At 37.9% G+C, this 121,896-nt stretch overlaps 2 protein-coding genes across 3 annotated transcripts; both read left to right on the forward strand.

The window, feature by feature from the left end:
- Positions 1 to 29,013: 29,013 nt before the first annotated feature.
- rttn (rotatin) lies at positions 29,014 to 113,008 on the forward strand. 2 transcript variants are annotated; one of them, XM_031903768.1, is made up of 50 exons: positions 29,014 to 29,265; positions 30,773 to 30,846; positions 31,252 to 31,439; positions 32,699 to 32,897; positions 36,425 to 36,514; positions 38,035 to 38,128; positions 39,663 to 39,777; positions 41,984 to 42,134; positions 43,042 to 43,204; positions 44,568 to 44,749; positions 46,266 to 46,381; positions 46,834 to 47,004; positions 50,311 to 50,523; positions 54,489 to 54,601; positions 56,271 to 56,397; positions 60,762 to 60,887; positions 61,000 to 61,116; positions 62,780 to 62,916; positions 63,949 to 64,120; positions 64,332 to 64,431; positions 64,779 to 64,867; positions 65,353 to 65,470; positions 67,143 to 67,239; positions 68,543 to 68,605; positions 73,059 to 73,250; positions 75,341 to 75,580; positions 75,802 to 75,946; positions 78,122 to 78,276; positions 78,988 to 79,207; positions 83,340 to 83,468; positions 85,026 to 85,136; positions 85,944 to 86,102; positions 87,532 to 87,609; positions 89,764 to 89,953; positions 90,428 to 90,501; positions 93,051 to 93,150; positions 95,411 to 95,609; positions 96,942 to 97,029; positions 98,924 to 99,077; positions 99,783 to 99,920; positions 100,281 to 100,474; positions 101,708 to 101,813; positions 103,372 to 103,469; positions 104,362 to 104,439; positions 105,205 to 105,331; positions 106,780 to 106,982; positions 107,628 to 107,895; positions 111,298 to 111,401; positions 111,853 to 111,922; positions 112,214 to 113,008. In XM_031903768.1, the coding sequence occupies exons 2-50, from the start codon at positions 30,816 to 30,818 to the stop codon at positions 112,291 to 112,293; spliced, it is 6,672 nt and encodes a 2,223-aa protein (XP_031759628.1). In that variant the 5' UTR covers positions 29,014 to 29,265; positions 30,773 to 30,815; the 3' UTR covers positions 112,294 to 113,008. The 2 variants fall into 2 exon arrangements, with proteins under 2 accessions (XP_031759628.1, XP_002939666.3); XM_002939620.5 differs by lacking the exon at positions 29,014 to 29,265 and adding an exon at positions 29,765 to 30,019.
- Positions 113,009 to 116,865: 3,857 nt separating this feature from the next.
- On the forward strand, positions 116,866 to 120,650 carry LOC105947528. Its single transcript, XM_018094885.2, has 3 exons — positions 116,866 to 116,925; positions 118,448 to 118,780; positions 120,175 to 120,650. Exons 1-3 carry the CDS (start codon positions 116,880 to 116,882, stop codon positions 120,516 to 120,518), a joined length of 723 nt encoding a protein of 240 aa, XP_017950374.1. The 5' UTR covers positions 116,866 to 116,879; the 3' UTR covers positions 120,519 to 120,650.
- The last annotated feature ends 1,246 nt before the right edge of the window (positions 120,651 to 121,896 follow it).

The raw sequence follows: 121,896 nt of genomic DNA on the forward strand, positions 1-121,896 counted from the left end.
ATCTTCCAGCCTTTACCCAGGCTGATCTATGTAATTGTTCCTAGGCTGCAGTGGTATCTTCCAGCCTTTCCCCAGGCTGAGCTATGTAACTATCCCTAGGCTGCAATGGTATCATCCAGCCATTACCCAGGCTAAGCTATGTAACTGTCCCTAGGCTGCAGTGGTATCTTCCAGCCTTTACCCAGGCTGAGCTATGTAACTGTCCCTAGGCTGCAATGGTATCTTCCAGCCATTGCCCAGGCTGAGATATGTAACTGTCCCTAGGCTGCAATGGTATCTTCCAGCATTTCTCCAAGCTGAGCCATGTAACTGTCCCTAGGCTGCAATGGTATCTTCCAGCCTTTCTCCAGGCTGAGCCATGTAACTGTCCCTAGGCTACAGTGGTATCTTCCAGCCCTTGCCTAGGCTGAGCTATGTAACTGTCCCTAGGCTGCAATGGTATCTTCCAGCCTTTCTCCAGGCTGAGCTATGTAACTGTCCCTAGGCTGCAGTGGTATCTTCCAGCCCTTCTCCAGGCTGAGCTATGTAACTGTCCCTAGGCTGCAATGGTATCTTCCAGCCTTTCTCCAGGCTGAGGTATCTTCCAGCCTTTACCCAGGCTGAGCTATGTAACTGTCCCTAGGCTGCAATGGTATCTTCCAGCCTTTACCCAGGCTGAGCTATGTAACTGTCCCTAGGCTGCAATGGTATCTTCCAGCCATTACCCTGGCTGAGCTATGTAATTGTCCCTAGGCTGCAATGGTATCTACCAGCCTTTGCCTAGGCTGGGCTATGTAACTGTCCCTAGGCTGCAATGGTATCATCCAGCCATTACCCAGGCTAAGCTATGTAACTGTCCCTAGGCTGCAGTGGTATCTTCCAGCCTTTACCCAGGCTGAGTTATGTAACTGTTCCTAGGCTGTAATGGTATCTTCCAGCCTTTTCCCAGGCTGAGCTATGTAACTGTCCCTAGGCTGCAATGGTATCTTCCAGCCCTTGCCCTGGCTGAGCTATGTAATTGTCCCTAGGCTGCAATGGTATCTACGAGCCTTTGCCTAGGCTGAGCTATGTAACTGTCCCTAGGCTGCAATGGTATCATCCAGCCATTACCCAGGCTAAGCTATGTAACTGTCCCTAGGCTGCAATGGTATCTTCCAGCCTTTACCCAGGCTGAGCTATGTAACTGTCCCTAGGCTGTAATGGTATCTTCCAGCCTTTTCCCAGGCTGAGCTATGTAACTGTCCCTAAGCTGCAATGGTATCATCCAGCCATTACCCAGACTAAGCTATGTAACTGTCCCTAGGCTGCAATGGTATCGTCCAGTCTTTCTCCAGGCTCAGCCATGTAACTGTCCCAAGGCTGCAATGGTATCTTTCAGCCTTTCTCCAGACTGAGCTAAGTAACTGTCCCTAGGCTGCAATGGTATCGTCCAGCCTTTCTCCAGGCTGAGCTATGTAACTGTCCCTAGGCTGCAATGGTATCGTCCAGCCTTTCTCCAGGCTCAGCCATGTAACTGTCCCAAGGCTGCAATGGTATCTTCCAGCCTTTTCCAGACTGAGCTAAGTAACTGTCCCTAGGCTGCAATGGTATCGTCCAGCCTTTACCCAGGCTGAGCTATGTAACTGTCCCAAGGCTGCAATGGTATCTACCAGCCTTTCTCCAGGCTAAGCTATGTATCTGTCCCTAGGCTGCAATGGTATCTTCCAGCCTTTACCCAGGCTGAGCTATGTAATTGTCCCTAGGCTGCAATGGTATCTACCAGCCTTTCCCCAGGCTGAGCTATGTAACTACCACTAGGCTGCAGTGATATCTTCCAGCCCTTGCCCAGGCTGAGCTATGTAACTGTCCATAGGCTGCAGTGGTATCTTCCAGCCTTTCTCCAGGCTGAGCTATGTAACTGTCCCTAGGCTGCAGTGGTATCTTCCAGCCTTTCTCCAGGCTGAGCTATGTAACTGTCCCTAGGCTGCAATGGTATCGTCCAGCCTTTCTCCAGGCTCAGCCATGTAACTGTCCCTAGGCTGCAATGGTATCTTCCAGCCTTTCTCCAGACTGAGCTAAGTAACTGTCCCTAGGCTGCAATGGTATCGTCCAGCCTTTACCCAGACTGAGCTAAGTAACTGTCCCTAGGCTGCAATGGTATCTTCCAGCCTTTACCCAGGCTAAGCTATGTAACTGTCCCTAGGCTGCAATGGTATCTTCCAGCCATTGCCCAGGCTGAGATATGTAACTGTCTTTAGGCTGCAATGGCATCTTCTAGCCTTTCTCCAGACTGAGCTATGTAACTGTGCCTAGGCTGCAATGGTATCTTCCAGCCTTTACCCAGGCTGAGCTATGTAATTGTCCCTAGGCTGCAATGGTATCTTCCAGCCTTTCTCCAGGGTGAGCCATGTAACTGTCCCTAGGCTGCAATGGTATCTTCAAGCCTTCCTCCAGGCTGAGCCATGTAACTGTCCCTAGGCTGCAATGGTATCTTCCAGCCTTTCTCCAGACTGAGCTATGTAACTGTCCTTAGGCTGCAATGGTATCCTCAAGCCATTGCCCAGGCTGAGCTATGTAACTGTCCCTAGGCTGCAATGGTATCTACCAGCCTTTGCCTAGGCTGAGCTATGTAACTGTCTCTTGACTTCAATGGTATCTTCCAGCCTTTGTCCAGGCTGAGCTATGTAACTGTCCCTAGGCTGCAATGGTATCTTCCAGCCTTTCTCCAGGCTGAGCCATGTAACTTTCCCTAGGCTGCAATGGTATCTTTCAGCCTTTCTCCAGGCTGAGTGGTGCCCAAACTGTAGGGCTTTTTTTTTTTAATAAAAGAATATCTTGGATTTGTTTGGCACCCTTTTGGTTTGGGGGTAAAACAGCTAGCTTTTTTTAGTCCTTTCCAGATTATAAATTCTGTTGAGTTCTGGGTGCCTGTATAAGCAGTTTATCATTTGGATTAAAAGACTACATTAGTCTAGATCTGTGAAGATGCAGGTGCAGCTGTTTACAATGACCAATTAGTTCTCTACTGTCACCTGCCACAAATCTCTATAGCAGGAGACTAATCTCCTCCAAATGCATTCCCACTGTTGATGTGATAAACTATCCAAACTGTCCATGTAAAAACATATGCATCGCTTTAGCTTTCCGAAGCCACTTGAAGATGGAAGGAAACTTCACACACATATGTTTTCCCATCAACTATTTACATCATCACTGGTGGGAAGGCATTTGGAGGAATTGCCCCCGATAGAGGAAATTTGGCATGGGTGACAAACCTCCTCGTCTGTCATTGCCCTAAGAAGAGGGGCAGTCTGAAAAACAGTGGTTTCAACTTGTCTCAGAAGTTGAAACCACTAGTGCAGGAGTTTATCCTGTTTATCCTTTAGCCAGCAAAAGCATTTACTGGAAATAAGACAAATAATTAAAGCTAAAATAATGCTCCACATTTACGTTGTGTTTCCTACCTAATTCTTTATTGACTGCATAAAAGCTTTACAATTGCCACACACCCTTTGTTTTAGGACTGGCAGCCCCATCTGTCTGACCAGTTTTCTCTGACTATTTAAGAGTGGTTTAATAGTAATTTAGTATCTTTGCATTTCATATAGGCTTTACAAATATGTAGCAGCAGTTACTGACATGTATAGGGCTAAAAAGGTAAGTGTTAGGTTTCAAAGGAAAGGGTATATTTTGCTAGCTAGAAGAAATGTTGATGATCGGAGCTGATCTGGTAGGATTGGTGCTAGATTTCATAATTCCTGTTGCTAAGAAGAGCCTACTTTTGAACAGTCTACTAAGAAAATGAAAGCCAATACGTGATTGGTTGCTACTGACCACAGAATTTGTAAAATATAGCACATATGTTAATAGCTCTGATATCCATATACAAATGTTTACGTGTTGTAATCTTTTGCACAGCGGTTCTGTGTATTACAAAGGCATAAACCATTATAGCGAGAGGATCAAAAATTAACAAATGATGGTGCTTGGCTCCAAGCAAATAATAATAGAGATGAAGTACAGGTATGGGATCCCATATCCAGAAACCCGTTATCCAGAAAGCTCTGAATTACGGACTGCCCGTCTCCCATAGACTCCATTTTAATCAAATAATTCAGAATTTTAAAACGGATTTCCTTTTTCTCTGTAGTAATAAAACAGTACCTTGTAATTGATCCAAACTAAGTTATAAATAATCCTTATTGGATGCAAAACAATCCTATTGGGTTTAATTAATGTTTTATTGATTTTTTAGTAGACTTAAGGTATGGAGATCCAAATTACGGAAAAGACCACTAATCCGGAATACCCTTGGTCCCGAGCAATCTGCATAACGGGTCCCATACCTGTAGTAGCAACTGTGATAAAGAGATTTTTCTAATGTACACTTAGAAGTCCACCTTAAGTACACGCAGAGACACTTCTGAAACAGTGACATACTGAAAAAGGGTATCTTACTAGCTGAGGAATGAGAGCTGGCAGCAGCTTGTTGCTGTAACTAGATATGTACTAGCTATACCAGACAGAAATAGTAGTTCCTTTTTCCTGTGTGAATGCCAGGTATTTTATAAAGAACATGTTTCAGCTTCGGAGACATAAGACTAACCTGGGAGCATTTCCTCTGTGTGTTAGATTCACCATCTGTTGGTAGCAGTAAAAAGAAAAGACATTGCATTCTCTAGTTATACTTAATGAATGTTACACAATAACTCATGTATTAAATTAAACATAAAGATTAATCAACTAGGCATGGTCACATCTTGTTCTGTAAATTTTAGATGCTCCAGCATTAGATGATTCATAATAATTGCATTACAAACTACATTTAGTGACCAAAAGCCCTTCTGTAATAACACAAAGCAAAAGCAGATGACAGTAGTCTGTTACACAACACTCTTTTTAAGCTAATTCACCCAACATACTGTAGGTATGTATACATACTATAGGGTATTCTGGGTTTTGTAGTACTGCACTAATTTCCAGCCCCAACAAAATTCAAGTTCTGCCCCTTTAATGTCAGGTTGTTGAGTTTTTGAATTTTCTCCACTCCTTAATATAGAACATTCAATTTTTGAAATCCTAACTCTAATTTGGGAGTCTTTGCACAAAAACATTTGAATTGTGGAAAAAAATTAAAATGCAAACGTTGATAAATAAGCTGTTTAGTGTATAAATGGTAGTCAGAGGACAAGTTCAATATGCTCACTGTATATGGGCAAGTACTGTAGACAAAAATTCAAATTCAAACATTGATAAATAAGCCGTTTAGTGTATAAATGGTAGTCAGAGGACAAGATCAATATGCTCACTGTATATGGGCAAGTACTGTAGACAGCAAGGGCAGCAGATATATTGGACCCAAGAAGCAGAACAGCAGGGACAGTCAGAAAGCAGCCAAGAGTAGCAAGTTCAGTATTATACAGAGTGAACAATACGTCTGCATTTGACAATTGTATAGTAAGGCAGTTAGAATAATATCCATGTCATCTACTGAAAATCATAGTGACCATGTTAACACACTCTCTTTAAGAGAATGACAAAACTGTGACTTGCCTCTTACATGCTCTAAGATTTTGATTTATTGCTTACAATGGAATACAGCTCATTACCTTTACCACAAATGACACATTTCTTACAGCTGCCAAATACAATGTTTTATACATTTTGTTCATTTTTCATTGCTTTTTGTTATAGGCATAAAAAGACCAGTGCAAACAGTTACAGAATATATTCCGAGTCTTTGTGATGATAAATTGGGAAATACTTTGCTCATAAAAAGTAAATTAAATTAAACTGCCAGCTTTCCTGAGAAGATGAAAACAAGGTCCTATCATTATAAATACTTTTAAAATATTAGAATACTCTGGCACTAATATTTTATCTGTGAAGAAATAGAGTCTTCTTAGTAGTAAAGACAGCTTGATGGCTATAACACTGTGGATCCTCCTTGACCTCAAGATTTTAGAGTTCATTTCTTTCAAGAAAGGGCAGCAAAGAGTTTGTGTCATTTACCCGCTATCTCAAGGAAAAGCACATTGATTTGTTTTTTATGAGAAATACGCTTATAAAATTGCCTGTAACAAGAACTTTCTGTAGATAGCCTCAGATTTAAAAATGAATTAATGTCTTACAGATTTTGGCACATAGTGTATTTCCATTTGAAAATGTTGTTATACAGACTGCAGACAAAGAAAATGTATCTATACGTAAGATCCATGGGAGCATTACCTGAATTTATCTGATAAGGGTTTAACATGTTATTTTAAAGGATATTGATATTTCTTTTGTTTTGTGGTAAGCATTCAATTAAATGACAGCATTTATTGGGCATATCTGTCTAAACAGTGGCACTCCCAACAAGTGCATCAAAATACACTGTGCAATTTGTTAGATTCTTAAAATAATATACTGAGATCTTGTCAAACGTTGCAACTACCTTACAATTTAACTTTCCCTGCTCCCACTCCTCTCTTCATCCCTTCATATTATCAATTTGATAATAGCTCCTCTAATACCCTATAAAGTTTCTTTTATTAGTCATATAATAAATTGAAAAAATTATAGATATTAAGAAATGTTATAAACAAAAATATACTTTGCATTATAAAAAGTAAAATGACCTAATAGTTTGAGGCTTAGGTATGCACCTCCCTCCCAGACCAAAATCTCTTGCTTTGGTAAACTCATTAGTGATTTTCTGCCCAGATTTGCCAGCAGCATAGTGGCCCAAATCAGGCTGATATGCATGATACCAATGGAAAAAATGAAGCCTAGGGCTCCTATGTTGCTGCAAAATCCTAGGCTCTGTAGACTTCCTGTGCTATCCTGCACTTTAAATGCACATTGAAGATGGACTGTGCTTAAGTGCACCTTGATCATGCATCTGCACTTACATGGTTACATAGGGTAGGAAAAAAGACCAGAGTCCATCAAGTTGAACCCTTCCAAGTAAACCCGGCACACACAAACCTATACTGACCAATGTATACACTCACATATATAAACAATTTATACCAACATCAATACTAAGGGGCACATTTACTAAACCATGAATCCGAATCCGAATTGGAAAACGAACATTTTGCGACTTTTTCGTATTTTTTTCGATTTTTTCTGCGCCTTTATGACTTTTCGGAAATTGTCGCGACTTTTTCGTTACCAATACGAGTTTTTCGTAGCCATTACGATGCGCTCGTATCTTATCGCGACTTTTTCGTATTGAGCGCTCGTAAGCGGCGGGCAAAACTTTCAGACTTAGCATGATTTTGGAAGCCTCCCATAGGACTCAATGGCACCCTGCAGCTCCAACCTGGCCCAAGAAAAGTCACCATACTGAAGCTTGAATGAATCCGAATCTTTCGTACTCGGCGCGAAGGCTACGAAAAAGTCACGACTTTTCGCGCAAGTAGTAACACTACGAAAAAATTGCCAGATTTTGCGCAACATTCGGAATGGCAACGAAAAAGTCGCGTCAATTTTCCGAAAAATCGCCAAATATCGATCATTACGAAAAAACGCAATCAGACGCATTCGGCCCGTTCGTGAGTAAGTAAATGTGCCCCTAACTGTAGATATTAGTATCACAATAGCCTTGGATACTATGCTTGTTCAAGAACTCATCCACGCCTCTCTTAAAGGCTTGATGGATGTCTAGTGTATTGCAGGAACAGTTACCTTGTCACGCCATATTAAAACCCTTAAAACTTAAAGGACACCTATCACAAAAAAATTGTTTCCACCACCAGGGGTACAGCCCACACTCCAGTTGAGGAAAACAATAGGTTTTTTTCCAAAAAAAGTGTACCCTGAAAGCGCTTTGCTGCCCACACCTAGAGGTAGCTCCTGGTGTGGACAGCCATGTTTGCTATGGGCATATGTGTGATGTCACATGCATGCACATAACTAGCCATAGCTGTGTTGCCATTCTCAGTGCCAGAATGAGGCCACCTACATCAGAAGCTCCCTCTTGGTGCTCACATTTTTTTTTGTGGGAAAAAAAAATTGTTTCTCCTGACCAGACAGTGGACTCTATTAGCCCAGACCACTTGTGGGGGTAAACAATTTTTGGGTGATAGGTCCCCTTTAAGTATTTGTTCTCACTATTTAATGTATGATACCTGTAACTATTTTATATTTAATGGTATGTAAACCCCAAATTTACATCTTGCCTGTTAAAAGACAGCCATTAGATACAAGATATAAATACAGTATATAATATCAATAAATGGTTTTAGTGTTATTTGTAACTGTGACTACAATTCAAAGCAGTATTTTTCTCTTTCTACACTGCAGATACTGTCGCCTGAAATACTTTAGCAAAAGTTAGACTTAAATGCTTCCCCACAGTTCATCAACTGGCTTCTGCTACATTGTTTTAAAATTCGAAACCACCAGGGCAAAGATAAGCAAATTACAGACAGATATTGCTTTTTAAAAGTAGTTATATTTACAAATAACTTTAAAACTGCTGTAATTTTGTGTAGAAACCCCCATTATTTGTGCAATTTAGTTCTTTGATTAACAACCTGAAGCAGTCTTTGGAAAAATCTATGTTGATCCATGGTTGATCAGGTTACACATAAGGTTCTGAATAACTTCTGCCAACATCACACATGGTATGCACTTAAACCTAGGTGCCACAGAGCCTGCCAAGGTAAAGAGTAGCAGCGTTACTTGATAACAGGAGGGAAGATGAAGTGGCTGTAAGGTATGCAAGAAGGCAGAGGGGAGTGCAAATGATAGTTCCAGCCATTACAGTCTATGCTAATGAGAGATGTTTAGTTGTGGGATAGTGGAATTACTGTTACAGTGCAATCATGTGGATTTAATTCACTTATTATGCGGTTTAAAGTGCCTGCCAGTGATATATACATTTAGGGATGCACCGAATCCCGGATTCAGTTCGGGATTTGGGCTGAATCCAGGCTTTCTTTGAAGGATTCGGTTTCAGCGAATCCACGGTCCCGGCCGAACCGAATCCCATTTAGCATAAATTAGCTAGACCACACCCTACCACACTTTAATACAGTGATAGGAAAGGGGGGGTTCATCCTTTCTGGGTTACAGCGACTGATCTGTGTGGATGCTCCTTGAAGCCTGGGATCTACAACGGCCCAGAAGTGTTAGACCCTAAGGGGACAAGTACCCTTAGTGAAGTCAGGGACAGGGCCCCGTGAATGAGGTGAAGCTAGAACAGGTTAAATAACATCATAGCACTTTCTAGGAAAGTGAGAAAGTCAGAAAGATACAGAAGGAGCAGCTCACTTGCTCCACCCAGTAGAGTATAGGAGTAGTCTCCTAACAGGCTTACTTGCCTTAGAGTACAGACAAAGAAGTGCCAGGGATATAGGCCAGTCTTTAACCCTGCCCGACCTGTTGATGAGAAGGGATAAACAGGTGGACTTGCCTCCTGTCACTCTGTTGGTTGTCTTACCCTGCCCAACCTCTTTATGAGAAGGGATAAACTGGAAGACACCATACTTATACTGCTTAATCTGCATTACCCTCAATTGTATTGCTGAATTCTGTTATACCTCATCTGAGAGTGAGTATTGATTTGCCCTGCATAACCATCTTTGTCTTGGACAAATAAACAGTTACCTTTGTTTGCAAGAGCTCCTGGCATCCATTCCATCATTTAAATCAGCTTTGCACTACACAGTGGCAGTGGGAGGTGTAGTTCTACAACACCCCCCATAAGCAACTTCCATATAGCGAAGGCCCATCCTGTTGCATCAGAGTCGCATGCTCTATTACTAGCTGGACATATTTGACTTTATCAGCCAAATAGGGGTTACACAGGGTTCATATTCAGGATGTTTTATATTAGTAACTAATAAACTATGGGCCAATTTTCTGAATTTTTTAGCAATGTTATTAAAAAACCACTAAATAGCAAAGCAATCCAAAGTACGCTTTTAAAATTTGGAACTGTAGTGCTAGGAGTTTCTGACCTGTACAAGTCAGAAATCTCTCTTAAACTATTCATATTTGGTATTGGTGAATTTGGGAGACATGTGACTTCCCAAATCAAGTGGTACTTTTGGGCAAAAAATATGTTTCTGCTATTTGCCACTATATCGTAAAAAAAATATTTTTTAAACAAAATGTCACTGTATCGTGAAAAATGTTTAAAATAAAAGGGATGTTTATGGTGCTATATTTTCTTGCATGAGTGGTGATGAAAAAGAAGCCCTTTCTGCACTCACGCCACTAACAGTCGCTTGTTGTATGCAAAAGCTCATTTAGACAAAGTGCTTTGGACTGATGAGACAAAAATTTAGTTATCTGGTCATAACAAAAAGCGATTTGCGTGGCAGAATAAGAACACCGCATTCCAAGAAGAACACCTGCTACCTTATGTTCAAGCATCAGTCAAGAAGTTGAAGTTACAAGACAATGACCCTAAACACAGTTGGAAATCTACGAAGGCATTTATGCAGGTACAATATTCTGGAATGGCCGTCACAGTCCGCCGACGTGAATATCATCGAAAATCTATGGGATGACTTGAAGCAGGCTGTCCATGCTAGGCAGCTATTAAATTTAACTGAACTGGAGAGATTTTGTATGGACGAATGGTCAAAAATACCATCCAGAATCCAATCAAAGACTATAGGAGGCGTCTAGAGGCTGTTACATTTGCAAATGGAGGCTCAGCTTAGTATTAATATAATATCTCTGTGCCCAAATTTATGCACCTGTCTAATTTTGTTATGATGCATATTGCATATTTTCTGTTAATCCAATAAACTTTGTTTATTAAAATTTTAGTAATCATTTTACATCTAATTGTCTGTAGTGTGGAAAAATGTATTTTCTGCAGGATGTTGAGTCCATGCAAGTAATAAATTATGCAGCATTCCTGTTTGGAAACAATCACTGGTCATTGTATATACTCTTAATATATTGGCATGTGAATTATTTATGTGTGTATAAAAATGTTCGCTGTGCAGCACAATTTGTTTGAATGCTGCTGCCACAACACTTACAGCTTAGAGGGCACATTCATAAGCATTATAATCAGCTTTGTTTGGCCATACCAATTAAATAATGACAAGTAGGCATAATTTATATGATGCTATTTTCTACTTCATAACTCTCTTATTATGGGGTCGTTAGGTAGGCATAAGCCATTGTATTATATATATAGACACCGGTAATGGGAGGTATGTCATAAAGAAAAAAAAAGCATATTTTATCCCTTTCTGGTCATTTAGCAGATTGGGTACCCATGGGTTACCCTCAAGAAAAGCAGGTAAGATTTTCCAATGGGTGTCACTTTGTGGGTCTAATGCAAATTTCATAACTTTTATTATATTACCTACAGTATATTAAATATATTTGAACATTTTTTCTACCCCCGCCCATTTCTGATAATGTCACTTAAAGTTTTCAGCAGCACTTCCTGTTTAATGGTGGTGGTTGCAATGGGGTTGTGGACAAGGCAATTGTGGGTCAAAGTGTGCAAAAATGTGGGTCTGGGTCTAAAAAATTGGTTCTGCGCAGGACTCTTTCCTGGCTCAAAACCATAGGCTTTATTAGATATGTTTATGTGCCTAAAATGGCTTCTTTCCTCACCTGTGTCTTAAGTTTTTGGCACTTACTTGCCTGAGAGGGTGGGCAGTACATACTTACTGGTCTGGTGGTCAAGAGTATAATAAGGTGATGCCAGACTGGGGCTGGCAATCTGTGGGTTCTGGCAAATGCCAGAAGGGCTGCTGTGAGATGCAATAGACAATCACTATTTATTGACTTGGTGGGGTGCTGTTTGCCTTTGTGTACTTGAAATAGCAGGGCCTATTTTGAATCCCAGTCTGGGCCTAGGTGAAATCACCATCCTGCAGAAAGGAAATAGGAAAAGGAGCTGCCATTACATGAAAAGACAGGATACCCTTATGAAAGTGGCATGCAATGTAACACAATGACAGAAAAGCTGAACTCTACGTGCAAAAAAGGACACAATTGGGAGCCAGGAGGTACAGGCCCCATCCTTACCAACTGCCTAAGGCAAAAGGAAAGAGAGGAAAGGAAAAGGGTCATGCACTTGCACTTTGGGGAAAATTCTCTCTATAGAGTGGTACCTTTGTTAAAAGTAAGTGGACAAATAGGTATGATGGTAATATAATCAGTTAAAAGGATTCTGTCATGATTTTTATGGTATACTTTTTATTTCTAAATTACACTCTTTTATTCTTGAAGCAACAGCAATGTATTTTTTTTTAGTTGTAATATTGGTGTTTAGGCAGCCATATCAGTGTATTGTGACTGAGCTTTAAAAAGGAGCCAGCACTACAAATTAGAACTGCTTTCAGATAACCTATTGTTTCTACTACTCCCATGAAACTGAAGGAATCCCAAACAGGACTTTTTTACTACTGAGTACTATTCTGATATCTACAACTTTTAGCAATACAGGAATCAGGAAGCTGATATTTTGCTAGTTCCCAATGTTCTGCTGATCGGCTGCTGGAGGGGGAAAGGGAGGGGGATGATACCACTTCAACTTCCAACAATGCAGGAAAGAGTGAATGAAGATTATCAAAGCACATGACGGTGGCACCCTGTGAAATTAAGAATATGGCTAGACCCATGTAAAATTTTGAAATTAAAAAAATCTGTTTGTGCTTTTAAAATATGGATTTCAATGCAGGATTCTGCTGGAGAAGCTCTATTAACTTATGCGTTTTCAAAAACAAACAAACATATTTTCCCATGACATTATTCCTTGAGAAAAATCATTTACAATGCCCCACAAAGATAGATACAGTAGTACTTAGGAAGATCCACATTAATCCACATTAATACCTGCCTTGAGATGGTGCTACTTTTATGGCTGCCATAGTGAATTGTGCCTACACACCCATCTGATATGCACCTAGTCAATTGCATGCCATTTTTGAAGTCATGCTATAGTAAAAATGTGATTGATCAAAAATGTTATTCCATTTTTTACAGAGATTTACATGTATTTCAGCAATATCAAATATTAATAAATCAGCCCCTTTCTGAGTCTTTTTAACCTTAATAAATCTCAAACAATTGTGTTTCAAAAACTTAAAGCTGAATTCACTATTTTTGCCTCACAAAACCTTGACTTGTAGTAAAAACTTAAATAAATATGCCCCAGCTGTTTGTTCATGTGTAAATAGGATACTATTTCTTTTTCTTTACTTGCTGTTAATCACTTGTCATCGTGTATTGCATTGCCATCTTTCGTTTCTATACCAAAGGATTTGTGTAATATGTCATTTTTGCAACCCATTGTTTTTTCAAGGTACGTGTGTTAAGAACATAGCAAAATACAATTTGTCTACACTAAATGAAAGTTATATTAAAAAAGAGCAAGGGAACCATCTAGTGTCTGACATAAATAGCTTTTTTACAGACTTTAATGCTATGTTTTCAATATATATTTTCTTTCGCAGATCTCTCCTATTCACCTGGAGCAATTCACAATAAACTGAGCTGGAGCACATGCATGCACACTGGTAAAGTGACCTTGTGGCACTGCGCAATGCACATTAACTATGCACTGGGTAAGAAGAGATTTAATTTTTTTTACATTTTTTTGGCCCTATTGATAATAATCTGTGAGTTTCATCAAAGGCAGTTGTTATAATTGATACAACACATGCTAATATTCCATAGATTCTGATGAGAAATGTTTCCACTAATGTAGCTAATTGTAGCAGTTTAGAGTCTGTGCCTGGATTGCTCAGCTGTCAAGACTGAAACACCAGAAAGAGGAACATTAACGTTTAAATTTCAATATTAGGCAAAAATAAAAAAAATTAAAGCAATGGAAAAAGTCTTAATTTCTGCTGCACTAGATCAAAACACCTGAACAGAAGTGTTTGGCAGATGAACAACTCTTTTAAGATAGAATGACTCATTTTCCTTATCAACTGACATAGCTTTATGCCACCATAGATTTTCACTGGTTCAAGGAGCAGGAGAAAACGTTATAGCAAATTGCCAATAAAGGAACATGCCTCTGAGATGATACACACTGCGAAGCCCAGGTTTAGTGCCAAATACCGTGCCTACTCATCCCGTAAGTGTGTCTGTTAACATGTGGAAATTACTGCACATGTGCTTTTCAGTAATATCTGTGACATAAAATAAACAAGGATTCCAGTACACTTTTGCAGACTTTGGCTGGTAACTATTCCATGCATTTTAGTGGAGCGGGACATCGCCAAGTTACTTTGGGAGAAATTAAATCTGGAAAACTCTTGTGACAAATGAGTTAAGTCATATCTGAACTTCACTCCTTTATAAAGAGAAAACTAGGGGTTAGTTTTACTTTCCTTCAGTTCTGACCCAAACTCTAAAAATGAAAACAGTTACATACTTTGTATGCCATTTATTTTGATTACACAAAAGCCTGAAGGAACTCATATCATCTCTTTGCAAAAAAAGATGGCTTAAAAGAGCAAAAACACCTTCTACAGGTGATTATATAGTGGTTTGAATTATGAAGAGGTATGGTATTGATGCAGGAAACTAATCAGTGGTGCTACATTGCTGTAATGCCAGTACATTGGGTATGGTCAAATACTGTTGGTGGAGGCACCACAACAAAACAATTGCATACCTTCCAACAAAGAAAAAGGGTGCAAAATTGGACATGCCCACAACCCCAAAATGCAACCCTAAGCACTTCATGAGCCCTGTACAACAGGCAGGACCTCAGATACAGCCCTTGGCAACTACCAACATACGCCCCCCCCCCCCCAATTTAAAATTGTAGGGCTGGGGGGATACTCTTTTACCTAAAATGCCCACTTTCACTAGAGCATGCAGCTATGTGCAGATAAGTGACAACCACCACCAAACTGTCTTTAAGGGATATTATAAGTGGCAGTAGAAGTAAATAAATAATTTGATTTAAAAAAGACAAAAGCCCATTAAGTTCAACTTTTACAAAATGAACCCCAGTGCCAGAGGCGTAACTACAGACAAAGCAGGCCCTGTGGTTGCGAGGGGGTCCTAAACTGAGGGGTCTGCTTCCTCAATAGCTATAGGGAGCACCCCTCGAGAGGGCCAGATGGATAGTGGTTGCGCACATTACTAGTGTGCTGGGCAGTGGCATACCTAGACCATGCTGGGCAACACCCCCCCAAAAAAAAAAACCTTTGGAGGGGCCCAGTCTAGGTATGCAACTGCCCAGCGCACTAGTGATGTGCAGGTTAACCTGCTGGTTTACCCCTAGGTCAGGCGGGTTCGGAAGGAAATTTGGGTGACCATTACGGGTATGGGTTGGGTGCAGGTCAGACTTGGGAAGTATACTCTTCCTCTGCTGCCGAAGTTTCCCATCTTGGAACCTAAGACACAAGCAGAAGTAGCATACAGAGAGGTACGAGGTGGGTACAGGTCCTACAATGACAACATTGTAGGGAAGGGTAGGGTAGGGTTGAGTGTTTTCTGACTCCGTTTTTCCGCCCCCCCATAACGCTTTCTGCAGTAAGTCTAATCAGCAGCCCCTTTCATACCACATAAAGACACCAAATACAGCTCTCCGCAACCCCTTATACAACCCTTAGCACCCCCGCCATAAAAATCTGAGCAGTGTTTCTGACCAGAAAAGCCTTGTGTTGATAATCATCTATACCAACCTTTCTTGTCACAATACTGTAGTTAAATTGCTAGAAAAGTCCGAGCAGGGTTCTGTGTGCATAGGGGCTACAACATTTTTATTTACTTCACCTTTATTATACAGGTTATTTATTATTAGAAAAGGCGTGTGTCATTAAAGCTGACAACTGACAGTAAAATGTAAGAAGTGTAAAGGCTATAAAGGGTTAAACCAAGGCTAGTAGTGATGTGAGAGCATGTGTTACTTGCGACTCTCTTTCTTAGGATGGGCCTTCGCTTAGGTGGAAGAGACCTGAACAAAGCTGAGGGTGTAGTTGAACTATAACTCACTGTAGCTGTGTAGTGCAGTTGGTAAGAATGGACACCAGAAAGGTTCTTGCTGTTGAACTATGAACATGTTTATTGTCAGAGACAATGATGGTAAACAGGGTTATCAATACTCACACACAAGCAGGTGTATATGGTATATAAAAGTGCACTCTGAGGAAGGAGAGAGGGTGTACACCAGTTCATCCCACCTCTTGGTAGAGTCTGGGCAGCATAATACACCTGTCAGCCAATACCCCTTTGGAGGTAGTTTGGGTAGATATCTGCTCCTTCAGGTTGATAACCCCTAGTATATGAGTCCTCCGGGGGAGTAGGGATCAGGGTTTATTCTGGCCTGTCACTATCTCTACTCTGTGGCCCTACACTGAGGCAACATTGCCGGATAGGAGTGTAAGGTTTGATATAATATCATATAATCATATATTCATGTAATTATATATTCATATATGCATGTATTTTGATACTTTGATACACTTTGATACTTAGCATATCATACTCCATTTTAGAGATGTATCTCCATTTTGTAACAGCAACCAGCAAGGCTTCACCATCCCATAATAAGCTGTTTTTCCCAAAAAGTACCCTTGCACAACTTGCACCTGACACAACATAAGCCTTGAGAAACAACTTAATCTTATCTATGCACTAACGCCTTTCTACTCCTTGTATCCTCCTTTAAATTCCTGTCCCGCATTAGCCATCCTTGAAGGCCATCCTTGTAGATAATGAGGTTCTACTCCATCTTTATTTTATAATGATTCCTTTGTCTTTGCATGTACACGAGTGGTATAAATACTATGATCACGTAAGAATAAACTGGACAAGTTTGAACTTCCCTTGGAGCTGTGTCTTTCTTGTCCCCGTATATACGCCTTTGTCCTGGTAGGAGGGCTCCCACGGATTACTAAATCTAAGATCGGCGGTCAGGGACCTTACAAGGAGAAATACTCCTAGAACTAATCTCTCCTTTGATTGGGCTATTAAGCTGCCCTTGCTTACTAGAGCTGACTATGTCACTTTCCTAGAAAGTGCTATAACAAAATCTGCTGTTCTGGCTAGTTCCTCGTTCACTGGGCCCTGTCCCCGACTTTCTCCAGAGGGGTGGTATCCTCTGGGGTACAAATGGCTTCTGGGGCCTAATGTCTGCACCCAGGCTCAATGGAGTGTTGCTTGGAAGGCAGACTGCAGCCAAAGAGGAAGTCACACCCTCCTGCTAGACACCCCCCGGATGCGACCTAGTACTTGCGGTTGCGGACTAGGCCTAATTTCGCTAAGGGACTTTCTGCTATTTCCATCAGGTCTGCATGTTGTATACCTAAAATGGCGGACACAGCAGACCCTGAAAAATAAAAGGCGGTTTCAAGAGTTCAGAGACTTATAAACAACGAGGTCTATGAACTGTGGTAATTTTTTATGCCTTACGCCCCTGAGTGGGTATACAACGAGGTGGAGAAACACCTCGATGAGTGGTTGTATGGAGAAATTTCAAGACGGGAAAAACTTGGCAAATATCGCCCGGGAGTGGTGGTTTGGTCGCACCGTACTCAAACACAGAGTGAGATCGTCTGGCAAAGTATGAGAAGGAAAGAGATTTTGCTCTCTTGTTGGATCTCCCTGGAGGAGGGAAAATAGACAAGCCACACCCTGATTATTACGTGTCTTATGAGGTCACGAAGGCCACATTTGACAGAAATATGCATTAACTTGAAAACCCCATGCCGGTGCAGTTACCCTTACTGATGGGTGGGAGGTGGGTTTGGTTCCCTAAAAAGTAAGGGCAATACCCACCATATTTTTGGGCACATTCCCTGAGGACTGCCGGTTTTGCTGCCATATAGGGTGTGACCCCTCCAGTTCTATGTCCACAGAGATGGACTTGTTCAATTTGTTCCAAGTTTGGACTTCTCAACCCTGAGAAACTTTAAAGTTGACTTGTATATAGTTGGGTTACAGAAAGACTGCTGGGCCCCTCACTCCCAACTTTTACCTGAACCTGCCTCTTTAGGTGGGACCCATTGCCTTATCTACACCCTAGGGAGTGCGTGCAGGGTAGTCACGAACACTGGGTTAGGGTGGGAAGGCATGTACTTAATAAAGTTGATGGGTGGGGCTGTTTCAACAGCTGTATAACCCACTACCTTTCTTTACAGCCAAGCGAGTGCCTGGGACATCTGAATGAAGGCAGGATGATCCCATACGTAAGTGTGTGCCTGAGGGTGACTCATGGTATCACAAAGTATTGTGCTTGTTATACCCGTTACAAGGTCCAGGAGGTATTTCAAGGATCTCTTTAAGTAAAAGTGCCTGAGTGATCCATGTGACACTCATGTATGTAAAGTAACAGTAATTAGAAGCATAAAAGTTCAAATGTTCTGTGCCTTACCTTTTTCTTTGCAGCTAACCATTGTACCCAGGTATTCCTCAGGAGAGGATACCAGAAACGGATGTGATGGTACTGTGTTTATTTTTGCACTAATTCATGCATTAATGAATAGGCTTGAAAAGTGTCTTTATTTTATTTACCATTGCCGGGACGGAATGGAATTTTCCCCCGGGTGAATGTGGGGACCCATAGCGTTAAGCTCCCTATGGCCTTAAACCCTACCTCTTCACATCTTTACTGTTATGGGGCAAAGCCCTCTGTACTCAAGTTACAGTTATAAAACTATCCCTTATAGGTTTAGTCTGGTTGTACATGCCCCCTGCAGACTGATATAGTGTCTAGCAGGAGGGTGTGACTTCCTCTTTGGCTGCAGTCTGCTTTCCAAGCAACACCCCATTGAGCCTGGGAGCAGACATTAGGCCCCAGAAGCCATTTGTACCCCAGAAGACACCATCCCTCTGGAGAAAGTCGGGGACAGGGCCCCGTAAATGAGGTCTTAGTAAGCACAGCAGACATTGTAATAGCACTCTCTAGGAGAGTGAGGTAGCCAGACTTAGTAAGAGCAGCTCAGCTCCACCAGGATAATAGATTTGAAAGTACTCTTTCTATCTGACAATGTTGCCTCAGCGTAGGGCCACGGAGTAGAGATAGGTGACAGGCTAGAATAAACCCTGATCCCTACTCACACGGAGGACTCTCAAGCTAGGGGTTATCAACCTGAGGACTGAGGTATCTATTCAGACTATTTTCATAGGGATGCCAAGCTGAAAGGTGCATTTACCCTGCCCATCCTAGAGGTGGGATAAACCGGTGTGCATCCTCTCTTGTCCTCAGAGTACTGCTACCTATTACTTAAAGGATAATGAAAGGTTAATATAAATTAAAAGGAAGTCTAAAGGCATTCTTTTTAAGTACTTACTGCATATCTAAATTCCCAGATCCCTGCTTGCTTCTCTGAGATATGGTGCTGGCAGCCTACAGCTGTGTGAAGACTACAGTGACATCACTGAAATCTCTCTTTCCTTCCTGTAGGCTGCCAGCGGCAGCCTTCCTATTCTCTGAGCATGTGTGTAACTTGATCCTGTCTCCTGTTCTGAGCTACACATGCCCACCAGCCAATCAGAAGCGGATCTGGCAGAGGGGAGGGGGGGAAGGAATGAAACATGTGCAGTATGAAGCAAGGAGGGAAAGGAAGGGAGAATACCTTTTTAGAGATGGCTGCCTGTTCTAGAAAATGTGAAGTAAGTGTGAGTGAGTAAATATTTGATTAGGTGAGCCAAAAGTGTGGCGTTTTTACTAAACAATAGGAGGACTATTGGGCAGTATGCTTTTTAAATTTTGACTTGCATTCTCCTTTAACATCTGCATCTGCCTGTTTGTATTTGATAACCCTGTGTACAATAATTGTCTTTGACAATAAACTTGCTAATAGTTCAACAGCAAGAAGCTTTATGGTGTCCATATTTCTGCGCTTGCACTACACAGCTACAGTGAGTTGTAGCTCAACTACACCCTCATCTCCAGTAAGGTCTCTTCCACCTAAGCGAAGGCCCATCCTAAGCAAGGGAGTCGCACACAAAAAAATTTATCAGTGAACAGACTCTTTGAAATCTATCAATACCTGCCACACTGGTTGTCCAGAGGTTAATAGTAAGGCTGCAGCGTCCCCTTTATCACTTAGATTTCCTTCTCCTCCTGTAACCCACTCAGCCCCCTTCCTCAGTTGTCCAAGCTCAGATTACTAAACACGCCCTCCAGTCTAACAGCCAGTGAAGAGATGGCATTGCTGGTTCCCCTCAGTTCTAGGTTTCTGCTTCCATTTTTTTTCTCCTAACCTCCTCTCCTGAGCTCAGTTTAAACAAAGCAGAACTTTTATCAAAGACAGTTGTGACTGTGTGAGCCTGAATTCTTGATGAAATGTATGCTGAATAAGGTCTGTGTGTGTATGCTGTTTGTAAATTTAAATGTATCTGATTATGTATCAAAGAAAAAATGGCCACCGGGTGAAAGCTGCTATATGTTTTAGGAAAATGTGATGGTGCTGGCAAGCGGAAGGGATATATGCAAATGATGCCATTTGGGTGGGGGAGACGTGCCCAACTGATATACACTGTAGGCAAATGTAGGCTTTACATGTCCTTTAATGGACTTTCAGAAAGCAGATAATTCTGAATAACAGGTTTTCCAGATAATGGCTCCTATGCCTGTATTAGCTAGAGCTACCTATTTTTCAAAATAACCAACTCCAATCCGAATTCTGTTTCTCTAAGTGCAGATTTGTGTCATTTGGCTTTTTTGAAGGATTTAGCACGAAGTAAAAGATGGCATAGCCTACTTTTGAGTCGAACTAAGATATACTGTAGCTGCTGAAAATGTAAGGTTAGGTTTATTAGCAAACTGAGTAAGTAAAAATTACAGGGTTTTGAGATGATAATATTATATCTCTTCTTAAAGATACTGCCTACTGTTTACATTGAATGGAGACAGGACTACAGTCATTAGGGTTCTTTAAAACCCCCACAATAATTCGTATTTTTTTACTAATAAGCCTTATATTGTGACTTTTATATTCTATATATACAGTATATTGTGAGTGTGTCCCTAAGATCAGTAACTGGCAGCACAGAGCAGTGCAGCGAATCAGAAAAAAATAAGATGGGGAGCTACTGGGGGCATCATTGGAGTCACAGATCTTTTATGCTAAAGGGCTGTGGCTGCCTTGGGCTGGTTCAGAACCCCAAAAGTCCAACATTTCTAGACTACTTCTTTAGTTGAGCTTTAGTTCTCCTTTAAAGGTGGACATCCCCTTTAATTAGAAGTGATCATGAAAACTCATAAAGTGAAAAAAATGCATTGAACAGTTACTTCTTAGATATTAGATTAAAGTCTTTATTATTTGAAAATATGTTGACGATATTCAAAATTACTTTACCTGTATGTTCCATTAAAAGGCAATTAAAACCCTTGAATATATGTTCCCTGCATCCATATAACACTTAAAGGAGAAGGAAAGGGTTAAAAGAGTGCCCCCCCCAATAGAAAGACCTCATGTCCCTGTAGCTGATCGCTACCTTTTTTTAGCTTGATACCCTGTATAGCGCCTGCACTCTCCTACTTTAATAAAAGCTATTTTTCGGCTATTGCGGCCGCCATGTTGGATAAGGAGAATTTCACTTACCTTCTTGACGTAAATTCTATTTCTTCTAGTCCCGACATGTCAGTACAGGTTTCCCATCCCAATTTTGCTTCCTGTACTGCTATGGCAAATGTATAACAGTGGTGAGGAGGAAGTCAGGTGGTCTTATAGGGCAGGATTCATTTTAATTGGCTTTGTTATAGGTCCTACCTCCTGTGTGGGAGGGGCGATGCTACCCATGTGTACTGACATGTCGGGACTAGAAGAAATAGAATTTACGTCAAGAAGGTAAGTGAAATTCTCCTTTTCTTCTGCGTCCCTCCATGTCAGTACCATGGGATCTACCAAGCCATGCCCCACAAAACAGTAAGGGGTGGGAAACAAAAGGTACAAAACCAAACAAGAGCAAGAAAGGCCAAAACAAGGCCAACATCCCGTAAAGGAAACAGGGACACTGATGAAACCCTGAAAATGAGATAAGAATGCTGAACAACCAAAAAGAACAACAATGCCCCAAGGTATAAGTAAGTGGCTGACAACCAAAACTCAAATTTTCCTACTACTGCATATAACATAATATGAGAGACAAGCAAGCCAAGGCAAAAAATGACCATTCCCTGCAACAAGAGTTCTTTCACAGAACAGAGGGCCTTTCACAATACCCAGACGCTCACTGCATACACAACCATAATCCTGGCCTAACCAGCTCAATAGTATAACTAACTTAGCACAGCTAGCAGGCCAGAGAAACCACACCAGAACTGGCAACAACTAGGATATATAACCCACTAGTGCTGAGGCTAAGAAACTGACCCTAAGCCCCAAACAGTGGCACTAGAAAATAAAGCTTGTCACCTGCAAGCATCTACTCCACAGCTCAATGGGAGCAGCTCAAAAAAGCTTGGGCAATCATCTTCAAAAGAAGAACCAACAAGGCACTGATGCAGATGTCCACAAATACAGAGATACTGCAGCCCTCAAAGTCCACTAAGCCCAACCAAACTGGGGAACATAAGAAGCTAATGAACCAGCAACACTGGTATAAGCACTGTGCAAGCAACTGCTGATGCTAAGACAAATAACAGTCTGCACACCAATCTATATCCTAAAGTCAAAATACATGTCAGGCAATGCACACCAAGGCAATGTTGCACAAACTAGCCGGCCTGAATGTACACCTGGTGTGCCAATGCAACCACCACGAAGACAAAATCCCAGAGGGAAGGGCTGATAGCACACAAGCCATAGCACCCAAACAACCAAACATTGCCAAATAGCGAATGTGAATCCAAGCATGAGCACTCCCGCTGCAAACATGCCAACTTTTGGATAAAGAAAGCAAGCAAGCACTGAAACCAAGGTCAGAGGTCCTGGGAGGCAATAACCCTAGCCTTATCTAGGACTGCCATAGGGCAGACCCTCAAGCATGTCCATGGCCCAAAAGACAAAACCAGGCTATAACTAAGGCAAAACCCAGAATCCACATGCACCAAGGGCCACACCAACAAAAGCGGACATCAGCACCAAAGGCTATCCTGAGACCAGCTAACACATAAGCCAATCCCTAAGCAAGCAAAGGGCCAACCAAAACCCCTGGGTGCAGGGGTCAAAGGCCAAAACAAGGGCCCGTGACCACACAAGTCTGAAGGGCAACATAAGGGCCAAGGGCAATGGCAAGAACCAGCGTCCCATAAGCCAAAAAACAATGGCCACATGAACCAAGACCCCAATGACCACTCAGAGCCAGCGGCCCTGCACAGCAGACCCGCAAGCCAAGACAGACACCAGCGGACACACAGGCTAAGGGTCACAACAAACACCAGAAAACACGTGGGCCAGCAGACAAGCGGGCCATGGGCCCTGCCGTGGGCCAGCAGACAAGCGGGCCATGGGCCCTGCCACACGCCGGCAGACAAGCGGGCCAAGGGCCCCGCCGGCAGACAAGCGGGCCAAGGGCCCCGCCGGCAGACAAGCGGGCCAAGGGCCCCGCCGGCAGACAAGCGGGCCAAGGGCCCCGCCGGCAGACAAGCGGGCCAAGGGCCCCGCCGGCAGACAAGCGGGCCAAGGGCCACGCGGCAGCAGACAAGCGGGCCAAGGGCCACGCGGCAGCAGACAAGCGGGCCAAGCCACGCGCCAGCAGACAAGCGGGCCAAGGGCCATAAGGAGGATGGGAACCAGGCAGCCACCAACCATCAGTGGAAGAGGTTGAACTATAACTAGGCTCAACCTGAGCCACCAGAGAGAAAGAAATTTCTAAGAGAAAACAATGTGAAATAAAAGGCAATCACCTGTGTCTGCCACCGAGGAGGCTCACAATAAAACTTAAATGTCAAGTGACCCATAAGCAAACAGCTCCTTACCAGATAGCACTGGCTTGGTGGAAAAGCAAATCCCTGTTAGAAACCCGAGTAGGTTGCTTATAGGGAGCACGCACATACAGTAATATCAGAGAGAGAGAAAGGGGGAACAATACTGCTAAAGCTGAGCAAACCCCCAATCATTGCTGGAAGTGCCTGGTAAAAACAGGAGCACAAATACCTGCTGTGTCTGCACAGAGGACTTAAGCTTGGGATAAAAAACTAGCAAAAGTAAGCAAGGTGCCCCAGATAAACACAAGCACCTACCCAGCAGCATAGCTAGTCAGCAGAATGCAAACTCCAGTGAAACCTGGGAAATGGCTGCTAATTGTGAGCACACAATATGAGAGAGGAAGGAGAAACAATACTGCTGCAGTAGTGCAACACCAAACAGCTATAGAAGCACCTGGTGTAATAAAGAGCACAATTACCCACTGTGTCTGCACAGAGGCCTCAGGCTCACAATAACACATAAGAAATTATAAGTAAAAGAAGTGCACCTTACCAGAAGAGACTGTCTGCAGGATGGGACCTCCAGCAAGAACCCTGACAGCTTTCAGCTGAGGGATATAATTGCTAATTAGTATGCAGGTTTCCCAGTGCACAGAGCATTTTAGACACATAGTGGAAACTGAGGAATCATACTCAACGGATTCAGGCTAAGCTGACACTAGCCCATATCCATACCCATGGCCCTTAATCAATCATTTCACAGGGCAGGAGTCCTTAAAGCCTCACAAAAAACACAGGAAAAATGGAGGCTAAGTTAGCTTACAGGTAAAAATGTGGAAAAAACCCACACCTGTAGCCTACCAAATAGGCATCAGTTTGAATACTGTGCGTAGTTGGGAGTAGCGCAGGGGGGCTATTTTAGCACAAGGCTAGGACCATGGGTATGCCCACACCTGCATTTCTTCCCAATAGGCATCAATTTGAACATTTTGCGTATTTGGGGCATCAGGTAAATTCTTCTCCATTACCCGGGAAACATCCCTCTGTGTCTACACCGAAGTTAAAAAAAAAAAAGAAAAAAAAAAAAAAAAATTAATCTGGAGGGATTTACCAAACTTGTAAGGCAGAAGAGTTTGAGGCTGAGGGATTCATGTCAAAAAAGGGGAAACAAAAATCGACCTAAGTGAAAAAACAATCCAAAAGGAAAAAACTTACCAGGGCACGGACTCATGCATGCAATGAAGCCTTTGCCCAATTCCAAGATGGCCGCCTGCAAACAACGCAAGATTACATCGACGCCATCTTGGAAAGCAGGAAACTGACAGACACACTGCCAGAAAAAAGCCCCTGAATCCCTAGTGACATGAGCAATCTCAGGATCACCCACATGTCACCCTCAGCGACCTACCAGAACCAGGGGGGTAGCGCCCATAAGTACAACTATAGGGAGAACTACCAGACACCCCACAAAAGCCTTACCCTGACTTAACAAGAAAGGGAAGAGGGCTGTCGCATTCTGCCAATGTTCACCAAGAAGAGCAAGTTACTTTTCCAGGAACAGCACCTAGCCTGGTAAGCCCTTCCACTGATCTAAGATGAAAAAAAAAAAGTGAGGAGGGAGATCCTACCTACCTGTCCGGTAGGACAAAAAATAACAGTGGTGAGGAGGAAGTCAGGTGGTCTTATAGGGCAGGATTCATTTTAATTGGCTTTGTTATAGGTCCTACCTCCTGTGTGGGAGGGGCGATGCTACCCATGTGTACTGACATGGAGGGACGCAGAAGAAATTTAAATTAGTCCAACATAACATGGCGCCGCGTAAGAAAAAGCACATGCGCAAACCTTCTCAATCCCCTAGACGCAAGCACAACCTACTCTACCCGAGCGCTCCTGCTTTGTGAGATTCAAAGCGCACTCACAGGGTATGTTAAATGCGCATGCGCTTCCTGAGTAGCTGGTCCTAGTCTCGGTGCAGGAGCGATGCATTCTGGGAATCTTCTTTACACAGCTCAGCGTTTTTTCTTCCTGTTTGGCTTCTGATCATCTGAACAGGAGAAATATGGGGAGACTTAAGGGCAAATATTTGATCCTATGCCTGTATTAGTTAGAGCTACCTATTTTTCAAAATAACCAACTCCAACCCAAATTCTGTTTCTCTAAATGCAGATTCATGTCATTTGGCTTTTTTGAAGGATTTAGCACTAAGTAAAGGGAACATCCTCAAATTATACATTCTATCTGTCCATCAGGATCTAACTCCAAATCCTGCATGAAGCAACAATGCTGAGAGAGGCTTATTGAATATTATCTTGATTATTTCAGAACCTGTTCAAATTTTGCAGTTGATAATACTTAGAAAGCTTTTTATTTCCGTGAGATGAAGCTCACATAAAACTTGAGAAGAAATGAATGGAATCTACCGTTTGCTTTACTTAAAATTTCCAATAAAGGCTTATAAATATTTTACTGATGAAGAAGCTTCTTGAAGGATTTTACCTAATGATGGTGTTCTATGCAAGATAAATGGGAGCACAAAAATATGGAAATGTATTGCAGAGGAAGGGGCACTGTGGAGAAGCCCTCATGTTTAATGGTCAGATTTTCATTAGGGGAGGTGGGGAGGAGGTCCCTGGCTGTAGAGACACAAAGAGAGGGGATATTAAGATCAGTTCAGAGTTACCTTTCTGTATAAACATATTAAAAATGGTTCCGTTTGCTTAAAAGAAACAAATTGCAGATATTATTTCAATGGGAAAATATGTATCTTTAATTAAAGGGGTTTAAAGGAGAACCAAACCCTAAAAATGAATATGGCTAGAAATGTCATATTTTATACACTGAACTTATTGAACCAGCCCAAAGGTTCAGCATCTCTATAGTAGTAATGATCCCGGCTTTCAAAGTTGTCACAAGGGGTTACTGGAATCTGTTAGAAGTGTCAGTGACACTCACATGCTCAGTGCGCTTTGGGCAGCTGTTGAGAAGCTAAGCTTAGGGGTTGTCACAAACTATCAAGCAGAAAATAAGGCTGGCCTGTAATATAAGCTGATGCTATAGGGCTAATTATTAAATTATTATGCTAATTGCACTGGTTTCAGAACTGCCATGTACTAATAATTTACATTTTTTACTAATAAGCCTTATATTGTGACATTTATATTCTATATATACAGTATATTGTGTGTCGGTCCCTAAGATTAGTAACTGAGAGCAGCACAAAGCAGTGCAGCGAATCAGAAAAAAATAAGATGGGAAGCTACTGGGGGCATCTTTGGGGGCACAGATCTTTTCTGCTAAAGGGCTGTGGTTGCCTTGGGCTGGTTCAGAACCCCAAAACATAATGTCCAACATTTCTAGACTACTTCTTTAGTTGGTATATTTATCGATAGGAGGGCTATGTAGTCAACATTGCCAAGCACCTGGTGCTTGCCACCATAATCTAAGGCAGTGCTGTCCAACTGGCGGCCCGCGACCCCCATCTGTGTGCCCCCCCCCCCCACCTGTCTGGCTGCTTTGATGGCTTACCTTTGTGTAATCTTTAAATGGTATCAGTACTGAGATTAACTGGCCCCCTGCATGGTTCTCACCTCAGATTCAGGCTGTAATCCCCCTGTATTGTTTAAACATGTAATCCCCTGTGTTGTTCAAACCTTTTAGTTTCTGCATTGTTCACCCCCTGCAGTGTTCACACTTCAGGCTCAGGCTGTAATCACCCACATTGCTCAACTGTTCACACTTCAGACATTGTATGTAGTGCCTGGACTATGCTGCCTGTGTATATGGCACACACAGACAGCATAGGGGAGGCAAAGTATGGCACATAGGCAGTATAGGACAGGGAAGGTATGGAACACACAGTCAGCATAGGGTAGGCAGAGTATGGCACACACAGGCAGCATAGGGCAGGTAGAGTATGGCACACATAGGCAGCATAGGGGAGGCAAAGTATGGCACATAGGCAGTATAGGGCAGGGAAGGTATGGAACACACAGTCAGCATAGGGTTGGCAGAGTATGGCGCACACACAGGCAGCATAGGGCAGGTAGAGTATGGCACACATAGGCAGCATAAGGGAGGCAGAGTGCTGCCTGTGTACGCCATACTCTGCCTGCCCTATGCTGCCTGAGAGGTGAACCTGGCAGGGGTGTGTTCTGGGAGTTGGAAACAGCCATTAAATGGTCCCTAAGGTGTGCAGTTATGTTGCTGGGGGTTGCTGTGCTATCCACAGGGGAGGAGGAGGCATATGGATTAAAGGGTGTGTCTTAATATGACATAATATAATTCTTTCATATATGAATAACTGTTGATATCCCCGCAGTGAGGACCAAGCATTTTGGTTTTTGCTGCACTACCACCATTGTGATAAAATGGGTGTGGTTTGAAGTGGGTGTGGTTCAAAAAGGGGGAGTGGCCAAAACTGGCTTCCATTAGCGGCCCTCCACCATGTATGCTAGAGAAATTCCGGCCCTCGGCACCGCAGAAGTTGGACAGCACTGCTCTAAGGTATATATATACACAAAATTCATTTAGTGCCTTTAACTTAAAATGTAACTTTTAATTCATATTATTAAAAAGAGAATTACATTCTCATAAAAAAACGGGACCCACAAGAAATAGATAAATCAATGATTCATTTAAAAACAATTATTTTAAAATAATGCGGAAATTAACCATTCTATGTTAATAAATATAATTCATTGCTTTTTATCAGATTTTGTTATTTCTTTAAAGACAATTAATTTATCCTCACATAGAAGGTCTGCTATTTAGAAGCACCAGTGCCAATTCATACGTCTATTTACATCAAATAAAGAATGTATAGATTGCAGAGATTTAGGAGTTAAATGTGAAGGGATCTCTAAGTTTGGGCCCCTTGCGATGGACACCCCCTAGGACAGGCACCCAGGGTGGTACTGGTTAATGTGACACATTGAGTGGTCTGGGATGTCATTAGTTAACAGGGAGTATCCCTGCAGTTTGGGTTACAGCCACCGGGTAGTGTGTAAAGATATTAAAAGTGATGCAGTCATGTGCTGGTAGGTTTTTCAGCCTGGGACCTCCCTCTGGATAGAGGTGTGTAACAGGCCTGGGCGGTAGATAGAAAGTTTATGTGATAGGTTGCTCTAGGGGTGACATGTAGGTGATTAGTAAGAAAGGGCAGACATTGCCCCTCCAGGAGTGATAAAAGGGTTAAGACCCCCCCCCCAGCAATCCATCAGCTGGAGATCAGGGTCCAAAGTGTCTAGTCAGGTGGAGTAAGCCCCTGCTAGAGGGAGATTCCTAACCCAGGGGTACGTCAGTCGTGAGTACAGGGAGGGTCACCTGGTGAGAGTACCGGGGAGAGCCCTATGAGAGGGTCTCCTGGCGAGAGTACCGGGGGGAGCTCCTAAAGGCAGAAGTACCGTGGGTACCTGGTGGAGAGATTCTCTAAGAGTGAAGTTAAGGAGACGGTGCCCTGGTGCATGTGTTCCACTCCTGGAGAGGTCTGCCATGAATAAAGAGATTCACTATAACCACTGGCTCCTTCCTATCAAGGGATCATCTACAGCCCAGTAAGCAAACACCCCTGAGGAGGAAGGTACTGTGGGTCATGTGGAATACCCCTATAGGAGTCTGCATAACACCAAGTTCCCAGGGTTGAGAGTTATAGTCCCACAGCATCACCCCTGGGTGGAGGCACGCCATTAAGCTGTATTGTACCTGTCCCCCATAGCAAGTGGGGGCTCAGAACTCTCCTGTTGCGCCAGAGTTATAGCCAGTAGCAGCACTGTCAGCAAAAGTGGGCTACACATGATTCGTGTATCTATTTACAACACACTTCATGATTAGAGCACAGAGGGAGGATAGACCATAGTAGGTTGGAAACAGCAAAATCAAAATTACAGCGGATCATTCAATAAAACTAGTTCAACACAGCCTGGTTCCTGTCCCCAATTCGCTGCCCACCCACCCCCAGGCTGTGTACCCAAGGCTAGCTGCAGTCCGAATTAAAGAGAATAGTTACATAAAAATAACTTATAATACCCCTGAAGGAGTCATGGTACAGGGAAGCGCATAGGGAAGCCGCTGCTTGCACCGCCGTGTACTGACGTATATTGTGCGCGCCGGCTCACGATAGCCGCTAGAGAGGGAATGGATGCTGGAACGGCGGGAGGTTTGGGCGGAAGCGGGTCCGAGCCAATATGACAGCGTCCTGATGTGCGGTTGCTATAACTGCGGGACGCAATATGTATTCAAGTGGCAACTAAACTCGTTCCTTCATAAACTCACAGGGACTTCAGATGTGTTGCAGCTTAATTGACAAAGGTAGGGTTAAACTAGAAAAACATAAAAAAGCAGTGCTTACTAACTGAAACAATATAGCACAATACTTCCAAGTACTGTGTAATAAAGTGTGAGGTACACTTAAGTAGGAGGCATCAATACAGAAGCAGTCCTTGGCTCCTAAGCAATAACTGGAAATGGTATAGGTTATAGTGTCACAGCTTTCTGTATTATAGAAACAAAGTTTCTGCCTCACCAATAAGACCTATGAGTACTTTAAAGATGGCATCTATACTGTACTAAGAATTCCTGAACTTATGCTTAATCACATTGTTAGAAAAAGTTGCCTATAAAGGAGATTTTTAGTAGCAAAGCATATAAAAAAATAACCATATATGTACAAGAGATTTTTGATATTATTGTTCCAGGTGTTGCCTGTAAATGTGATACTCAGAACCACAGCATCAAAAGTGCCAGCACCAGGGTAGGGCAGGTGGCAAATAGAAAGATAAACCAGCAGGTTAAGTGTGCAGAAAGCATAAGAACATTTTTTTTTTATCTTTTGGCTGCTGCTGTTCCTTTAAGAATTTTCTCACTATATAAAGCGTCTCCAATGTTGTGCTTACCACTAGGCTAGAACAACTCTTTACATACATAAGGCTGATGTATGTGAGCAGTAACACATTGCAGCTTTGTTTTCTTCTGCATTAATCTAACCACAGGAAGTTAATTTAGGGGATATCATTTGCATTGTCTACTTAGTTTTAGTTATATTGTGATATTTCTCTCTTACAGTGTTAGCTGCAGTTGAATTAAAGAGAAAAAGGTGTAATCGACCATGGAGATTTCAACTTTAGTCAAGAAACTTGGTAAAATATTTACTTTGATTTCCTTGTTTACTCTATTTAGCTTGAGAAATAACAAAAAGTAACATTTTTCAAAGTATAAAAAGGTATTTTCACCCCAAGCCCTATTTCTACCCTGCTCGCCATTATAGAATTGTTTTGCTCCAGTTTTACTTAAAGGAGAACTATACCCCCTGGGCTATAAAAAAAAAAACAAAAAACCCTTAAATAGCACTGCCTTGACCCTCTTCACCTCTGCCTTATCGCATAGGTTCAAGGTAAGTCCTAGGGCAGTGCTAGTTAAAGGGGGATTTTATAACTCAGGGGTATAGTTCTCCTTTAATATGGTAAGCTAAACAAACTGTTCAGTTTGGAAAGTAAAACATCTCTTTATACTGAAATCCGTGTAAACTATTTTTTTTTTTCAAGGTCATCAATTAGTGGAGATTAGAGAGCGAGCACTAAAAAATATCCTTTGCAAGCTTGACCATAATTTGGTTTCGTTAGTTGACTTGGCACAAGAGAAGACATTCTTCCTACATCTTCTAGAATGGTTTAATTTCCCAGCAGTGCCAATGAAAGCAGATGTACTGCATCTTTTAAATAAGCTGGTTAAGGTGAGAATTTTTACATTTTTACAGTGTAGATATGTTATCATATGTATATGTATCAATCTTTCATCTGTCTCTGACAAGAAAACAAGATTAGTGACATGTATACATTTATTTGCAAATAGTGTCAGGTGTCTTCTTCTTGTTATAAAATAACCTATAAAGAATATACTTTTATTAATCTATTGGTCTGTGCTTAAGATGATTTTGCTTTTATCTTTTTTAAATTCGTTTTTGCTCTGTTATATAGAATAAAATTTTCACTTTCCTTACTGTAAAATAAGGAAATAAGATCTATTGCTGAAGAATAGGATTAGATTTTGATGTCTAATAATTAAAAATTATGCAGGATCATTTAGTTGCAAAGTAACAAAAAAGTTAATGGCGGCAATAGAAGCTTATAATGATTATTTCTTTTTTGCAGTTTTTACCAGACAAACCGTAAACTGTTTACAAAATAATATTAGTGGGTAAATCATGTACACAGCAACACCAAAAAATGAAAAATTAATTATAACATTATTTGGCACAGGTTACATAGCAGATATGATATGCTTAGTAAAACACCACTGTATTCTACAGAGCTTATCTGTAATTTGCTATGTTACCTGTGCTTTTTCTCCAACTAACCAGCTTGAATGTCTGCCCCCTGGCTACACAGCACCTTTTTTTTATATAAACTATAATAGTCTTTCTAGAACAAAGACATCAGTTTTACTATTGTTTGGTGTTAATGTTCCTTTAAGAAGCTGGGACAATGTGCATCATATGATAGACTTCCCATTGCAGTTTTTTAATCAAGATTTCAAGCAGTGTGACTTTATTGACTAATGTTGTAGTCAATACAGTAGGTTTATTTAAACTAATGATGTAAGGAATAGAAAAAGTGGTTCCTAAAAAATTTCCAACATGTAGTAGTGACTTGCACCCAGCAACATGGCTGTTTCCATCTCATGATTTACCCTTAAGGGTGTATGAATTTGCTATCCTTCTTTTTAGATTTAAAATACTCAATAATATATATATATGTATATGTATATATGTATTTGTGTATATATATATATATGTATATATATATATATATATATATATATATATATATATATATACACATATAGAGTGTGTATGTATGTAATAGGGTATAATAATATGTATAATAGGGCAACCTCAAAACTTTCTAACTGTTCTAGTTGCTAATACTACAAAGGAATGATACAACATGATTGGTTTTTACCCTAATGTACTAACATTACATTTTCTCGAAGCACTCTGAAGCTGCACAGTGGCTGATTCAACTTGGTGCAGTGGATTTCTTTTCTCAACTGCGGTCAAATGTAGAACCAGATCTTCAGGCAGTAGTGGATAGTATTTTGGATGGTTTGTTCCTTCTTCCTACAGAACGGGCCTATAACGGCCAAGATTCTCCTCATGATGTAAAATCCTGGACATCACAAGAATATACAGGTAAATTTCCATTTCTATTATATCTGCTTTCTTACATGAAGATAAAAATCTGTAACCAGAGGAAACACAATACAAATACAATGTTTTAGCAGTTTGCATAGGCCGTACATTTATGCATCAGCAACTACTGCCATGTATGATGTACAAAGACTCCACTTATGGCTTACCCGATTTGCAAGCGAGGCTCAACTTTGTTTTTCATCATGTCCTGATGACTCTGACTTAAACAACAGATAAAATTGTAATTTTTGTATAATTTTTTTGTTGTAATTTGTATATAAAAAATTATTATATTCTTAAAGCTAAACGTTTCTACCTGTATCCCTATAGCACAGGGGTCGGGAACCTTTTTGGCAGAGAGAGCCATAAACACCACATATTTTTAAATGTAATTCCGTGAGAGCCATACAATATGTTTGACCGCGGATGCTGCGGGGCAAGGTAGGGTGGGTCCCAAGGATGCCGGATATGATGAAGATGAGGGCATGGCCTGCACTCAGCAGATAGAAGACATGTTCTAAGGCTTAGAACACGTCTTCTCTCCGCCGAGCGCAGGGGCAAGGTAGTGTGGGTCCCAAGGATGCCGGATGCGATGCAGAGGAAGGTGTGGCCTGCGCTCGGCAGATAGAAGACATGTTTTAAGGCTTAGAACACGTCTTCTAACCACCGAGCGCAGGCCACGCACCCGTTATTTTTTTTATTAACGATTTGGCAGGGAGCCGGATGCAGCCATCAAAAGAGCCACATCTGGCTCCCGAGCCATAGGTTCCCTACTCCTGCTATAGCAGGTGATATATACAGTTGGGTCAGATCATTTTATAGCAGTGCTGTCCAACTTCTGTGGTACTGAGGGCTGGAATTTTTACGGCCTACATGGTGGATGCCTGCCCTATGCTGCCTGTGTGCGCCATACACACAGGAGTGATCAAAACTGGCTGATCAACTTTGGTACAGCTGTAGGCCGATCAGCCTAAACCAGGGATCCCCAACCTTTTATACCCGTGAGCCACATTTAAATGGAAAAAGTGTTGGGGAGCAACACAAGCATGAAAAAGGTTCCTGGGGGTGCCAAAAAGAGCTATAATTGGCTACTTTATAGCCCCTACAGAAGGCTCTGTTTGGCATTATACTTGGTTTTATGCAACCAAAACTTCTCCTTACCAGAAATTCAAAAATAAGCACCTGCTTTGAGGAGTCACTAGGAGCAACACCCAAGGGGTTGGTGAGCAACATCTTGCTCACGAGCCACTGGTTGTGGATCATTGGATTAGATGATCTTGTTAGGATAGACACACACAGATGTTCATGTAGTTTGGTAAGAACTTAAGTTTGTGCAGCTAGCAATAAACAGAAAGTATATATCTGTTTTATAACACATTTTATTGTTAACAGTTAGTTTCTGAATGAGAGATGTTCACAAAGCCTCCAGATGGGATATGTGCATGCTTAGATGTAAGAACTTGCACCCAGAAATTTATAGGAAGGTGCAAGTCCACAAGAGGCAACCCATTATTGCAGTGAAATCAATTGAGGTGTGCAACATAGTGGACAAAACGGCTTATTGTAGCCCCAGGTGCACGCTGAACCTTCTGCCCGGGTAAAACAGTAGCAAAGATGAAAAAACAGCAGCACTCCGGTTATGTTGAAACAAAAGCCTTTTGCACTTGACTAAAAGTCACTTTTTATTTCAACATAACCGGAGAGCTGCTGTTTTTACATCATCAACCTATTATTGCACACGCTAATATATATACCAATATATAAAGAACCCGCACTCCAATTTGCAGTGAATCAAATAGTTTTCATTTAGTGCATCTGTACATTCAAAGTTTCGGCCCACTTTAAGACCTTTCTCAAGGATAAATGACACAAGTAACTTGTGTATTTAGTGTATTTATACTGACATTTATTTACCGTATGTACTCGAGTATAAGCAGAGTTTTTCAGCATCAAAAATGTGCTGAAAAACTAAGCCTCGGCTTATACTCGAGAATATGGATGGAGCTTGTTGTGCGCACCACCCACGTCCATACGCACGTCTGTTCGTCAGTCCACGGGGGGGGGGGGGGGCGGGTGCACACGGCCGTTCGTCAGTCCACTCGGGGGGGGGGGGCGCACAACAAGCTCCATCTACGAATCCATATTGCTGGCAAATTGGCTTCAAAGGTAATTGACCCTTTTGATCTGCTGATCTAAGCTTTCTAGCGCAGGGACTGATTTAGGTGATCTGTGTAAAGTCTTTAAAATATGTTAATATATGTTATATATAAATAATGGTCTATATAAATGTGGTCCCCTTTAGCAGGAAAGCATATCAACTGAAAGGTCTTTTAAGTTCAGTTCTTTGCCTAGTGCTGTGATAACATGTAGAGATGTTGAGCAGGGATTAGTGTTGATGATGTTCTGTATGAAAATCTTGTAATTCTGTGCTTTGTGGATGATGTTCCTAGATTGTGTGTAAATAAACATTTAATGACCTCAAACAATCAGTTATATAAAGTTGGTAACATTGTCAATGCCCCCTAAACTGTAAGTAATATCTTAGTACTATGGTTCCATTTTCGCTGTAGGTAAAATTGGACCTTTAATGTTTTAAAAGTGAAAGTATGTTCACTGTCTGGAACCAGGAGTCTTTCAATCACTGTTGTACTCTTTTGTAAATGCTTGTAATTGTGAGCATTTTATAAAGAAGATGCTACATTTGCAAGGTGATTAGCTAATTCTTTGGGTACTAGAATTGTGCGCACACAGTAGTTTTTCTTTCCCCGTGCTGTAACTCTAAAAGTTAGTTAGTCAAGTTCAAAGGGTCCTCCATCCACCTTTCCCTAATCACCTTTCCCTAATCTGCAGCTGCCAGCATGATATATTTATGAAGAGTTCACAGGGGATCACGCTGAGTGTCCTTTTATTATTTATTTGATTATTGAAACTTCGCAGTAGCGGCTGCATTTCCCACCCTAGGCTTATACTCGAGTCAATAAGTTTTTCCAGTTTTCTTAGGTAAAATTAGGTACCGCAGCTTATATGCGGATCGTCTTCACCAGGGGTTAAAAATTAGATTTTTTTTTGTTCCCTGACCTTTGATAGTACTAGTATAGGACCCCTTATCTAGAATGCTCGGGACCAAGGGTATTCCGGATAAGGGGTCTTTCTGTAATTTGGATCTTCATAGCTTAAGTCTACTAAAAAAAATCAATAAAATATTAATTAAACCCAATAGGATTATTTTGCATCCAGTAAAGATTAATTATATCTTAGTTGGGATCAAATACAAAGCACTGTTTATTTTTACAGTTTACAATTTAAAAAATCTGAATTATTTGATTAAAATGGAGTTTATGGGAGACAGACTTTCCGTAATTCAGAGCTTTCTGGATATTGGGTTTCCGGATAAGGGATCCCTTACCTGTATATCTTTATTTTTTTTTTTTTAGAGTATCCAATACCATCTGTTAAAATAGTGGAGTAAAATATACAGTGTAGAAAAAAATGTTACAAAAAGTATAACATGATTATTTTCTTTTTAGCTATACAGAAAGAAGGCACCTTGACTGATGGATATTTTCAACAATTGCTTACATTGCAAAATTCAGAAAATTCGCCAGAAGAAACTGCAGGTCTTTTTTTTTTTTTTTTTTTTTTTTATAAATACGGTCTCTCTGATAATGCATCTATATTGACTAGTTAAACTTTTAAATATATTTCTGTCTTTGAAAGTCAGTTTCGCTAGGCAGCAACCCTTGTATTGTCATTAATAGTTCTTGTTTAGCAATGGACATCTCCAGGAGACAAGACACACATCTGTATGCAAGTACATGCCCTTCAAATTAGATTTGATATTAGACATTGTGGATAGTCATCTTTATCTTAACTTGTATTATGTTCTAGACTAGATGGAACAGTTCTAGGCAACTTTTTCAATTGGTCTAAATTATTATTTTTTTCTGGTTTAATAGCATTCCTATTTCAGTATTCTCCCCATCCTGTTATTAAATTAATTGTAAGCAGTCTGCCTCTGCTCCCGACCCCACCTCACTCGCCATAATAAAACACTTTTTACAGAGGCCAGTAGGATTTCACACTGTATTTGCAAAAGCACATAGTCCTATCAGCTTCTGTAATATAGTGTTTTATTATGGTGGGGCCAGTCTTTGAGGTGCATAATTATTTATTTATTCTTCCTGGCCCAGACACTTTTTTTCTGGCCTGCTATATGGTTGTTTGGGTGAAAGACCTCTTGGCAAGCAAGAAAAACAGGCCATAAGCGTTATTTTATTATTATTTCTGTACTTTCTTTTCTCTACAATTGTGACTGCTGCCTGGTTGCTAATTAAGACTTATTATTACAAGTAGGATCTATTATGCAGAATGTTCAGGACCTGTGGTTTTCTGGATAAAGGATTTTTCTTTAATTTGGATCTCCATGTCTCCTAAATAAAATAAATAACATTTAATAACCCCAATTGTATTGATTTACCTCCGAAAAGGATCAATTATATCTTAGTTGTGATAAAGTCCAAGTTCATGTTTTATTATTACAGAGAAAAGGAAAATAATTTGATTGAAATTGAATCTATAGCAGATGGTCTTCCTGTAATAATGTGCATAATGGATTCCATACCTGTATAACCACATATATTTAAAGGTCTGTACAATACATTGAAATACAGAATAACATACAAAACAAGCAGTTGCATATAAGAGGTAACGAGGGCCCTGCCTAAATCAGCTAAAAATCTAATATGTTGCAGAACAAAAAAAGTACATGTTCTAAAAAAAAAATAACATACAAATGTTACTTTTTTTTTGTACTATTCCATTCACAGGAAGTACTGTACAAAAAAAACATGGAACTGTGCAACATAATTAACAGTGCAACACTGCAACTGAAATGTATTTAAATAGGTTAAAATAATAACAACCAAGATAATCCTATAATTACTTAATCTTTTATTGTTTTGCCCTATCTGAGCAATAAAATTGTGTGTATTTAACAATAAAGATACATACAGTTTTAAAGTTGTTAGTCTCTATAAGGTTAAAGAGTGTTGTTTTTGTACTGAGACTGTAATCCAGCCAGAACCAAGCCAAAATGAGAATTTACTAATAAGTGTTATTCTTATGTCATTTCCATCAGCAAGCCACTGTCCAGTTAAATGTCTGAAGTTTTCTACCTTTCCTTGGTTGCCGTTAACAACAACAGATAAACACGTGCTCTCATCAAATGAAAGGTAACAAGAATGCTTTATCTAATTTAAAGGAGAAGGAAAGACTAAGTCACTTGGGGGCGCCAAAATGTTAGGCACCCCCAAGTGAATTTAATTGCTTACCTTGTACCCCAGGCTGGTGCCCCTGTTAGGAGAAAACAGCACCAGCCCGGGTTACTTGTAGCAAGCGCTTCCTTCTTCCATGTTTCTTCTGCCTGCAAAATCCCTGGGCCGGAGCATGCGCATTAGAGTGAAAAGCCGACTTTCTTGTTTAAGTTCGGCTTTTCACTCTAATGCGCAAGCACACCAACGCGGAAGATGGAATTGCTCGCAGCTACCCCGGGCTGGTGCTGTTCTCCCTTAACAGGGGCACCAGCCCAGGGTACAAGGTAAGCGATTTAAGTCACTTGGGGGTGCCTAACATTTTGTCTTTCTTTCTCCTTTAATATATTTTTATTTCACATATTCATTCAATGTGTTTTTATGTGATTGTAATCTTCTGTGACATAGTAGCACTGTAATACTGTAGGCCAGGTATAGCTAGCAAAAAAAAAAAAACCCCTCTAAGGTGCTGTAAAGCAATAGCTGAAAATCAGTATTGGCAGGCTTTCTTTAACAGAAAGTAGTTTAGATCATCCATGTTGCATCTAGCACTTGCATGCGCTTAAATGAGTACAACCGCAAAGGAAAGAATGTACTGCGTTTTGTCCATGGCTCCTCAATGGTGGAACACGGGCAAATACCCATGCACAGGCTACACATTTATAGACAGTGAGGATTGAGGGTAAATGAGTGGAGTGCAGTAACATCTAGGAAGAGCAGAATGGAAATTGAAAATAACTGCCTGCCAGGTCTCAATGCCTGAGGCATAGAGGTGGGGCAGGCAATATCTGACAGCACAGATTTTTAAATACATTTATAACAGATATGCATGTTTTAGTAAGAAAAAGAATTTGGATTTCATGTTTTAATTTGCAAATTACTTTTATTATACAGCTTTTTATGTCTGGGTGACAGGTCCTCTTTAAGCATGTTAAGGAAGTTATGTTCCACCTTCTTTCCATCTTGCAAAAAATCTTTTGCTCTGTCTGTCTACAATCTTAGAGGGATATTTGCAAACAGCTAGATGTATTTTTCTTTTTTGTTTTATTCAGATTTTTTAGTACTAAAAGTTGCTGTAAAAAATGTCTCAAATTATTCGAGATTTACTACAAATTCGACAATTCTGACAATTTGCCAGCTAAACCTGCAGAGATCAATCATGTAGAAGTCAATGGCAGATGTCCTTTCCCTTCCTTGGAGGATTCTTCTTTTGCTTCAAAACTTTAGAGGTTTTGTTTTTTTTGTGCAACAATTCTTAAAATTTGGAGTTTCACAGCTTGCTTTCTTTTATTACTTTCAAACCAATATTAAAGTCTAAATTGAAATTCAAATAGTTACTTTATTTTTTTTTTCATCTTGTTTTCTGAATGTTCTTATAATCAGTTCCTTTCATTTAGTGTTTTTCTCCTTATTCCATGCACCTTTATTCCTAAAAAGTTATCAATGCTCATTACAGCTCTCTAAGAAGCAATAACCCCAGCTTAGTTTGGAGAAGTTGCCAGCTTCTACAGGATGTTGTTATGCAAGATTTTCCTCCTGAAATTTTTCTTCAAAGGCCAAAAATTGTACAGGTTGGTTGAGAAAATAACTTTATTCTCTTTGTGCTTTGGTATTACTGTGAGCTTTAAAAGGCAAAGGAATGTTTTGGCCAAATGCAATCTTCAACCTTTGTCTCTTCAACAGTTTTTGAACTACAGATCCCTTTAATCTAATGACAATGGCATTTATGCGAGTTATAGTTCAGCAACATCTGAACACAGGTTAAATATCAGTGTTGTAAGTGATTTATTTATTAGTTTTAAAGCAAGTCTGTTGAACTGCAGCTCCTAGGATAGTGCAAGGCCACAGATTGAAGATCAGTCATCACAAATTATTGGTTATTAACCTACTACTTTCCTGTGCCACACAGTTGGCCTTTCACTGGCTTCGTGCCCTGGTAGGACTCCTACCAGTCTCCCTGATGGCTGCCCTGGTTGGCTACATCTAGTGTTAAATATTTTTCTACAAATCTTACTTTGGTTGGTAGTGGAAAAATTTTAAAACAAATAGATTGTTTGCAATTTGCATCTATCAGGTTCTGGGAGTTAACATATTTAAATGAACAGTTCAGTGTAAAAATGAAACTATGTAAAATGGATAGACTGTGCAAAATAAAAAATATTTGTAATATAGCTAGGCAAAAATGTAATCTATAAAGGCTGGAGTGGGCAGACGGAACTCTACTTCTTGCTTTCAGCTCTCTAACCTCTGACTTTAGGGGGGCCACATGGCACATAACTGCTAAGTAAGTTTGTGAGCACACAGGTCAGATTCAAAAGCAAACGAACTGAACAGTTATGTCCCATATGGCCCTCCCTCAAGTCACTGATTGGCTACTGACTGCTAACAGCTTAGAGAGATGTAAAGGAGGAAGTAGTGTTCTGGCCATTTTGTTAGACATCTGCTCCAGCCTTTATAGATTTCATTTTTGTCTAACTATATTGGAAATATTTTTTTATTTTGCACATTTTCACACTGAAAATTTTTGTTATTATATGATCTTCTGTATGTTGAAAAGATACAAAAGACGGCCCTTTACTTAAAGGACAGCTAAAGCCCAAAAAAGACCTGTGCCCAAAAAAGTCCTGTGCAGTTTAAACAATATTCGTTTAAAGATTCATAAGACTATTGTCAATACAGCTATACACTATAACTATACACCAGTTACAGCGTGTAAATTCACATGTCATCTTACCTGGTGCTAAAATAAAATAAAAACAGTATAAACATCATTATACAACTTTAAAATATAAAACATACCATTACTCATAAAAGTTTTTATATACAATTTTCAGTATTTCACAACCATTTATATCCTTATTTAACATTTTGCTTATTTAGGACCCAAGAAATCTATGTGCCTATAACATTTTATCCAAATAAATATCCTCAATTTATCTAAAGTGACATGTGCATAAATATGCCAGTGTGCCAATAATCATTTCCATTTCTATGTGCCAAAATAATCATTTACCAGATATAATCTTTGGCTCCTGCTGTATTTATCCAAAAGTGATAGTATACTTTATCCAAAGTGACAATTTGCTAATTAGTGTAAAAATGAACATACAATATACTTTAACTCTTTTTTCCCTTTTAAAGGAGAAGGAAAGGTAAAAACGAAGTAAGCTTTATCAGAAAGGTCTATGTAAATACAGCCATAAGCATTCACAGAAATGCTGTACTGAGTTCTCTTTCAAAAGATACAGGATTCTTGTCTGTTTGTTTTCCTCTGCCAGAGACACTCGGCTCTTTCCTCTCTCCCCTCTCCTGCTCCCCCCTCCCTCAAGAATGTTAAGAACTTACTCCCCCCCCTTAGGAATGTGTGATCTGAGCCAATCAGCAGGAAGCTTCCCCATAGTCTTACAAACTGAGCATGTACACCGGTCTTGGTGCAGGAGCGTGGCATTATGGTAACTTTCTTTACAAAGATCAGCGTTTTTTTTTCCTATGATGCTTCAGATCATCTGAACGGGAGAAATATGGGGAGACTTAAGGGCACTATTAAAAGAACTTAAGGTGTGCCTGCAGCTTGAGATTAACTCTTTATTAGCATTTCCTTCTCCTTTAAATTCAAATTAACTTCTACAGATTTTGCATTGTTTCTGCAAATATGCATAGCATTTGCAAGGGTGTTAGCTGATTTTTTTTTTATGCATTTTTATATTTTATAACATGAATATTATTATCTTATGAGTATCATACATATGTATATTTTCATTATTTTTTATGTTTTAGAGCCTGCTGTCTTTATTTGGACTTGCATCAGAAAAAGATGGCCAGCAACATTTGGCTTCACAATCTATTTCATGTCTATCCCAGTTATGTACACTTCTTAGAAATAGATTCAGTTTTCACAGAGATCCAAATTTTTTAAGTACAAAGCAAGGTAATAATGACACATAAAATCTTCTTGAATTTCCTTATGTAGTTCTGTTACTCCTTTGATATGTACTTAAATCTTCTTTTAATGCAAACCCATTTGGTTTGGTTTATCTGATCTGATTTAAGGTCTTTTGCACATCTGCTAGTCAGATGTGATTCTGATTCAAGTCAGTGGGTGGCAATTTGCCAGGATTAGAATCTTTCTGAATAATATTCTTTGTCACCTAAACTGACCATACACTATAAGATCTGGTGAGGTAGCCAAACTAGCAGATCTTTTCCCTGATGTGCCAAAGGTGGGCAATATTGGGTCAATCCAATTGTTTGGCTCTAGGGCCAATATGCCATCCTATAGTAATTACAATATGGAACCACAACTGTTTATCAGATACTGGCTGCTATCATTTACTGAGTTAGAACAAGCATAAACTGTTGCTCTAGAAAACCTAGGAGAAAACTTTAATTTACTACCTAGTTCTAAAGGACTGTACCAACCACATGGGAAAGGGAAAGCAGAACATTGCATTTTGTGCACACTACTAACTTGATCCCACTGACAAGAATTCGAACTGCACATAAGTCTATTATATCAACCAACCAACAATATTTAAAAGGTCTACTTCTAAGTGGAAAACGCACATATTAAAATCAGGTGAAAAAAGATCACTTTTGCTTACATTTTTATTTTTACTTAGAATACAGATATCTTGGGTAAAGCTTGTACTTCTGAGAATGTTTATTATTATTTTATTAAAAATACCATCTTTGATTGGACCTGTTAAGTTGGCTTGTAAAATAATGAACATCATAACCCAGAACTCTTGATATCTGCACACTATTATAATATATACATACAATTTAGTACAGTAATGTGTTTATTTACTAAATGTTTCCTTTTTTGAATTTTTCAGAAATAGTTTCCCATAATTCTTTTGCGTCTTACTGCCATGATGCACAAGCTAATAATTCTCAAGTTCCTTCTCCTCAAAATGAAAACTTTAGACCCTCTGTTGTGGGTCGTACCAGTCAGCGTCTTAGGGGAGATGGACAAGACTGGGATACTGCATCATCTAGGTAATCTCAGTGAGCAGCACAATATCTGTTTAACTAATGCTTTTGTGTATGTAAATGGAATAATGATTTTTTTTTCTTCTATAGTTCCTTAATGGAACAGTAACAACAAAAAATAAAAGGACATGTTAAACCCCACACACAAAAATTTAATCAGTGAACAGCCTCTTTGAAATATTTCAATACCTGCCACACTGGTTGCCCAGAGGTTTAATAGTAAGGCTGCAACATCTCCTTAATCACTTAGATTTGCTTCTCCTCCTGTAACCCACTCAGCCCTCTCCCTCAGGAATTTGCTTTGACTTCTGGCTTGTGGGCATGCTCAGTTGTTCTAAGCTCAGATTACTAAACACGCCCCCCCAGTCTAGCAGCCAGTGAAGAGATGGCATTGCTGGTTCCCATAGAAACTCAGCTCTAGCTGTCTGCTTCAGTTTTTTTCTCATGAGCTCAGCTTTACCATTACAGTGCTCAAACAAAGAAGAACTTTTATCAGAGACAGTTCTGCCTGTGTGAGCCTGTATTCTTGATGAAATGTATGCTGAATAAGGGTCTGTGTGTAGGCTGTTTGCAGATTTAAATGTAACTGATTATGTATCAGGGGAAAAATGGCTACCGGGTGAAAGCTGCTATTTGTTTAGGAAAATGTGATGGTTCTGGCAAATGGAGGGGATATATGCCGTACAAATGATGCAATTTGGGTGGGGGAGACGTGTTTAACTGATATATATTGTAGGCAAATGTAGGCTTTACATGTCCTTTAAGGTAATTTAAATATAATGTAGTGTTGTCCTGCACTGAAAAATGTGTTTGTTCTAGAAACACTACTGTAGTTTATAAGCTCTGTTTAGCCATTGGGGCAGCTATTCAAAATATATAACAGTTTAATTCTGTAGAATATAATAATGTTCTACAGAGATTATCTGTTATTTAACCTGTGCCTTTTAGCCCTATTTCAATTGCCTCCATGGCTACACAGCAGCTTATTTATCTATACTATAGTACTGTTTCTGAACAACACAACAGTTGCAGCAGTACATTATAACTGAACACTTACTTACTAAAACACTTTAATTTTTTGGTGTTACTGTCCTTTTAAAGGTAAAATGTCACCACAGAATATTAATTTAAGTTATACTAATGTATGCCTGCACTTGAATGGAAGTTTTGAGCTTACCTGTACCTTTATATGCTACCCCACCACAACTAATACAACCCTCTTCTATTATTTTTTTTTCAGGGAAAAAATAGGGTGGGGGTATGGAAAACATTTGTTAATGGGTGTTAGTTGCCATTTATGAATTGTATGCAACACTTAGTTCTATCGCCATTATTATATCTAATATTTATCAATACTGTGTATTTTAAGTGGGAATAGCACGCAAGCCCATGGGCCCTCCAGGTCTTCTCATTTATCCCCAATGGATATAGGACACTTGGAGTTTCCAGAACTAGAACATGAAGATACTTTAGAGATACAGTTTCAGCAGTTGAGCCTGCCTCAGTTTTGTGTATTACTTCTAGAAGCTGCTACACCTCTGCTAAAATCAGGTGAGTTATTATTGTGTGGCTTCATGTGAAGAATTAATATAAATTGCTGCTTTTAAAAACAAAACATACTTTCTGCCTATAGTTGCTCCTCTATCATCGTCTTCACAAAAATTGATATTCTGCACAGCATCTCTTAGCTAATTTTAAACAAGAGGTCTGCCATTTTCTGTGAGATGTTTCCTTCAAAAGCTTTTCCATTTTAAACTTCAGCGTCTTCTTTTCAGAACAAATCAGCCTGCCCTCTGGGAAAACCTGGCCAGCATTTGAATCCTGTTAAAAAGTTATACTGCAGTTAATGCGTACACATCTATCAAACATTTTTCTCTGCAGTATCATTAAGGAATGGCATCTTATAAATAGCAGGCCAATTTTATTAACTAGATTATAGAGCTTAACAACAATTTAAAAAACTGAAACATTATCATTTTGACAAGATGCAATACAGTCCCTTTAAAAGAGAAGGAAAGCTACTGAGGCATTTTATTGGCAATAAATTAGTCACAATAGTGCATCCTGGAAAGCTAGATTTATTCTGCAGAATGCTTTACTATACTGAGTAAACAGCCCTAGAAGATCTCTCTGTTTGTTTAAAATAGCAGCTGCCATTTTAGCTTGGTCTGACTTATAGATTCAGACAGCGCCGGATTTCAAAAGCAGCCGCCCCTTGGCCGTCCCCCATTCGCGCCCCCTGCGCATGCGCGAACAAGCCCCCCCTCCCTCCATGCCGCGCCGCGTCGACTCAAGTGCGCATGCGCAGGCATTTAACTCCCATACGGAGCAGTGGGGAGAAATCCCCACTGCTCCGTATCGGAGCAAAATTTCAAAATTTCGTTGCGGCGGGGCGGCATGCCGCCCCTAAATTTGTGCCGCCCTAGGCCCGGGCCTTTGCGGCCTCTCCGCAAATCCGGGCCTGGATTCAGATTATAGGGGGGGAGGGAGGACAGAGAAGGGAGGGGGAGAGAGGAGCAAACTGAGCAGGCTCTTACTGTGTTCTGAAGGATTTATATGAGAGAAGGAAGTCTGACACTTCATGTATACAAAATACAAGGAAAGAAATGTGTTTCTTTTCACTGAGGACTCAGAGAAGCAGTTCTGTTCAGTGTTTATGGTTGTATTTACACCTTTCCTTCTCCTATAAAAGATATCCTATATAAGATGTCCTCTTCCATCAGTTATTCAAATATTTGATTTAGTGGAAACCATTATTATTGCATTAATATTATACTTGTTGGGAATTGTATTTGTTTTAAACAATCAGTCAAAGTTTTGGGTGACATTCCTCATACAGATTCGATAATATTAAAGGTTTATTTTTGAGACCATTGTGGTTTTCTAATCTGATACCAGCCACAGTATATTCAGTTTTTTAAAGTAGTTTTATGTGTTATTTTGAAACTTTCTATTTCTTTTAGGGTTCTGTATTTGAATTTTCTGTGGATTCAGTTATTAGAATGAGATAAATCTGTTTGAAGATTTTATTTTTTTTTTCTTTTGATTCACACTCTAAAATGCACAGACAGGAAGAAGCAAATAATGTGTATTCTTGAAATGCTCCGAGAAAATATAATACTGCTCAGTGAGACCGTTTCAGATGATGTCTGGGAAGATGAAAGCCTTACTGGGCGAGAACTGGTGAGATAACAAAATTTTGTTTATTGCAAGAATGCTGTTTCCACTAATTGCCTAACTGGGAATTACTGCATTATTTTCTCAGTAAAGGGCTTTGTCTTTTTGCTGCTTGGATTAGTTGACCGGCTATTATGCCGTAATTCTAACGGCATATAACTTATTAAGCTTAGGTTAAAAAAAAGATGCACAGAAAGCATTTGTTTGTGAAAGGCCTATCCAGCAGTGCATGTTGCCATGGAAACCGCTGAAGGCAAATAAAAAAGACAGTGTCGATGTCAATAACACCTTTATCTGAAAGATTCTCTTAAAGGTTAGGCATGGACAGGAAATAAATGCTGATCTTAATTATGCAGTTTTTGACAGTAAACTATATATTTTAACTTCATGTGTAATTCCAGCCTTACAAAACTGTGTGCTTTTTTTTGTTTATTATTTTTTTTTTCTTCTCTTTCTAGAGACATAATCTTCTTTCCATCTTGGATACACTTGGGGATGCTATATTGTATCATAAAAATAACAATAGTTCTGAGCAACCCAGCTCTTCTCTTATGAGTCACAGAATGGCATTTATCAGCATCTCGCTTTTTACAATGCGCCTGCTGCAAAGCATTCTCCCTGTGGAAAAGGTGAGAGAAGAACAAAGAGCTTGAAAGGCAGAGTCATTTTAGGCCTCTTTCTCAACATTGTTTGCCTAGCTGTAGCAGTGCTCATCTCTTGACTGCAGATTAATGCCTAAGAACCACTGTGACACTAGACCTTATGCTGCTGAAAATTGGCTTATCACTGTCACAGCCTTCCCCATGTGCAATGTAGAGAGAAACAAGTCAAGAAGCAAGGCTCTTCTCAGACTGGCTCCCTTCAGGACAGTAATGTTGATGTGTACTTTTACCTGGTTATATAAGCGAGTCAAGCCAAGTCATATGGTTCAATTAGCGACATACAATGCTGCTTGCTGACATTTGCCCATGCTTCTTTTACAGAATAAACTACTTTCTTATAGGAATCTGTTTAGGGACAGACCCCAGAGGGTATTTTGAATCTCAGTCTGAGCATTACTTAGGACCAAGCAGATTAGGATCATGTGTGTTTGTAAATGTGGCCAGTGATAACATCAGCCCATATATAGGATAAGTAACTGATATCCAAGCCTGAGCTCTTCATTCCAGGTCTGGTCCTGTTGTTACCAGTTTAGCATTCCATGTGTGTAGCCAACTTCTGCCCATTCGGATTACAGACCAAGCAGGTCTAGTACTAGGGCTAGAATCCAAAGCTACACCCGCTCAAGATGAAATAACTTTCCAAGAGTCAGCAATAAAAAGTCATACATTTAGTTACATTTTACAGTTATATTTTATTTATATAGCACCACTGTTCCCCATAGTGCCTTTACAGGGTTAAGGGATAAATACACAAGGCCAAATGGTTTACATATACAGAAAAACATTTCACCAGAATTGAGTCACAGTTACACTGGATCTTGTTAGGAGACAATAGGGGAAGGCCCTGTCCACTAAGAGGCATATGTATAGAAATATATCACTGTATTTCTATAGCTGTAGGGCCATAATCTTTAAATGCTTAATCTCCTTACTTTGTTAATTTAATTAAGTCTTTGAATATTCCACAAAAGCCAATGGGCAATAGAAGTTGCAACAATCAAAACATCATGTGTTCATCAACCTAAGGCTATTGATTATACATCAGAATCTTCCTTAAAGCTGACCAGGTGGCATACAGAAGACAATCTTTTGTCAGTTAGCTAACATATCTATCCTTGCTCCGTGTTGTCTATTGTTGTTTATAACTACCCATACTACAGTGAAGAATTTCAAAGGAAGGTGAAATTCTACATTGAAATGTAGCAGATAAGACTTAATATTATGATATGTATAATGTTATGTGGTGAAACAGAAATAGCAAGTAGTTTGATAGAAACCTGACCTTCTGAATAAATACTAGTGCATATAATTTATTTAGTAAATAATGTACCCCCAGTTGTAAAATATAAGGATGTTATAAATCACAAAGGAGTCCCATGACCATATAAAAGCAAAAGCCTCCGACCTCATGCTTTTATACAGGTCATGGAACTCCTTGGTGACCTATAATATCTTCATATTTTACAAAAGGGGGGTACTTTTTTTGTTATAATACACAAGTATACTTTAGAGAATATTCATGGATATTGTGTATCATATTATAAGTTACCTTTTACAGAATCATATCAAATAAGAATATACAACTTGGTAAAAATTGCCCATTTACATCTCTTCCCTTGAGCTGCTATGGCTGTCAGGACTTCATAGACTCAATTTTAAGCAATTCACTTTTTGAAAAATGATTTATTTTTTCTCTGTAATAATGAAAAAGTACCTTGTATTAGGTCCTAACTAAGATACCATTGACCCTTATTGGAGGCAAAACAATCATATTGGGTTTAATATTTAAATGATTTTTCATAGACTTAAGGAGATCCAAATTATGGAAAGACTTTTTTCTGGAAAACCCCAGACCCAGAGCATTCTGGATAATAGGTCCCATGCCTGTATTTATATGATAGTGTTTTACATATATTTTTATAGATACCTGCAATGTTTGGGGTATAGTTTAAGTGGTATTTCTTTACATCTTGAGATAGAAATATGTGTAAGAGCGTCTATTAAAAGTTTTCGAAAACATAATGGCAGTCATTTTTAATGACTTTGTGGCTTTGGCAAAACATACTGTGGCAAAGTTGTGGGAAGAAAGACAAAGAGAGAGGGTAGTAAGGTGAACACTTTTGTAATTAATTGTCATGTTACATAGAAAAGACAGTTAAAACATTTTTTTACAAAGTAGAAAAAAAAATTGTCATAGTTTTTATAATAGGAGAACAAAGTAATATAATAAAATAAATTGTAGCAAAACAGAAGGTTAAAACTAATTTAATTGCATTGAGAAGGATATTTAGAATTGTATTTACATGATAATCATCCATGAACATGTTGAAAAACACCATTTGTGTAAATAGATATTTTGCAAGTAATGTTTTCAAAAAGTATATTTTACCGAAATAAAGCATCTGTTTTTAATGTTTATGGATGCATAAAGTGTAGCTGCACAGAAGTTTCCAGCCACAGAATCTTGCAGAATTAGAAGCATTCTACTGCCCTCTGCTTGTTCTACAGCTGTATGCAGTCAGCTGGTTTTGCTTGCCTGTTATAGAGCATGAAAACAAAACAATGGCCATAAAAACCTTTATGTCTATTCAGTTCTTTTTCTTAAAACATTTTGCCCCCGTCCGTAAATCACATCTGGTGCAGTACAGGTCAAAATGCTTCTTCTACTTTTTGTAACTATTAAAGCATAGTATTTTAATACTGCCTCTTGTATAGTGGGTTTATATTTGCTGCGTGTTTACATTTGATCCAAAACCAAAGGGGTTAATGCACAACAGTTGAGTTTTGAAGAGCAGGCAAAAAATCCTCATGTGAAAGGATTGAGCTTTACTCTAGTGATTTAAAAATAATGAGGACAGAATGGATTGGTTGATATTCAGCTCATATTCACAGTCATTGAAAATACATGCTGTGCTAAGCACATTAAGTCACAAAAGTGACTCCCTTTAGTGAGTTTGATTTCTTAAGACATTACAGCACAGCTAAGAATTATAATCGGCATAGACTCTATTCAGTAGGAGGCTGAAAAACTTACTGAACAAGCTTCTCAAATTGGTCCTTTAGGGAACTGTGTTGGGCACATTGATGGCAAGGTTTTATTTCTTTCTTGCTATGAAATATTTTTTTTTTTTTTACTGTTAAAATGTAACTGTAAAAAATGTTGGTTTTGGTGTTAAATCAGGGAATTGACACATATACAATTGTAGTTATTTTTAAAACCTTAAATATATTGAAAAATTGTATTTATTTTTTGTTGTTCTTTGATTTCTTAAGGCAAATGATGTTCTGCCAGAGAGCTTGATGAATGCTTTGTTTCTTATATCTCTCGACCTGCCGTTTCGCATGGCATATCCTAGCGTTCATGAATCTGTTATATCTTTTATGGAGCAGCTGAATTCTGAGCACTGTGGCATTTATAAACAATCCTCAGAGACCGCATATTCAATTGAATGTGCGACAACTTTTATGTTGTATTCCAGGAAAGAGGTATGTACTGGGATTATTATTATTTGGATGATTTTTTTATATGTTTGTACTTTTATTCTGTTCTCTTTGCCAGAATTAAAGTAAAAGGGTCAACAGACAAAAAGGCTGATGCCTAATATTTCATGTTTGTCTTTGTCTGTGTATGTGGAGAGGGGATTTTTATTAACCAAAGGTGTGTTACTATCTATAGTGGGTAAATTGTTGTGGATCTGTGGGCCTGTGGCTCTTTTGGTGGGTCAATTACTGTGCCTTCTGGCGGACAAAAAAAAGGGGGACCCTGGGCCTACGGAATTAGAACAAGTGTCTTCTCTGTGCAATCTTGTTTTTGTTAAGCCAAATACCAAAACCAATTAGATTCAGTTTTGATGCAACAATAAATCTGTTCTATTTTAATATTACACCCAAGCATTAAATGTGATGCAATTTGGAATTTAACTACTTTTATCCTAGAATGCCCATGATCTGTGGTTTTCTGTAATTTGGATCTCCATACCTTGTCTACTTAAAAAACATTTAAATTAAATAAACCCAATAGGATTGTTTTGCCTACTATAAAGATTAATTATATTTATGTTGGGTTCAAGTACAAGTACTTTAAAAGCAAATAATTATTGAATTAAAATGGAATCTATGGGAGTTAGCCTTGCTGGAATTGAGAGCTTTTTGCATAATGGATCCTTTACCTGTAATTGATACATACATAACCATTGTTTAGTAAAACCCTAATGTCACCATACTGGTGAGGTGCTAGTTCAATAATGCATACAGACCCTTCCATTTTTTTTGTCACTGGCCCTTTAAATCGGTTACTGTACATTGTGTGGGATATGTTCCTTCCCTATACATCCCAAAATTCTGGACTGAAGCTGAAGCAAGTGAGGATTAATACATTCATGGCACAATCCAGCCAAGAATGGAATGTTGGTTTGCAGGTTTCCCACTACATTTATCATTTATTGGGGTTGATTCACTAAAGTGCGATAGTGGTTATCGCATGATTTTTTGCATTAAAAAGCACGCAATAAATAACGGCTGATTCGTCCAAGTAATTTTGCATGCGTTAAATCGCACGCTACTGCAATGAGTAATTTTTAACGCATTGTTTCAATTTGCGCGTAGAAATAATCCTAACACTTGATTCAAAAACACATATGAAGCGTTAAACGCGCTAAAAATCACATTAGTCTGTGCGAAGATTAACACCTACTTGGGGCAGGCGGTAGTTTGTGGTTTGTGAGCTTTTGGCAACACAACATGGACTTTGCAGTGGGATTTTTTCAAGTATGTGTTGGCCCTAGAGTAATGCAGCCTCCAGTTTTCAGGGAAATGGTAATTATCAGAACAGTATTTTTCCGAAAGTAATAGTTACGTGCGTAAAATCACGCGCTAATATAGTACACGGCGAAATATATTGCGTGCGACAGAAAATAATGCTTGCGGCAGAAAATAACGCAAGAAAAACGCTCATCGTGAGTTAAATAACACAAAGAGCATTGCGTCTAAATTTTGACGCCTTTCCTTTTAGTGAATCGCGCGTTGTCGCAAAAAATAAGAGGCGATAACATGTTTAACATATGCTATAAATACCGTTCGTTTTAACGCACTTTAGTGAATCAACCCCATTGTGTTTAACAAGCTGCAAATGTATTCTAATGTTTGTACATCAGGATACACAGACTTTGTTTTTGTGTGACTTTGCTAAATATATACAGCCATTGTCTGAAAAGGTGTGTTCCGCAAAAATGACTTCATACAGTATAATATTGTTTATTAATTCTAATTTTAAAATCATGATTATCCTACATATTGTATCAAATTTTAGGTTTAGTGAACAAAAAAAGTCACATTTGGATTTGGCAAGTGTTCAGATAGGGGTACCTGAACTTTTCCAACATGAAGTCTACATTTGGTGAAGTTCAAATAAAGATTAACGCCTCAGCAGGATTGTTTGGATGTCATTTTATAGTACAGCCACATTTTTTAAAATCTGTATAATGAGGAGCTCTTTGTGGACAGTGGTCTCTTGTTGCAATCTAGTGCTTACAAGCCCTACACAGTAGGAAGTACAGGAAGCCACAGCCCTGCAGTCACCAAGCAAAGACAGGCTTCAGTTCCCTATCAAGTCAGCCTAGCTGCTGACTACAGTACAGTGTACTGAAATTTGGGCAACCATTGCAGGTTTGGGATGGATGTGGGTTGGACTGGAAACAAACACTTTTCCTCTGCTCCCAAATATAACAGTGAACATAAAATGTGCAGTATGTAATTAATCTTTTTTTGCATGTTAACAGAACCCAACACGTTCCATGCATGTTGCATGCATTTTTTCAATGGCAGAATCAAGCCAATACTTGTAATATTAAACCCACATTAATGGTTAACAGACCATTTTTAATTGATAATTGTCACTGTATGTATCCAATATTAATATTAGGGATGCACCAAATCCAGGATTCGGTTTGAGATTTGACCAAGATTCAGCCTTTTTCAGCAGGATTTGGATTCTAACTATATTACAAACCCTTGACTGTGTGTGTGCCATACCCTGCCTGTCCTATGCTGCCTATGTGTGCTATACTCTGCCTGCTTATGTGTGCCCTACTCTTTCTGCCTGTGCTGTCTGTGTGTGCCATACTCTGCCTGCCCTATGTTGCCTGTGTGTGCCATACTCTGCCGGCCTTATCCTGCCTGTGTGTGCCATACTCTGCCTGCCCTGTGTTGCCTGTGTGTGCCATACTCTGCCTGCCTTATGCTGCCTGTGGGAGGTGAAACTGGCAGGAGTTTTTTAGCATTTGGAAATATTTGTTAGGGGGTCCCTAAGGTGTGTAATTATGCTTTGGGGAGTTCTATCCAGAGGGCATGAGGAGGCATATAGATGTTAAGGTGTGGCTTAATATGACTTTATAAACTTCTTTTGTGTATGAGTGATGGGAGATTTCCCTGCAGTGAGCACTATTTTGGTGTGTAATCACCATTAATGTGGGTATGGTTATAAAACTACTTGTGCTAATATGGGTATGATTTTAAATGGTTTTGGTTTTAAAAAGGGAGTGGTCAAATCTGTCTTTCATTATCAGTCCTTGACTTCTTAGGCCATGCCTTCCAACTGTCTTGAATTTATCGGGAAAAGTCCCATATTTCCCTTTGATCTCCTGCACTGAATGCTAAAAAAGATGCAAACATAATTAAAAAGTAGCTTTTGGCAGAGAGCCCAGAAATCTTAACAAGCTATACCTGCACTTAGGCAAATGCCACACATAGCGTATGGAGCGTATTTTAGGCAAGCCGAAAAACGCTTGCCAAGAATACACTCCATACGCTCAAAAATACCCCTACCTGTGCCTGCACCCGAATGAATGAAATACATTTGGGTGCAGGCACATGTAGCCAATATCCTCTGACAATATGAAGTCTCAGATATGGGCTACATGTGCCTGCACCCGAGTGTATTCCATTCATTGGGGTGCAGGCACAAGGTAGGCTGAATTTACAGTAGCGGGGTGTATTCTCGGAAAGTGTTTTTAGGCTTGCCGAGAATACACCCGTGGGGCAATAGCTTAAGGCTGATGTCAGACGAGGCGTAGGGCGGATATTTTCGGCAAGTGGAAAAATGCTTGCTGAAAATTCCGCCCTATGCTTCCTACTTGTGCCTGCACCCAAATGAATGGAATACGCTCGGGTGCAGGCACATACATGGAAATACGCATAAAAACAAAAAAAAAAATGTGCCTGCACCCGAGCGTATTCCATTTATTCAGGTGCAGGCCTAAATCCAATTGATGCATAATCACGTAGTTGCCTCTAGGTGTCACCAGTGATTTATTTAAATTCCATAGAGTTATAGTTCAAATAAAAGCATAATCCTTTTCGTTAATAGCAAGCCGTGACATTCACCTTGTTAGAAAAAACATTAAATATTTAACATTATCCGCTACCTTCTGTAATTGTTCATTTATTTTTATCAGGGGAAAAAGGATTTTATAGAATTGGTGGAGCTGGCGGAAAAGGCCCTTTCTAGCCTTCCTTTCCATAAACATTTTCCTTTGGTTCAGAAATTCATTCAGATTTGCTCAGACATGTAAGTATTCTGTGCTCAGTGGAACCTGTTATACAGACCATAACACTAGCAATGCCATTTCCTTCATTTCAGAATGGTTTGCATTTTTGCTGTAATAAAAAAAAAAGTGCTTTGTTCCTGGTGTTCACTTTCTAGGGTAAAATATGTTTTCCAGTTGCAACCAGCAGATGTCAGGCTATACCAGCTGAATTAGAAATTTACTTGGTTTAGCCATGAGAGTTATTCTGTGTTTTCTGTTGGTCATGTGTTTAAACTACTTTGTATTTGTTTTTATTAATAAATATATAGGGTTATAATAGGTGTTATTATATGGGTTAGTTAGATGATTAACCTGTAAAGAAGCATGCTAGGTTGACTACTGCTGCATTGTTTTAAAAGTCAGAATCAGCAGTGCAGAAAGAGACATGCTGCTTTCAATAACAATTTTATTACTAACAGATAACTTCAAAACCATTGACAATTTTAAATGAATTAAAATTTAAAACATATTGAGATCTGCATTTTTGTAATCAGGCAAGCTTTTATTTTTGGGTAGTTATCCTCTGTAAAGGAGACATATAGTATAACTAAAAAACCCTCAAATCTCTGGCTTTACTTTGGGCTCAAAATTAATATTATGTAACCCACTTTTTAGACAGTGCTGCTACTTGCTATAACTTTGGCGCTAACAGGAGCCCTGTCTAACTTCTATCTACTACCCAGGGCTGTTGGTCACCTCTTTCCAAGAGGGAGGTCCCAGGCTGAAAACCTGCTAAGCATGGAAGCTTATCCCCTTTCATATCTTTACCCACCACCCGGTGGCTGTAACGCGAACTGCAGGGAAACTCCCTGTTAACTGACATCCCAGACCACTCAATGTGTCCCATTAACCAATACCACCCTGGGTGCCTGTCCTAGGGGTGTCCATCTCAAGGGGCCCTAATTTAGAGATCCCTACAATTATATTATTAATATAATAATAGCCCTTTAGCAGGGAACATCTGTGTCCTATCTTCTTTTCTGCTGATTCACTGCACATGGTCTGTCCTGCTGTCAGTTACTGAACTTAGGGATGGACTCACAATATACTGTATATATAGGATATAAATGTCACAATATAGGGCTGATTAGTAATTAACACAGATGATTACCGCATGGCAGCTCTGAAACCAGTGAATCAGACTTTAATCATCAGCCTGTTAGGATCAGCTTATATGACAGACAAACATCATTTTCTTTGCTTGATAATTTCCGATGACCCCTAAGCGTAGCTTTGCAACAGCTGCTCAGAGCACACAACAGAACAGAAATGTCCAGTATGTCCATTATGGTCACCCCCTGTGACAACTTTAAAGAACTGGATTATTACTACTATAGAGATGTTGGGCCTTTAGGCTGGTTCAATAAGTCCATTGTATAAAATATGGTATGTCTAGCCATATTCAATTTTAGGGTTTAGTTCTCCTTTAAGGAAAGAAGTCACAGCATTCACCACTTCTTTACGGTGCAGTCCCTTGTTTATTGAGCCAGTTATGCCACACAGAACCGGTATTTGCAGCCAGGTACTGACTGGGGTTGTGCTCCCTAAATTCTTGCAGTTCTGGACATTCTTGCTTTTTACTCAATTTGTCTCCCTTAAGTTAATTTTTATTTTAAAGATTGAATTTGCATGTCTCTTTTCCTTCAACAGTTTTAAGTCTGCACAAAGTTCTCCTGTTCTACTAGAGGAGAGTCAAAAAGTTCTGCTTTGCTTGATGTCTCATTGGATGCCATTAGTAAAAGCAGAGGCTTATAAAACAAACTTAGAAATTGTTAAGGTAAGAACATATAATGATTTGTACATTTTAAACTAGCATTTCTTTTTTTTTTTTTTTTAATCTATTATAAACATTCTAGGTTGAAGGCCACATTGTGTGTGTGTGGCACAAAAATATGGTTGAAGGTCATTGTGATAGGGTTTAGATTTGGTTAAGGTGAGCTGAATTTAGAGTTAGTACAGATATCCATTATTCTGAAACCTGTTATCCAGAAAGATCCAAATTATAGGAAGGCCATCTTCCATAGACTGCATTTTAATATAATCTAAAGTGATTTCCTTTTTCTCAGTTATAATAAAACTGTACTTTGTACTTTGTCCCAACTATTATATATTTAATCTTTATTGGAGGCAAAACATTCCTATTGGATTTAAATGATATATTTTAAATAATGATTTTTTAAAGTTGAAGGAAAGTCATTTTGCCATTTTACTGCCAAAAGATTTGCCACATTAGTGCCACCTAGAACTATATATTTATTCTACAGAAACTATACCATACCTGAGTAAACAGCTGTAGAAGTTTTCTCTGTTTGTTTAAGACAGCAGCTGCCATTTTAAGTATCTTCCTGTCGGCAGTCTAGTCGTTATAGCTGAGATCACACATTCCTAAGGGAGGGGAGGGGGAGCAGGAGAGAGAAGAGAACTGCACAGACTCTGGCAACAGGAATTAAGGATGTTTCTGAGAGAGGAAGTCAAACACTGGAACATCATGTTTACAAAAAAAAGAGACAAGAAATCCTGTGTTTCTTTTGATAGAGGACTCAGTGCAGCATTACTGTAAATGATTATGGCTGTATTTGCATAGACCTTTCTGATAAAGCTTACTTTAAGTTTTTACCTTTCCTCCTCCTTTAAGGTATTGAGATGCAAATCATGGAAAGATCCCTTATGCACAATAAACCCCAGTTCCTATACATTCTGGAAAACAGGTCCCATATTTGTAGTTATATAGCTCATACTCTATGAGACATATTAATACATGGTTCTAAAGCAGATCTGCCTGTTTTAGCCCTTGAAAGGCTTCCCTTTTAAAAAATAACTTAAACGTGAGTTAAAAGAAGGCTTGTAAGACATGTAGAGTACTAAAAAAATGTCCAAATTGTGAAGGAGACATATCTTATACTATGTATCTCATATATTGGGTCAAAGTTTTGTAATATGTTTATTATAGATTCACCTAGATCAGTGCTGTCCAACTTCTGCGGTGCCGAGGGCCGGAATTTCTCGCGCATACATGGTGGAGGGCCGCTAATGGAAGCCACTCCCCCCTTTTAAACCACACCCACTTCAAACCACACCAATTTTATCACAATGGTGGTAGTGCAGCAAAAACCCAAATGCTTGGTCCTCACTGCAGGGATATCAACCATCATTCATATGTTAAAGAATTATATTATGTCATATTAAGACACACCCTAAAATCCATATGACTTCTCCTCCCCTGTGGATAGCACAGCAACCCCCAGTACATAATTACACACCTTAGGGACCATTTACTGGCTATTTCCAACTGCTAACAAACTCCCAGAACAAACCCCTGCCAGGTTCACCTCCCACAGGCAGCATAGGGTAGAAAGAGTATGACACACACAGGCAGCACTCTGCCTGCCCTACGCTACCTGTGTGTGCCATACTCTGCCTGCCCTATGCTGCCTGTGTGTGCCATACTCTGCTCTACGCTACCTGTGTGTGCCATACTCTGCCTGCCCCATGATGCCTGTGTCTGCCATATGCTGCCTGGGTGTGCCATACTCTGCCTGCCCTATGATGCCTGTGTCTGCCATATGCTGCCTGTGTGTGCCATACTCTGCCCTACCCTGCCTGTGCGTGCCATACTCTGCCCTACCCTGCCTGTGCGTGCCATACTCTGCCCTACCCTGCCTGTGCGTGCCATACTCTGCCCTACCCTGCCTGTGCGTGCCATACTCTGCCCTACCCTGCCTGTGCATGCCATACTCTGCCCTACCCTGCCTGTGTGTGCCATACTCTGCCCTACCCTGCCTGTGTGTGCCATACTCTGCCCTACCCTGCCTGTGTGTGCCATACCCTCCCTGCCCCATGCTGCCTATGTGCCATACTCTGCCTACCCTATGCTGCCTGTGTGTGTGCCATACCCTCCCTGCCCTATGCTGTCTATGTGCCATACTCTGCCTACCCTGTGCTGCCTACACACAGGCCTGAGGTGTGAACAGGAGAACAATATGGGTGATTACAGCCTGAGCCTGAGGTGTGAACACTGCAGGGGGTGAACAATGCATAGATTAAAAGGTGTGAACAACACAGGGGATTACATGTTTAAACAATACAGAGGGATTACAGCCTGAATCTGAGGTGAGAACCATTCAGGGGGGCAGTTAATCTCAGTACTGATACCATTTAAAGCTTATACAAGAGTAAACCATCAAAGCAGCCAGACAGGTGGGGGGATGCGGCCCGCGGGCCGCCAGTTGGACAGCACTGACCTAGATCAATTAATCAGCAGGCAACACTTACTGGTCACATCGCTCGACATCTTATTGGTTGCTATGGCTTACTTGATATAGCACCTGGCCAAACTTTTTTGCCTTTTATTTCTTAGTGTTAGCCTATGGCCCTTCTGTTGTAGATATGTCCGTTTAGGGGAAGCAGATTCTGCATTCAGGGCTTTTATTGCTCATTTAAATAAAGTGCCAATGATGTACATCAAGGGGCAGATTTATTAAAATGTGAGTTTAGAGCTTGGTACATAAAAACTCACACAAGTTCTATTCATTCCTATGGGATTTTTAGAAGTGTATTTATCAATGAAAGATAGAACTTACCATTTGATAAATTCACTTCTAAAAGTCCCATAGGAATGAATAGAATGTGTGTGTGTTTTTATGTATTATGCTCTAAACTCACATTTTGATAAATCTGCCCCCAAGATACAGTCCATATATAATAAAAGGTGCTAGGTTTACCCAGGTTCGGTAACCCTTAGCAACAAATAAGGTGTCTATAAAAATGGGTGAGTAATAAATGCCTCCTGCTGATTGGTATCTAACAGTTACTGGACCTGGGCACACTGGCAGGCCAGTTTATCAAAATTTGAGATGGAGAAAAAAATGGCAGCAATAAATAAATAAATAACATCAGCAAATAACTGCATTTTTTTTCAAGCTTATTTAAGAAAAAACTTTATCTTATCCTGTGAGTCAGAGTTAGGAACAGCCTGAAACAGGATCCCTAATGTTATGCTCGGAGACCTGTCTGACTTTATTATTGCATCCCTACAAATACAGGTATGGGATACCTTATCCGGAAACCCATTATCCAGAAAGCTCTGAATTACGGAAAGCCCGTCTCCAATAGACTCAATTTTAATCAAATAATTCAGAATTTTAAAACTGATTTCCTTTTTCTCTGTAATAATAAAACAGTACCTTGTACTTGATCCAAACTAAGATGTAATCAATCCTTATTGGATGTAAAACAATCCTATAGTCCTAGACTTAAGGTATGGAGATCCAAATTACAGAAAGACCCCTTATCTGTAATACCCTTGGTCCCAAGCATTTTGGATAATGGGTCCTATACCTGTACTGGAAGGCAGATTGCATTAGCTGATGGAGAGATTGGTGCCAAAGATGTATTTTCTTCCATTTAGAGGTCAGGACTTGTATGGCTGTCAGAAAGCAAACATAACTGTGGAGAACTGAAACTCTGGAAGCTGGGGATTATCCCATTTCTGACAATGTATGATATAGGTTCACACCACCTTCCAAAATAATTTGTCCTCAGTGTTGTAGTAAATATGCTAAATGGTAATCCTTACTCCTCTGTAATTTTTCCTTTTCTTGTTTTACCAACAATCGATCTTGCTTCTAGATCTTCTTATAAGAGACAATTAAAGGACTTGTTTGTAGACACTGAGCAAATTTGCACCTGGGAATTAGCGCAGGGAGCAAATTGGATTCTTGCTTTAATTTTTCTACCTGGATCTGGTTTAAATATTCTAATTATTGGTTGCTAGTGCTACTGCTCAGGAACAGATTTGCCAAATGTTGTTAAATGATCAGTATCTGATCAGTTTTGAAGCAGATTAATGAGAGAATTGGAGCTTTCCAAGCATGATTTATTTGTTTTTTTGGCCATGAACTTATGAAAGTAAACCTATACATATCACCCTTACACCCTCCTTGTTTCTCATTGTGCTTCGGCTGTTTGTTTTTTTTATATCTTCTTCTTCTTCTTTTTTTTTTTTTTTTTTTTACCAGGCCTTGAAATGTATTTTTTCAGATCCTATTGTTGTTCTGTTACTGATCCCTGACACATCCAGGCTTCTTTGTGTAGACATTTGTTACTTACTTCCTTATTAATTTATTGATTAACATTTTTTAGGATTCCTTGGGAATTCATAACGTCACCAAGCCTGTATCATCAGTATGTCAAGGTATACATTTCCTCCTCCACTCAAAGGTGCTATATGAAATATCTACATTTGGATTGCAAGAATCAAACAGTGAGGTATGAAGTGATGTTTCTGAATGATTTCCTTCTGATCCTAATAATAAATGGAAAAACTTAATTGCTTCCGCCATCACCCATTTACTACCAATTTTTTTTTCTACCTCTGAAGATATGTACTGCAGCAAAGACAATTCTCTCATATTTACTTCAAGGACGCCTTGTCATGGAAAATCATACTTGGAATACCTTAATTGAATCGATTTGTCCAGTAATACCAGTTTTACAGGTACAGTTTTTATTTCTTTTTGTCTTCTGATATTATTTTTATTTCATTATTTTTTTTATGATCGTGTTTTGTTTTGTGTTTCCCTGCATCCCAAATTTGTTTTCTGAATACATTGAGACCACTCAGTTCTTACAAGGCAGTACAAATGTTAATTGATTTAGTTCCCTGAAAAAGCTTATATTCAGGGCAAAAGAGCTCACATCTGCATTTCCACACATTTTTCATTGAAGTGAAATATAGCTGCAGGAGCAAAGCATGCATGGCCCATGGGACTTTAGCCTAAGCAATAAAATATGTAGATAAATATGTGAACATACAGGCAACATTTTCTAAAGTATTTACATTTGGTCAAGGTTGATTAAATGGTTAAACTGCACTAATCTAATACAGATTATCTGTTATTAGAATATTCAAGATCTGAGGTTTTTTGGATAAGGGTGTCCTTATAATTTGGATTGCCATTTCCTACTAGAAAATCAACTAGAAAATCATTTAACCATTAAATAAACCCAGAAGGAGTGTTTTGATTCTAATAAGGATTAATTATATCTTAGTTGGGATCAAGCACAAGGTACCGCTTCAGTTTATCAGTTTTAAAAATCCGAATTATTTAATTAAAATGTATTCTATGAGAGACAACCTTCCCGTAATTCAGAGCTTTCTGGATAATAGGTTTATGGATAATAGATCCCATACCTGTATTTGTTTACTTATTTAGGGTTTGCTACTATTTTTATAAAAGCAGGCTATTTAAAAGAAAAGGAAAGGTAAAAACTAAGTAAGCTTTATCAGAAAGGTCTATGTAAATACAGCCATAAGCACTCACAGAATGCTGCACTAAGTCCTCTATCAAAAGAAACACAGGATTTCTTGTCTTCTTTTGTGTACACATGTACTTTGGTATCCTTCATTCTGGGGCCCAAGTCTGCACAGCTCTCTCTTCTCTCCCTTCTTCTGACCCCCCCTCCCATAAGAATTCACTCCCCCTCCCATCAGAATGTGTGATCTATGCTACCAGCAGCAGGAAGCTATGGAGACCAAGCTAAAATGGCAGCTGCTATCTAAAACAGCTTCTAGGGCTGTTTACTCAGGTATGGTAAAGCTTTCTGCAGAATAAATATAGCGTTCTAGCTTGCACTATTGTGACTAATCTATTGGCAGTATGGCAGTAAGCAAAAAAAAAAAATGTAATAAATGAAAAGCACACTCGAGAGCGGGCAATTATTATGATTCTTGCTGGTGTGCACAGTGCTGGTACATATTACCAGAAGAGAATGGCAAACTAGGTATGGTCTCAATTATCTCTGCTTGGGACTTGTGACTGTCTTGATCTTTCTTTAATTTGGCATTATGCTTAGAGGATACTTTAAAAATACTTAAATATTAAGAAATACAAATATATGTTGGTTTGCCATGGATATATGCTAGCTAATTAATATCAAGTAAAAAGGACTGTCTATGCATTACATTCTTGAAAAAGCAAGAAATGTTTGCATTTTAGAACATAAGGAAATGTTATTCCTAAATTTTCTGGGTAATTGGTTTCTGGTCAAAAGATCACTTACCTGTAATATTTTGTACTCATGAGTGTAGTCTATAGTAACTGTAGGGATGACCAAGCAAATCTACTGTTCTTCTAAATAAATGACTTTATTTTCTTAAGGGATTTGCAGATACAGAAGAAACCCTAGGTACATCCATCTTAACTTTATGTGAAACATCTGCAAATGATGATGGGATTTTACCTAAAACTGCGAGGATAAGAGCAGCTCTGCGGCAACTTTTTTCTAAAAAACAGGCGTGGGTATATTATTTATATGGATTCAAAGCCACTGTGAACCAATCTATATCAATTAAAGTACAGTTGACACTGAAATGCACCCTTATGAACAGTGCCTATTCTGTACTAATGAGAATAAACTGGAAATGTTTTTTTTTTTTTTGTTTTTTTTTTTTTTGTTTTTTTTTTTGTAGCACCCATAGACAATGTTTGATCTTTGAGAGGGTGCATTTGGCTTGCTTTAACTCTTTTGCTCGTCTTCTGATGATATCTCTATTTTTTTCTGTTAATATGAAAAAATACCTTGATCTAAGCTTGAACAAATGCAGTGTGTTGTTTTTATGAATCTTTCTCTCTCTTAAGTAGCAAAAGTTTAGATACTATGAATTCTATAATTGTTCCTAGGGGATTTACATTTGCACTTTTTGCCATGGTTTTCTTTACCCCCAGTAATAACCAGAAACTCTTTACCTATGCATTTAGGTGCTACAAATACAGGACTACTTATAGCAGTTGCGACAGGCATTTTTTATTGCATCTTTAAAGTGATACTGACACGAAAAAACAACTTTTCAAATTATGAATCTACATAAAAAGTTACCTATATGTCATGTTGATCTTTTTCACTGTTAGGGCTGGTTTTTTATGTAATTGTTGCTTGAAGTTCCTAAACCTGACTGTTTTGCCAACCTGACTGTCCCTTCTCAGCCTGTCAGTTATAGCTTCTAATGCTAACGGCCTACTGCTGCACAAATATGGTGCCCCCTCATAGAAGAAGACGGTGGATCAGATAAGGAATGGAAAAGCATCAGCAAATACTTTTATGGCAAAATTATAAAGCTCATGCAAAGACAATGTTATGATAGATGTAAAAAAGGTTTCATTTCTGTTGTCAGCATCTCGTTAAGTCACCAGATAGTGAATGGGACACCAAAACAGGATGACACAATTTCCCTATTCACTAGCAACATATTTTTAGAGATCTCTGTATATGTCATCTGATATGTCATATGTCAAATGATATGTTAACCTTTTGCTTACTATTTTTATAGAGTCCGCTCTGTGGCCATCAAATGGATAGCAGTACATTTAATGAATGAGGAAGATTCAACCTGCAAGCGACCCCAGATTCTAGGAAGTACTTTGTCTAATGCAGTCTGTTTGTTTATCCTAGAACAGCCACTTGATCTTAAGCTAGATAACAATGAAAAGTCATTTTTTATGGTAAGTATTGACTACTTGCATGGTTAATTGGTAATGTGTTTGCATCTTTCTGTTATGTATTATTTCTCAGTATTTTGCCTTTTTTTGTTAAACTCTTGCCTGTTCTTATGTAGCTGTAAAAACAGTATCTGAGTTACTTTTGTTAAATACAGAATCCTGTAGAAGAATATTAATTATTCATTTTGGGGGTTTTTTTGTATTTGATTTGCAGGAAGACACTGTTCAAAAAGTATGTGAAATATTTCTCTCAGACACAGTGGATTTTGCTCTGCAGAAATCTGCAGCTGAACAGATGTCGGTTATAGCACAGGGTAAGTCAGTGGCATTTCTTACATAACAATTTGAACCATTCTACCACAGTGCAGTCATTGTGTGTCTCGAATGCAAACTCAAAGGCAAAAATACAAACTTTATTTTTGGTAAATCTGCCACTTAGTATTTCTAAAAAATTGCCTACATATATTTTACTGATTTTTAGATGTCTACCTATTAAAGGCTGGAGTATAGTTTTGGTATGTGATAATTTTGGCATTGTGTGTTAATTTTTGGTGTGTTTTTATGACTACCTGTAAGGATCCACCACCGAATATAGTATGTAGGGTCAAATTTAATTATAAAATGCTGTATTCCCCTATTAAATATATTTCTTTTCTTTTAGATGTGAAAATGCATAGTGTTCTTAAAAAGCCGGGTGTAGTGGACAAAATCCTTCATTACTTATATAAATATGTTCAACAAGACGGGAAGGTTTGTTTCATGTTTGCTTATTTGGCATGCTATTCCATCCTACTTGAATCTACCATGCAATCTACCTAGAACTAGAATTTTTGTTTTCTAGTCCTCTTTTAAGCCAGCAATTTACTTTTTTTTTATCTTTACTTTCCTCTGCTTGGCTCCAGCAACCAAATTACTGCTGCTATATAATGTTAACAATTTATTGTTGCTGTTAGTTCTTACTTTCTATTTGGGCCCTCACCTAAATAGGACCAGTTTATCATTAAAAGCACTAACTAGTTGCTACAGTAAATTAGACCTTAGCAACCAGATAGCTGCTAAACGTAATAACAATAACAACAAAATAAAAAATGAGGCCAGCTGCAAGTCTTTCTGACCACTGCATCCTATTAAGAGCAAATTTTATGTAGTACTATTCTTTTAACCATGTTTTTTAGGATTCTTTTTCGTAATACTGTACAATGCTAAAAATAAAATCCATTTTTTTTCATAAACAGGCATTTGAGTGTATGATTCTGCCATGCTTAATGCTTTTACGCAAGATAGTATATGCTGATCCCGGATTTCGACTGACCCTTTCGCAGAAACCTTGCTTCCTACTTACATTATTCCGAGGTACTAGCTCCCAGTCAATTTCAGTTTTTTGCTTTTCTGAATATATTGGGGGGAAATGTAATAAAAGTTGCAAAGAGAAAAACATTTGGGAAAAAGTACGCATTTCGCAGTGTAATATTTAGGGATGCACCAAACCCACTTTTTTGGGTTCAGCTAAACCCACCCCGACGGAATTAATGCTAATTAGGACCGGGAAGTGTTAAAAGTTGCTGCGCGCGCAGCAAAAGTTTTTTCCCCCTACCATTCAACCCTTCTGAATGCTAATTAGCATATGCTAATGTATGCTAATTAAGATTCAGGTTCGGCCGGGGCCGTGGATTCTCTTATGATATGATTTTGTAATTAATTAATTATTTTGTGTGCAGATACTTTTTGCTTTTGGGACAGTGGATTCGACCGAAACCGAAAAAAAAACAAAAAAAGGCTGGATTCGTCCTGAATCCCGAACCGAATCCAGGATTCGGTGCATCCCTAGTAATATTCTTCAGTAGACTGTGCATTGCAAATTTTCATTGCGTGCTTAAAGGCATGCTTGAAGGTGGCATACTCTTTCGGAGCATACAACTTTTTCAGTAAGAAATTTTATTTCATACTGTACACTGCGCGCTGATGTAAACTTCTCAATCTTTCTTGTTGGAAGTGAACAGTTTCTGGGTTCACAAAAGCTAAATTAAAGTCACGCAAAAGAAAATGTGTTTGTGCTGCATTTCACATTGCAAATATTTTTCCCGTTACTGACTTTTAGAATCCCCTAACAGCCCAAAGAACAGAGAACATGTTCTGTGCTGTTTGTGCCAGAATGATGGTGAATGAAGAAGATATTAGCATACCCTTAGAGCTTATTCAGAGAGCACTTCTGTACAGGGTCTTGCTGTACTCTGCCCCCCCACCAGATAAAAAAATAGTGCAGGGAGTCCATACAGGGCTTAATGCATCCTGCTCACTCCATCTCTTTGTGTGTGAATGATGTGCAATTTAGTGTGCTGGAGGTGGGAGCCTTTATGCCTTCCCTAGCCCCTTATGAAAGCAGCGCTGCCTAATGCAGACATCATTGTATTTATGGGATACACACTCTGACCTGTGGAATTGTATTAATGCATAGGTCAGGACAAAAAGTGGAGAAATTATGACTGATTGCACCCCTTTTTGCACTTTACTCCCTGCTTCTCACTTCCTAAATAACCCCTACTCTGTGTACCTTTGCAATGCTGTGTCCTAACAGAGATGACAGATTGATAACTTAGGAGGACATTGTGTTCTCCACCATGTCCTCCCATGGGAGATATCGTTTATAAACACTTGGCAAGTTGGGCAGTAACCGATTGCAAGCAATCAGTGGTTATCTTTTTTAGTCAAATGAGAGTAGAACAATAAAGAAATGATCTGATTGGTTGGGTTTTGCGTAGGTGCAAATTTGGCCAATAAATGATCCTCACTGCATGTCCTCCCATGAGAGTTAAAACAATGTCCTCCTAAGTTATCAATCTGTCACAGATTGCAAAATAGCTAATTTATTAATAGCTAAATTGTTTTGCCAATTGTATTTTACAACCTATTTAAAAACCTTTGCTTTCCACCAGCCTAGAATTTATAGCCACTTTCAACATGTAAACAATTGCATGATTACAAACAGTTGATTTTAATTGCGTTATTTGTCACCCTCTCTTTTCAGTATCTTTGATGATGCAGCAAGAAGTAACTTCACTCACGGAAGCTGCTGCTTTATTGTGTATGCTCCTGTTTGATGAAATATCAAGAATGGACACATGGTAAAATATATTTCTCATGTAGAAATGTATCTTGTACAATATTCTATTAAGTTATTAACATTTTCACATAATTCTTTTAAATGACTTTTTACAACCTATACAGAAAGGTTGCTGATTTAATAATATTAGAATGTTTAACAGCAATGTAAAGGCGATGAAAAGTCCTCCCATTAGGTTTAAGGATTCCCTTTAAAAGAAGTTATTTTGCAATATATATTATTTTTTGTTCTGCCACTCGGAGAGCCCCACCTCTGATGCAGCGGAAATCTAAGTGGTGATGGGCCACTCTTGTCTATTCTGTGCAGCAGAAGCAAATTAGAACAGAGTATCAATGGTGCTTTTTTTTTAATATGTTTCACAATAGTTTCTTTTGGTTCTAGAATACCTAAACTAAGTGAGATGACTTTTTATCTCCTCTAATGTCTAGTGAAGCAGTTTCTTTTTTTTGGCCAAATACCAAATCTTAGTTCCAAACTGTTTCTAAGGGAGCAATTAAACTTGCACAACTTTTCTCACACCAAGTTGTTTTTTATATGTATACACACATCAAACCCTTGAATATTCCTTTAATGTTAACTAAATATTAAATCCTATGGTGAAATTTTCTTTTCTGTGATATTTTTATTTTGATCTTTAGTGGGATTTGGCCTGAACTAAGCAGAGATTTAAAGGAGAAGGAAAGGCATTTTGGCATTTTACTGCCAATATATTTGCCACATTAGTGCCACCTAGAACAATATATTTATTCTGCAGAAACAATTAACATACCTGAGTAAACAGCTTTAGATGCTTTCTCAGTTTGCCTAAGACAGCAGCTGCCATTTTAGGTTGCTTCCTGCCTGCAGCTCTAGATGTTATAGCTGAGATCACACATTCCTAAGGGAGGGGGGAGGGAGTTCTTAGCATTCTGGTGGGAGGGGTAGCAGGAGAGAGGAGAGAACTGCACAGACTCTGGCCTCGGAAATTAAGGATGTTTCTGAGAGAGGAAGTCAGACACTGGAACATCATGTTTACAAAAAAAGAGACAAGAAATAGAGGACTCAGTGCAGCATTACTGTAAATGATTATGGCTGTATTTACATAGACCTTTCTGATAAAGCTTACTTATTTTTTAACTTGTTTGAATAAAAAAACACTTGAATATATTTCAGATATACTGTTTTTTATGGGATACCAAAATGAATTTTGCATTTTATTCAACATTGTGCTTTTCATTAACAAATTTGATAATAACTGTAAAAGAAAAGATCTATTTTGAACTAGGCCTTTCAGAAGTTTACATTTGCAGTCTTTTTTTTTTCAGGTCAGAGGCCATACCTTTTTGCACCCAACCTCCTTTTGGACTTCCTGTCACTGTAGTTAGAAGGTAAGTTTATCTGCATTATATGTCTAGAACAGGTCTTATATAATATAAATATAGCTAAAGCGTTATGATTAGTGATTTCCTTTCAGAATTCCAGATATCAGATCAGTGCTCTAATATTATAGTTCATTTTGTTATAACAGTAAAGCAAAAGGAAATATTTTTTAGCAAGCCATTTTTCAGTTCTGGGGGGCACTTCAAGAAATACTTGTGGGCAATTAATAAACATCAACAGAATACTGGGCCTCTTCTCACACAGGGTCACAGAGTAGAAACCTCTTAATGAGAATAACTAACTATCCTTTAAAAGGGTCACATGTAAAGAGTTATGACCTCAAGACTAGTGAATCCATTACCTGCTCTTTTGTTTATACTTTAGAATTTATGCTGTGCTATGCATTTTGATTTTTATAGGACAAACATTCACATATTTTGTATAAAAGGATTGCTAATTATTATTTTTATCTTGCTATAATCCATTCAGTGTGTTGCCCAGAAGTTTATGTTTGTCATAAAGCCATTTTGTTTTGTTCATTTGTTTTTATGTTTAAAACAAATGAAAAAAAAACCACTAGTAAAGGTGGAAGGTGGGAGTTTGATGAGGTATAGGCTTTAAGTGATGTGATGGTAGAGTACATTATTCCAGTGTGGTCAAGCAATTTGTAACAGGGAAGCTTACAGTCATAGTAGAAGGCACACACTGTAAATTTCTTTCATTACAGTTTACACATTTTGCTGCAGCCTAGTCAACCCATATTTCTTCATACAGGTGAGGAATCAGTTATTCGAAAAGATGTTATCCCGAAAGCTCTGAATTACAGGAAGTCCATCTTCCATAGTCTTCATTTTAATCAAATAATTCATTGATTTCTGTGATAATAAAACAGTTACTTGTACTTGATCCAAACTAAGATATGTATATATATTTTAATATTTATTGGAGGCAAAACAATCCTGTTGGGTTTATTTAATGTCTAAATTATTTTTAATTAGGCATAAGGTATGGAAATCCCTTATCCAGAAAACCCCTGTTCCTGAGCATTCTGGATCACAGGTCCCATACCTGTATTTGTTGGGGCATCATAAAGCCAGGTTGTTTGAACAAGAGGTTAACTGTTGTGAACGAGCTCTAAACAGTTGTTTGGTGAGGCGGGTTTGCAGCCATCCACATTATCAATGCTTTTATGGCGTAGAATAACAATGTTCTGAAGAGAACTTATTCAGCATTGGTTGGGAGTTATCTATTAACCCTAATAGACAGATTTCCACGGAGAGTATCATATAGATGGTGCTTTTGTTTTTTTAACATTTCTTCATAGTTTCATAAGCACCTACACAGTATTCAACAAATGGATATGTTACATTAATATTAAGAAACATAAAATGTACCATCCAGTTGAAATAATTGTTTTATGTGTACACATGACTAATATACAACACTGAAGAGTTGTCTGTTCTAAAAAATTTACAGTGACTTGTGTCTGGGACTGTTTAATAGTTACATAGTTACATAGTTAGTTACATAGTTACATAGGGTTGAAAAAAGACCAGTGTCCATCAAGTTCAACCCATCCAAGTAAACCCAGCACACTTAACCCACACCTACCAATCTATACACTCACATACATAAACTATATATACAACCACTAGTACTAACTGTAGATATTAGTATCACAATAGCCTTGGATATTCTGATTGATCAAGAACTCATCCAGGCCCCTCTTAAAGGCATTAACAGAATCTGCCATTACCACATCACTAGGAAGGGCATTCCATAACCTCACTGCCCTCACCGTGAAAAACCACCTACGCTGCTTCAAATGGAAGCTCCTTTCCTCTAATCTAAAGGGGTGACCTCTGGTGCGCTGATTGTTTTTATGGGAAAAAAGAACATCCCCCAACTGCCTATAATCCCCTCTAATGTACTTGTACAGAGTAATCATGTCCCCTCGCAAGCGCCTCTTTTCCAGAGAAAACAACCCCAACCTTGACAGTCTCACCTCATAGTTTAAATCTTCCATCCCCTTAACCAGTTTAGTTGCACGTCTCTGCACTCTCTCCAGCTCATTAATATCCTTCTTAAGGACTGGAGCCCAAAACTGCACTGCATACTCAAGGTGAGGCCTTACCAGGGACCTATAAAGGGGCAAAATTATGTTCTCATCCCTTGAGTCAATGCCCTTTTTTATATAAGACAGCACTTTATTTGCTTTAGTAGCCACAGAATGACACTGCCTGGCATTAGACAACTTGTTATCAACAAAAACCCCTAGATCCTTCTCCATTAAGGAAACCCCCAACACACTACCATTCAGTAGATAGTTTGCGTTTATATTATTTCTACCAAAGTGCATAACTTTGCACTTATCAACATTGAACCTCATTTTCCAGTTTGCTGCCCAGTTATCTAATTTTGTCAAATCGCTCTGCAAAGCGGCAGCATCCTGCATGGAATTGTAACATGCAAATCTGTAGTATTAGCACCTTGCAAGCAGAAGGAAGAAACCCTCCAAGCTCATAATGATCTTCCAAATAATTCGAAAATGGGTTCAGCACTTTATAAAGTGCACAGAACACTAACATTTTTCTAACTCGATTCCTATGGGTTTCAACACTGTAATATTCTTTATGGGAATCGAGCAAATAGTTTGATAGTGACTGAAGGTTATATTTTTGTTATTAACTTCAATGGATGCTTTGCAGCTAGAGGGATGTAGACTTAAGCCTAAGTAGTGGTACAGTATGTCTGTAAACAGCAGCTAGCAGTTTTTTACTTTAACTGCCTTTTCTTGCCAAGGAGTCCCTTAGGTCTCTATGATCATTAAGTGGTTCTTCCAAGGGAAATTATGATTTTAATAAAATGCATTGGTTAATAGCACTCCTCCAGCAGAATCCTGCATTGAAATCCATTTTTCAAAAGAGCAGAGCTTTTACATTTAATTTTGACATTTTATGTGGGGCTACACATATACTTAATTTTCCTGGTGCCTTTAGCTATGGGACTTGTGCTCTGATAAACTTCAGTCTCTCTTTAGAGCAAGGGCACATGGGGCAGATCATCCTGTAGATAAGTGCACCAGCGTATCTGCAGTACAAAATGCTTCAATGCATAGATATGAGAATAGCACTCAATAGTAAAACAACCATGTCCAACCACAACTCTTCCTGTTACACTGAGTATGAGAAACAATAGCTTATCTGAAAGCAGTTCCATTGTGTAGTGCTGGCTCTTTCGAAAAGCTCAGGATCAGGCTCAAGGACCTGAGATGGCTGCCTGCACACCAATATTACAGCTAAAAAAAATGGTTCAAGAATTAAATGTGTAATGGTAGAATAAATGATTTTCAATATACAGTCTAATTCTGTAATTAAACTATAGCATAAAAATTATGATAGACTTCCTTTAAAGGACATGTAAACTCCACACAAAAAAATTGAATCAGTGAACAGCCTCTTTGAAAACTTTCAATACCTGCCACACTGGTTGTCCAGAGGTTAATAATAAGGCTGGAACATCTCCTTAATCACTTAGATTTCCTTCTCCTCCTGTAACCCACTCGCCCCCCCCCTCGGGAATTTGCTTTGATTCCTGGCTTGCCAGAAATGCTCAGTTGTTCTAAACTCAGATTACTAAACACGCCCTCCAGTCTAGCAGCCAGTAAAGAGATGGCATTGCTGGTTCCCATAGAAACTCAGCTCTAGCTGTCTGCTTCAATTTTTTTCCTGAGCTCAGCTTTACCATTACAGTGCTAAAACAAAGCAGAACTTTTTTCAGAGACAGTCCTGCCTGTGTGAGCCTGTATTCTTGATGAAATGTATGCTGAATAAGGGTGTGTGTGTGTGTGTGTATATGCTGTTTGCAGATTTAAACTGATTATGTATCAGAGGAAAAATGACCACTGGTTGAAAGCTGCTATTTGCTTTAGGAAAATGTGATGGTGCTGGCAAGCGGAGGGGATATATGCAGTACAAATGATGCCATTTGGTTGGGGGAGACATGTCCAACTGATATACATTGTAGGCAAATGTAGGCTTTATATGTCCTTTAAAGGCTATAGCAGATGCAAAGGCAAAAAAATTATGATGAAAATATGGGCTTATGCACTCATATGGCTATTGTAAGGCGATTCCCAGGTTCAGAAGCACTCTGCACACAACGTTACCCTATCCTACTCCTTGTGTACACAACCTGCGACTTTGACTTGTGGGCACTACCTGCTTTCATGCACCATCTGTGAAGTAGCCAGTTTGCATTAACTGATTTAGCAATGTGTTTGATGTAGAGCTGCAGGATGCATAGTACAAAATTGGGGAGAGCTAGCACCGTCCACACTGACTGTATATAAAAATAATGAGAGTGTGGGGGTAACGTGCAACTGAAGTAAAATTATGAAGCAAGATGCATATGAATATAAAATGGTAGTATATTTTATGTTATTTATGTGCTTTTTTTAAGATTCCACCTTCCTGTACTAGTTAGTGCCTATCATGCTGTCAGTCCCTACACGATGGCCTCTTCCTTATCTGCTGAGTGGTTAACCTCGAAGCCAGTGTCAGTTATGCTTCGGATGTCTTGGAATATTTCTTGGCACCAGGGAGTTGATCCGTTCTTAAAAACAGTGGCAAATGAACAAGAAGAAATTGAAAAGTAAGTGGGAACATTTAAATACTATTTGTACACAGAATACATTTGTCTAATAAATGTGAGTTGAAAATTGAAAACACAGATAAAGTTTGCTGCAGTTTTTATTAGTGTCGGCTTTTCCTGGTCACCAGTTTAAATGCATACATATAATTATTTGCTATGGGTTACTGCACCTGGGCACACCTTGTACATTGTATTACCTGTTGGGGTTTGTATGTTATAATTGCAAATATAATTGGTAAGAATATTGTAAAGCAAGTCACAGTTTCCTTCAAAGATACTTACACCCTGGCCTCTGAGACAAAGCTAGGCACCAACCAGATAGTCAATACAAACTGGTTATGTTCTTATTTTCAGGGTTTTTTACACATAAGCGAAGGCAGAGAAGTAGCGTTGTAGTTACATTATATTTTTAGCGAGGTGAGCAAAAACATTGACTAAAGCAAAACAGAAGGGATCTTGGGAAGAAAGTTTTTCAGACTCTGGTCTGTTTTACAAAATTATGAGGTGGAGCTTGATCAATGGTTGTGCTCTCCTTAGCTAATTTAATATATAATGCAGGAGCAACAAATTACCTTTAAAATGTATCCTTATAAAGGGTGCTTAGTGATGTCACTTGGTGAACTGACTTGCTAAACTTGTGGCTAAGAAAAAGGAATGTGACCTATGTTGTGATAACATTTAAAGTTGGTCCCAAAATCATTAGTGAGGTTGGGAACTCATCCTGGGTGATAATTTTTCTTGCAAACAGTGTTTCTTTGGGTTAAGATCAGAGCTTTGTGCATGCCGTCAAGTTCTATCACCCTGATTTCACCAAACTAATTCTGTATGAATCTCATTTTGTGTATTGGGGCATTCCTGAATGCTTAAAGTAGAAAGCACAGAATTATGTAGAATTGAATTGTTCTCTGTTAGGGTTCAGTTGTAATCATGATGAACATCCGTAGATTATTTTTCTAAAATTTTACAGTCATCATTAAAGGAACAGTAACATCAAAAAAGTGTTTAAAAGTAATTAAAATATAATTTGCTGTTGCTCTGCAAAAAACTGGTGTTTTTGCTACAGAAAAGCTACTATATAAATAAGCTGCTGTGTAGCCATGGGGGCAGCCATTCAAGCTGGAAGAAAGGAGAAAAGGCACAGGTTACATAGCAGATAACTAGGAGATAAGCCCCATATAATGGGGGTTTGTCTGTTATCTGCTAAGTAACCTGTGCCTTTTCTCCTTTGAATGGCTGCCCCCGGGGCTACACAGCAGCTTACTTATATAAACTATAGTAGTCTTTCTGGGGCAAACACACCAGTTGTAGCAATGCAGGGCAACAGTACATTATATTGTAATTACTTTTATACACTTTCATTTTTTGGTGTTACTGTTCCTTTAAAGAACAGTAACATTAAATAAAATATACTGTACTGTTGCCCTGCACTGGTAAAAGTTGCCTGTCTACTGCAGAAAGACTACTAGTTTATATAAACAAAGCTGCTGTGTAGCTGGGGGCAGCCATTCAAGCTGGAAAAAAGGAGAAAAGGCACAGATTACAAAGCAGAAAAAGGATAAACTTTGTTAAACACCATTGTATTTTACAGAGCTTATCTGTTATCTGCTATGTAACTGGCCCAATTTAGCCCAATTCAATTTGAATAGCTAACCCAATGGCTACAATGCAGCTTTTTTTTTTTTTTTTTTAAATATAAACTATAGTACTGTTTCTGAAGGAAAGAAACACATTTTACCAGTGCAGGGCAACATTATATAACATTTTAATTTGATATACTTTGATTTTTTTGGTGTTACTATTCCTTTAAGTATTCAGCAAGGTAGCCTTCTTGTGGCATCTGACAAACCCTCCGTCATCTGTCAGACAAACAGTTCTTTTAGCACTAGATGGCATGTAAGCCCGTAACATACACTTGTATGTATACATTTATGTATTTATGAGTATAATTTTATATAATATATATTTATATTTTAGCAAAAAGCTGCATTTGTTTACTCGTTTTATTTAATGTATTTGTTATATATATAGCCAACTGAAAAATATTTAATAAATAAATGCTTAACTGTGCACACATTTCTTTTCCTAATAAGTTCTTTAGAAACATTAAAGTTATCCCCAGAAGAAGTTCTGACATTGAAGATGACACACTCTGTTAGTGGCCTGCAAGATTGCCTGAGTTCTATCATTCAGGCTGTGTCTCATGGGGAAGTTCGCTCTGCTGTTGCTAGGATGAATTTTTATCTTCTAAATGACAGACTGGTTTTAAACTGCCTGACTGCCTGTTACATGTCTTCCTTGAAGTGTCTGCCATGGCATACTGCATTGAGTAGGTGAGACAAAGTTCTAGAGTCTCTTTGCACATACACAGTGCAATACACTCTGTCACACTGCTGTTGAGGATAATATATATGTATATATATATATATATATATATATATATATATATATATATATATATATATATATATATATAATATTATTTTTTTTTTTATTATTATTATTATTTGTGGGGGCCACAACAATGTTTGGCATGATCTTTTCTTGTCGGCAGGTTTTTGCTGGTTCATCCTGCTTGTGAGGAAGATGAAAAGCTTCTGGCAGATGTGATACGTTTTTTAAATAAGATATTACAAGAGCAGAAAGGAAATTCAGATCCACACGATCTCCAATGGATACTAGAGATGCTGCTTAAACAAGTAAGAAAAGTGCCTTTGAGGTATCCAGTTTCAACCCATGAAAGATGAGGCAGCATTAACATTCATTCCCAATAAAGATAATTTAGCTGTAAAATGTACACATATATTTTGTTCACCTGCCAATGCAATTCTGGTGGGAGCAATGAAACGGTTTCATATCATGCTCCAGGTATTAATAAAAAAGCAAAACTGCAACAGGAGGGACGTTGCATAGTAATCAGAAACAATATTATTAGATTGCTGGCACACCAAAATGTTAATCCTGTCATTGCTTAGTGGACTCTTGCTATTGTTATCATGCATTAAAATACCAATGTGCAAAAGGTATGTGCAAGCAATATATTCATTCATTAAAAATCATATGAAAACAATAGAGAAAATAACGTTTAATTAGGACAGAACCCCATTTTGGTTGAAGGGGGGTTGTTCACCTTTACTTTAAAGGGACCTGTCATCCAGACATAAAAAGCTGTATAATATAAGTATGTTTCAAATTAAACATGAAACCTAAATTTATTTTTATTAACACATCCATACATTAAAAAGGCATTTAAAAATCCCAGCTGTCGTGTATTGCCTGCTCAGCCTCTGTGCCTTTGGCAGGACAGTTACTTTCACTTTCCATTCAGAACTTCTTAGATGTCACTGCGCTCCTTACATTCCCCCTCCTTTCTCACTATCTAACTGTGTAACCAGTGCATGGGCATTAGGACCCCCATTCTGGCACATAAACAAGATTTTAGGGCGATACAAAGATTGCCTTAATAACAATGTCCACAAAATGCTGCCTGCCTGCTTGCTGTGATTGGGAATTCCAAGTCTGAAGGAAACAGGATAAAAATAATTTATATAGTGTAAGTTTATAGTGGAAGTTTATTTTGCTTATCAAACACAAAGGAAAACAATTTGGAATTATTTCTCAGAGTGACAGGTCCCCTTTAACTTTTAGTGTATCATAGAATTGCATATTCTTAGCAAGTTTTCAATTGTTTTTGTTATATTTTTTATAGTTCTTGAATTATTTGGGTCCCTCTGTCTACGTTTTGAATGGGGGTCACTGGCACCTGCAGCTAAAAAATAATAGCTCTGTGAAGTTACAATGTTAATGTTATTTTTACATTTAATGAACAACCCCTTTAATACCTAAAGCACCCTGCATATTAACCCAATTCAAAACATGTTATAAATAAATAGCATCATTGGACTTTGTCTTTATATTTGAGTTATAATATGGAGGCTATCAGCAATGCCACAGATGTGTTCCACAGATTCTTTTAACTTCTTTTGTTCCAACCACCCTGGCTGTAGGCCCATATGAGATAAACAATAGAAAGGAGGCTATTCTGTATATGGGGCATTTTAAAGTATCTGTCTGATTGGTTGAATACTGTACTGGGGCAACCTGTGTATGGACAAATTTCCTCCTATGTCCTACAGAAGAAGTCCAGAAGATCATTATGTGATTTGCTTTTAAAGGTCTATTAATTTTTTTTGTTTAATGTTGTTGTTATTCCAGAATATTAATGTTGTTGTTATTCCGGAATATTAGTCTTTTAAGTAGAAGCTTGCATTTTAAAGGTGGCCATACATGGGCTGATGCTGGTAATTTAGACCGATTCGGCAGCTTATCTGCTGGTGTATGGGCACCACCAATGGGCCTCCCTCACTGACACCTGGCCTGAAATTGGCCAGATCTCGATTGGGCAGGTTTTATTTTTCTGTCGGATCAGGGATCGCATTGGCTTGTTAATGCAGGCCCTTATCCGACGGCGCTTATGCCTGCCATTCTCATTTGATCGTTTGGTCCTAGGGCCAAACGATCAAATTAGCCCGGTATCGCTCCCCACCATAGGTGGGCATATCGGGAGAAGATCCGCTTGCTTGGTGACCTCACCAAATGAGCGGATCTTACAGTGTAAGTAAGTAAGTCTAACATTGCTCTTATAGACTGGACATTTTTGGCACAGAAGTTGGAAGATTTAAGGGTTGTTGCCAATGATTTATGACTTTCAATTTAAATAACTCTCCAGGCTTTGCTGTTACCTATGGTAATAATTATCTTAATGTGCATTTAGGTTACTGATGACAATCAGTCTTAATCACTACCGTCATTAAAACTTGCTCCTTATCATAAACAAATACTGATGAAACATTCAATTTCAATATTACTTTTAGAGCCCAAGTCCACTGTTTGAGCTAATGGAGCAGAAAGAATATCCAGCCAAAAAGGATTTGGATGATACACGAGCAGCTGTGAGGCAGCATCTGCAAAAAGAGCTGATGATGTTTTTTAACACACTAATGCTCTGTTTAACTTCAGTTACTGATCGGTACGTGCCAACTTGCATTTTAAGTGAGCTTGCTTAGTTACTGGGATCTGAACATGTTTTTTTCTGTTATTCCTCAATAGTGAAAAGTCCAACAATGCCAGCACACATTTTCACCTTGTTCAATGAATATTCCAAGCATTGTTTGTTTTATCATTGTTCCTGTGTACTGCTCACATGCTGCCCACGCTGAAAATGCCTCTTTCATCAATTACACAGATGGACTTTAACCAATATTATTTAAGCATGAGAAACATAAAAATGTGTGTTTATGTTTTAACTTAATGTGCCCTTAAGGCTTAAGCCTGACAGGGCTGAATCTCTATGCTGGCATCAGCCTTTCCCTGTGCCTGCACCTAGAACCATTGCGTCAGGCTGGGTGCTGGCACAGAGAGCAGCTTTTGGCACCAAAACATGATAGTATAGATTTTGGAGCCAAAATCAACTACATGTGGAGTTGCGACGCAGTGGCTCCGGGTGCAGGCACAGGGAAAGACTGATACCAATCTGGCATTAGCTTTAATGTAACAATACTGAAAGCACATAGGACCAGTTTCTAAACAATCATTATAAGATGTCTGGGGTCCTGATATATCTGTAAATTAAACAAGGCTATAAATGATACACTTAGGTTACCATGAGGTTAACACTTTAGGCATGTAATTACTGAATAGCAAAATGTTTTTATTTCTAAAAGATATATTTTCTTTTTAGAAAGTGTTTGGTACTTGGTGGAACATTCAGAACACAACTGGCATTGCATTTGCTTAACCGTTTAAAAATATCAGATGCTCCTCATTTCTATGGGCTGCCATCTCTTGCACAGACTTTAAGAGGAATGAGTCATGTGACTTCACAGCCAGGTTGGAGTGCCTACAGCCCATCTACAGAGCCATTTGCAGTTTGTGTTAAAACACTGACTAGCCTTCTGGAGGTATAATATTTTCATTTTTGCCTTCTGTATGTTACTCCTGATAACTGAAAATCACTTCATGAAACTGAAATGTATGTGGGTATGATATCCATGTTTTTTAGGTGCCTCATTTCATAAATTTCATCATCATTTCAGCTACTGCTTGGGGTGTTTAATAAAAACCCAAGCTGCAACCAAAACTTTGGTTCCATTTATGGAATATAAAACTTTGGAAAACATGAATATTAGAGGGCAGACTGTCTTTATTGTATATAATATACCTTTCGGTTCTTGACAACCAGCTCTAAGGGATTGCAGTTTTAAAAACTTCTCTATCTCTCTATGGATGGCAACTCTTATCTAGTGACCTCTAAAATATGGGAATGCTATGTCAATGTTTTAGGTATTGTGCTTTAAATTCTAGAAAGACTTCAGGTCCTAAGCATTATAGCCTTTTATATTTTTCTCATAATGGGTCTTTCTGTAAGTTGGAGCCTTAGTTAACATCAAGTAATGGCTAATGTTTTTGCATAAGGCCCTGACAGGTAAGCAGATTAGTTGCCCTGTGATTAATCTCAACTAGTGCAGGAAACCAATCTCCTCCAAATGTTTTCCCACCAGCGATAATGTAAAAAGCTAGTTCGAAAACATGAAGTCGCCCGAAGTTTCCTCGATGCAACTTTGGAAAGTCAAAGCATCTTATATGTTTTCCCACCAGTAATTTACATTACTGCCAGGGGGAAAACATTTGGAGAAGATTTACTCACCCACACTAGAGGAAATTAATATGAATTAATGGATGCATTATGGCGGGCATGATTTTAAAAGTGAATATAAACAAGAGTAATTTAATAAAAAAGTGTAGTGTGCATCCAGATAAATATAACGTTTTACTAAATGCTAACCAGATGGCTATTATTTTGTAAAATGACATTCTTGGTGGTTTCCTTGTTCTGAATATACCTTGCATTCATGTTATTTTAGCCAAAGTGCATAACCTTGTGTTAAACCTTATTTGCTAATTTACTGCCCAGTACTCCAAATTATTTAGAAAGCTCTGCAAAGCGGAAACATCCCATATGGAACATATTTTTTTGCACATTTTACTATTATCAGTAAACAGAGACAGCACTTAATGCCAACCTCAAGGTAATTTATAACAAAATTGAAAAGCAATGGACCAAGTAAAGACCACTAAGGAATTGCAAACACAGTATCAGTCCAACTCAATTTATTGTTGCTGCTTGCAGTTTATCCTATAGCTTGTTCTCTGTCCAAAGAGCAAGGTGGACATACTTTCATTTTATCAGTAGTCTTCTGTTTGTTCTTCAAATGTTTTAGCAAAATTTAGAGTAGATCATATGCAATTCCAAGGCCTAGGTTTCTGCTCAGCTACTATAAAAGTGACCATACACCGACATGTCCACCCAAGCTAAGGTGGTGTGTGATATCTGAGTAATACAAACCATTAGCCCTCGGGCAAAACAATCAAATTACAAGGATGGGAATAAGACCCGTCAGGCGAGGACTACATCAATGAGCCATTGGGGTCCCTGATCCGATGGGAAAATCAAACCTGCCCTACCAATATCGGGCCAATTTTAGGCCACATATTGATCAGGTAGGCCCATTGGGGGTGCCCATACACAGGCAGATAGGCTGCTGAATCGGTCTGAAGGACCCCAATCGCAGCTTAAATCTGCATATGGCCACCTTAGGGCTTCTGCCAAACGTGGTGGATTCTTGGCCTGCTGGATAAACCCATACCAAAGATCTGCCCCTATGCTCCAAAAAGCTCATTTATGCATCTGTAGGTGCAGACACATGGAGCGGATGTTGGCGAGCATCTGCTTGAGTATGGGTTTATTCGCAGTCCACATCTGGCAAGAGCCTTAGATGGCAATAATTATGGTTAAATATATGCTGGTACTAACTAATGGTATTGTGATTTAAAGGACATGAACTTTGTTGGGTTGGGTTTTTTAACACCAAAAAAGTCTTAAGGAAAAAAAGGTGCAACTGTTTAGAGATTTATTATTTTTCCGCAACAATTCTGAATCAGAATACTCTCCTCCTGCTGAGGTCCTGTAGAATTCAATGGCATATGTCCCTTTCCTATTTTTTTCCTCTCTTTGCTTTGAACTTTTCAGTGTTTTTTGGATTTTTGATGCTAGTTTTTGTGCAACAATTCAAAAAAGTTGCTGTTATAGTACGTCAAGTCAAAAAAGCTGCGCTTTTTGCTCCTTTTTTTTAGACTTTTTCCAGCACGTGCTTTTTCATTTTTTGCTCAATAAGTGTGTGACATTTGTGGAAACAAGTTTATTTATTGTTTTAACATAAATAAATAAAACAAAATCAATTCAAATTTTACTAAATCTGTCCCTTAAACTTGGGCTCATCTCTCTCACCCACACTGCATTACTTGTATTGCATATGTCCCCTCACTAGCACCATGTCATTTTCCTAAAACACATAGCAGCTTTCGCCTGGCTCCCATTTTCCCTCTGAAAACTGACATTTACATATGCAAACAACACGTATGTGCTAAAGTTCTTATCAAAGCAAGTTCTGTTTGCCTGTATTCTTAATTGCAAGAAGTCCTGCCTAGATTGAGCACTGTATAGGTTAAGCTGAACTCGGCACAGGAGGTTAGGTTTCTGTGGAAACCAACAATGCAATCTCTTCATTGGCTGCTAGACTGAAGTGTGTTTGGTAACCCAACCCGCATTGAGAAGAACTGAGCATGCTCCGTGGTCAACAGCCTAAGGGAGGGGGCCGAGTGAGTTAGAGGAAAAGAAAGAATCCCAAGTGATTAAGGGGATGCTGCAGCCTTACTATTAACCTTTTATGAACCAGAGTGGCAAGTATTTAAAGATTTCAAAGAGGCTGTTCACTGATTAATTTTTTTTTTTTGGGGGGGGGGGGGTGGTATACATGTCTTTTAAAGTGTTTTAGAATTTTTTTTTATACCTATCTTCACATACCGTAGATATTTTGTTAGCTTCTTGTGATAATATGCTATTTAAATCCTATAGAAACAGGATATCTTATTTGACATAATGTCAGTTAAAAGCATATTGCCTTTGGACATAATCTGAAATGTGAGTGGCTGTATAGTCATAAATAATATGCAAGCAGATTTGATCAGAGTGCTCTTTTGAGCACTTTAATGATAAAGTTTAATTTTCAATTTTAAGGGTTAAAAGGCATTTACAATTTTTTACTGCTAAATGGGACTTACAGCTCAGCAGCTCAGTCAATCCTGTATTGGCCTAAGGGATAATTAAATATGTAGGTGGTGTCTTCAATAAGGCATCACATACACCTATCCTTGAGAGTTTAGAACTGCACTATGTTACGCACTTGGGCAAACATAACATGAATGTGCTTTCCCTTTAGTTTAGTGGCCTGAATATATGATATGCTACATGACTAAGTACCATATTACATTTTTAAAAATAATCATGTCATATCATGAAGTCTATAAAGCTCTTAAGCAGAGTGGGGGATATTTAAATGCCTTAGAGGGCTATGTCTGTCATGTTGTATTGCGATTGGAAAACCCTGTTTTATAGAACCATAATGCGGACAAATTATGGTAGCATAATCATTTCTGCTATAACAAGAAGGCATGCAAGAAATTCAAATGTATGCATGATAAATTGGCCTAAGGCAGATTAAGGAAAAGTCTATGGATTTTGTAATTTGAGCTAATTAAATGACGGCTCCCACACATTACTACATGCATACATATGCAAATAAATAAGGCCCATGGCAAGGAATAATCGGAACCAATATACTATATTGAACAGTGAATGACAAAACAAAAAAAGCAAACTCTGATAAACTGGCCATCCCTTCTATTTAAGAGCTGTCTATAAAAAGTGCCGCACGGTGCTTACCAGCAATCATTAATGACCAGTATCACTCTTTAATGAAATGTTTACAGGTGTGTTAAATTGTGCTGAAACTCTTGTTATCGAAAGAGTTTTATAAGGAAAATAAGTGAAATAATAAATTGTAAGAAACTTGTGTGACTTTAATACCCATTGGCATTATCATGGACTACTGCCCTGACTCGATTATATTTAAAAATATATACTCAAGTGAAATAAAGTCAAGCTACCATGAAATTGTTTTCCTTTCTTATCAGATCATCTCATCATTTTATGTGGAATGGGGAGGAAATGCTCTTTCCTATATGGGTAAAGGTGTAACGAAGAGCACAGTATTGTGCTTGCTTCACTTGTCCCATGAGATGACAGCTCAAGCTAAAAACACGGTGAGAGATTCAAACAGTGTCTTGTTGGCATAGACTGTCTAGCAAGGTACATTAATGTTACATCAGTAACATAATTAATGTAGTAACTTATGTAGAAGAAAAATACAATAGGAGTTGTTTATGTATGTAATAATTTTTGTTCTACATTTTCCTTTGATGCTATAGATTGTTTTGTTTACATTCTGTAGCCTTTGTTTTAATTCCCAAAACATTTTCATTCTTATGAATCTCTCTTCTGCTTATTTGAAGATGTACAGATGGCTGTTTAAAAACATGTCTCCTTTGAGGCACTGAAGCAAAATGACAATTAATTTCTCCTTATGGCATTTTTTATGTTCAATGGCTTTCTTTTGTTTTTCAATGTTTGCAAATTATCAGGAAATTAGGGAAAGGTACAAAGGAAGGCTTGCTTTTTTGGGCTTATATTTTTTCTTTAATTGTAAGTCATATTAAAAAAATATGACTTTTTTGAACCCAAACAGGTGTTTTTTAAACCAATGACAATGTTATACTCCCAAACAGGTGTAAATGTGAAAAAAGTAAAACTCTTGCAAGCAGAAAGCACTGCTTTTTATTTTGCTTTCCAGGTCCAAGGTTACCCACAGGTGGCAAATTAGTTAAGAAAAGCTAAAGAACAGTTAGCTGCTGGCGTGGTTAAGAAATAACATACTTGGTTAAATAAAGTTAGAATTATCAAAATTTAACATTGTGAGAAGATTGCAGGAGATGCAATTCTCATATATAATAGATGAAGAAAAATCAGGACAAGGAAGATATATTTTAGTATCGGCATAAATAAGTCAAAGAAGTTCATAAATTAAAAAATGCTGAGTTTAGTGAGAAAAGAAGTCCAAGATCAGAGCCTTAAGGTGTTTCATCATCAAATTACAAATTAAAGCTTTGAGATGGTATCAAAAGGGTTGGAGAGAATAGATTAGGCAGGTATGATATAAGCCAGAAGAGTGCGTTATACTAGAATTGTGATCCACTGTGCCAAAAATGGAAAAATGTGAAGCTAGATTTTTATAAAGAAATGCAGGGGGTTTTTGGACTTTGCAGACAGAAAGTAGCAGGCAGACAACTCAAGGCTAAATATGCCACATTTTCCTTACTCTCTAGTCATTACTTCTTGATATGTTTTCCTACATGTACATGTGCAATAAATAATGCTTACCAACAGTTATAATCTACTATGCTTTTTTTGTTTTGTAGGTGACCAATTCTTTAATAAATTTCATGTTTCAGAATGTAGTGGGCAAAACTGAACTAAAGATCATCAAGCAGAGCGTTGTAATATGTTAATTGCTGTAATGCATGTATGTACATATACATGAGTAATTTACATTTCAAAGCAAAATATTGATGTTCTCCTTCCTAGACTTCTGAGAAAGGAGCACACACTCTTTGCTTTTTTTTATGTTCACTGTTAATGAGAAGATATTCGTAATAATTTGGCTTTCACCTGCAGGAGGCCAATGACAAACTGAAAAGCTTAGTCGACAATGTTTTCTTGACGATTCTGCCATTGCCCTAAATGTTGGTATGCTTTTTCTGTAGGACTGGATACATCTTTGGACTTTACCTTATGACCATGGCACTGAAGATCAGGTTTTATCTCGACTTGGTTTGGAATGGTTGATACCTTTATGGGTTGATAGAGACCCTGAGGTTGGTACATATAACATTATTAGCTTTTTAATATTCTCAATACCTCATAGCTTCTAAAATATTGCCTGCACTTTCCAGGAGGCAGTCGTGAATATTTGCTCTACTTGATGAGATTCCATTTGTCCTCTCTATGCATTTCCAGTTCTGTGTGCATTATTGGCAGCAAACCTGGGTAAACCTGCTGTAGATATGCAAAATATTTTATCTTGCAAAGGCAAGGTTTTTGTTTTAGTTGTTACTGAGTACACTGCATTTTCAGTTTTGGTGAATTGGTAATAGGCCACTACATAAGGTTAGCTGGTTATCCCGTATCCATGGCTTAGATGTCAAATTCAGCAACCTGAAGTATGGTTTTATTTATCTCGCTTTTGGTAGGCTTCCTTATGTTCACTATACATTACTTCAAATAAGGGCCTTTGGGCTGCTTCTTGATTACCATTGTTCAAATTTAGTTTGCCAACACTCATTTAGAGTTACTGCAACCTATTTGGTAGGCTTGCTGGTTTAATGAACACACAAATGCAATTTAGTCCTCTAATGTGCAGGAAATGCACATGATGGCTGAATGAGAGGATTGCATGACCATTGCCCTTAAAGTACGTTAACGAATCTTATTGTGTTGAGTTGCATTAAGTAGTTGTATTGATGGAAACCATTATTCATTTAGAGTATCCATGAATTTGTATGGACAAATCAATATGAATTATTTTTGTAGGCATTTGGATTTCAATATTTACTGACTTTTGGTACATTTGCAAACTGTACAAAATCATATATCAAAGTCTTTTCCCCTGTAATTAAATCCAGGTAAGGTTTACAAGTCTTGGAATTGCATCAGCTTTAACTTGTCTGCAAAAAGGTTGCCTTGCTTTGTCTGCCAGCTGTCAGAACATTTCAGGTGGCCTGTGGGGAACAGTGTTCAGTATATTCCTAAACCAGAATGAATGTAGCATGGTGCGCAGAGAGGTAAGCTTTATTTGTGTCTGTTTTTTTGGGTTTTTTTTTTGGGGGGGGGGGGGGGGTTGTTGAAAAGACATGGGGGCCGATTCACTAAAGGTCGATAAAATGAATGCTATTTATAGCATGCGTTAAAATTTTTTATCACTTCTTATTTTTTGCGACTTAAAGATCGATTCCCTAAAAGGACACTTGTCATAATTAAGAAGCGATGTTCTTTGCGTTATTTATCTGGCGATGAGTGATTTCAAGCGTTATTTTCTGCAATTTCTACAATTTCCCTGAAAACTGGAGGATACATCACAGTAGGACGATCACATACTTGAAAAAAATCCAACTGCAAACTCCATGTTGTGTTGCCAAAGGCTCTCGAACCACAATGTTGTTTAAGTACCGCCTACCCCAAGTAGGTGTTAATATTCACACAGATTAAAGCAATATTTTGTGTGTTTAACACTTCATATGTCTTTGTGAATTATGCGTTAGTATTATTTCTATTTGCTAATTAACGCAATGTGATAGAAATAACGCTTTGCGATAGTGCAGTTTTTTGCGCATGTTATATGCATCTTAACGCATGTGAAATGACTTTGATGAATCGGTACTTAATCATTGTGCACTTTTTAACAAAAAAAAGGATGCGATAAACGTTATCACCTTTAGTGAATCGGCCCCATAATGCTTTTTGAATAATGAATAATGTTTTTGTTATATGCATGTATGTGTAAAATAAATCTAGTATAGCCTATAAAATATGTTCTTATAAATGGTGCTTAGTGATTTCATAATTTTATGTCTGTTGATGTTACTTGTGTCAACTGACTCATTAGAACTTATATATAAAATTACAAAAATGTACCCCCTTTTTTAAAAAAAAAAAAAAAAATTAGAAAAAACAGTCCTTAGTTTCATGCCATGGTCATGGAATTATTATAAAAAAAAAATCAAACCTTTTGTAAAATATTTGAATGTTGGAAGTCACCAAGAATTATAATATATGGTTTAAAGTAAACGTGTACAGGTGTTGCAACTCCAGATTGACTTCTTTTATATATTATTTTTTAAAATGTACAAGATTGGATGGCATATTTGTATGGGGGGGAAGTTGTATAAAGAGTCAGAGGGTAGATTAGGTTTGAGGGTCAGTTAAGCTGTTGTGTTGACTGAATCTCTGTGGGAAGCCTTTTTCTGATGTAGTTTGTAGTCTGTTTATATGTGAATAGAATCCAGTTGCCTTCCACACTACTCTGTGGCATACATGCTCTCACACACTAGTGGTTGGTTGTTCTGTCCATGAGAACTTGTTTCATAGGGTAAAAAGTTTTTTGTAAATAAAGTTGTTCATGAAACTGTTGTCCAATGACATGCTTGAGTTTACTTAATAGCTATTTGAGCAAGATAGCAATTTTTAGATTCTCCGTTTTGCCTTTTGTTTCAGGCTGCCTTTGTTCTTCAAAATTTGCTTGTTATACCAATGCCTGAAAGTCTCGAAGATTCAAAAGAGTATGAGTTTCAGGTCCGTAAGTAGCAATTTCTGCTTATAATTGATTTGGATAGATACAGCTTAAAGACAGACATATTTTTCCAAATGGTATAACTTACTTTTGATTGTTTGGGTGGGGGTAGGGTGTCCTAAAATGTACTCTTATCAGTGTTAAAATATTTTGCAGCTAAATTCATTGTAATAAAGTCTAGGCAGAATTTGTAAAGCTGAACGATGAACAATTGATAAGACAATAGTAAATTGCTCCAACCATAGGAAACCAAAGTAGACAGAGTCTATAAGGTCATTTTTAAATGTAAAAGGAGCAATGCTGAACAATCCTTTCAACCTGTGCAAAGGGCACAGAGAAAATGAAGGCAATGGGGATATACATGTTGAAACAGAAGCTGCATTTACAGTACATATGTTTGGATAAAAATAACATAACAAAGTAATATGCATTTCTGTGTGTTCTAAGGGTTATGTATCCGGCATATTTAGGAGCAACCCATATGGCTGTTCTCCAGATTTGGTCTGTACCCTTGAATAACGTATTTGCAAGATATGCTACAGTCACAGCAGAATTATGATTTTCTCCAACGTTGTATTTTTTGGAAAGGACCATAAATAGGGCTACATTAATGCAGCAGGAAAAACAAAAATTGGCTAAGGAAAGTTTTATTATTGCTTGATGTAAAGTGCATACATTGCTGATCTGGAAAGGGGAGAGCAAATTTGTTTTTAATGAATATTTGATGCAGAAACCATATAATTTGTGGGATTTGGAATGTGATAACTTGATTGTGTATGAGAAGGAAAATGTTCTGTTATAAACAGTTTATACTTCCAGCCTTCACTATAACAAACATTTTTGTTCCATTTCATTCAGCTTATTCAGACATAATCATCTGTAGACCATATGTTTATTTGTTGTCGTTTCCATTTCCTGGAGGACAGATTTTTCTCCATACAAACCTCTAGTTTATAAACCTTTTTGGTTTCCATTTAAAGACTGTGTGGTTAATGTGGCATTGTGCTACTAAGGACTTTTATCTTTTTTTCCATCATATGGATTCAATGTTTATTTTTAGCAGATACGCAAAAATGCTTATGTTGATTTTTCTCCTCATAAGTATGCATAGCTTTTCAGTCTTCATTAACATTTCCTTTTGATAAAGAGGGCTTATCCAGCAGTTGTTTACCATGCAGCCTAACAGTTTTTATATTATTTTTTGCTAACTTCTGCATTCTGTAATGCACACATTTCAATTGGCATTAAAATCACATCTGGTCAATTTGTTTCACATATTATAGTTGTTAACTTTATCCGTGTTGTAAGCCTGTGTGAGCAAATCATTCTCTGACACGTGGGTGCATACATGGATATGTCATTTATACCACTCCCATTACACCTGTAATGTTGGATTTATTTGCAATAAGATTAATGAAGGCATTTGTATCCAGTTTGTTTTACTACTTCATTTAAAGCACAAAATGAACTGTGGGATTCAACAAATGGGTTTAAGGTTATTAATAAATCATGTATGTCATGAGGTTTTTTAACCACATCGAATAGTATTTGGTTCATCAGATTCCATCAGACTGCATTTATGTTGCCGATGCTTGAAGATCTGCTGACAAGTAAATAGAGTTAGTGAATCCCATTCTGAACTTCTCTTATCTCCTTAATACATAATTGTTCCTTGTAAGGGCTCTGGCACACGGGGGCACTCGCGAGGCAACTTCGGCGATTTGTCGAAATCGCCCGCACAGCGTGTGCCATCCCACCGGCGACTTACATTTTCACCGGTGGGATGTTAGTTCGGGGAGATTAGTCGCCCGTGACAAGGAAGATTTGTTGCGGGCGACTAATGACTGAAAGAGTGAGGTTTCTAAGTACACAGATGGTTTTTCCTTTATGTGGGCCACCATGGCTTTCCCAGAAAGAATTACAGGACCATAAGATTCATAATATCCTACATGTATGGGACAGTGCTTCAGAGGTTTTATAGAGCAAAAGGCTGTAGGGCCCCATGCTAAAGAGGTCTAGTAAGTTTTAGCATTACCTGAAACGTGGGATATCGAAGCAGAATTAGACTAGTGAAATTAACTTGATGAGAAGTCTGTTCTTAAACTAGAGATTTCAGATTCACTGCTGCTAAATTTCTCATTGTGATGCATTTATAGGGCCCCTGTATACATGATGAGGAGTCTGGATTAACATTGGTAGGCAGAGCTGCTCTTCAAGTTTTATTACATGACTACCATTTATATGATCATGTTGGTCAGATGGTGAAAAACTGCTACTTTGGTCATTACACCTTTGGCTACAACTATTCCAGCTTTTCAAGTAAAGCTGCAAAGGATAATATTAATGGTAAGTACCTCTTTGCATTTTTTGTATGAGTAAAGGCTCTCTTAACACAGGCTTGTTTATTAGCAGAAGGGCATTAAGCATTCGTGTCATATGCCATGGCATGGCCAGTTGCCTGCTGCCATTTCAGTTACAGTCCCTTGTGAAACCCTCTTACCTGCTAAATTTGTCCAGGGTGGTTTTCCTCCTTCTGTCTGACCTGCTGTTTCCTTTTCCTACATCACACATGTTACTGTCCTCTTAATTTTGTAAATGTTAACTTTAGATCCTTGCAGTGATAACATATCACTTCCAATTTATGACACCAGATTTGCCTTTACTTTTCGATCATCCAATTTTAACACAATCAAAACAAGATGCCTGAGCACCATTTGCGCACACACATGCAAAGTGCTACCATACTTTATATTTGAGTTTATTGTTGCAACCCAAACCTTGGAGGGAGACAAATAAATGCAGTAAGGTATTTTGTTATAGGATCTGAAGACTCCCTTTACCTCTGGCAAAGTGTGCATAGCTTTTCAGGCTCCAAATCAACATTGACCACTTTGGTAGGTGACACCATTTTTTTCATATATTTACCATAAAATGTTTTGTTGTGATTCTTGAAGTAATGATTTATTAGTAGTGCCTTATTTATATTCCTTTCATCAATATCTTATCAATCCTTTACTGAATATAAGTACAGGTATATGATACGTTATACGGAAAGCTCTAAATTACAGGAAGACTATCTCCCATCTAATTTTTAAAAATTGGTTCCTTTTTCTCTGTAGGGTTTAAATGTTTTTGTGGTAGACTTTAGGTATAGAGATCCAAATTAAAGTAAGACCCCTTATCCGGAAAACCCTGGTTCCCTAGCATTCTTGATAACAGGTCCCATAGCTGTATTAGAATTGGAATCATAATCTTAAAATCATTTAGTACTTTTTTTTAAACACGAATGTTATGCATAAATCAATTTGAAATTATAGAAAAAAATAGAGAAGATGCTTCTGAAAATGATCTCGAAGTACACTAATGCCAAAAATGAGTTATCTATTTGACTTGACATATCATTTCTTACATATGTACATGGTAGTTTAGGTAGGAGGACTCCATGCCAAGGCATCTCCATTTTTTTGTTCCTTTATTACATTTAAAATTAATATTTTTTAAAGATTTACATTGTTATCCGATCTACTGCAAGTAGCCATCTAGTATCTCTTTTAATACTTGCCACTAAAGGCCCTGCCAAAAAAAAACAAAATGTATTTTTTACATAAAAATCTCATCCTTAAGTTTTAGCAGATTTTTTTAGTGCTCACAAATTAAATTCTGTGGGCAAAAATCATTTAAGGGATAAGATAAAGAAAGATAATTATTTTGGGGGGATGGTGTGACGATGTAATGCTCAATATGGTTCTTAAATCAAAATAGATAAGTGCATCTTGTTGGACAAACAAGAATGTTTACATGCAAACTTGCATCTGGGACCAGAACTATGTAACTCTAAACTGGATAAGTATGATATCAGCAAGAATCAGAGTCTTTAATATGGTGATGGTTAAAGCAAACACATTGCTGGGAGAAATGAACAGAAAGCTTTATGGGTTCACTATAACAGAGTTTCTCTATCAAGAACTGTGGCTATAAATATGCCAGCCTTGATGGGACTACAAGTTCTGAGAGGCAACTAATCATAGGGCTAAATCTAATTATTGTGCACTTACATTTTGGACAATTCACTACTTACCAGAGCATATCAGAAGGTCAATTGCCTTTACTAATGTAAGTTATTGTGGCTTTTAAAATCATGATTCTAGCTCATGTCCACATTATATACCTAGAAGTGAAGATATATGCATTCCATTGTGTATTAACTGTTACATCTTTTATATTTCATGCTGTTGTTTGCAGTCAGCTGCCTATGTAAATACAATTAGACACCAACACTAAAAAGAACAAATGCAACACCAGATACATTTGGGACTGCATATAGGAGTAAGCCAGCCATTACAGATAAATAGAAGCACATCCATAATGGAGCAATGGTAATGCTTGCGGCTAATCAAAGTGTGGCAGCACCACATATTGCTAGGCAACACACTTTCTTTATAGGTTGCAGTGGAATCTAAAAAAACAAATCCCTACAATGCAAGCCAGTCAGGTATTTGACATAATGCACCTTATTTTCTTCAGTATGTGGTAAACATGTTTAATAAAGATAATAAAACAACACAACAGCTTGTAAAAATAATTTATGATTAAGAGCCACTGTGTCTGTCCTATACATTTTGTGGATGGATAGATTAAAAAATATAGTGTAAACTTATTCTAAATAATTTGCAATTTACATTGATTTTCCATTTTGTTTAATGCGGTTTTATACTGTTAGGCAGGCTTGGCTCAGTTGATTTTTTTAAAGGCCCCTAGTATCAAATACTCTACATGTCTATGCACTTTCTTTATTCAGTTAGCCCTAGGGTTGCTAAATCTCAGTTGAGCCAAAAGTCAATGTAAATATCTCAATAAACAAAACAAAAAGAAAATAAATTGCAAATGTGTAATTTTACATCAGTTCAATTTTGGGGGTTTAGATACCTTTTAAGAGGTAAATGTGTAATTATTTTCCTTGCCTTGTTTTTCATGTTTATAAATGCTACTGACCCTGCTGGCAGTGTGAGTGTAGAGGTATAAAAACTAAACTAGCAGACAGATACATAGATCCCAAAGTCATAAATGCACTTAGTCCAATAGACTCTCCCATAGAGAAAAGTGAAACTGCCAAAGCCATGAGTTTACCATATCATCATTAAATATAAACATCATACCCTTCATTTTAGACTTCACAAAAATTTACTTGAATATATTATTCTATAACAGCAGTGCACAGGTGAGCGAGCGTGTGTTTAAAATGAGGAAAAAGTCATCCATCTTACACAGGATATTATTGTTAAAAACAATTTTGGGGTATTATCTTTATTGGAATAATGTTTTGTTAATTATTTAAGATATAATAAAGAAATTATTTGTTGCAAAAATGTTATTGAATGTCACAAACTGCAAATTTGTAATAATTCATCATAATTAATTGAAATATAAATACCATTTTTCACAGATTAATCCTGGATCATCATCCACAGTCAGTACGGACCACTTACTTTCAGTCTCTATACCTTTGTGCTTAGATAATGTTGCTGATCTACTTTCAGATCAAGGTATTTAATGATTTCTCAGCTATGGTCTGGTAAAAGTGCATTTGAGTTTCAATTTCTCTGAATTTGTCATTTCACAATAGACCTGCTACCATATTTCAACATATACAGTGGCTTGCAAAAGTATTCGGCCTCCTTGAACTTTTCCACATTTTGTCACATTACAGCCACAAACATGAATCAATTTTATTGGAATTCCACGTGAAAGACCAATACAAAGTGGTGTACACGTGAGAAGTGGAACGAAAATCATACATGATTCCAAACATTTTTTACAAATAAATAACTGCAAAGTGGGGTGTGTGTAATTATTCAGCCCCCTTTGGTCTGAGTGTAGTCAGTTGCCCATAGACATTGCCTGATGAGTGCTAATGACTAAATAGAGTGCACCTGTATGTAATCTAATGTCAGTACAAATACAGCTGCTCTGTGATGGCCTCAGAGGTTGTCTAAGAGAATATTGGGAGCAACAACACCATGAAGTCCAAAGAACACGCCAGACAGGTCAGGGATAAAGTTATTGAGAAATTTAAAGCAGGCTTAGGCTACAAAAATATTTCCAAAGCCTTGAACATCCCACGGAGCACTGTTCAAGCGATCATTCAGAAATGGAAGGAGTATGGCACAACTGTAAACCTACCAAGACAAGGCCGTCCATCTAAACTCACAGGCCGAACAAGGAGAGCGCTGATCAGAAATGCAGCCAAGAGGCCCATGGTGACTCTGGACGAGCTGCTGAGATCTACAGCTCAGGTGGGGGAATCTGTCCATAGGACAACTATAAGTCGTGCACTGCACAAAGTTGGCCTCTATGGAAGAGTGGCAAGAAGAAAGCCATTGTTAACAGAAAACCATAAGAAGTCCCGTTTGCAGTTTGCCACAAGCCATGTGGGGGACACAGCAAACATGTGGAAGAAGGTGCTCTGGTCAGATGAGACCAAAATTGAACTTTTTGGGCAAAATGCAAACCGCTATGTGTGGCGGAAAACTAACACTGCACATCACTCTGAACACACCATCCCCACTGTCAAATATGGTGGTGGCAGCATCATGCTCTGGGGGTGCTTCTCTTCAGCAGGGACAGGGAAGCTGGTCAGAGTTGATGGGAAGATGGATGGAGCCAAATACAGGGAAATCTTGGAAGAAAACCTCTTGGAGTCTGCAAAAGACTTGAGACTGGGGCGGAGGTTCACCTTCCAGCAGGACAACGACCCTAAACATAAAGCCAGGGCAACAATGGAATGGTTTAAAACAAAACATATCCATGTGTTAGAATGGCCCAGTCAAAGTCCAGATCTAAATCCAATCGAGAATCTGTGGCAAGATCTGAAAACTGCTGTTCACAAACGCTGTCCATCTAATCTGACTGAGCTGGAGCTGTTTTGCAAAGAAGAATGGGCAAGGATTTCAGTCTCTAGATGTGCAAAGCTGGTAGAGACATACCCTAAAAGACTGGCAGCTGTAACTGCAGCAAAAGGTGGTTCTACAAAGTATTAACTCAGGGGGCTGAATAATTACGCACACCCCACTTTGCAGTTATTTATTTGTAAAAAATGTTTGGAATCATGTATGATTTTCCTTCCACTTCTCACGTGTACACCACTTTGTGTTGGTCTTTCACATGGAATTCCAATAAAATTTGTTCATGTTTGTGGCTGTAATGTGACAAAATGTGGAAAAGTTCAAGGGGGCCGAATACTTTTGCAAGCCACTGTAGGAGTAGTGGGTTTCTACCCTTCATTTATAGCATCTATTAAGTCATTTTCTGTACACTTTTGACTTTTAGATTTCTGTAATAAATTACTCCAGTTTCTTTAGTGCCTTGATTCCTAGTTCTTCTAGTTCTCTGAATGCTTTCACCCCTCGCAGCTCACTTGACCATAAATTGCCTTGTCAGCACTTGCCTTTAGCTATTGCAGGTGTTTTACTTGGCTCCGGTATTCTCATGGACAATTACAACATCAAAATTCCTGTACTCAATGACAGCTACTTCCTACTTAAATATCATTGGCAAGTACAAATGCCTTGCCAACAATGACATTATGGCTTTACAAAAAAAATCTGTAAATACTTTATCACAGCACATAAACAATCAACTAGTAAGTGAGATACAAGATGTTCCATTGAGATTGCCTGCCATCAAGGTCTTCTAAAATCTTGACATTTTTGTTTTTTGAATCAACCATCCTTAAACTTACCTACAGTATATTTTTTTATTTTTATATTAAATCTTGCTCATACCATATGTTGACATTTTTTACAGATCATAACAGCAAACTTAAAACGCCATCTATAAGCACAGAAAACAGCGAGGAGACAAATTCTTTTCCTGAGCAGTGTTCTGTAGTTACCCCATGTTTGCTGTCTGCAGTGTGCAGTTTACTCGAAAATCTGCTGGCAGTGAATCCAAAAGTCACAGTAATGGAATTATCCGAGAGATGCATAGTTAAATGTATGGCAAGGTAAATAATAGTTATTGAAAACTTCTGACTTCCAATTCATATTATTATATATTATTCATATTAAAGTACATTTAAACGTAAGAATTAAATGTAGTTTGAACATGAAATATGTCCCTTCTGCTATAAGAATAAATAACATTAAACAGTATTCTTCATTTTGATATTATTTAGCTCAATTAAAGTATATATTAATTATTCACCTTGTAAGTTCTCGCTACCTTACTAAAGTTGCACGTGGCATGCTTCATAAAGGGTTAACGATTAGTTGAACTTTGTATTTCACTTTTTATATGTAAAGCACAGGTAACCCAGTTTATTATCAGAAAATATGCCAACTTAGAAAAAAATCTATGATAGCAATTTATTTAGGACAGATGGGGAGTAAGGCTAATGACACAGAGGACATTTTGTCTGCTACTGATCACTGCTGTATTGTGCCCCATGTGCTGTTAACCATAATACTTCCCAAAGGTATTGGTACTGCATTTTTTTATGTTTTGGGATATGCCCTGCTGTTAAAACTGGGTTATATTAGCTGTCCTATGCATAGACATTTATATACATATCAGGATGCTTTCCATTTAACAAGTGGGGCATTTTGACTGATTTTTTTCTGCCAGTCTTTAAAGTGCCCTGTGTACGATTAATTTGCTGTTAATGGACAAGTCAACCCAGAATATACTTTTTTTGCCTAATAAAAGAAACCAAAATTTTAAGCAACTTTGCAATATACATTCATTACAAAGTTGTAATATTTTTGAGTTATTTATGTATATAACTGCTATTAAAAGTAGTGTTTGTCCTTTTCTATTGTCCTCTGGTGGCTCTGACTCTTGAAACAATGAAACACAAGGCAGCAGACTGACAGACCTGCCTTGCTGGAGGAGACTGAACTTTGCAACATTGTTTAAAAAGTCATAACCAGGAGTTCAGCAAATGCTGTTTTCAATAAAAATTACATTTACACATAACTTACAGCACTGAAAATTTTTAATAAATTCATATTGGAAAGTTGCTTGTAATTATGTTTTTTTTTATTAGGCAAAAACTTATTTTTGGGGTTGACGTCCTTTAAAAGGCAATCTTTCTATGAGTTCCTAGCTGGCTGTCTTTAACTAAGTGAAAGTGTGCAGGGGCTGGCCAAACAATAAATAGCAACAAAGAGGGAAACATGACAAAAGGGAAAAAGCAGAGCAGCCTGTAGTATTCACGTTTCTTGAGAATTTTTATTTTTTTAGTTTGAACTAATGAACTGTATAAAATGTTTGCCTTTCTTTTTCTAATATGGTGTCCTTAGCCTCTTTGAAACCTGTTTTTCCACTTGTTTTGCAGCCTTCTAACCCCTGGGCTGCTAGAAAGGTTCTTTTCTGATCTCAAGGACCCACTTACTCATGGCCAAGCAAAAACCATGAAGTCTCAGGTCAGTTTTTCATATTGTAGCTGGAGACGATAGGGCAATATTTATTAATGGGAACTCAAAGTTAATTTGTATATGAATTTTGAGTTTCGTGTTGGTTAATTTTTTGGTGTAGTTTATGTTCTATCTATGCTCAATGTTCTTCATGATCAGGTGAATATTAATCCTTCAGAATCCAGAATATAAGGCATATTAATTTTGCTTTAAGAATAGTGTATTTTCATTATTAGCTCAACTTGTGGGATATCCATGCAAAACTGTTTTTATTGTATAATGAAAGAAAATGCAATTCTAAGCAACTTCACAATTTTTAATGATTTTAAAGTTATTTGAAAATGTAATTGCAGTTTTTGTCTGTCTTACAATTTCCATCTCCCCTTTCCCTGACTACTCATAACATTATAACCTTTTGATTAGTAAGTCAATTCTCCTTCAACCAAGACTCTATAGTTCTCTAAATGTCTGTATGTCCTGTGATTAAGGAGAATAACTGAAGTTTGCAAGGCAATGTGGGAAGTGGAATCTTTGCAGTAGAGTCAATTTATTATACACTGTTTCTGAAATTGCTATTTTCTGTTATGTTAAATCCTTTGCATCTTCAATATGGACAGGTAATGGGACCTGTTATCTAGAATGCTTGGTATTTGGTGTTTTCCAGATAAGGGGTCCTTCGGTAATTTAGATCACCATACCTTCAGGGAAGTAAGAAATCATTTAAACATTAAATAAACACAATTAGATTGTATTGCCTCCATTTAATTAATTAAATCTTATGTATCTTATATTATCAAGAACAAGATACTGTTTTATTATTATTATTATGGCGTAAAAGTAAATGATAATTAAAAATATGAATTATTTTATTAAAATGGAGTGTATGGAATATGGGCTTGCTGTGTTCGGAGCATTCTGGCTAATAGGTTTCTGGATGACTGATCCCATACCTGGCATACAGTGCAGCTATTATACTCCCATCCCTGAAGTGTTAAAAAAAAAAAAAAAAAAAAAGCAGAGGTTCGGTTTGAAGCAGATTGTTTGTGTGAAAACTAGATATGAAATAAATCACATTTCACTACTTTGAACAATGTCCGTCTGGCAGAAATAAAAGTTTACTACCAATATAGATTTTACTGATGCAGTCATTTTATTTAGCAGTTTTATTTAGTTCTAATAATCTTGACATACTATTTTAGAAGACAGGCACACTTACCCACATTCTTGTTTCTATGTATATATTGCTACTTTCATATGCAGTGCTGTACCAGCTATGCAGGTTTATTGTAATTAAGAACAGGTAACAAATAAGCAAGCAATGTAACAAATATAGTTAGTTACAAAAAAACTCAGCACTACTTGTTATGAGACATAGTAGAAGACAGGGCCCTGCCCCACACCAAAGTGGGTAAAAAAAATTGCAGACACAAATAGCAAGGTAATGAATAGAGCCTTGTAAAATTATTTAGATATTTGACCATAGATTTTAGTACTGAATAAAATACTGCTGTTGAATGACCTGAGTTTAGTTTTAAGGAGGTTGAGAGTAAATTCTGTACAGAGCCATTCAGTCATGCAGTTCCCGAGCCCTCAGTTTGCCAGATACAACAAAATCTATTAGTGGGGGGTAGCCCCCTGTGATCAAGCACATGGCCAATAGTCTTTAGCATGTGCCAAATAGACTAGAAATGTGTTTGGTGAGGGGAGGATTGCCTAGGGCAGCCTTGGATTTATATTCAGCCAAATCTGTAACTTTTTAAAAAAAGTGATGGGATGTTGGCAAATCCTTTAATTGGTTCATGCCCAAATACAATGTTTTGTTCAACATTGGAACAGCAGGTTTGTGCAAATTACAGAAAAGAAGTGGACATGGGAACTTATAAAATGTTTCTGTCTTTACTAGGCTATTGTCTTGTGGCAATATTTATCTTCCATGTCAGGACTTGCTCACACATGCCTGCTTGCAGATGCCAATCTTGTTGTGCAGGATGAAATTATAAATCCAATACTTGCTGTGATATTTTCTTCCCTGTCTATGAAGAATAACAAAACCTGGGGTAAGTCACATCCAGTTACACACTACCTTCTCAACAGTAAATCAAAACAATTCCATATCAAACCCACTCAAAAGTGTTTAGGGCATTTGTTATCAAGCCTAAATGTATCCTTTCTATTTCTAAAATGACAGGAAGTTTATTTTATTATCTAGGCCAAGCTTATGGTATATCTACAATAAAGACTTTAAATTTAATGGGCATACCATTTTAGCATGCCTGCCTGCCTATATTGCATATGCATTAATATCTACCCACATTGTGTGTTTTCTGCACTGGTACTTTTAGAATATGAAAACAAAGCTACAAAGGGACTGCATATATGGCAAATCACTCACAGAACAGGGCTTTAATGAGGGCGAGTGCACTGGCATTGCCTCCCATGGTTGGAGCAGTTTGGAATGGAGCAGCAGCTCCAAAAAAGTTAAAAAGCAACTTTTACAGAATAGTATTAAAAACAGCATTGCCTCAGTAGGAATCAAGGCCTATTGTGCTCTTAGAAATAGTTGCTTTTCAGCATATTTAGAACTTCTGCTCAGTTCTTAATATATGCTTAATCTTTTAGATACAGCTTTAGTAACATACATCATGCACTAGTTAATATACATGGATTTTTTTTTATAATATTCGCAATGTTTGCAATGAATTTGATCTGGCTTTACAATTACAGTATAATTTATTTTACATATACATCATTTTTTTTTCCAGACACTGAACTGCAGTATGCCATTTATCAAGCATGGACAGATATGTTTACATTTTTAGCAATATTGTTAAAAAAAAGTGGTCAAATTATCCTTTTTCAACTGGAAGCTGTGCTAGCAAAATATGGAAATATTCTGCTGGGTAAGTGCAGAATTATGTAATTATTAATGTATGTATATTTTTTTTTATATAGAGGTACTTTTGTTAGCAGAACTGTACAGCAGAACAATAAATTAATAGAACAAGGAGGGGGCAATACAATAATATATACAAATAAACACAAAGTACAGTTACATTAAAGAGCTAAGTGTCAAAGGGACAAGAGAAAGGAGATCCCTGCCCTGTAGATCTTATAATCTATCTTGTTTTATGTAATGGCATATATAGTTTAATTTATACAAGCTTCCCTTTACTGTCCTTTTAAGGGAGACGACAGCAGTGACATTTTCCTACATTGTAGTTATTTGATTCTAATAACCTTAACATTTCTTCTTCTCCAAGATACTGTGGATGAGTGTTTAAGCCTAGCCACAAGCCATTCAAAGCTCTATACAGCCTGTCTGCAGTTCCTTGCATTGCTCTTCAGTGAACATGGAAAACATCCCAAGCTATCTTCATCCACAACTGCAGCACTGTGCTCCCTCCTAGATGGAAATGAAAACATGGGATATGTCCTTTGCAAGTCACTCCTTCGGGTTAATATTTAATAATTATATGGAATTCAACTCTGTTTCGAGAGGGATAGATGCAGGACACTCCCATTGCCTAGAATTTCAGTGTAATTATGTACAGCTTATGTATACATCTTGATAAAGGTCCCGGGTGAGGACCAAAACATTGATCTAAATAAAAGTAGTATCTTTCTTTGATAGGATATACCTGCCTGAATTTGCAGGGGAAATACAACTAGGCATGATCTAATTGAAATTTAGGATCAGTATTTAGATCCTGTCTGTGTACTTAAATCTTCTGTGTAACCAGCTGCTACATGCTTCTTTCAATGGTATATGGTAGACTAGTGAATTGCCTCCCCGCAGCACCTAGCAGAGAACCATTTATGACTTTTTTAAGGCATTATTTTGGCATTGCCAAAATACACTATACTGTCCAGGTGTCATGCTCTGCATGCGGGTAACTTGTTTAATAACTAATGGCTTTAATTTCAGCATGTTTCTTGTGGTATGATTGTAATACAAATGGCAAATATAAGGAGAACTTGATCTTAACAAAGAGGTAGAGTAGAAATGCTGCTCGTTATGTTTTGGACTTCTGTACCAAACCAAGGCCGCCACAGCCCTTTAGCAGGGAAGATATGTGCCTCCAAAGATGCCCTAGTAGCTCCCCATTTTCATTTCTGCTGAGTCACATAAATGTAACTATAAATGACTAATTAATAATTAATTTAGATTCTCATTATATGGACGCTCCGAACCAAGTGCAATTAGCATCAGAAATAACAATCAGTCCTATACCATCAGATTATTTGACAGGCAAACCTTGTTTTCTGCTTGATAATTTTCAGTGACCCTTAAGCTTAGCTTCTCAACTGCTGTCCAGAGCACACTGAGCATGTGCATGTCACTTCTTACAGAATCTAAAACTCTAAAAAAATCCCCACCTACGGGTGGGCGATATCGGGGAGTGTGTAGGCTAATTCTAGGGCCAAAACGATCCTGGGGCCAAATGATCAAATTATATAGTCGGCAATGGGGCAGTTGGTTTAGGGACTGCATCAACGAGCCGATGCGGTCCCCATTCCGACTAGATTTTCTAACCTGCCCGATCGAGATCTGGCCGATTACAGGCCAGATATCGGTCGAGCAGGCCCATCTGTAGTCCCCATATACGGGCTGATTAGCTGCGATAATGCTGATATTATATTCCCATGTAAATCTCCATGTAGAAAATAACACATTGTTTTTCTACAGAGCTGTGACGAAAAGGCTACAGATAACCCTCTCAGACAAATTTGTACAAGAACCTTAATCCTACTGTTGGCTGTTAGCAGAAGTGCAAGGAAGTACAGTCTAGATGGTGAGTATTTTAGTGTCATTACATTTCCAAGAAAGTTTTTCTTGTTAGAAATATGCTGTGGTTACAAACATTAATTGATCAAGTAATACTGAACCCTGAGATATGATTTAAAGCACAAATTCAGTCATCTTGTCAGCATAGTTCATTTTTTAGACCACAATCACACACATTGATTCTTTGTCCACTGTAAGAAGCATCAAGTACATTTGTTGTACTATGCTTTCTAGAGAAAAGTCACTGTGACAAATGCAATTAGGACATGCCAGTCATTCGACTGACTGTCAGTCCCGCTTAATCTGTAAACACTTGTTTGAAGAGCTTATCATTGTGTCCCAAGTACTTGCTGGGTATTTTCAGCTTGCCCATTAATTGTGCTACTTTTGATATCCTTGAAACATTTGTCAGCATAAACCAGCTTTTTGCCCCCACAGCATCTTTCTTCAGTTAAAGCTTCCTAAAACTTAGACCAGTGTGAACTGTTTGCTTATAAATCTATTCTACAAAAACTTCTTTGAAAATTATCATTTTCATTTTTATTTATTATATATATATATATATATATATATATATATATATATATATATATATAAATAATAAATATATAAATAATAAATATATAAATAATAAATATATAAATAAATAAATAATAAATATATATATATATATATTTATTTTATATATTAATTTTATTTATCATTATTTATATTCATTTTTCATTTTTATATTATCATTTTCAAATATAAAAGCTATATTCTTCTTTGCTGCCCATTGTCAGAATCTTTTGCTTAATTTAAAAATTATTTGAAAAAAATGTTCAAAAACTTTTTTGTAGAATAGATGTATAAGTTTTAAGTTAGCACTTGGTTTGACACTGGTTTAGCTGAGATGGATGGGTGGGCCAGGCATGATCTGTGAACAAATCAATTGTAAAGCAGGGCATATACAAAATACATTTACAACTATCTATGTGTTTGCTGCTCAGGTGTAGCACGAGATAGGCATCATCAGACGCCTCCAGAACTTTTTAGCTAACAAAGGCTTTCAAATACAGGATTACTTTTCGCACAAATAAAATTAGGTTTCCTCCTTGTACAGTTCCAGTTCTGCCAAGTGTCCCATAGAGGATTGATACTTTTAACAACAGGAGAATAGCAGTGGTTTGAAAACAGTCAGATATAAAATTACAGCCTCAACAACCAAGTGCACTGAATTCTAGTCTCAAAGCATATGTTAGTAGATCTTATCAATATAGGCAGTTTCTACAAAAAGCTTCGTAGTCTGATAAATATATAGAGTGCAGTGCTCAGGGAGACTTCCTTCACAGTTGCTACACCCCCCACTTCTTGTAACATCACCTCCTTCCCTATGCTCAGTTATCCCTACATAAAGGTAACTAAAATACTGTACAGACTGTTCCACTTCCCCACCCATTTTCCCTTTTCTGATATCAGTAATGAACTTTCTTTTTGCAGCCCAAGGTTATATGCTTACTTTATATGTGACAGTGTTCAACAGAAAATAAGATGTAAAGCGTAAATCTTTTTTTAATCCTATTTAGCTCACTTGGTGGATGGCTGTATTCAAGAAATAAAACACATTCACGCCCAGCTAAACCTTGATTCCCTGAGGCCTGGGAAAGCAGCACACAAGAAAAAGGTATCTGTAAACTAGGGTTAACCCTTGCAGCAAATAAGCTAGTGTCCTATACCCCACATAATGTATTGCTTGGTTAGAAATCTTTGCAAATCAAAATTTGTACAGTATAAAAAAAAAGTGTGTGAAAAAATATAAATGAAAGAATGTAGACATCATTTAACAATTTTGTTTTAATATTTCAATACTAGTTTTAGCTCCACAGTGGAGTGGATAGTAAATTACACAGTAAGCAGAGTATTGCATAATGATACTGTGGGATTACCAGTGACATTTGTAAAGCCCCATATTAGCATGTAAAGTGAACTCCAAAAAATATATAGCTCTTTTTTCTGCTTGGCTCAGAAGCAAAGTCCAAATTTTTATCCAGCTCAGCATTTTTTTTAGCCTGGGGATTTGTTTAACATGCCATTTTATTACTTTGTTACTGTGGCTAAATTGCAGTGGTAGAACCCAGATATTTCTTATGAATCTTCATTAGAATCAATGGAAATCACCCAGAATTTGGCACATTCCCATGGCATCAGGGGATGAATACAGTCACAAGCCGTTTTCAAGCTTACATTGATTGAAATCAAAAGTGAAATGTGATCTGTGACCCTACTGGGACCAAAACCACTATGAGTGATCTCTCTTTAGATACTCTGGACAGTCAAGAAAGATCACTGGTACCTTATATGAAAAAATTAAAGGCTACTGCAGTTTACACGTGAAAAAAATATCTTAAATCATTTTATGAAGCTTTAATGTAACCAAAAAACCCTACGGTATTAAAAGGGATTCCCCGCCCAATAATTGTAGCAAAAGTTGTAAAGCTGTAATGTACGGGATTGCTATTGAAATCAACAACATGAGTTACGGTTTCTCAATGCTGCATATATTTTGTTTTTTTTAGGAGGAAAATCATCTGAAACAGTTAAAAGTTCTAATGCAGATTCTAAGGAATTGTCTTTATCAAAATGAGGAAGGAAAAGTAAGTATTAAAAAGAGATAACATTTCAACCTGTACTTTTTTTTGGAGAATTTGCCTTTGGTTGCAACAATCAGCATTCACACAAGAATGCAGAGGCATTTGATTTCTCAGATTGTCATCTACAGAGGAGCGGGTCCACCTTTTTAGGAGAAACTTGCTGCACAGCAGCACGGGTTGCATGTTGCTATACTTGCTAGTCATTGCTGTAGGAGATAATGTGACATGTTTTCAGTGGAGAAACCACTTCTTGTACTTAGAGCACTACCACTCCATTTTCTTTAAAGGAATAGTCAAGGGGTGCCACTTGGTCCATCTCAGCATTTTACCCTGGCATTGCACTCATATTTTTTTAAAAAAAAATGCACCACCTTCTTCTGAGATCCCAGGTATGGGCATGCACATGCGCAAATCAGGTCTTTTTTGGAGATTACTGTGCATGTGACCTTACCTGGGAGCACTGTGGAAGATGTTGGCACAAAGTCCCCCGGTCCTTTGCATTTCAGATGAATGCCCTGGTTAGAAAATGTAGTCTCTCGGGACTGCCTATTTTGGTTATCCCCCAGTTTTTTTTTTACCTTTCATTATCTTTTAATGTAAAAGATAATTCATAATGTACTTGATTTATAAATATATTTTACATTGGTATTAGCCTTTTCAATTTCCTGCACTGAACTGACTTCTAAGAACACAAGTATAAGTTTTCTTGTAATACATGTTATTGTACATGTAAGGTTCATATTATATATTTTTTCCCCATATTTAAAGGCTGCAGCCATAGATTCCCAGTTTCCTTTTGTTCTACATTCTCTTTGGCCCTGGTTATTGATGGATGATGCTTTGATGCAAGGTGCTCTGCAATTACTTTGTGTCTACACAGCATACTACCCTGCAGGTAATGGAGAAAAGTCCTTATACCTTATGTCTTGGATGAAAAACAGCAGAACAGAACTTTCTTAACAACATGTTAAAGCCTAGCTATGCTTATTGAGTTGGTCTGTAATAATAATACCTGAAATTTGTAGGATGAAGGATCATCTGTCACAGCAGGTCTCCACACAAAACTGTTTTCAGTGGTTTTTAAAGTCTTAAAATATTGTAGCTGATGTCAGTTCTTCTCTGTGTCTGTTAATCTGCTGGTTTGTTTTACAGAGTTAATGGACAGAACCAGAAGTACAGAGTTTAGTAGAGACAAGCCAGATGTGGTTTTCAATAGTGTTTACATGTACAAATTACTTTTAAACTGCAAAAATGTTATATATAATATATAATAGAAAGGGCACACTCGCGTGCAGCTCCTACCAGATTCCCCATGCAAGACTTTGTAGCAAGGAGTGTGCTGCTACCTCCTCCTCACTTTTTAGTACAGCAAGAATTTTATTGGCTGCCAGTGAGTTTATACAATGTAAATGAGAATCCGTGGCGTTTCTGCAAAATACGGTATCGCCATTGCTCGTATTTATTTCTGTTACAAGCTGCTAATCGCTGCAAGAAAGTAGTGATGGTAGGGTTGGTGATTAGAAAATTTTAAGTCCCTATTGTCTAAATACTTATACAAAATGGTGGCCATCCCCTTCAGCTACTGCATGTGCTGCACTGTCCTTAAGTTGGCTATACAAAAGCTGACTTCAGCAACAGGCTGGTTAAATAACTGTGTTAGTATATACTAATGGAGCCAGTTAATAGACAAGGAAAAGTGAGATGAAAATGTAGCCCCTCACTTCCTAAAGCTCATGATTCTTCCATGTGAAAGAAGGAGCATTTGCAGATGAAATGTGCAAACTAAATGTTAAAGTATCTTCATATTAGCATTCTTATCTTGATACTTAGTATGGCAGCTTCAAGGCAGGAGAGTCAAGGGGTCCTCCATCCACCTTTCCCCAATCACCTTTTTTCTAATCTGCAGCTGCCAACATTATATATTTATAAAGAGTTCACAGGGGGTCACGCAGAGTGTCCTTTATTAATTATTTGATTATTGAAACTTAGCAGTAGCTGCTGCATTTCCCACCCTAGGCTTATACTCGAGTCAATAAATTTTTCCAGTTATCTTAGGTAAAATTAGGTACCTCAGCTTATATTCGGATCAGCTTATACTCAAGTATATCCGGTAATAGTCTTTCCGCACACACTAAGAATTTCTTTGTGGCCCGTAGGAGGCAAACTATAAAACCTTGGAGTTAAGTATACCACAGCAGCGATGTTTATTGTTATAAAAATGCTATTCTTTATTTCTGGTATGGTAGCCATATAAATAAAATAAACTTAATGCTGATGCTGTGTTTTTTTTGTCCTATCTTTCACATTCAAAATATTCTAACTGGATTTTTTTTCTTTGAAAAGCATGTACTTCCTTATGTTGGACAAACACTGGAGTGACAACACCACAACCTCCCCCCAAAACAGGTGCAAGCAATTCCCTTATGCACAACATATTGAAGCTAGCCTCTGACTCTACTGCTAATAACAGTACTGTTCAACAGATGGCTTTTGCTCTACTTTCAAATCTTGTTGTAATTCAGGACTCCAAATGTATTATTCAGAAGGTATGTTTGTATTACAAATACGCGTTTCTTTTATACAGCCATTTGCAGGAGCACCTATATTTAAATTATTTTACAAATAGAAGGCTGAAGTTGATTTACTTCTTTCAGTTCAGGAAAATGTTGATCCTTTGACTTGATTTTCAATTTTTGTGTGTTTGAATGTAGATGAATATAGTACAAATGACATGTAAAAGTGAAAGTATGCATTAGAATACTGAAGTGAATAGTTAGCAGTATGCCTTCATATCTAACAGGTAAAGTTATGCTCACCACTACATAGCGTTCATACAGACAAAGAAAAGAGCCCCTCTGCACTCACCCATCTCTCTCTCTCTCTCTCTCTCTCTCTCTCTCTCTCTCATATATATAATATAAGACATTCTGTGCATTAAGCTACTAGGAAAATTCACTTCTTCATTACTTCATTACAGCTTTATTATACATTTTTCACAGGGACCGAGTATCCTTTCAAGAATAAAATTCTCAAATGGTCACCCTTTTATTGGCTCCACTGGTCAGGATTACCTGACTGTAGTTGGAAATTACTCTCTGCTATGACAATCACTTTTACAGTTGTATACAAAACTTTTATTTTTGATTGGTTACAACATTCATTTGTTTTTGTTTTTATTTTCTTTTTGGCAGAGTAACTTTCTACAGAACTTTCTTACCCTTTCGCTGCCAAAAGCTGGAACCAAGAGCCTTTGTATCTTGGCAAATAATTGGCTAAAATTTCTTTGGAACCTGTCAATGGGAAGTGATGGTCAACAAATGATCCTGAAACTAAAAGGAAGTTTAGACCTTCTTGTTGAGTTGACAACATACAAGCAAAAGATGATTTCCCCTGTTGCCTTGCTTATTTTGCATAATGTCTGTTTCAATACAGCAAATAAAGCCAAGATACTATCAAACGGTAATTATTTTGTGTTATGCATGTTTTGGGTGAAAGTGTAGGGCATAATACAGATGTTTTGATGTGTTTGGAAGAACAGACCAACTGACCTTTTAAATTTTGCAAATGCAATATGTTGACTATTATATTTAAAATGACAGAAAGCAAGACAAAAATGTACAACTTCATTGGTTAAATGTATTTTTAGACTTGTTTTTCAATTGATCCTAAAAAGATTTGTGCTTTTAGGATCTATTCTATATATTTAATAGCCATTCTTTTAAAAAAAAAACATGTGGTGATGGAATCGTTGGAAAAAGGCGAAAGCTTTGTGAACTACCACGATTATTCTCCATGTTATGTGGCCTTCATTTATCCTTCATTGTTTTTAATTTTTTATTGTTTTAGTTTATTGGAACCTTTCACAAACAATAAGCATTTAGCATTATCTGGAATAGTGTAGGTTAAATCCAGAAGTTTCAGGTTTCTGTTCATGATTAAACCCTAGGAGGGCTCCCCTTGTTATTATGTTTGTGAATGGTTATTTAAGTAAATATCTTTTTTTGTTTGTTTGTTTGTTTGTTTAAATATTTATCCCATTTCTAAGACTCAAATAACCTGCTACATTTTTATGACATAGACAGGCAACCCGTATGCACTTTTTTGAATTGTTTAGCCTCTGTTCCTTGCATGGCATATCAAAATATTAATAGACCATCTCTATACTCACCATGTAATAGATATCAATACCTGGATGTCCAGCCAAAGTTTATATTTACAATCCATACAAACAAGCATCTGCTCTAAAGCCGCAGTCTCAAAAAAGCCTTTAAAGATTTAATTAATGGATGTGTCTGTCAGACACAGTGATTTGGAGGCATACATGGCAGATACTTTTACACAAGTGTTTATGTTAAGGGGCTTTGCCTGAACCTTTGTAGGGGTCTCAGAAAAACATATCCTTAGCTCTCCTTGTATGCATTGCAAGCTTGATATTTATATTGAACTCTTGGGAAAGCAAAGGCAGTTATAACCTTTATATTTCATTGCTTTACGTTTATACAGATTGACTTAGAGCTATATTCTATTGTTATTGTCTTGCTGAAAACATTTGATAAATATATAAGTACTTTATAGAAAAATCATAAAAACAACTGTATTATATAATGACTTCTTTTAAGCGCTTGTATGAAAAGTTTCCTCCAGGCAAAGTGTTGTTTAAGCATTCACATAAGTTGGCCTTGAGTGGCAGCTGAGCTTGTAGTGGGATGTTTGGAGAGATCAGTTAATTCTTCACAAACTTCACAAGCACTTCTTACTTTCTGTTCTTGCTTTGACTTAAACATTTAAAAAGTAACTTCCATTTCTTCGCTATATTAAAATGGGTAAAATGCTTAAAAGCGATAGCAGGATACATCTGTATAGATTTTGCCTTTTTGCTAAGATTGAATTCATTTTAAATTCTTCAACAACCTCTCACAGGAGCCTTGGTTCTGATAAGTAATTAAAGCTCACATTACATCCCAAGAAGTTAAAAATGGTTTGTTCACATTTAGGGGCCCATTTACTTACTCACGAACCGGCCGAATGCGCCCGATTGCGTTTTTTTTCGTAATGATCGGTATTTGGCGATTTTTTCGGGAAAATTATCGCGCCTTTTTCGTAGCCATTCCGAAAGTTGCGCAAAATGTTGCGATTTTTTCGTAGCGTTCGGATTCATTCAAGCTTCAGTATGGTGACTTTTCTTGGGCCAGGTTGGAGCTGCAGGGTGCCATTGAGTCCTATGGGAGGCTTCCAAAATCATGCTAAGTCTGAAAGTTTCAGCCGCCGCTTACGAGTGCTCAATACGAAAAAGTTGCGACAAGATACGAGCGAATCGTAATGGCTACGAAAAACTCGCGTTTTTTCGCGAAAATCGTATTGGTAACGAAAAAGTTGCGACAATTTCAGAAAAGTCGTAAAGGCGCAGAAAAAATCGCAAAAAAAACGAAAAAGTCGCAAAATGTTCGTTTTCCAATCTGAATTTTTCCAATTCGAATTCGTGTCTTAGTAAATCAGCCCCTTAGAGTCATTTTCACTTTAAGTTTTATATGTTAATCTTACAATAAATAAAGTTTGCAGAATACAGGAAATCTACCGCACTGAAGTTATGTTGATTTATGCTAATGCAGAGGTTTAAGGCTGCCTTTTGGTTTGAACACGATAAAAGTATTAGCAAGGCAATTTAATGCAAACTAATTCCTGTCCATATTCATCAAATGTCCTAGCCAGCTCTGCTCATTTTTGCCTTCTATGTTTTCTGTGACTGGCTACCCTTTTGTTAGATGAAACTGCTGTATAAAAAGTGTACAGTGACCCTATACATTATTATACATACATAAATGAAAGGAGACATATCATGTGAAAATTAAAATTAACCAGTACATTATACTCCTCTAAATATAGAAGGATTATGCTTAAAAAAAGTTGTGTTTCAGACTGAATTATTAAGAAATTCCCCCAAAACCCCACTAGTCCCGCCCATCTGTTCGACCCAGTGGCACTCAGTACACTGCACTGTAGGATAGGAACCAATCAGCAGCTAGGCTGACCTGATAGGGAACTGAAGCCTGTCATTGCTTGCATGACTGCAGGGCTGTGATTGGCTATCCCCCTCCTACTGTGCTTCTGGCAGGGACTGTTAGGGCACGCCTACCCCTCATTTGAAACAGGAACAGGGACCTGATAGGATCAATAGAGAGCTCCAATAAAGGGGCCATTTTTACATATAGTATTACTTTTTAGTCCAAACTAAAACCAGCACCATTTACAATTGCCCACAAAATTAGGGTTTTTATCATTTATCCAATATGTCTCCTTTAAATAATTTAAAAAACGAAGGTATTTATTTTTCATGAAGGTAATATTTGAAACATCTCTAGATTATGTATTTCCACAGACCTGCTTTGTTAGAATAAATAAATTGTTACCAAGGAAAATAGAAAAATCCTCTGTCAGAAGCTCATCTGCCAATAGCAAATCATAACATAAAAAAAGGGTGGGGCCTGTGAAATGCACATAGAATAAATTATTCGTAGGTAATATTTCAAAAAGCATAACTGGATGTCAGCATGTTTATTCTAGAAGATAATTAAGCTTTTATTTAGTATAACTGAGCTTAGTTCAGATTTACAGTACGGATCTGGCATATCTGATGCTTAAAGGAGCAGTTACCCCCTTTTTTCAGCATTGGCTTAATGAAAAGGTCTTGCACTAAACAAACAATTTTTATGGGTTTTATTGTTTCTTGCACTAACTCTGTAACTGAAACCACATTCTACAAGCACAATCAAAACAAATTGGCTCCATTAAGAAGACCCCATTGCATTTCTTTCAGCTAACAGTTTATGCTTAGAATATTGATAAGTACTGTCTTTTACTTAGATAAAGCTGTGGCTGTGCTTTCTACATGTCTGGAAAGTGACAATCTCCTTGACCAGCAAATAGGATGTTCTGCATTTTGGGCACTACTCCATGGTTATCAAAAGGTAAGTTGTAAGGTTCACCCAAACACATCTGAAGCAAAACTGGAAGTGTATTTCCTTACTTTTTATTTTTGAGAATCTAATAGCGCCCATGATAATGCAAAGTAATTCCTTATAAGAATATTTCCACAATACCTACACCTAAACTTTGTATACAACTTTGAGATTTCCAGAGCTATGTATGTGGAGTATTATTATTATTAATCTGGATTGGAGCTGTACCTTGTGGAATTTCCTGGGTAATGATCTATTTGGTATTTTTCTGTTGTACACAGTAAAAATTAAATGTGGTAAATATTTGTACCTTTTTGAATATTTTCATTGGATATGATTTGTTAGTAGGACCGAGCCAATATTCTTGCACTGCTCCTTTATCTTTTTATAAATCAAACCCAAAGAAGTCCAGTGTATTATCTGATGTATTGCATTATATCAAATTCTACTTCTTTCTCAGGCCAAAGCTACTCTCAAGAATCCATTAATAAGGGGAAGAATTGAAGAAGCCTTGTCTACGTTAAGAAAAAGTAGGTTTTTATATATTTGTTATATATTTTGTTTTATATATTTTATTTATTTAAATTATAAACTCTAGTTTCTTAAAAAAAAAAAAAAAAAAAAAAACTTTTTGCCTTTTCAGTAAGTAGTGTCCTTTATAACATCCTCTATTTTTTTTTCTATATATGTCAGTGGAATATGGCACAGCATGTGATCACTGAATTCACAGGATACACTTGCCGCTTGTCTATTATAAGGGTTATTTGAAACAATATTCTGTGTCACCTATTGTTAACAATGATTCCTTTTCTTATTTACAGATTCCAGTGTTTTACAAGGGAGACTTGAGATTTATCATTTAAAGTGTTTGGAAAATCTGGATCTTCTTCTGAGCAACTGAGTGGGGTGTTTTGTTTGTTTTTTTGTTCATTCGTATAAGTATTCCTGTTTAGGGGGGCTGACATACAGGGTGCTTCATTGCCTACTGCAAAATCTCCTCTCCTGCAGAGGTAACACCTGCCCCTTCACATTAGTTGGAATTATTTATTGTAAAATACATTACATGCAGTGATCCTGTGTAATCACTCAGAAATGCCTCCTTCCACATTTTCAGGCGATTACCCGGGGTCAGTTTATGTATTGTGTTTTACATGCGGTGATTCCAATAAATGTAATAGGGCAGGTGTTGTCAGGCACTTTATTGCCTGCGGGATAGATCATTTCCAGGTGGATGATGAAGCACTCAGTGAGTCAGGGCCCCTTGGTCTTATATGTTGTTTTTCTTTAAGAACGTCCTTGATTGAAATTCATCTTAGAATACAGAAACATTCCCATATTGATTAATTTACTGTGCTCATTTGCTTTCCTGCTTGGAAATGGGGAACACTGTTATCATATGAAGCCAAAAATGAGGGACTGATATTGAATATGGTTGAATATAATATGTAGCAAAGGTTGTAGTTTATATGGTAATGTAACAAAGCCTTAGTCGTATAAAACAAAGCTTTAAATAATGTATATGCTTGTTTTCTAATACATTTCTATGTATTTTTATATATATTTTTTTAATGAAATAATAAAAATGATTGACTCTTAAATAAATTATTAGTATCATCTTTTTATGTTTCTGGTAATATCTTTATTTTGGAATTAAAGTGGTCACTAACCTGGCAAGGGGAGATGCCCTTGATGCCCCTGTTCCTGGTTAAAGTGCAGTGTAGGAGCCAGCATTCCACCATCTTATGGGCACAGAGGTAGCAGGTGCACTAGGCACATACCTCCTCTGTTTAATATATTAAATAATTATTGTGGATATATAATGTCAATAATTGAGTATTGTGCAATGGGTCCTGTAGCAAAAAACAATCAAACAATATGCAGAGGAACTAACTTTAGCACTTCACAGCAAACAAATTCAAGTCATAAGATAAAGCATAAAAAACATTATATTAAAAAAATGTCCTCTGATGAATTGACTTATGGTGCAAAATACTGAACTTACAGTAGCAGCATAAAGCTTGCACATACCTGTAACACTAATGATCCATGCCTTCATAATTGTCCAAAGCGGCTCCCTGTCTATTGATTTTGTTAGGCCATCCCTTGAGTGACACAAATACCACACATGCTCAAAACAGTGTGCTGTTGAGGCTGCTATTGAGAAACTAGCCTTAGGGTTGTGATCAGCAAAGTATTAGCAGAAAGGAAAGTTATAATTGTCAATAGAGGCTGATACTACAGGGCTGATTATTAATTAAAGATGCTCTGGTTTCTGCTGCTGTGTAATGTGAATTGTATGTGAATTTTATTGTGGGAGGAAATAATTTTCATTCTGGAGAGTTTACTGCTGATAATTCTCTTTTTGTTGTGGGTGTATACATGATCCTATGTCCTGTTTCCAGTGTTTCGCCCTATGTACTCCGCCATTCATACACTGCAGAGCTTGTAGTATGCTGAGGTTAATAAATGTGTGCCAACAATCTGCATCCTCTTCTCTCCTCCCAGGGGGTATACTCCCCACAAATTTTGGCTTGTTAGACTTTGTCCCTTGAGAATGCCTGACAAAACAAAATGTGTTGTCATCACTATAGCACCCACTGTATTCACTTAATTCCAGTATGATAAAGTAAAAATCAACAGTATTTAACTGGTGCGGTTTTCTCCTAACAGGAGCACCAGCCCGGGGTAAAAGGTAAGCGATTAAGCCTAACATTTGGCACCCCCAGTGATTTTTACCTTTCCTTGTCCTTTAAGTAGATAATATACTACCTTTAAAGGAGAAGGAAAGTGTAAATAAGCAAGTTCAGGGAAAGCCTTACCTCATTGCAGCCTACCAGTGCCCCAGTGGCAGTGATGGGTGCCCCAGTTTAAAAGATCCTGCTCTGTCAATTTGCCAAACACTACAAGAAGGGAAATAGGGCTACCCATAATCCATTGTGCGGCTCTGAAGACCAAGACTGAGAGACATGCGCAATGGATAGTTTTTTGATAAGGCGCATGCTGGCTCGATTGCACCAGCCCTACTGGTGACACTCTAGGCTTATACTCGAGTCAATAGGTTTTTCCAGTTTTCTTAGGTAAAATGAGGTACCTCGGCTTATATTCGGATCGGCTTATACTCGAGTATATACGGTAATAGTTACTTTAGGAGACTGCGTCCGCCAATTTGTTTGCGATCACATTGCCCTGCACGTGTGCAAATGTTCAGTTGTGCGCACCAGCTTCAAGGGATGATAGCAGGTATGGGACCCATTATCCAGAAAGTTCCAGTCATCTCCCATAGACTCCATTATAAGCAAATAATTCTAATTTTTGAAAACAATTTCCTTTTTCTCTGTAATAATAAAACAGTACCTTGTATTTGATCCCAACTAAGATATAATTAGTCCTTATTGGATAGAAAACAAGCCTATTGGGTTTAATTAAAGTTTCAATTATTTTTCAGTTGACTTAAGGTATGAAGATCCAAATTACAGAAAGACCCCCTTTATCTGGAAAACCAGAGAAAAAAAATTTCCACGCAACAAATTTTTCCAGATTTTTTGTAAAACAATTCGCCAATGGCAAAATTCACTGCAAATCCATGCCTGGCGAAAAAATTTGCTCATCACTAGTTACAACAACATGCGGGCTGCTGCAGTCTCAATGCCATACCACTGCATATTCATTTAAATTACTACTATTGCCTCAGTCTAGTAAATTTTGTAAACAAAGATAAATACACCAGAATTTGAACTGTCTCACATCCTGTAGGATTAGTTAAAGGGAAACTTCAGCTTTTAAACGCAAATTTTTTAAAGAGCCGACACAATACAGAAACCCCTAATATACCTAATCACTGAAATCTGTTCCTTCAAAAAGTATGAATAAATACCATTTTTATATGCTGAAATCCAGATGTTAAACAGTTCTTTTCTTCATCTGAAATCCTGGCAGGGGAGGAGGGACTAGAACACTGATTTCACAATTTGTAACCACTTCTCCACAGTTTACAGACTGCAGGAACTACATAACCCACAATGCACTGCACTGCAATGCTCCTTTCCTTATTGACAACGTGTGTGAAGTGAATTGTGGGGGGACAACAAGGGGCAGGTTTAGGTAACTGTTCCAAACCATATTATGATAATAAAAATCATGAAAAGGCTGAATATTTTTTTTACTGGTGTATATTGCAAAGTTGCTTGAAATTATGTTTACTTTACAAAAAGCTTAAGTTGTGTTTGGGTGGAGTTCCCCTTTCCCCAGGCATCAGGAAGAATCATTTCCCATGTTGGCGGCATCTCCTTAGTTACTCTATAGTTACCCGTGCCACTTCACCCCCTCTCAGTCACTCTGTATTGGGCTGTGCCATGGTAACCCGTATGCACAATATCACATCAAAAACACAGCCACCAGAAGCAGCCTGCCAGAGTAATACATGCTCACAGAGATTCCAAACAAGTACAGGTATGGAACCTGTTATCCAGAATACTTGGGACAAGGGTGTTCTGGATAAGGGGTCTTTCCGTAATTTGGATCTCCATACCTTAAGTCTACTAAAAAATTAATAAAACATTGAATAAACCCAATAGGATTGTTTTGCATCCAATAAGGATTAATTATATCTTAGTTGGGATCAATTACAAGGTACTGTTTTATTATTACAGAGAAAAAGGAAATCAGTTTTACAATTCTGAATTATTTGATTACAATTGAGTCTAAAGGAGATGGGCTTTCCGTAATTCAGAGCTTTCTGGACAATGGGTTTCTGGATAAGGGATCTCATACCTGTATAGCAAATATAATGATACACCAAGTTGAGGACATAATATATGAGAGCAAACCTGATTTATCCAATAAAAGAATATAGAAAAATAATACATACCAATCTTGGAAACAAAATCATAGTAATCTAAAAAGATTTTTTTGCCAATCCAAAATTATACCAAAGGTAAATTAAAACACTGACCTGTAATATAAAGGGAAAAAGTAGTAAAAAAATAAGATGGTAAAAAATGTGTTATTGTATATTGATTTTTGTAAAAATAGCTAGTTAAGGGTATTAACACACACTGAAGTTTGTCGCCCCCCGTCAAATCTCTGCAAATGCAGATGACAAGTCTCCCCAAAATACCTTCCCACCTGCAATAAAGTGAATTGCCAGTGGGAAAGTACATGGGGCGCTTTGTTTTCTGAAGTAGCGCAATGTTTTCCTGCGTAGGAAACTTGGGCAACCTCAGAAAACAAAAGCACAGTGTATGTTGCACCTTGTCTTGAAGGGGCCTTTATCGCTTGTGTGTTTGCATAGAACCCACTATATATCTGGTATTTTCTTTTTTCATTATCCTCTAATAGTGAAAGAAAAAAGACGTGTCTATAAATAGTGTTCAACCAAAAGTAAAACCCACTGAGGAAATGATAAAGCTGCATTTCCTACTTATGAAAGAGTCAGATAAATGCCTTCACTTTCTATATACTTTATACACATACAGACTGCTTGAGAAGATGCAGATTACTATTGTAGCCTTGTGTCTGCTGTTCCTGCAACAAAGTAAGAGGTTTTTTTAGTACCTTCTTTAGTTGTTACCTTTTTGTGACCAATTGCATTGGTTTTTATTATTCATTGGTTAGAAAGAATTTCAAACTTGAAAATATATTGATTCACATAATCCAAGTGGTCTTAAAATCAATAGTGCCCATCAGTAAATGTATTTGCTTTGTATGTATCTATTTATATATCATTATTAGCAGTTATTTCTAACAGACACATTAAGGGTGATGACACACTGAGCTACTTGTCATAGCTACTAAATGCAAGAAAATACCCTGCCATAGACAATACTGAGAATTGCCTCTGCTAAAACACAGAGACAATTATCAGCAAATGATCAGCATTGTCTATTTCTGTAGTCGTGACAAGTAGCTGCTTCTAGTAGCTCTGTGTGTCTTCACCCTAACACAAGGCATTACAGAGATTATGCATGGTTCTGCTTATAGACCAAGCACTGTACATTGTTTCCAATATATGATGGGGCATATTTATAAAGGTGTGTAAAATAGTTTTTTTTTTTTTGTTTTTTTTTCCAATTGTTTATTTTACATTTTGCAATTATGGGAAGGGATACAGAAAGGAAAAAGGGAGGGAGGGGAGGGGAACAGTGCTCTTATACAATTTGTCGTTACTTAACAATATAAATTTCAGGAAATAGCTGTCAACAAGTCATTGCTAGTTTATCACATAGCTATAGAAAAAGACATAAATTGTAGTAGTTAGGTAAAGATGCTGACTTGAATGGCAGCGATTATAGTAACAGTTATAAAGAATATGTGTAGTTTAGCCAAGGTGTCCATATGTTCCAGTATTGTGAACTTTTATTATCAATCAAAAATGTTATTTCTTCCATTTGTCTTATTTCGTTCATATTATTTAGCCATTCTATGAAGGTGGGGGCCTCCATGGATTTCCATTTCTTAGGTATAAGTGCCTTTGCTGATTGTAGTAGATGGAGGGTAAGTGGGTCTGATACTGTAATATTTTTACCGGGGTAAATATTAAGTAATATTGGAGCTGGGTCCTCAATGGTAAAATTAAAATCGGTTATTTGGTTTATTGCCCCTAGTAGTTCGGACCAGTATTGCTTCAATCCAGGGCATTTAAGCCAAATATTGGTGTGAGTGCCTATATGACTATTACATCTCCAGCAAGTTTCGGGGTTGTTAGGATACATTTTTTTTAGTTTTGCAGGTGTGTAATGCCACCTTGTAACCAACTTATATATGGCTGTGTAAAATAGTTTTAAAATACACCACACATTGCCACAATGCTATGCTATGTAAAATCATGTATATTTTAAAGGCGAAGGAAAGCTTTAATCACTGGGGTGCCAAATGTTAGGCATGATTTGATATTGTGTGTTCAGAATTCAGTCAAAATAAACACCTTCATAATTTCCAACACTATTAGGTTTGGAATAGATTCTACCTGCTGATGTCAGAAAAAGTGACTGTAAAACCAGGAATAAAGAAAACCAAGGGTTACAAATACTATTATACATGTTTTTCTTTTCTTTTAGTTATTGCCAATGACAGAATAGTAGATACCACCGTGGTTTTGAGAAAGAATTTGGACTTGGAATGCATATACCATGAAGAAGGAGTTATAATACAGTTTGATTGGGCTAAAGTTGTTGAATCTTCTGAAGAACAGTTGTGTTCTATTAGTAGAACTTATGGCAAAGACATTACAGAAAAATACAAGGGCAGAGTGAGGTTTCTTAATGAAGGGTCATCAAGTGATGCATCTCTGAGACTGACTGATACTTCAGATGATGATATTGGTATTTATTATTGCTATATCACCACTTTCGCAAAAGGAACAATTAAAAAAATAATTGATGTTCGAGCAGGTATGGTGTATTTTATATGAACTATAACAAATATTTTATGTGCGGTGGTTTATTAATGTTTTATTTATTTTTGTGCTAAAAAAGACACAGCATCCTACAACACTGGACACTAATAAAGAATTAGGAATTTCACAATATTAAACCTCAGGTTGTAATTTGGACTGGAGAATGTTTCTTCAAGGTGGTGCAATTGCTTGTTTCGGTAATCACAAGACAAGAAACATGGTAATCCCCCCTAGGGATTGAAATCACTAACCCAATGTACTATTTTATTGAGCACCACACCAGCATCTTAGAGTTAATTTACAGCCCAAAGTGTACTTTTCCCTGCAGTGATTTGCAGGTTTAACCACTTTCATTAAAAGTATTTGTGTCAAAATGCGTTCCTCGCTCCTCCTTATAGTTGCATTCGGTGCCGCTCAGTCCTTTCTGCCTTCTGTTCCAAATTAAGTGCTGCAATGCCAATTTAAATTGAAATAGGGCGCACAGATCACTCACACGTCAGGTATTAGCCCAATTTACAAGTGCATGGGCAGTTGTGTCTATTTTGGTAAATCGCATGCAATTGAAGTAGGCTAGCTCAATTGAGGCAAGAGAATCATCTGTTTGCATTCACAGTGATGCAAGAGTTTTGGGGGAAAATGCTGCATTGTGAAAAAAACATGGAGATTGTGCTTGAAATTGCATTTTGCTCACTGCACTTGCGGGTGTATATGAGCCCCCTTATCTATTTTTGAGAAATCCATTGTAGGTACCCTAGGCAGTTCTTATACACAGTACAGTATCATTCAAATCTGTCATTTATTATGACCCTGGACACAAGTACTAGAGAGCGAAGGGGTGCAAAATTACCATGTGTGTATGCATCTTCCCACTTCCCATTGGAGGGTCCAGAAGAAGAACCACTCCTGCTCCCTATCCTTATATTCTTATTATGTGGTGTCACCTGCTTCTGACAACCTTGTGGCGGCTATCCCAAACTCTCTGACTACAGAACAACCTCCTGCTAATCATTCTACGAAATACTGGGTATTAACCCCAAAGAGGCCACTAAAATTTGTTGAGGGTTTTGTTGTTGTTACTCCAGACATATCCAGAATATGGGCAAGCCAACAATACAATAAGAGATGCATTTTATTGCTGCAGAGAATAATTAGGCTGTGTGGGTAGAGAGAATGCATATCATATATTCCACCATTGTATTGACTGGTATAATGAAATCCATCACATAATATAATTATGGTCATTTGCCAAGCATTGATAGTTAATTGGCCAAGACATAATGGGTTAAACTATGAATGAATTAATATCCCTGAAATTCTTTTCATCTAATGTACTGGATTATGTTCTTCAGTAACACAATTCTACATTACTTTGTTCTGTTATGTTTGTAGATGATTTCGGCAAAATAACAGCATCATCTCACCGTACGTTTAGGAACCATGAAACCATAACTTTGAATTTCCACTGCACTTTAAAAGCAAAAGTTAAACAAATAACTGTGAAAAAACTTTCTCATGGGAAGATGGACACAATCGCTTTTTGTAATGATGAGATTCACACGCCAAGATATGGACTTAATGACATCAAACACATTTCTCTCAACTGCTCGAGCCTTTGCAATGTAACTCTTGGCATTCAGAATTTCACCAGCAAGGATGAAGGGCTTTATATATGTAATTTTACCACAGAAAAAGGAAATGAAGCCACTGTGGTAAATGTGAGCAACGGTGAGTGAACATAGGTACGTGCAAATATTTGATTGGGCCGCAGATTGGGAGCAGGATGCTCTTTTAGACACCCATTTATAGAAAAATACATAAGAGCAGGGGTGCCCAGATTTTGTCACCCTGTGATCTACTCTTGCCACCTGGCCTCCATCATGAGATCTACCACAGTTAAAATAGTGCGATGTCTATCATTTGGCGCAATAAACAAGAAAAAGTTTCAATCTACAGTATGTTTAACAAATACACATAGCAATATATAAATATATACATTTGCATTTAATGCCCACATGACATTATTCAAGTGCTAACTTCAAGTTTAATTTGAAAGGATTGTAGTAGTTTTTACTTGCCTTCTTCATGGCTCACTTTGTAGTCTGCACACAGAAACATATATAAAATGAGAACAAATATATACAGTGGCCTGGTGGGGACAATCTTCTATACTGGAATGAAACTACAAAGACGGATGGCTTGAGCAGCTGCACTCTGGGCTGGGGAAAAAAAGAAGTGGCGGGATGTCATCCCACTGCATTCCACCTCAAGGTGATCTACTGGTACACCGTGATCTACCTTTTGGGCACCCCTGCATAAGAGTGTATAGATAGATCTGTATAAATATGTTTATATTTGTGCACTGGGGATAATTTAAAGGGGTTGAACTTGATGTACTTTGGACTTTTTTCAACCCAATTTTATTATATTACTGTGTAAAGGGATCTGGCTAGTCAATGATGCACACAAGGAGAAGAATGAGAAACTAAACCTCAGAGAAGCAAACACGCCTGATTCACCATTGCTCAGAAATTGGGCTATTTCCAAGGCTCCATGCTTGCTAATTATTTTTTCCTTTACATTATCAACTAGTGATTTCTTTGAATTTATATTTAAAAATTTAAATAATTGTAGCATTATTTTCAATCTTTTCTCTATTAAGAAGTGCACCTGTCTCTCATTCCTTTTATATGGGGAGGATCTGCCATATTTGCTGTTATTGCAATAATCATCTTCACAACCCTTTGCATTAAAAGGTAAGATTTGTTTTGCTAATTTAATAACTGCATGCTAACAGCATACATTTAACATGATCCACAAAGATATAAAAATAACTATGCTTTTAAACTACAACCAGACTGTCTTAGTAAGTAGGGAGCCCACACAAACAATGCCATGTGAACAGAACACTGCTACCAATCCCCTTATAGTATGTTTTGTTTCAGCTCGAGCTTAATTTTTAGAATTTATAAGAACTGAAGCAGTACTCTTATGTTCTTAAATGTCCAAAGAAGGAAGTTATTTTAGTAATAATGAAATGCCTAACTTTTCAGTAATGTCCATGGTGCCTGCATTTTCAATGAACTCAAAAGTACTACATTGTATTGTCGGTTA

The sequence above is a fragment of the Xenopus tropicalis genome, chromosome 6 (assembly GCF_000004195.4).
Source record: "Xenopus tropicalis strain Nigerian chromosome 6, UCB_Xtro_10.0, whole genome shotgun sequence".
Lineage (NCBI taxonomy): Eukaryota > Metazoa > Chordata > Amphibia > Anura > Pipidae > Xenopus > Xenopus tropicalis.

What these genes read in the sequence shown, in the direction of transcription:
- rttn (XM_031903768.1), top strand. Translation starts at nt 30,816, where the DNA reads ATGGAGATTTCAACTTTAGTCAAGAAACTTG. An exon ending in ATTCAGATTTGCTCAGACAT is followed by an intron (nt 54,602 to 56,270) that starts GTAAGTATTCTG and finishes TTCCTTCAACAG; the next exon opens with TTTTAAGTCTGCACAAAGTT. An exon ending in CCAAATGTATTATTCAGAAG is followed by an intron (nt 106,983 to 107,627) that starts GTATGTTTGTAT and finishes TCTTTTTGGCAG; the next exon opens with AGTAACTTTCTACAGAACTT.
- LOC105947528 (XM_018094885.2), top strand. Translation starts at nt 116,880, where the DNA reads ATGCAGATTACTATTGTAGCCTTGTGTCTGCTGTTCCTGCAACAAA. An exon ending in TCTGCTGTTCCTGCAACAAA is followed by an intron (nt 116,926 to 118,447) that starts GTAAGAGGTTTT and finishes CTTTTCTTTTAG; the next exon opens with TTATTGCCAATGACAGAATA. An exon ending in AATAATTGATGTTCGAGCAG is followed by an intron (nt 118,781 to 120,174) that starts GTATGGTGTATT and finishes TTATGTTTGTAG; the next exon opens with ATGATTTCGGCAAAATAACA.